Below are 126,325 nucleotides of genomic sequence, written 5' to 3' on the forward strand. Positions count from 1 at the left end.
TTATGGGCATCTGCCACCCACTGCAGCAAGAAGGCCTTTTGGTGCCGCGTGAGGTCTCGGCCCACGGGGAGTTCTGCCCATCAGGGTGGTAAAGGGGCGAAGGTTTGACCAGCTCGAGCAGGGCTGGCTGGAGACTGATCAGAGCCAGTGCGGCTGGGTCAGGGAGGGGAAGGCTGACTCTGGAGGGAAGATGCAGCCAGAGTAATGGGTGTCTGGATACAGCTGGGCACCCAAGGCCACACCACCGCACCTAATTTCTAGGGTGCTTGGTGCTCTGTGAGCACCTAAGGCTCTGATCCGACAGCAGACTGGGGGAAGCAGCCCCCATGCCAGGGTGTGATCAGGGCCTCCAGCAGACAGGCACAATGGCCCTGAGGGGGATGTGGGCAACCAAGTGACTTTTTTCCCCTCTTGCGGTTGTAGATCTGCAGTCCCTTTCCATTATCTGCGGCCTCTTTGCCTTAGGCCGGGCTCTGGACAGGTACTGGTGCTTTGCTGTCTACCTTTGGAGGGGGTCTGTTTCTTTAAGGACACGTGGAAGAAAGACCAGGCTACGGTCAAATCAAACGCACCTGTCTCTGCTAATTCACATTCATTACAGAAACCTGCGGCCGGGCGAGGACTGGTATTAGGGCCAGGGGGCTTGCGGCCTCCTTATCATAGCCTGGTTTGATTCCCCTGCTCTCCCTCAACATGTTATTGTGCACTAAATCCCGCATCTGGCTTTCCCCTCGGAGCACTGCCCTCTCGGCCTGGCCACAGCTCCGTGGCCTTCTTCCCAGCGTGGAGCTCTCCGCTGTGAAATCCGAGCGAGATGAGGCCCAAGCTCTTTGTATCACACTGTGGTGAGGTGAGGTCCCTCCGAGAGCCCCCACGCCCAGCGTTTGGCCTTGCCTCCTTCCGCTGCAGCAGGACCCGCCTGCCCCTTGTCTCTGCGGTGAGATCACCAGTGCGTGTTCCATAGCCCAAGCTCGCCTTCTGGATTTTTTTTTTGGCAGTGAAGACAAAGCCCCTGTTACAGGCTGCATCAAGCAACCGTGCTTGGCTGCCACAGATACGGTAGGGTTGCCAGCCCTCAAGGATTGGCCGGGAATCTCCCGGAATCGGCATCGATCTCCCGGTGGCTATTGAAAGCCATTCAGGAGATTTTAATGAGATATTTTAAGAAAATAACGTTACGTCAAGTGGGGGGGCCAAAAAAAAATCTCCCAGAATAGCTTCAGGCAGAGTTGGCAACCCTAAGATGCGGTAGCACCGAGGGGGGTGACAGAAAGCCAGGCGAATCTCCAGGGTAGATTGGAACCCACAGAAACTCCTGAAAACAATCCCAGTGAGCAGAAAATCCCCCCGGCCGGTTCGGCTTGGGTGTGGTGACTGGTGCCAGAGGTATGGTGCTAAGAGAGAGACGGCAGCTCTGGGACGCAGGTGGGTCGCCTAAGATGGGAGGCCTTACCCTTCGTGCCAGCTGGGAGATGGGGTTCGATCCCTCCTCCATCAGAACTGGGGCATCTGTGGTTTCCACCAGCTCGGGGTTATCCCTCTGAAACAAACTCACAGTATCAGCCATGGGGCAGCAGCGTGTGGAGAGGAGGGCCGTGTGAACAGCTGCAGGGGCAGCACCTGGAAAGACCGGCTGGCTCTGTCCCTGGGTGAGTGGAGTTAGCAACGGGATTTCTCACCCCCTTGACTCCCCTCACCCCATTCACTTTTTTCTCCTCCTCCTCTAGCTGCTGCCTCTGGTCTTGGTCTGGTCCATGCACTAACTATTCCCCATGCAAGGAGCTTCCACCAGACTTCCTCAGTCGTTTGGCCCTAGTCCTAGCGGAGTCCCTTGTCCTTGTGTTTGACCCAGGCTCAGTGTTGTGGCATCTCCGGTCTATTCCCTACTGAACAGAAACTCCCTTCTGCGCTCCCCTTCTCCAACGAATCAGGTCAAGCCCTCAAAGCAGGGAGGGATTAAAGAATTTGGGGGCCCTGCACACTATGAAAATGTGGGCTCCCCACCTGCCTTCACCTAGACAGTTCAGTTAGCTAGAGACTAGCTGTGGGCAAATGAGGCAGCTGCCTAGGGCTGCAGGGTCTGTCTAGGTGCTGGGCCAAACCTGAGTGCATGGCGCTTGATCCTCCCCCACTTCTATCATAACCAATTTTTTGCCCAGTGGTTGGGGGCCTGCCTGAGATGGGGGCCTTGTGCAAGTGCACTGAGTTCACATTGGCTAATCTGGGCCGGCTTCAAACTACCTTATGTGACTAGATGGGAAGCGGAGAGTCTCATGTTATCACCTGACTCCAGGAGCTGGGGCTTTAAGGAAAACACCAAAATTTACACGATTTGGCCACACTGAAGATAAAGTGACCAGGCGAGGTCTCTCCATGCCCCATCTGCCATGCTACAAGAATCTTCTCTGCTCCGAGTTCAGTGACCCCTAGAAATGGGTTTCCCTCATTTCATAGCACCGACCAGCTCTGGAGTTGTACCCACCCCTTCACTCCAATCCCTCCACCCCGACTGGTCCTTCTCCCTGCCCTGTAACAAGCAGTGCTGAGTTCACGGGGCCAGGGCTGGGTTTGTATTTCTCTGCGCTGAAGGGCACGAACCCCATCGCTCTTGCCCCACCCCAAGACTCTCCAAAGTGCTCGGATCTGATTTTTCTTTCTGACTGGATGATTTGTCGGCGCCCAGAACACAGATCCCTGCCAAAAACCAGGGCAGGGCGGGCAAGCCAAGGAGAGCTGCTGAAGCGGCTGGCGGATGCCGGGGCACGAACACGGGGCACCAGAGAGTGACTGGTTGCCACAGGCTGCAACAGCAGCAGCAGAGGGAGGAACAGCACAAGGAGAAACAGCAGCAGGTAGCGTGGTAGGGGCCCCGGGGGCAGTTGTCCTGCCAGAGACTGGACGTGGCAGCAGCAATAGCTGTGTTCTGCACTGTGCCCCTCTGAGTCTGGGAATCAATGAATAAACCCCAACGTGGCGTGGGGGGGGCTTGTGCCAAAGGGATAGAGGGTGCGGAGCTGGGGCTGGGTGGGGATCCCGGGGGCTCAGGGTACCAGAGCGGGTGGAGACGGGGGCTGGGTAGGATCCCGGGGGCGCAGGGTACCAGAGTGGGTGGAGCCGGGGGCTGGGTGGGGATCCCCAGGGCTCAAGGTACCAGAGTGGGTGGAGACGGGGGCTGGGTGGGGATCCCCAGGGCTCAAGGTACCAGAGTGGGTGGAGCCGGGGGCTGGGTAGGATCCCGGGGGCTCAGGGTACCAGAGTGGGTGGAGACGGGGGCTGGGTAGGATCCCGGGGGCGCAGGGTACCAGAGTGGGTGGAGCCGGGGGCTGGGCAGCGATCCCAAGGGCCCAGGGTACCAGAGTGGGTGGAGCCAGGGGCTAGGTGGGGATCCCAAGGGCTCAGGGTACCAGAATGGGTGGAGCCGGGGGCTGGGTGGAGATCCTGGGGGCTCAGGGTACCAGAGTGGGTGGAGCCGGGGGCTGGGCGGAGATCCTGGGGGCTCAGGGTACCAGAGTGGGTGGAGCCGGGGGCTGGGCGGAGATCCTGGGGGCTCAGGGTACCAGAATGGGTGGAGCCGGGGGCTGGGTGGAGATCCTGGGGGCTCAGGATACCAGAGTGGGTGGAGACAGGGCCTGGGCGGGGATCCCCAGGGCCCAGGGTACCAGAGTGGGTGGAGACGGGGGCTGGGTGGGGATCCTGGGGGCTCAGGGTACCAGAGTGGGTGGAGCCAGGGGCTAGGTGGGGATCCCAAGGGCTCAGGGTACCAGAGTGGGTGGAGCCGGGGGCTGTGCGGAGATCCTGGGGGCTCAGGGTACCAGAGCAGGTGGAGCCAGGGGCTGGGTGGGGATCCCGGGGGCGCAGGGTACCAGAGTGGGTGGAGCCAGGGGCTAGGCGGGGATCCCGAGGGCTCAGGGTATCAGAGTGGGTGGAGACAGGGGCTGTGCGGGGATCCCGGGGGCGTAGGGTACCAGAGCGTGAAGCCAGGGGCTGGGCGGGGACCCCGGGGGTGCAGGGAAGTAAACCTGGGAACCCCTGGTACCTGCCCCCATGGGCAGCGATAGAGACCCGAAGCCCCTGCCAGGGCCATCCCTACCTCATCCTGGAACTCCCCCTCCTGCCCCTCTCTGCCCAGACTCTGCAGCACTTTGGACTTGTAGACTTTCCAGAATCCCTGAGTCATGGTGGCAGCCGGGACGTTGGCCCTGAGTCCCAGGGCAGCCGCGCTCCTACAGCCGGTAGCAGGAGAGGCCCAGACAAGCAGGCTCCTTGTGGCTTAGGTGGTGCTGTCTGCCTGGTGCCTGGCAGCCTTTGGCTCAGCTCCTGTGCCCCGCGTGCCTAGGGCTGGGGTGGGGTGCCATTGCACAGCTACACCCAGCTGCTTCGAGGGCTCTGCGGGGAATCGGGGACTTGACGGGATGCTGGAGAGTGCTGCAAACTCACACCTGGTACAGGCAGGTGCCTGCTGGGATCTGGTGTCTTCATTAAAATTGCAGAGGCCTCCTATGTTCAGACCACAAAGAGGAACTCGATCCGGGTCTGACCCAGAATGCCAGTGGGCTCCTAGACATAGGGCCGGTGGGCCTGCGGGGAGTTCTATCCGCCTGATCCTGGAGGGGCTGTTCCCTGTCCTTCAGCTCCCCCCATATCTTGCCTCCAGGAAAAGATTCTCTCTAGCCCCTCATCCATCCCCTCTGTCTTGTTCCCAAAGGGGTCTCTCTCCTGGGCCACAGCTACCTTCTCCATCCCACTCCCTGAGTCTGTGCCTGGCCAGCCACCATCTATGTCCCTTTGCAACAAAGGTCTGTCTCCTGCCTACTCTCTGTTCCCCTGCCCCTGTAGAGTCTTCCAGCTCCCAGGGTGAGGTCCTTGCATGGCCCCCACCCCCTCCCGGGTCCTGCAGACAGTCTCATCCCAGCTTGGCTGAGCTCTTGCGTTACACTTCATTGTTTGTGGCCTGTAACAGATCCCCCCTGAGAAGGGGCGCCTGGAACACAGTATCTCAGCAACCAGCTGAAAATAGTGTCCGGAAGCTAAATTATTCCTTAGGAGTCGCCAGCCCTGCAAACCCATCTCTTCTCATTCACATATTTAATTTCTGTTCAGGGACTGAAAGCTTTTTGGAGCTGGGTCTATGCAAATTGCAAACAAGAGAGGAGAACTTGAAGCTGGAGTAGAAACAGGGCAGCTAGCTACAGTCTATGAGGAAGGGGCTTCTTGCCTGCCACATATGAGATGAACGGACATGGAGGCAGGTGGCCACTGGTGTTCTGGAGTGGCAAAACCCTGATGTCTGGTACGGGGGTGTCTTTTGTTCTGCCACCCTACCTGAGCTGCACTGTGTTAATGACAAGAGCCCTGTCTGCCATTGCTACGTGACTGTATGTATTATTGATTCCTAAGCAGAGAGGTAATGTGATCACAGGTGGCTAGCTGACTGACAGCTGCTTCTTTGTTGTGGATTGACAGGTGTATCCAACATGCACGACTCCATGTTTGCTGCCCTTCATGCCATTAAGACACCCACCTACAGTGGAGTTTAGTCATGCTGAGAACCCCCCCGCTCAGTGCACCAGTGACTTCACCCAAAGTGGCAGCCATGCACCTCCCTGTTCCAAAGATCACCCTCAGGTTAAAACCCCTTCACTGTGTTGTTTACCTTTTGACCCTCACTCTGCTTGGGCAGAGAGAGCAGAACAGGGTGGGTCACTGGTTCTCTAGTCAGTATCAGATTCTCCCCTTGTGGGGGAAGGTTGCAGACACTGCAGGCGAATTTACACACCCCAATCAAATGCTATTACCTCAGAAAATCAAGACCCACAACCACATTTCTAGGTTTGTTATTTCCTGCCAAACGCTTTAAACACATCAGACAGGACCTGGTGATGGCACTTTAAGCTGCCATCCCACAAAAGCCTGCTTTTGATTTCATCGAAATGCAAAGCCAAAGTCAGACTCACTGAGTGTGTTTAGGTTTCAGAGTAGCAGCCGTGTTAGTCTGTATCTGCAAAAAGAACTTTCTTTCTCTTCGGGCTTTCCAGATCATTCCCTGTAAGGGTACAATACTGCGACTAACTGCACGTGTCTGTATCACTTTTCATTCAGCCAAGCTGCCTTAAAGAGTTTATTTATAGAGATCATTCATCCACCACTCAGGCATGCTCACCTCTGGGGTGGGAGGTTACAGCTGTTTATATACAGCAAGGGGCAGGGCCCAGTGTGGTTTCAAGCAGAAAGTGAAGTACATTAGAACATAAGAACGGCCATCCTGGGTGTGATATTATGAGTGTAATATAGTATCTCATGCATTCGATGCAGTGAGCTGTAGCTCACGAAAGCTTATGCTCAGATAAATTGGTTAGTCTCTAAGGTGCCACTAGTCCTCCTTTTCTTTTTGATAATATCTCATTGAAAGGTGACAGGGCCAGAAAGAGTTAATTAACTCACAGACTGACCATGGCCAAACTTGAGAGACTGGTTAGGAAGATACCTAAAATGAATAGAGCTTTGAAATGCAAGCCTGTATTCGCAAAAAGAAAAGGAGTACTTGTGGCACCTTAGAGACTAACCAATTTATTTGAGCATGAGCTTTCGTGAAAGCTCATGCTCAAATAAATTGGTTAGTCTCTAAGGTGCCACAAGTACTCCTTTTCTTTTTGCGAATACAGACTAACACGGCTGTTACTCTGAAGCCTGTATTGTTAGAGATAGAAGGGTAGATGTTTGTTCAGGTCTTGTGATGTAAGCCAACAAGTCTTGTCTATAGCTTTGATTCAAAGATCAAAAGTATTAGTATTTAGGAAGACACTTGAGGGAAATTGTATTATTGTCTATATGTCTCTTTGAAGGTTGTGTGTGTAACCTGTATCTGAACTGTTTAATGGATAAATTACCCTGTGCCAATTGCCATGATGTTTGGAAGAAGGAAAGTTAAGCCTATTGTTTTCTCAGGCCAAAAAGCTGCTGGAAATGTATGAAAACCTTGGGACACGATCCTTCTTCAGCTCAGATCTGCTTTGGGTTTCAAGAGGGGGAAACCTTAAGCCATAAGGATTGAGATCCCCAGTCACTGACTGGAGTCACCCTCAATATGGACATTGGACTATAACCTATGGACTATTTCTAAAAGGACTTTTGGCAACTACAAGCTCATCTCTGCCATGTATCTGAACCTCAAGAATTGAACTCAGGTCTGTCTGTATATTGATCTTTTAACCAACACTCTCTCTCTCTTTTTTCTTTTTTAATAAATTTTAGTTTAGTTAATAAGAATTGACTATAAGCGTGTATTTTGGGTAATATCTGAGTTATCATTTGGCCTGGGTCTGGGGCTTGGTCCTTTGGGGTCAGGAGAACCTTTTCTTTTATTTGATGAAATAAGATTTTCAGAATTTATCACTATGTTTGACGTGTATCTGGAGGGAGGCCTGAGGCTGGGTACTTTAAGGGAACTGCATTATTTGGACATCTGAGTACACAGGGAGTGCTAGAGAAGCTGTTTTGGGCTGGCTGGGTAAATCTAAGTATTGGAATAACCACCAGCGTTTGGGGTTTGTCTGCCCCGTTTTGTTTGTTCACCCTAATTGAGTGACCTCAGCTGGCTCCCACGGGCAGCACCGTCAAACTGGGTCAGACCAAAGGTCCATCTAGCCCAGTATCCTGTCTTCTGACAGTGGCCAAGGCCAGGTGCTTCAGAGGGAATGAACAGAACAGGTCATCATGCCTCACGTGGACACCAACAAATACATAGCTGGAATTAGTCTGCCTCACCCGTGTATTAGTATTGTTAAAATAGGTATCAGAGTTATAAAAGTGTGCTTAGTGTTTAGACCTGGGTTAGTCAATTATTTTTGCCAAGGTCCACATTTCTTGGTCAAGGTATAGTCAAGGTCCGGTCCGGGCTCCAGAGAAACATTTTTCACACCAAGTGTCACTGTTCAACGAACACATACAATTCTATGTTATATACCCTATTGCTTATATTTTTAGTGCATTAAATGAAAAATAAAATCAAACCACTGTATAACCTAAAAATAACCTCCAAGAAAGATGTAATAAATTACATCTGAGACTTTGAGAAAGTACATAGAGGAAAAAAGAAAAGGAGTACTTGTGGCACCTTAGAGACTAACCAATTTATTTGCATGTATTTAGTATGCATCCGATGAAGTGAGCTGTAGCTCACGAAAGCTCATGCTCAAATAAATTGGTTAGTCTCTAAGGTGCCACAAGTACTCCTTTTCTTTTTGCGAATACAGACTAACACGGCTGTTACTCTGAAACCTGTCATTATACATAGAGAAAATGTCAAATCGATGCAAACATTAGCATTAAAACACTTTCAGACAACTGTTTTAAGTTTTGAATGTGTTTTGTCAAATAAGACTATTGTAGGCATATATGTATATAGAGAGATAGAAAAACATATTTGAAACTTTCAAGCCTTTTGTGGTTTATTTAATAAGTATCAGAGTATGAAAGAAAATAACACTTAGTACACATGAACTCTTTATCTTTTATGATTCAAGTCTTTCCAATAACAAATACACATCCACTTACATGTATAAAAAAAAAATCATGAATAATTACTGTGAAATACCTGTTAAAACTGCAGTATCACTATTGAAAATGTAATTTTATACAGCAGTACAAATTTAAAATAAAATATGCGTGAATAATGTATGATTATACTGCTCGTCATCGGTGGGGAAAGTGATAGGTCCTCTGCTGGACAAGAGCCTTGAAGTCTGGAGTGAGTTCAGTCAATGCAAGAGAAGGCAATTGCACAGATGATTATCAGTCAGAACAGAGCAATTACGGGATTTCATGTTGTTCGTTGTTGAGAATGCTGATTCACACACGTAGGTCGAGCCAAACATAGTCAAAATGTTAGACAATGAATCCGACGAAGTGAGGATTCACCCACGAAAGCTTATGCTCCAATACGTCTGTTAGTCTATAAGGTGCCACAGGACTCTTTGCCGCTTTTTCCAAATGTTAAATGCCACCTACCTCAAGTGTGGAAAGTTTCAGCTGTAGTTTCAGCATGCTGCACCCTTAGCACTCAGTAAACTCCTGCTTTAGTTTTGCTTTTTCAAACATCAGGAATGGATGCTTTTGCTTGATCAGACTAAGTGCCATTTGCTTGTACCACGAATGGATTCCTGACACGCAGGAAGATGTTGTGAATGCTTTCAGATTCTGGAACCCTCTGCAGGAAGTTTTGAAGAAGTCTGTCCAGAGATGATGCCACCCGAGTAACGTCTGCAGTGTCCCAGCATCTCTCCAGGTTCCAAATCACTTTTGAAGAGACTCAGTTTGTTTTGAAATGAGGGGACACTACTGTGGAGATCCATTATGTTGTGATTTTACCCTTGTAGCTTTAAGTCGAAATCATTTAAGTGGCCTGTCAAATCAACAAGGAAGGCCAGGATGCTCATGTTTGCAGCATCCCTCAAAACCACATGTAACTCTTCTGCCTTTTTCCCTGGAATGTTATGTAGATATTCTTCCACATGAACTCGAATTTCCCACAGCCTTCTTAGTAGTTGCCCTCTGCTCAGCCAGCAGATGTCATTATGAACCAACAGGTCATCATAATTGGCAGATACTTCTGAAAGAAAGCTTTTGAACTGTCTTTGTTGCAGTGATGACTTGGACCAAAGGAAGTTGACAAGTTTAATCACCATTGACAATACAGTTGCATACTCATTGCTAAGCTTCGCACAAAGTTCGGTTTGGTGAATTACACAGTGATAGCAAATCAAATTGGGGTTCAGATCTTGCAGGTGTTTCACAAGCCCTCTGCAACTGCCCATCATGGCAGGAGCGCCATCTGTTGCAACTGACACAATCTGAGTTACGTCAAGACCTTCATTAGACAAAACAGTTTGAACAGAATTAAACAAATCTTTGCCTAGCGTGCAACAGTTATGCAGTATAAAGGTCAACAACTCCTCCCCAAAATTCTCTCCATCAAAAAAATGGGCATACAGTGCTAGGTGCGCTGTGTCCCTGATGATATGGGACACTTCCACAGCCATGGAAAATTTTCCCATTTGCTGTTTCATACACAATTGCTTGAAAAAGTCTTGTGCCATCAACTCAGCATGCCTAATAGCTGTTGTGTCTGAGAGCGGCAGTTGTCTGAAGGCGTCAACAATGTCTTTCTTCTCTGCAAAAAAGGATTTCAGCTGTAGTAACCATGCACTGCTTAATAACATCTGCATCTGCAAAAGGTTTTCTGTGTTTTGCCATTATCCACACCCACCGCAGTGATGCTCCAGTTGCCTTTTCCTAAGCACAAGTAGCCTTTGAAATAGTATCAGTGCTCAGGAAAAGGCAACTGAAGCATCACTTGCCTTCAATATGTATCCTTCAATGAAGCGATCTTGTCTGATCTTCATTGGGAGCCCAGTGGATACTTGTGGTCAAAATCCATGTGCTTCATTTCGTAGTGCCGTTTGAGGTGCCCACATTTAACAACAGCCACAGTCTCTGTACAAATTAAACATACTGGTCAACCCCTTGGACGTGGTGGTAAAACAAAACAATAAGCGTCGGTCCACTTTGCTTCAAACGAACGGTTCTCGGTGTCGACTTTCCTTTTCTTTGCTGCCATGTGTAAACACAGGTGTGGAAAGGGCTGGAGGTGGGACGACCTTGGCTCACCTTTGCTCCTCCTGCAGTTCACCCCCCACCCCCACAGGCCCGGGAGAGGGGCTGCAGGGAGGGAGAGGAGCAGGCCCAAGAGCCCTCCCCTTGTCGCCGGAGCGGAGGACAGGGAAGCGCGAGTCTGCCGCAAGCCACCGAACTCTGTGCCTTCTCCTACCTGGAATGGGGCCTGCTGGGGCACGGGGAGCAAGCAGAGCCCGTTTCCCACAGCAGCCCTGATTGGCGGCAAAGGATAAAGCAGCCAATCAGAGGAGGCTTCCCCAAGAGAGGCGGGAAATATACCCCCACCCCCAGCAGCTGAGGGGGAATTGTGGCCACGACCCCGAGGAGCCATTTTGGATTTTGATGGGGGAGGGGGGTCATTGCAGGGAGCCAAGGGGGGCGTGGCTCAGCCCCGCCCCCGCCTGCCCTGAGTTCTGCTCCCACCCTGGCCCTGTGCCTTTCCCGCATGCGCGCTAGGTTCGCTCCCCTGACAGGAGCGGGAGGGGCGGTCGCTCTGTGATGAGGTCACAAGCCGGCGCCGGCCGGAAGCGGAAGTAGGGGAGGAAGCGGCGGCTCCGTTTTCTCTCCCAGCCGCGCCATGGCGCCGCGGAGCTCACGTCACACGGGCTCGCACAAGGCGCACTCCCTGGCCCGCCAGTGGAAAGCGAAGCGGCGGCGCCGGGACCTGGACCAGATCCACGGGGACCTGCGGCCGGACAACGCGGCCAGGCTGCTGCACCAGGAGCCGGACCCCGACATGCCCGGGAGCGCGCAGCACTACTGCCTGCACTGCGCGTGCGTGAGAGTGGGGGGGGGCATTGCGCGTGAGGGGGGGGCGGCTGCGGCGTCCAAATGGCCCCTCCCGCCCCCCCGGTCTGTCTGCCCGCCCCTCCCGCTACCCGGGCTCGTGCTCCTGCCTCCGCGGGGGGAGCCCAACTGCCGTGGGGCCCCGGGGCTGCCCGTGGCCTGCGGGGTGTGAGGGGCGTGTTCCCAGGGCCCAGTCCCCTGGGCTAACCGGGAAGAGGCTCCCGAGCCTGCCTGCCTGCCTTCCCCCATGTTTGTACAGCGGGGCCCCGGGGCCGAATACTTAACTTCATCAGGCCCCTTTCCCCACCTTCTGATAGAAACAGTGTTTGGTCAGTAATGACCTTTGGTATCCTGAGCCTTCAGCTCTGTCTTCGGTCTGAGCCTGCAAAGCCTCCTGTTTAGTTCTTAGCTTGACGCTTCCACGGAAAGGGCAGGATTGTTTTCAACTGCCTGAACGTCTTTCGTCTCTCCCGACAGGCGATACTTTGTCGATTTGAATAGCATGAAGGAACATTTCAAATCTAAAGTTCACAAAAGAAGGTAATGTAAATTCTGTTGTGAGGGCATATTTTTCTTAGAAGCCTGTTAGCATGAAGAAAAAAATCTGATTTATTTGGGGTTCTTATGAATAAGAAATCCCTCACTCCCTTTTCCTTTCAAAAAGTTACTTGAAAAATCTCTTTTCCCATCTCTTCTCCCCACCCCACCAGTCTTCATGGCTTCTTAAGTCTTCTAAAGATAGTGTAATTCTGCTAGTGGCTGAAAGTGTCCATTTAGTCACAGAACAGGTGGTGCAGCAATGATAGCTTTGCCACTGCTGTTTTTTCAATCCCACTCTGAAATTTGAATACCTGAGATTTAGTCTAGATGTACCTGGCAATGTCAAGTGCAGCTTTAACTGGTTTCAGTTTGTGGTAGTTTTTAAAGTGCTAGACTTACAGGGGGAACATTAAAGATCACAACCCATGTTCCTTTCTTGGGTTTTTTTTTTCTTTTTTAGACTGAAGCAGTTGAGTGAGGAGCCTTATACCCAGCAGGAGGCAGAGAGAGCAGCTGGGATGGGATCCTACATTCCTCCAAAGAAGATAGAAGTACAGACTCAACCGCTTGAGATGGAGGAATCCAGCTGAATAGGGAGGACCAGCAATTGTTCTCCGATCCATTAGAAAGCGCCCTTGTTTAAAGCCCCACTTCGTGGCAGCATATTTTCTGAGTTCAACAAGTGTCTTTATAAACACTCCCCCTGCAACAAGGCATAAAAATTAACTCAGCTGTTCTCATTAATTCTTCAGCAAGGAGTAGAGCGCTGGCCAGTGGAGACCTTTGGACCCTCTTGGTTTGGCAGATATTGTGCGTTATGTTCTCATTGGCAACATGGACATACAGTGCAGCTAGAGGTCCAGAGAAAGGATGACCAGCGTCCTGGTGATATTGACCTGATTGTTACAGTCTTTTCTCTTTGTGTTAGTATTTTAAGCAGTGAATGCAGCTCTTGAGGAGTGTGACCTTTGTAATCATCCATCAAACTATTTTAATAAACAAGCTGGCAGCTGCTAAATGAGCCATAGAACATTCCTTGCCAGTTTGATCCTGATTGAGTTGTAGGGACTCAGTTTGGAAAATGAGCTGAGCTGAATTGTTAGCAAAAATATCCCTTTCACCATCCAGCTACCTGGACAGGGCTAATCCCACCAGCTTGATTGTTCATTATGACTGTTTGAATTTAATTGGTTGAAGTAGCCTATCCTTTCATTTGTGGGGCACCTAGATAAGAGGTCTGAGCAGCCTCCAGCTTGGTCACTGCTAAATTCACTGCTATATTTATTCTTAATATATTTCCTTTGGCAGATGTTCTAACATCTCAAACAATTTCCTTTCTGCCCTCTTCAAGTGTCTAGTTAACTCTTCCCTGGTATGGGAGGATGACTTACTAAGCTCCTTCCCTTCTCTTCTATCAAGAGGAGTCTGCTGAAAGACATCCCCAACCCGGCTGATCCCAACCTCATCACATTGTTAGGGATGGATACAAATTGCATATGAAACTGTTTAAAACCCACTGACAGTTATTTGATTGCGGGAGATCTCCTTCCAGCCAGGGAGCTGTTTTTGATGAGATCAGTAACCTAAGAGGAGGGACATGCAGATTGTAGGCAGAGTCCACATTGACCCACTTTACAAGTAGGGGACTAACAAATTCAGCCCTGTTCCACCAGATGTAGGATACTACTGGCCGGCATGTGCCAATATGCTGCCACAGCATAGCGGGGTACTTGGCTTGAGCCCCTCAAACAGTGAGGCACTTTCTAGAAAACACATAGTCTGTGTTAGGATAATCTCTGGATCTGCAGGGTGGAATGTGGGGAATGCCACTGTCTGCTGTAAGTCCCTACAAAGCAAGTTCAGCTAATGCAGGGCACTGCAGTGCATCAGTGGAAATTAAACATCTTCACTTCTCTTCTCCCTCCCCCAAGGGTGGGGAGACCATCTCTCCCACCCCAGGCCTTTGTAATATTTTTCTCACCTGACCGTATATACTCTATTGGCCACATGGATGTGGGGTGGCAAAAGGATGAGACAAGCAGGTCACTTAATATAAAGGGATTTATTTGACAAACACCAAATGATTTCCTCTGTTCTCTCCTCCCCAGGTATAAAGGAGGGTGAGAGAGATATCAAAATTTAGAAATGCCTTGTATTAACATCTAGCCTTCCCTGTTAGCAGCATAAACCTAGCAAGCGGGTCGCAGCTGTAGAAATGTTCAGAGAGGTGATGGGTGTGAAGATTAGCCTGATGCTGTCTGAGAAGGTGAAGTGTACCTGTCCCTGGTGGGTGGGAAGAGACATGTACTAATCTCTCCATGACAGTGTCCTCGCACAATTGCTGCAATTAAGTATTTAATGTCAGCCAGTCTGGACTTCTTGAAAAATCCCCCTTTCTAATCTGTACTTGAACAGCATGATTTAGGTCCCAGCCATCTCATTGTGCGCATTGTTATATAACAGCAATCGGCAATGACCTTGTTCCAGCTTGTTTTGCTATCCTATGATGCGCCGCTCCTAGCTGAGCTGGGCGGGGGGAGATGATGATAAAAGGGCTCAGTCAACCATGTGTAACATCCTCTCTCGCTGTCAATGCAGCGCATTCCGCCTGTCATACCCCATCACATTGGTTTAGAGAGGGGGACACAAGTGCAGCCAGTGATGTGGAAATTGCTGTCTGGAAGCCTCTTGTTGGAAATCTCATAAGCCAGGGTGACTAGTAAGCTACCAAGATGGATTCTACTCCTGGCCTGGGAGGATGCCTTCTAGCCTTTCAGCCTCAGTTCCTGCAGATCCTACTTTATGATCTCACTTCTGTGTAAAGTGGGAGACATCCCACTGAAGTTTAGATTCCAGCCTCCCGTATGGAAGTAGGTTCCCCAGCCTTCTGTCATGAGCTCTGGTAGAGCTGCAGGGAGAAGTTCTAGCCTTTCATTTAGTAGCTTAGTTGCATGTACTGGAAGGGTGGAGCAAGGACAGGTGCTGGGGTGGTCAGTGGACGGGGTAGGACTTCCCAATTAAAATCCATTGGCCCAAACTGGTATAACTCCATGAGAAACTCTGGAAGGGGTGTGACAGCTTCACCTACTCAAGGTCTCTGGACAGCAACTACAGTGAGAGGCTAGGAAAAGCAAGACAGGCCAGAGAGCATGTACCGAGCAATCCCTTTCAAGCCAGCACAAAGCAAGTTAGGAGATGCTTCTTGCTACCCTTTTAGCATGGGTCCAGGAGAGCAGCGTGAGGGAAGCCTGTGACTAACCTTCCATTACAGACCAAGGAAGGAGAATGTAGCTGACCCTAGTGTGAGAGCAGGACTGGAGAGTGATGCTGTTTGTACCTAATGGATGTCCCCTGTGCCCCAGAGTGAATGCCAGTGCCCAAGACCTGGTCCCCACCACCATCTCAGAGCTGCAGGAATCTCCTTCGCTCTGGAGCACTCCATCCACGCAGCTGAGCCTCATGGTTCTGGTGGGGTTCTAACTGGGTCAGTCATTTGGCAGACACTGTAGTAGGACAGACTTAGCCCCATGATGGCCAGGAATAGAGCCAAGTGATTCACCAGACGGTCTTTAGGTTCGGACTCCAGCCCCTTGGCCAGCTGCATCTATGAGAGGAGAAAGGCAGCTTTTTAGAACAGGTGAGGCAGATGGTCCCAGCAGATTGAGGGGAGAGGAACTTGATCGTCTCAATGCTTGAAGGACAAGGGAAGCCTGTCTCCCATCAACCCCTGTGGGTTGTGAACTTGAAGAAACCCCATATTCCTTGTGGATGGCAGGAGTCTGTATCCAGTGATCTGCACCAATTAGAAATGGCTGCAGTTATATCTGCAGTGCAGGCTTTCCTTTAGCTAGGGGCCTGCCACAGGGGACACCTTTCCTGGTATGCAGACAGCAAGGAACACCAGCTGACCATTCCTGGCTAATACGCAATCATGTCCATTCAAAGCCACCCCAGGAAATCTTAGAAAGTGTTCTCCATGCACGGCTCCCTGGATGATGGGATTTAATATGCGAGTGGCAGGTGCTGTCACTTCTAACCAAGAGGCTGTCTGTAAATTCTTCAACTCTATGCTCTAGTGGAGTGAACCCTGTTGCTGAATATATCTAGGCATCGCTGCCCTTCTGTGTGGAACCATTATCTCAGCCCTAGTGACTGTGCTCCAAATTAAGAGCAGATCAGGGTTTCTCTTATGCTACAGTGGAAGGTGTCTGTTTCTCAGCTGTGTTCTCATTTGGGATGGGGAATCCAGGCCCCTGTGGCCCTGAGATCAGAATCTGGGTCTGAAATGCAGCCTGCCCATTTTGATAACCAGCTCTTCCAAAAGAGAGTTTTTCTGTGGTGCAGTGTCCTAAGTGGCAAGGTGGAGGAGAACAGACAGACAAAGCCTACAACAGTTTTCACAGGAGTGGTTCTGTCCCTTTCAAAGTGGGGATTTCAGGAACAATAACCATCTGCTCTGCAGGTGCTGCCAGTGAAGCCATAATAATGCCCTATGGGGAAGGCGTTACCCTGCACTTTACCAGCTGAAATGCTGACTTGTTAGAGCCAGCACCATTCCTTACGTGGAGCCCTTTAGGCAAACGCCCCTCCGTTCTGCTCCTGTGAGCAGAGCTCCTAGCCTGAAGCTAGCAATCTGAAACCTGCATACACCTGGTGGGTGATTGCCACTTTCCTCCCCACTCACGCTCATGGCCTCCCAAGGCAGGGCTTGCCATCATACACACTATACCCCCCGTAGAGCAGGTGCAGTTAGATCTCAGCGCCACTGATGATGCCCCTGGTCCCACTATGCCCCCATCAGCAGCATTGCTGCTTAAAAGCGGAAAGTTCAGTTGCAACTCCACTCTGAGCTATTAGCTCCACAGGGAGAGGGAGAGGGAGACTGCCGCTGCACCCTGCAGCCAGTCGCTGGCGGAAATGGGAATGGAGCCCAGGAATGCTGGTTCCCAGTCCCTTGCTCTAACCACTAGCCCACGTTCTTTAAGCTGCTCTGAGTCTTATTCTCTTGCTGGAGCAGTGACTAGCCGGGGCAGGACTGTGACTGTGCCTGCCTGTCCGCATAAGGCTGTGTGCTTGGGATGGGTTGAAGGAGGAATCGGCAAACTGGCCTTATCCCGGCCACTGCTATGGACAGCAGAGAGCAGTTCCTTCTCCTGCGTGATGCTGCATGATCAGTGCTGCAGGGACATTTGCTCTCCGCTCACGTGTGTCTACGCAGTGTCCTAAGTAGGGCATCACCGCTCAGGTGGCACAGAGCATGCCTGGCACCCATGGAGCCAGCGTGGGCAGGCTCAGGCCTGCCTGAGGACGAGCTGATGAGGCAGGGGCAGGGCAGCCCCGTGAGGGTGGGGGGAGGCATTAGCACCTCAAATTTTGATCTGTCGGAGCTGGGCAGTGATTGCCACTGCAACTGGGTGATTGAGGCAAAGCGGCCTCGGCACAGCTATGAGCCCCGTACCTGTAAGTGCAGCTGCTCACAGAGCTATAAGCTGGGGGCCGGGGATGGCTCAGCAGGGCTGAGATGTGCAAAATGCCTGGGACCCATGGGCGCAAATCACAGCAGGCTCAACGCACTGTGAAGTCAATCAGAGGAGTTGGAGGTAGTTTAGTGGGTGTGGGCCCACCAAGTCCTGGCTATTCCGCGTGGACTCAGGCTCTGTTCAGAAGAGCGGGCATTTGCTCCAACATCCTTGATTAAAATGTCCCCTCTCCTAATGGTGTGGCAGTTGGCTGCCTCCCTCTCCCCCAGAAGAGGCTCCAGGGATTCCTCGAAGCACTGAGGTACGGGCAGGGGCTACGGAAGTGCCAGATACTGATCCTCGACAAAACAGGGAGGCCTGGTGCACTCGATGGGAACTAACTCTCGGTTTCGGGTTGAAAACACCAAGACAGACAGGAGGAGAGAGGCAAAGGGATCGACCCTATCGGAGCTACAATTCCCAAAGCGCCTCAGGCCCCGGGATTGCTCTGCTCACTGGACAAGAGAGGGTTCAGGCCTGGAACTGGATCCCAGGAAGATCAATGAGGAATAGGGGGAACAGAGGCATCAATAAAGGATCATGGACTGGCCGGAATATCCAAGCAAACCAACAGCCCTACTGGAGGGGGTGTGGGGGGGGGGGAGGGGTGTTACCTGGAGCAAGCGGAAGTACCCCGGGGTTAAGTGCCTGAGGCGGATGATCATGGCTCCCAGAAGGAGGAAGGGTGGATGTTGGGTGCCGTCTTCTGCTTGTAGTCAGGCAGCTTCACAGACTTGCCTTGACTGCCTCCGGCTGTAGGAGGAAGATGGGCAGAGTTGAAGATCAGGGAGGCTGTTCAGGAACCAGAGGAAGCAGAAAACAGTCTCCACCCAGATTAACAGCCATAAAGACGTGTTCTTTGGCCCACGGAAATCACTGGGAAACAGCCTGCCCCCCTCGCTCCCCCAACCTGCTCCAAACCAGCGTTTCCAAAATGCAGCCCCAGCCCAATGGCTGAGCGCTCCATCGTTAGGCCAGGATTAGAATCATGTAATTAGTGTTTCCCCTTAGATGCTCCTTCCCAGTTCCCAGCATTGGCACTTATACCCCAGGCTGCCGCTAATGGCCTTTCCCCAGGCTTGGGGGGAGAGGAGCACGTGTTTTCTCCACACCCCATTTTGTGATGGGAATCCCTATCTAAATTCACCTTCGCTCTGAACCAATTCCTGGACCCCAGCCTGTCCTTCCCCCAATAGAAACAATTTCCTCTCAATGCAATGGGGATGGGTTTCATTGTTGATCGCTTACCTGTGTTGGACTCCAGTCCCTGAGTGCCAGGCAGCAGGACTGGCAGGCAGCTGTGTTGTGGCGCTTTTAAATATTACCCACACACACCCCCGCCCTGATGACGATCCCAACCACAGCCAGCCCCGGGAGCAGCTGTCACAAGAGATCAGCGCTCGCTGCTTCGCCGAGCGCATGCGAGAGAGACACTGAGAGGGAGAGGCATCTGCCGGGCAAGAAAGCGTTTCGTACTGAATATATCGTTCTGGAATCTCCTCCAGAGCCCGCTAAAGAGGGGCCAAACAGGAGGGAAGCAAAGAATCACACCGGGCACGAGAGAACGGCTGGGGGCTTCGCTTGAAGGTTACGGATCTGGAGAGATGAGGATGGAAACATCTTACAAGTACCAACAGGGGGCGCCCTTGCCTGGCTGGGATCCAGCTGCCTTGTGGGAAAGGTGCCTACTTAGCTGCAGGTGTGAGATGCCGGATGGAATGGTGCTGTGGTTAAAGCACTGGGCTGGGACTTGGGAACAGGGATCCGGCATGAAGTCTGAACCTCACGGTGAGCCGTTGGGATGGGTTGTGCCTGTCCAGGCCCCAGTGCATGGAAACTTTCTAATCACATCACCAAAGCTGAAACTCGCTTTCCGCCCCACGCCAACCCCCAGCTGCTTTCCCAAGCAGTTTAGACGGCTGGAGATTATCTCATGAAAACAGTCCCAGCAGTAGACGGGGGTCAAATTCACGACAGCAGCAGCCTTAATCTGAGTCAGCATGGGAAATCCAGAAGCACAGTGACAGATGCTGATAATCCGGCCTCGCTCCCTGGGGAGGATGGGCAGACAATTGCTGCAGGACAGGAGGAGCTGTGTATGGAAGCCCTGGGTTGAAGGAACATGGAGGGAGCATCTTGCCCTCCAGGCCCAGGAGAGGCTGGAGCCTCCAGATCAAGGTGAGAGCTCATTGGTGATGTGTTGGGTGGGAAGTGCATGTCCAGAACTGGGTGAGCATCAAGAATGAATTCCCCTTTGTCAGTGAAGGGGGAAGCAGCTGAAGACTGAATTCCTTGTCCATCCCATGACAGCTGCGTCCTTCCAATGGGGGGATGGCTTCCGAGAGAGGAGCAGAATTGAAAGAACGTGGGGCGTGAAGGAGAGACCATCAAACGGCTCCAAGGGCTCTGGGAAAGGGTGAGGAGGACAGTAGGAGCCGTGGTGGGTGAAAGGAAGTGTGGTCTAATGGACTGGACACCCGACCCAAACTTCTTGTGTGACCGTGGGTGAGTCACTCGATCTCCAGAGCATGCATGGTAATGCCATGAGCCTTCCTCGCAGAGCGAGCCGTGACACCAGACCCTGCTTCATAGGTGTCTGCTTCACAAAAATCACCACACACCCGGTGCTAGCGGCTCCCTGTGAGTCCGGGCAGCAGAAAGGCCAAGGGCTGACTGAACTCCCCTTTCATCGCGTGAGGGGGCGCTCCTGAGCAGGCCCCAGGCACTCCAGCAGGGCAGGGTGGGAAGAGCTGACAGTGCCGGTGTCCCTGCTCTATACGGTCTGTGTCTACACACAGAGCCTCTGCCGGCATAGCCCCCGAGCGCAGCACAGGCTCAGCGTGCTCTGACAGAAGGAGGTTTTGGCTGGTGTCAGAACACCACCTCCCCGAACGCCCTTAGCTGTGGCGTCGAAAACCCTCTTCTGTTAACATAGCAGCATCTACACTGGGGCTTTTTAGCTACGTCGGTCAGGAGTATGGGTTTTCACTCCCCCTGGCTGACAGAGCTATGCTCGTATAAGGTTTCAGTGTCGATCAATCATAGGCAATATCAGCCACCCGTCCCTGTTCGTCCTGCACCTTCCACCCGCATTCCCTTCACTTGAGGGCAACTTCTAATCATAAAATCTAGTGTTTCCCATCAAAGGAGGTCAGTGTAATGAGCCCCATTTTACAGAAGGGGAAACTGAGGCACAGAAAGAGGCCCAAACTCACCCAGCAACGGAGCTCGGCATAGAACTCACCTCTCCAGAGTCCCAGGCTAATGCTTTAGCTGCTGCTACTCTGAAGAGAAACCTAAAGAATACAGCCAAAGCCGCCTCTCTGATTAGACAGGTTTGGAAAACGCCCCTGCAGATATTGGAGCATGGAGCTGGACAATCAGCCAGACGCCCAGCCCCTTCTATCCCTGTCTGATCCTCCCTTTGTATTTACAAAAGCAGAATAAAGCGCCTACCGATGCAAAACCTGAGCTCAGAACAATTGCTCTAGGCCAGTTCTCAGACAAGGCTCCTAGCCTGCAGTGGAGTGGGTGGGGTAAAGCTCCCTACTGGAGTCAGCATGGCGAGAAATGCAGGTGTCTCCCTATAACAAGGCAAGGAATGTGCCAACTGAAGTGCCTGAAAGCAAATCGCCTGTCGGTATATCCTCAGGAGGCTCCTAGGGTGTGATGCCCTGTAATGATGGGATGTCGGGCTTTCCTGTCCTGGGGCTAGTTCCTAGGGAGCTAGATTGTTAAAGGTATTTAGGTGCGTAAAGATCAGGCCCTAAGGGACTAAGAGCCGCAGTTCTAAAGCGTCTGTGGAATTGGTTCCCTTTGCCATGGTTTGTATTAGTGGAGCCTAGCAGCATCAGCCAAGATGGTGGCTTGTTTGTGCTACGACCTGGAGGAAGAGACTGTCCTGCACCGAAGAGCTCGCCACTGAAATAGACAAAGAGCAGAAGAAAGTGTCGTGAGCCCCATTTGACGGGGGGACCGAGGCACGGCGGGATGAGGTGACAAGATCATGCAGGGGAGTCCATGGTAGAGCTGGGAACCGGAATCCCAGCCCAGGACCTTACCTACAAGATCATCCTTCTGTTCTGGGGAACTGCTGCCCTCTACTCATGAGGAACCCCCACCACAGGACAGTGATTTTGCCCCCTCCTCTGTTCCTTGCTGGACTACAGACAAACCTCTCCTCCTCCCCCTGCAGATCTCAGATGCCGAACACCCCAAGTGCATGCTACAAACAGTCTGCCCGGCACGGTGACCAGTATCTGCAGCACCACTGACCACACAGGAGGGAAGATACTGCTGGGTGAGTGCTCAAGGGGTCTGTAGATGACTTCCTAGACGAGTCTTGTGGCTCTTCCAGCCTGGATCCAGTGAGCGACTGGAGCTGGCTGCAACAGCCAGATCTTGCAAAACCTTTCGGGAGCTCAGCTGACTTCAGTGGGGCCAGCTCAGGTGAGGAAGGTCGACTTGCCTGGGAGAGGCTTTGCAGGGTCAGGGTCATCTCTGTTGGTGCATCTCGCAAGCTGACCTGCCCCTTCGCTCAGCAGAGCAGCAATGTTTTCCAAAGGGAAAAAGAACAGAAAAAGTGGGCAACTCGACCTTCCTGTGTGGGACTCCTGGGCTGGCCTGCAGAGCCCTGAGCAGGGCTGTGGAGCTGCTAAGAGGAAAAGTCCCCCCCCCCGTGTAACTAAGAGATCTGGAGACCACCCGGGCAAAGAGCAGAGTGAGTGGGTGGGAGTGAGGCAGTTCTGGGGGCAGGAAACTCACTGGGAGGGTGTGTGCATGTGGGAGAGGGCTTGACAAAACCGAACAGAGAAGGGGTGTTCTTGCATGGGAGAAAGTACTGTGGGGGTGGGGCAGAAGATGGAGAACAGAGTTGAGTATTTTGTGGATATTATCTCGGGACTGTCATTGACTGGCACAGCCAGGCCTAACATGGATGAAGCCTGTAGGCCTGGGAAACAGGCAAGTATTATCTCCTTTTACAGAGGGGGAAACTGAGGCACAGAGAGGGTGAGTGATTTTCCCAAGGTCAAAGAGGAAATCGTTGTCAGAGCAGGGATTAGAGGCCCTGACACCCAGTCCTATGCTCAGACCACGCCGCTTTCCTCAGTGGAGATCCTGCCTCTGATGGGACGGGAGAACAAAGAACCCAGTGAGGATCCGGGGAGGGGGGATTAACGTGGCAGCTACGTGCACTGCCGAGGTAGGTGTGTGTGTGTGTGTTTGGTGGGGGGGAGGGGGGATGCACAGCATACAGGGGACTGGGAAAGAGGTAACACGCCACTCCTTCAAATCTTTGCTGCAGAGAGGAAGCTAGTCCAAGTGTTACAGTGTCAATGCAGCCCTTCAATTGGAACTCCCAATGCAATTAGGAGAATTGGACTCCAGGGTGCGCTGCTTCCACAGAACCAAACAACATCCAGAGAAATGATTCAGGTCTTTCCCAATACTTTAGCTAGAGCGTGAATTTACCATGTGCTTTGTCCTCCGCTGTCATGCTTCACTAGGATTGCAAAACACTTTCCAAGCAGATATGAACATCTCCTCACAACACCACGTGAGGTGGGTAAGCATCATTATCCCTCTTGTATAGATGGGGAAACTGAGGCACAGTGCGGTGAGTTGGCCAAATTCATTTTGGTGCCAGGAACAGAATCCATATCTCGTGACTGACCAGGCCTAGTGCCCTAACCACTAGACAAGGCTACCTCCCCTTTCCTCACTGGTGTTTTTGGTTTTAGATAACCTTATATTTTAAAATGCACCAGCTCCTGGATCCTTACAGGGGCCCCCTGGTGCTCCTGAGAAGGGAATAGCAGCAGCAAACCAGTTACATTTGTTTCCTTTAGAATCAAGGTTTTGACCTGGAAGTGTGAGCAAAGAGTCTGCAAGCCAGGCCCGTCAGAGCTGTCTCCCGCAAAGGGGAATCCGGAATGGTCACTCTAAGTCTGAGCAAGGATCCTTGGGTCTGGGTCATCCTTGGGATTGTCCAACTCAAGCCTGCTCTTCTCAGCAGCTACCTCATGGCAGCTTTCTGTTAGAGGCAGAATTTCATTGGCCTTTTGTCCCTTGAGCAACGAGTTTCTTTTGTGACAGGAAGATTTGGGCCAAAGTTCTCGGAAGTGGCCTCTGATTTTGGACGCCCGACGTGAGACGCCTCATGCCTGATGTTCCCATAGTGAGGAGGGGAGGGGAGAGCAGTACTGGGAGGGGGAAAGTAATCCGTTGCAGGGGATGTCATGAGTAACCCCAGCAGAAAGTCTGGGACCTTGTTACCTGGATAACTGCACTGAGCAGGTGTGGAGGAGGCAGGTCTATATTAGAAGGGGAATCCTTTATTATCACTGATTGTAGTGCAGACCTAAGAGAGGAGGTAGCTCTGGGAAGCTACTGCACTGAGAAGAGAAGGGGGGGAGGGTAGTTGTGCCCAGGTGGGGCAGGGGAAGCCTGTTGCGGGGCTGGCTGCAGTGACTGCAGGGTATGAGAGCAGCTTTGCCTCGGAGCAGGACTGTGCTGGTGGGGAAGGTCTGGGCCCCTTTCGCACGGCTGATGGAAATGAGGCAATGCACAAGCAACGGCTGCAAACTCTACAGAGAGCTGACCCTAGCCATGTGTGGAGCGTTGGCTGGACAAGTAAAACAACCCCCTGGTGTAGAAGTGTAGCACAGATATAAAGTGGGGCTTGCGCTGGCTAGCACATCTCCTCTGAGGGTTTGCACTGGCCCAACTACCTTGGTGCAAAAAACCTTAGACTTCACTAGAAAGCACTTAACACTAAATGGAGAGGGTTTATATGCATGATTACAGATGCTCCTCTGTGAAACGCTTATTTGCTTCCCCTCCAGAGGTCCTGGAGAGTTGAACTGTGCAATGTGTAATGAAGGAGAAGCTGTATTTAGCAACTTGGATTCCAGCTCTATTTATGAGGCTCCAAGATACTGCAGAGTCTGAGAAGAGACTGAGGACGGTTTTTCTGGAGACCTCACCAGCTTCTGAAGAGCCGTAGTGAGGGTGTGTGCAACAACGTGAGGGATCATGCTTAGCCGTTCCTGGGGTTGTTAGTCAGAGGGGATCCGGTTAGGGTAAAGCCTTCCAGAGAAGATTAGGTGAACTCGGAATCTGACCATTTTTAGGGATGTATATTTAGGAAGTGTTCTGGCTTCCTAAATATACATCCCTAAAGGCATACCACCATAAGTGACACTTACAATTCAGACACCCCTTTTGGTCCCGATCACCTACCAACTCCCACAAAAAACCAAACCCTAACCCAAGCAGAGTTTAGACCCCAAAGAGGGAGAAATGCTAAAGACTCCATGAAGTTGCTATTGATTTTACGTGGAAGAAGCTCAGATACTATGATGTTGGGCAACAGTATAAAACCCTAAGGTAAATAGATAGTAAATGAGACCCTGATTAATGTCCAGGAAATATCTGTGGATGTTAACAACACCCCCTTGATGTGCAATAATCCAACAGGATCTGAAAACAAGGACACTGACTCTGCTAAGATCTGGGATGTGCACTGCTAACTCTTGTGACAGGTCTTTTGATGATCTTGACAAACTGGAGAAATGGTCTGAAATAAACAGGCTGAACGTCAATAAGGACAAATGCAAAGTATTACACTTGGGACGGAGTAATCAATTGCACAGATACAAAATGGGAAATGACTCTCTAGGGAGGAGTACTGCAGAAAAGGATCTGGAGATTATAGTGGATCACAAACTAAATATGAGTCAACACTGTTGCAAAACAAGCAAACATCATTCCGGGCTGTATGAGCCAGAGTGCTGTGAGCAAGACACGCGAAGTACTGCTTCCTTTCTACTCAGCACTGATAAGGCCTCAGCTGGAGTCTTGTGTCCCGCTCTGGGCACTGCACTTCAGGAAAGAGGTGCGCAAATTGGAGAAAGTGCAGAGGAGAGCAACACAAATTATGAAAGGTCTAGAAAACATGATCTACATGGAAATATTGAAAAAATTGTTTAGTCTGGAGAAGAGAAGACTGAGGCGGGGGACATGACAACAGTCATAGGCGCCAACTTCTAATGGCGCCCGTGGGTGCTCGAGCCCTCTCTGCCTCCGGCCCCGCCCCGACTCCACCCTGCCCAGCCCTCATTCCAACCCCTTCCCCAAAGTTCCCACCCCAACTCCGCCCCCTCCCTGCCCCTATTGGACTCCTTCCCCAAATCCCCGCCCCGGCCCCGCCTCCTCCCCCTCGCGCGCCACGTTCCCGCTCCTCCCCCTCGCTCCCGGAGTTTGCTACAGCTGTTTGGCAGCGGCAAGCGCTGGGAGGGAGGGGGAAGGAGCGGGGACAAGGTGCGCGCTCAGGGGAGGAGGTGGAGAGGTGGGGGGGCACCCACTAATTTTTCCCCACGGGTGCTCCAGCCCCGGAGCACCCACGGAGATGGCACCTATGATAACAGTCTCCATGTATGTAAAAGATTGTTATAAAGCGGAGGGTGAAGAATTTTTCTCCTTATCTACCGAGGACGGGACAAGAAGCAATGGGCTTAAATTGCAGTAAGGGCGGTTTAGGTTGGGGCATCAGGAAAAACTTCTTTTCCGACAGGGTGGTGAAGCACTGGAACAAATTGCCTAGGGAGGTTGTGGAATCTCCGTCACTGGGGGTTTTTAAGAACCGGTTAGACCAGTGATAATCAAACCTCAGAGTCACAGTAGTGTGAATTCCGTGGTTCATTTACTATTTATATATACTGTATATGATTCTCACAGCAAAATGACTGACTCGGTGTTATTATTTTATCAACTACAATTGGGTAATAACATAGTAAAAGCCCCCTGATTGGTTAAGAACTTAGATTGGTTAATAATTAAATCACACAGTGTTTTGATATCACATGCTGCAAAGAGCCACCGGAGACTCATTAAAGAGCCACCTGCAGCTTGCGAGCCTCAGTCTGAGTATGACTGGGTTAGACAAACACCTGTCAGGGATGGTCTAGGTGATACTTAGTCCTGCCTCAGTGCAGGGGACAGGACTAGATGATCAGTCGAGGACCCTTCCAGTCCTACATTTCTAAGATTCTGTATTTCTCCAAGTATCTACCAAGGTGAATCCATTTTACAGAGAGGGAAGCTGAGGCTAAGTGACTTGCCCACGGTCATGCACTGGGGCAGTGGCTGGGTATAAAATCCAGGAGTTTCTAATTGCCAGCCTCTGCAAGAACCAGTAGGACATGCTCCCGGATGACATGCAGTCATCAAGGCTGGTGTTTGCTTTAATATTTAGAGTGAGGATGTGATGTTTAGCCACACTCTGTTAGTAATAATACTTTGTACTTTTACAACACATTTCCTGTAAGGATCTTAAAGCACTTTACAGACTTAAACTCTCATGATTCCCCTGCGATGAGCTGGTAGGCCAGCTATACTTATTCCCATTTTACAGGTGAGGAAACTGAGACACAGAATGTCAGTGGTGATCATGTGTTACAGGTGCCGGATCTGCAGAGGCTACCTGTGACAGCCCCTGCTCGGGGACCTTGCTTCTTTAGCTCAAGTTGTAGCTGCACAAGACCTCCTTTTGGTTCCAGGCACGTCAGCCAAGATAGCAGGTGTTGTGTAAGTGACTCGGCCACGATCAGATGAGGACTCTGATGGAAGATGGAGCTCCTGGCACCCAGTCCTGCCCTCTGCCCACTAGGGCACGCTCCCTCACTGGCCAGGGCTGAGGTAAACAACCTACTGTGGGTCTGTGCCTTTAAGAGAGTCAGGAGGCAGCCTGGGGGGGACTGGGTGTAACCTTGTTGAATCAGTGAGACTGGAGGAGGTTGGAGGCTGGACAATAGTTCTGAGCTGGGTTGCTAAGAGCTTGGAATTCCCCATGGGGAGGGGAGCAAGGGACCTCCAGAGGGGGGCGGGCCTCACCCTGCTGAGCGGCAGGCAGCTGCACCAACCACAGAGCTGGCTGGGACTTACCTGGTGGGGCTGCCTCCGCTCAGGTGTGTCCGGGAGTCCTGCCCCTGGACAGACTTTCCGGGAAGGGAGCTGGGCATGGAGCCCATCGGTGCCTGGAGCCCTGTGAAGGTGGCGCAGTGGCTGAGAGGTGAGTGCGGTGGAGGTTTCAGGGCTGGCCAGGGGCTGGAACAGTTTGTCCGGTGGGGGGTGCTGAGAGCCATTGAACCAAACTGTAAACCCTGTGTGTGATGGAAACCACTTCAAGCCATCAGGCGTGGTAGCACCCCTCATTCCAGCACCTGTGGCCAGGGGGTGCACTCCAGGCCCTAGGGCGGGCAGGCGGCTGCCCGCTCCCATGGCAGAGTCTGCGCTGGCAGGAGGAGCTGTGCAAGACCTGCTGGGAGCAGGAGTGGCTGAAACCTTCTGGGGGGCCCTGGCAGAGGCGGGTGAGACTCATGCGGGCATGGCGTGGCTGGGCACGGCGTGGCTGGGCACGGCTCGGATCCCTGCCCTGGGGGAGGAGAGGCATTCCTAGGGGAGGATATACGGTCCAATGCAGGGAGGTGCACATGCTGGGGTGGGTGGATATGCAGCTCTCTGGGGACCTGCCAGTAGGGAGGAAACAGATCTGGCAGCCAGGGAAGGCAACTGGTGTTACACACTTGGTGGGATGGGGGAGAAGGTAGATCGGAGGTTCTGTTCTCCCAGTCTCCTGACACGAGGACGAGGGGCCCATCAGTGAAACAGAAAGGGGACGAACTCAAAACCGACACAAGGAAATATTTTTTCCCCACAGTGCGCAGCGAGATGGTGGAACTCACTGCCACAGGATGCGTCTGAGGCCAAAACCTCGGCAAGACCCCAAAGGGGTTTGGATGTGTTTGGTGGACAACAGGAATGTCTGGAGTTAGACGAGTTAATGCTCTTCTGGAAGGGCTGTTAAAGTGCGTGCTTCAGGGCTTGAGCCAGCCTCTAACTCCTGGGGTTAGGAGGGTTCCTTCACCGTGCTCTGAAGCCGCGGGTGCTGGTCTCTCTCCAAGGTTGGCCTAGGTGGTTTCTGATCGAGCCTGGCAGTTCCTGTGCCCCTGAGGGAGCGGCGGTGGTGAAGGCGAGCGGACAGGAAGGCCTGGCAGAGCTGTCAGCAGAGGGGGAATCCAGGCTGAGGTGGTGGTGGCAGATGTCTGGACGTGGGCAATCTGGGAGCAGCTGGGCAGTGACTGCGTTTGCCCCTTTCAGGCCTGGACAAGGTGCTGCAGCAGTATCCCTTTGAGACGTGGTCCCTGACCGGGAACGATTTGCTGCAGCTGTCCTATCGGCGCTTGGAGGAGCTGGGCCTGAGGCGTGTCGGCCATCAGGAGCTCATTCTGGAAGCTGTGGAGCAGCTGTGCATGCTGGTGAGTGAGCGACCGTGAATCTGGAGTGAGGCCCGCTCCCGATCTCCAGCACCGCCTGCGGTGAGCGACCGTGAGAGGGTTCCCTCCCAGGTCTCACCTGCGGCCTTGCTTCCCAGAGGGAGGGAGCTCTGGGATTCAGGGGATGGGTGGATTTCCCCCCCCCCCAGCAGTTTTGGGGAGCAGTGCAGAGTTGTGGGGTGTCTGCCACCCTCAGTCTTCGTTCTGAGCCGCTCCAGGGCTGGCTCCTCTCTCCTCTGCCGAGCTAGTTTGGATTGTTCCCCCAGAACTACGAGCTGGAGACCACCAGCCTGGGGACGCTGACGGAGAAGCTGCAGCAAGTCGCTTGGACCACCCAGACCCTCATCCTGAGCCGCAGGAAGGTGACCGCGTATGATGGCGAGGCCATCGAGACGCCCTCCCCGGACCTCCTGGCCTGCATTGCTGAGCTGATCACGGCGGCCAAGGGGCTCTTCACCTGGCTCAGCAGGTACTTGCTTCCCCAGTCTGCAGAGGCCAGGGAAAGAGCATGGAGAGACTGGAAGGCCAGGGCCACGTAAGGAGGGATCCCACATGATAAGGAAGGGGATCGCTGAATGGCACGGGAGGCAAGCTACAGGCCTTCTGTTTCTGTGGGGTTTGCATACACTGTCTTTCCAGAGGTGGAAAGGGATGCCAGACCAATGCTGTCAGGACTGGTTGCGTGGCAGCCAGTGTCTCCCTGGCCAGAGGAGGATGGTCTGTTAGCACAGAGGGACAAGGCTCCGCTCAGTGACTGGGGAGGGGAGGGCTGTGACCACGCTATTCTTGATGATGGTGAAAACAGCAGCAGGCCAGCCTGGAGCCTTCTGTGCAGAGAAAGGGCACAGCATGGGCAGTGGCTGGACAAGGGTCCTCTGCCCGTGTGCTTCTGCCCTAGAGGGACCCCCTCTTGGGGCCAGAGGGGAGTTTCGTCTCCACAGCCTGCTCACTCCTTTGCTGAGCCTCCCCACAGAAGAAGTGGCTCTATGGGGTGTGGACACCTGCGTGGCAGAAACAAGACTGAGACTCCCAGCTTGTTCCACTGAGCGCCCGGCAGCTGCCCACTGCAGGCGATGAGCTCTGTGTTCTATCCCCGGCTGCTTGTGCCAACTGGGGCCCCTTCAGAAAGCTCCATAAAATCCTGGAAGACTGTGTTTAAACCCCTGGCCCGAGGGGAGGACGGTGCCTCAATTAACTTGAGGCTCGTTGGGCCCTCTCCTTTCCTGCCTTCGTTTATCTAATGACTCCGTCTCACTCATGCACCTCATAGGTATCTCTTCTCTCACCTGAATGATTACTCAGCCAGCCGGGACATTGTCTCGCTTTGCAGAGAACTGGCCCAGATCCTGCAGAAGGTCAGTAACGAGGGTTTAAAAATCCCAAGAAACCAAAGCCAGACTGTGTCAGGGTTGGCATGTTTGTGTGTTACCCCTGAGATGTGCAGGGGGCCTGTGGATATGGGTGACGTCTCTTCAGTACTCGTGTCGTGCCGGGGTGTCTCATGACCTAGGAAGTGAGAGTAGGAGGGGCAGAAAAGGAGGGTGGCCCAAATACCATGGTGATGAGCACAGTGTAAGGACTGACAGTCACACACACCGCACACACTTTTCTCACTAGCAAACGATCAGTGAGATGTTTCCCAAAACTTCATCAGGATCTCCCCTCCAAAATGTTCCTCCTTGGCTGATAAATACCCCCTTTCCCAAGAGAGCGTGAACTCCTAGCGGGACTGGGGAATCTATTTATTTGTTCTTATTTCAATTCAAAACATTTTCTCTTAGTCTCAGCAACACTGCTTGACCAGCAAATATTCTGGACGCTGTCAATTTAACCACTGTGTTACTAGCCCCTGGGATTTTAAAGCTTCTTTCCCATCCTCTAATTTGTCCCTCGTCATGCTTTGTCTGTGCATCTCCCTCAGCTCAGAGAATGAAAATTGCTCATGTCTGTTTCATGTTTGTTTCAAAGTCCATTTCACTTTTGGGCTGTCCCCTGCTGCAGTGTTTGGGTTACTAATGCTTCAGGTAGATGTTGTTTAAAAATGTGTGTTTTCATTACAATTTAAATCTGTACTGGAGACCTTCCTGTTGCTCTTAGTGTGTCCATACATCTAAATGTTGGGCCACTTCTGAACAGACAAGTGAACCTTGCACCGGTTCAATAGTATATTTTTCAGGGATAAAGCCGCGTGTGTTGATAGACTAGCCCAATGTCCAATTTGGAGCTTGTTGCTTATAGAGGAACCCAGCCATATCCTTCTGCATTATGATTTTTATCCGTGAAATCTGGTTCATTTCATAGGCAAACAATTTGCCCTTCCAAAGTGTTTTTATCGGACACGGGGCGCCGTCCCCTCTGTCAGGGATGGGTTAGCGGTAGCTGATTTAGATGAATGGATATTGGTGGAAGGATGGAGAGTGTTAGAAGAAGGAATCTGACTGGAGATTATAAACTGTCAGCTGATGGAACAGATAACCATACCCTGCCTTTCAATAGTTCCCTTTCCCTACAGTTCTCAAACTGATTTACAAACATGAATGAAGCCCTATTAAATAAGTCAGGGTCACCCACATGTGTAGATAGGGAAACTGAGGCACAGAGATGAACTGATTTGCTCAATGTGTCAGGACTAAAATGCCTGAATCCTGGCTCCTCATCTCCTGCTCGAACCACTAGACTCATGTCTATAAGCAAGTCGCTGCTGAAGGGGTGTATGTCGGAGTGGTGGTATTTGGGTAGTAGGAAGGAGTGCTGTTAACTACCTTCATCTTCCAGTTCTCCTCTGTTCACGCATCTTCTGCAGTGCTCCTTCATCTTGCATTCACAGGCTGCGAGATGGTAAAAGCAGACTCGGGTCTCGGCATGCCTTCTAGCCAGCAAGGCCTTTGTAGTCCACAGGGCCCAATGGGATCCCAAGTATGTTCTGACTCTTCTAACAACTTCTTGGACCCCAGCAGGGCTCTCCAGCTAGAGTAGAAGGTTAGCAGGAAGAGGTACCCACCGACAGCAGTGCTGGTAGTTCAAATCCTAGGCATGCACCTTTCCTTCAAGAACCCACTTTAGGGGCAAGTCCATGGGTACCTGAGGAGCCCATCAAGGAAGGCTCAGGGAGGGACAGTAGGTTTTAGTGTTGCAAACATGCTGTGAATGCTTCCTGGAGAGAGGTCTGGAAGTGGAGCATCCATGCCAAGTGGAGAGACCGCGCTTTGCCTGGGGTGTATGCCATCAGGTCACCTGAGCCCTCGTCGGTATCTATCTTGGGAATGGCCTTGCTTTATAGAAAGGTTATGGCAGTGATTCACAGCTGGCCAAAGGAACGCGTGTCCCTGAGATGCCCGGGGAAGGCTCGGTGCCTCTGAGGTGCTGCCCAGGGGAACGTGGGATATAGGGGATGAGAGAGCCATGGGTGTATCCGCAATCGGACCCCTGGCCTGCCACAGCTCAGTCAGCTGCAAGGAAGGAAAGAGAAAATGACCAGAGTGTGAGCAGGGAAGGGACAAGGAGATAAACAACATCAAAGTGGGGGTGGGGAACTGTTCTTTATATAACCCTGTGATTCACCCTTTGAGATCAGGTTCCGGGCTGGGGGGAGCTCAGTTGTCCATAAGACTCAGCTGAGCGAAAGGGAGGAGAGAGACTAACGGGCCGAACCAGAGATTCAGGGGACGCTGTTCTGCTGAGCCACAGGTACTGGGAGCTAATAATTCTCCTAAAGATCCTGGCCTGCTCAGGGTGGAATGCAGAGTCCGGGGCACCCGCAGGAGAGGGCGTGTCAGGAATGGGCTCTGGGCTTCTCTGGCTTTGGAAACAGGGCCTGGAAGCGTGGAAGGGATGGGTAGCTGTGAGGTGGGGGAGGGGAGATTGTGACATGGAGAGAGATGGAAAAGGAGACTCAGAGAAACCTTAATGGCTTGTAAATGAGTGGGAGAGGGATGGAGGGCAAGGGGACAGGGTCTGGGGGGCAGGAGAGGGGGTGGAGGGCTAGGGGACGGGGTCTGGGGGGGCTGGGGCAGGAGGTGGTGGGTTTAGGGCTGTGGGGCAGGAAGAAACTGACCTTACTAATAACCTAAAAGTAGAGCCTGCTGGGATATTTTAGGGTTAGAGCCAAGATCCACCCGTGCAACAGAAGGGCGCTCAATGCCTTGCCTGCTCTACCTTGCTGTGGTTCACACCTTCCTCTGCCATGCTAAGCCAGGAGGTCCCTGCCATTGTGCCCTGCGGGGTGGGGATTCCTTTCTGCTCCCAGATCCGGAGGTTGGTGTAACTGTGTCTGAGCAAGAATGGCCTCAGTAAGGCATCTCTCACCCATTACCCCCTGCCCCCCATCCCATAACAATGGACTCTTCTCCCTTGGGGAGGGGACGGAGCCTTCCAAACACCGACTGCCCTCTGGACAGACACCCCTCTGTGTCTAGCCCAGCGGCTGCCCCACATTCTCGCCACGTGCGCTGCCTGGGTTGACCAGTTCATTCTTATTTCCCATCTCCAGGGTGTTTTCCCCACTCCTGCCCTCCAGCAATCTCCTCTTGTCTTAGTCACTCTGATCTTCCAGTGAAATTCCCAAGAAGAGGCTGGAGGTGGGGCCTCGGGGCCTCATCCGAAGCCCCTGGAAGCCAAAAGGAGACTCTCAAAGGTCTGTCCTTAGAGCGAGGAGTACCTCCGACAGCAACTCGGATCCTGGATCCTCTTTCCGTTGCTATACGGAGTCGTGTGAGGGCTCAGCGCAATCGCCCAGTGACTCCCCAGCCAGATTGTTGGGGAGTCGGGTGCTGCGTGGGCGGCTGCGCGCTGTCCACCCCCATCCGGGCTAAATGGCAGAGACTAAAATGACCTCTTGGCAGAGTACCCGTCTCTGGGAGCATAAGTATCATCAGCCCACCTGCAGGGGCCAATCGCCTGTCCTCGAGGATCCCAGTGTGCTCCTTAGGCCTAGATGTGATCGGCCAGGCTTTCCCTCCCCCAAACACGGGCTTTCTCGCAACACGCAGCCGCTGTCTGGGAGGAGCCAGGCGGCACTGACGGGAGTGTGTGAAGAATGGCGTCTCCGTTGGAGACAGCTGGAGGAGTCGAGGCTGGTGGAATGTAACAACCTGCCCTGGAAGCGGGCCAGGATGCTGGGGTTAATCCTGCTGCTGCTCTTAAAAACCAGTGCTGAGAAGTCTTTCGTGACCACACAGCCTTACGTCTCGCCTGGAGGCCAGCGGCACGGCACCCTCTGGGACAGGGCGGGGGCATTGGGAGAGGAGCCACCAGCACCTGGGACCTGTGGGCTGTGTTGTGATCCCCACCATCATCCCAAGCAGGGCCGTCATGATCAGCTCCTGGCTTGGAAGAATCTCGGGGAGTTACAACATATAAAAGCTGGATCGACCTAACTTATTGCGTGTCTCTCGTTCTTCTAGGACTGCGGAGTGTCTGAGAGAGAGAACCGGATCCTGCTGATTGTAAGTATGGCTGTGCAGCTGCCGTGTCTGTGTGTGTGTGTGTGTGTGTATATTCCGCAACCCTTGAGGTCGCTGCTGCCCTTCTGTAGAGGCCGTGAGGTCCTGGCGGGTTTCCGGAGGAATGAGTCTCTCCTGCTGTCCTTCAGTGCAGGCACCTTGCGGGGATCTGTGAGAACATCTCGAGCTGCAGCCCGGCAGCCCTGCTGAACCAGACTGCCATCTTGGAGAGCGTCGACCTCGTGCCCACCGAGCCAGAGGACAGTCTGGTGAGTCCGCTCCTCCGCCACTGGCTCACGCTGGGGACTCGTTTGACGTTTCCAAACTCTGTCTGTCCCTCTTTGCAGGGCATCGAGATCAAATCCACTAACTCCTGCCTCCACTTCATAGTGGGAACCGCCACTAAGGTGAGAGATTTGTCGGGGCTGGGCGGGGGAAGATGGCTTCTGATTTGGTCTTTCCAGCCTGCAGGTGCAGGGAGACGGCTCAGAACTGGTGTCCCAACATAGCCCCCTTCTTAAACCTACCTACACTGGCCCATAATGAGCAAAATCCATTTTCCCCCTGGGTATCAGAACCCCCTGGGCTTGTTAAGGCACCAAACCCTCTTCCTGAACCAGCTCTAGGACATGGGCTGCACTGGACAGGACTTGGCTGAGTCCTTCCTACTCAGCTGCCTTGTGGCCGTGTGTCACGCTAGCCTTGGCCAAGGCTTCAGCCGGCGCTTTGGTTCAGTCGTCTCCTCCTGCGCTCACGCCTGTGATTGAACGGGAATCGCCCAAAAGATCAGGCCTGCGAGTTAATGGTTAATCCCCCTTTCCTGAGCCCCTCTGACTTACATCAGCCAGAGAGCTGCTTAACTCTGATTAGGCCACAGTGTAAGTGGCTTGAGAGCTTGTCTCCGCTTCCCAACGAGCACGGTTCTGACACCGCTCGGGTCTTTTCCTTGCCTCTCCCCCTAGTCTCCAGCTGACGACTGCAGCCAGATCCTGCCGGGGGATGAGATCGTTCAAGTCAACGGGCAGGTGGTGGTAAGTATGTCCCTGTCCTCGCTCCGTTAGCTTGCTGGTCTCTTGGGACAGCCAAAATCCTACTAGGAAAGGGGGTCTCTGAGTGTAGCTGCGATCATGGCTGATGTGTATGGTCTGCCCTGGCTGATCCTCATCTGTGTTAAAGTGGGGAAGAACCTCACACTCAGTAGGGGGTGCAGCCTGGCCTCTGGTTAGAGTGGGGGGCTTTGGGTTCTAGTCCTGACTCGCTGTGTCACCTTTGGCAAGTCACTTTCGTTCTCTCTGAGTCTGGTGGGGCTCCCCACGTGCGAGACTCTTTCCCAACGGAAGGTGTGATCCCAGCCCCGAAGGGATCAGGCTAAAACTCACTTCAACTCTGGGCCTCGCGAACCCCCTCCTGGCAAGGGGATCGTGCTGGCTCCCCCTTTATAAAAGGCTCTGAGGTCCTTGGATGACAATGCAACGTATCCCTACTCATGTTTACTAAGACTGGTTGGTTCCCACTTAATTGCCCTGGACCCTCTTGACTGTAGGAGTCAGATGCCACTGGGATGCTAGAATGGCTAGTTTCCTTTATTAGAAAGCCTGGTGCTAGCTTTTTTTTCTTTCCTCCATCCCCTCTTCGCTCTCTGACTCACATGCTGCATGGAGGAGAAGCAAATGCCACCAAAGCCTGGCTTCCCCCTCCCCCTCCTCCATTCTAAACACAAGTGCTTGGGCACACCCAGGAAACAGGTAGAATCGCTGTAAGGAACCCAGTGTTTCTACCCTGACTCTCTGGCAAACCACATGCTCAACAGACTGAAACCAGATGAGAGAGGGGGAGGAAAGGAGGGTTTCAGGCTCAGTGCTGGGAGAGGCCAACACCCAGCACTTGGCTGAGCTCTCCACGCTTACAAACATCAGTTAATTTAGCCTCGTAAATCTCTACTGCCCACTTGAGTGGGGTCAGAATCGTTCTCTCCATTTGACCGTGAAGCATCTGGTTAGGTGGGTGACTGTCTGCTTGAGCTGGTCAGAAAACAGGTCTTTTCCTGTGGGAAGAAAAGTTGACTTTTCAGCAAAAAATCAAAATCTGAAACAACTGGGTTCAGCAATGGTGCTGCGGTACCCCCTGGGAGTTGTCATTTGAGTTCTCATGCTCCCATCTCCTCTATACCTGGGCTCCCTAGTTGGACTATATCTCCCATGATGCACCAGTCTCACCTCTTGGGGAAAGCAGATGGTGCATGACAGCATCTCTGGCTGTGATGCAGCATGGGATATGTAGTCAGGCTGGAAAGCCCAGCATATAGAGGAGACTGGGGACATGAAGCAGCTGGACTACAGCTCCCATGAGGCACCACAAAAGATCTATCCAAAATGAAATGTTTCAGTATTTGAACAAAACCTGAACCTCTTTATGGGCATTCAGGTTTGCAGCAACAATAAAATCAATTTCCACAGAAATCAGATACTTAGAAAAATGGAAAAAATTGTTCCATTGAAAACCAGTTTTCATGGAGAATTTTCAGCCGGCCCTCCTGCTGACCCTCTGACAGGGAGGACCGGCTGGCTGACTGCAGGCTATTAGCTGAATGTCTCTGACTTGGCCGCTGGTGCTGCGGAAATGGACAGTGAAATGAGAAGGGCATGGATGACTAGCTTACGAAACTGCTTTGATGGCCAGGTGTTTAACTGGGTTGTCACGTCGTTTGGAATCCCTGGTGGGCATGGTGGGATTGCTGCTGGCTAGCTGGATGTCTTGTGAAGTGCGTGGTTGCTGAATCACGTGACTATAGATTCCCTTGTCTGCACCATGGAGCTGTAATAGATGCAGGTGTCTAAACCCTGATCACAGCTTGTACCAGGTGCCTAGGGAGAGAAACATCCCCTTTCTGAAATCCAGTGGCTCGCGGTGCTCATGGTCCAGAGTAATAGTTACCAGACACGAGATCAAACTGATGGCCTCACCAGCTGACAGAGCCCATGTAACAGAGTAGAATGACTTGCAGAGTTGCCTGTTTCAAACAGCCCATTCAGTGTGATTCGGCCTGTGCTGGCAATGAGCACTGACCTGCTAATCCCATGTGTAGGTGGGTTGGACTCGAGTGAATCTGGTAAAGAAAATACTCGAAAAGCCAAACCAGGTGACGTTGGTGCTGAAGAAGATTCCACTAACCTCTGTGGGGTCCCCGTGTTCCCCCAGGTCTCCGTGCCATCAGGTGAGCCCGACCCGGTACCCCCACACCCCCAGCATGAGGACTGAACCTTTACTTGCTGTGCTGGATAGGCAGTGACCGGCTAGGAACCCAGTGGTGCTGGGCATTCGGAGGTGGATCGCAGGGCCCTCTCTGCCTGGTCCCCAGGGCTAGCTGTTGCTGCATTGCTGTCTTTTTGGAGGGGGCACCAGCTCCCATCCCCACCCAGCGTGCCTCATTGTGCTGGCTGGAGGCTCCTTCCTGGGGCTTAGCAGTTCTGCAGCTACCCTTTCATTCCAGGCCCTATCTCGGGTCAATGCTTTTGTGAAGTGCCCCGAGTTTCCTCTGACTCAGTGCTGAAGGCTTTGTCCCAGCAACACAGAAGAGCACTAGTGTGGTGACCCCGCTCTGCTGTGCGGCTATTGAGCTCCAGTGGTGCGCAGGATGGAAATTCGCTGACTGTTTTATAGGCACCTGGCAGCTTCTTGGGTGCTGCAGAATCTCCTGGCTTGGAAAGCAATGACTCTCCAGTAAGCTTGGTCTCCCTGCCTTCCAGGTAAGAGCCCAGAACCTTAATCCAAAGTGACTTCCTGTTGCTAATCTTTCCCTAGGCCTCTCTAGCGGCTCTGCCCTGTGGCTGTGTTGGGAGAGTGACGAGTCATTGTCTGTTCATCACAGAAAGGTGGGGCGGGCAGGGACCTCAGAGGTCTAGTCGAGCCCCCTGCGCTGAGGCAGAAGTCAGTAAACCTAGAATCAGCATCTCTCAGATGTAACCACTAGGGGCTTTTCTTGCAGCCATGGGGGGGGGGGGGTAATAGCCCCTCCCTCTCCCTGTTGCTCCTGGATGCACCGCCCTGGTGTTATCTGCTGGGGCGGCCAGCCAGGGTTGCGCCCTGCCCTCCTCTGGAGACACTTGGGGCACAATGCTGGAGGAGCAGGCAGCCGGTGAGTTCCCCACCTTCCCTGGGGCGGTGGTGCTCAGGCTTTTGGCTTCAGCCCTGGAGTGGTGGGCTGGCAGGCACTAGCAGGGCGGCTTTGGGCTCCAGTCCCAGGCTCTGGCCCCCTGCTGCCTCCCCCAGCCCCTCATCCAGGGCTTAATCTGTCCCCAATCTTGGCAGGGCTGAGTAAGTCTGCTGTGAAAAGTGATACCTGTATGTTTGTTAATTTCACTTTTCACAACAGACTTATTGGCTAGCAGAAATCAGGTATGATGATTTGGACGTGTCTATGTGCCTCTTTCTTTGTTTCTCCTAAAGCTAATTAAGTATTTTAGGAAAAAGTGTGAGAGTGGCCACCAGCAAGAGTTGGGGGCTGCACTCTGGGCCATCAAAAAATTTGTCCTAAGAACCCCTGTCCTAGACTATTCTTGACATGTGTTTGTCTGACCTGTTCTTAAAAGCCTCTGATGACGGGGTTCCCACAACCTCCCTAGGTAACCTGTTCCAGTGCTTCACCACCCTCCAAGGTAGAAAGCTTTTCCTAATATCTAACCTAAAAATCCTAAATCTCCCCGGCTGCAAACCAAAGCCAATTACTTCTTGTCCTACTCTCAGTGGACTCAGGAAAACAATTGATCACAGTCCTGTTTATCACAACCTTGTAGGTGTTTGAAGTCTGTTATCTTGTCCCCTGTCAGCCTTCTCTTCTCTAGACTAAACAGGCTCAATTCTTCCAACCTTTTCTCGGTCGGTGGTGTAAGTCAAAGACCCTGCTTCTGTAGGTTTGCTCAGGTAGAGGGTAGATCTGATAAGATCACCGTCACCAGGGGATAATTTATGAAGTGCTTGGAGATCTAGGGCTGAAAAGCACCACAGAAGATCTAGGCAGTATTTATTTATTTATTTTATGTTGTTTTTGTCTGGAGCCTCGCACTTGTTTTGCCCCACTGACTTTTCCATTAAGTAACATTTTGTGTGGGAGAGGAAAATGATGCAGCATCAGCTCCTAGATCGCACGTATGGTGCCAAAGGTAAAAACGGCCCACGTGACCAGCACCGACCGGCATTGCTTTGCTGAACTGAACTCTGATGAAACGCTCCCACCCACACACCGTTGGGGCTTGCAGGGTGGTGCGATCCTGCTGAATAGCAAACATACCACAGGGTTGGTTTGCTGTCAAGTGCTAGCTAAAGGTTTCTCCTCTCCTGAAGCGTGATCGCCGGGTTGGAATCGGGGCTGGACTCTGCGCTGGATCTCGCCACTGACGAAGAGGAGGAGTTTGTCTCAAGCCACCCCAGAGAGGAGACCAGGGACTTCCTACGGCAACTCCCCGCTGAAGGTAGGAGAGAGCAGATGCCCTCTGCATCCTGTGGAAAGCAGCAAGCCCTCCTCTGAAAGGCTTTCCACACTGGTGCGAGCTCTGCTTGTTGCAGGTTAGTGGGACTGGATTGTGGGCAGATACTTGGCTGAGAGTCCTGTGCCCTGTGCAGAGCAACACTGGGACCATAGGTGCCGACTCCGTGGGTGCTCTGGGGCTCGAGCACCCGTGGGGTGGGGGGGGAATAGGGGGTCCTCAGCACCCACCAGGCACAGCTGTTCAGCAGGGCCCCAGTGCTGCCAGCAGAGCAGGGAGCAGCTGGCAGAAGGTGCTGGGGGAGGGAAGGGGCACCGTGGGGGAAGGGATGGAGAGGGGGCAGGGCCTCAGGCCAGAGCGGGGATGGAGCACCCACCAAGGAAAAATGTCAGCACCTGTGACTGGGACTCCTGTTATAAATGGCGCCCGCCCCGGACACTCTGTCTGCCTCCCATACAGCGCCGTGCACATTTGAGGCCCTATCTGATCCTCTTTGTGCTACTGTGATATAAGTAAGTCAGGAAAGGGACTAAGCCGACTGGAGTCAGGGCAGGTCTAAAGAGTGCTGCCGACTGCTTGGAGCGGAGGCCTGGGTATCCGGCGTCTCTTCCTGGCTTGGGTGCTGACTCACTGTGCAACTTTAAGCAAGTCCCTTAACAATGCTGTGCCTCAGTTTCCCCATGTGTAAAACAATACTGATAGTACCCTCCTTGCAGGGCTCTTCTGAAACTTTCATCAACTAAGATTCCCGGAGATCTCCTGAGAGATTATCCATTGTGTGATATGTGCAAAGGTGCTCCATGTAGGGCACATGCAGAGCATGTGGTAACATTGGTTCTGGAGGGCCAGCTTCCCCACAGAGCTTGTTTGGTTTACATGGCCATGGGGTGGGGGAAGTGAGTTGAGACTACAGTGTTCGGGTAAAATGTGGCATGGACGATACTGCGCTTCAAGCCTTAAAGGGTAGGCCCCTTGCAAACCTCAGGGCTTGAGCAACTGGAATGGCGCTCATGTTACAGAATAGAGGCTTTAGTGGGGCCAGCTGGGGATCTGGCCCTAAATTTTTAACCAGCTGTCTGACCTCTCCGTGCGAGTGAAATACAAATCGCTATGTGGCTCAGAGGTGTTGGAGTCCCCCTGACCAGTTTGATCTTTGCAGGTGGTTCAGCAGCCCCTACGTTGGAGATCCAAGCTTTGGGGGCAGGATTTGAAGGGCGCAGCTCCCCCGTTGCTGTCGCTCCAGCCAGACCCAGCACCTTGGAACTCGGATCTAAGGAGTCCCCAGAGAACGGAATTGGGAGCAGAAGTCGGGGACCAGAATCTCCCGCTCTTCCAAACAAGGTGAGAGGAGAGCGAACGAGCCTAGGCCAGTCTCTTCCTGTGTGTCTGTACAGTGACAACCCCCTGGGCCTGAGGTGGCTGAGGCCTCTAGGCACTAATGCAGCACACACGACTAAGATAAACATGGATGGGGTTGAGAAGGCCACATGGGCTCCTAATGTCCCTCCCCTGTTAGACCAGAAGGAACTCCATTAGAAATTTAAAAGGCAACAAATATAAAACTGAGATGAGAGGGAAAAAATCTTTAACTTTGTGTGTGGTGAACTTGTGGAACTCACTGCTGCAGGATGTCTGAGGCAAATAACTTAACAGGACCCTCATCTTCATCCTTAAAAATGATTGGGATTTTCAAATGTGCTCAGGGCTGGCCTATTTCTGTTCCCAATGAAGTCATTGGGAGTATACCCTACCCTGCAGTTAATGTCACCTGGTGGGCAGGCAGCTGCATGCTGAACCAGCTATAGCCCCGGGTGCTCTAAGCAAGAAAGCTATGATCGCCCAGCCATTTCCCGCATACAACGGCCAGCCAGCGAGTGCATTGTCTGCTCTCCACTGGCAGGCCAGTGCCATAGACAATGGCGTCTCCTTCACTTTATCGTCTGCCTCCCAAAAGCCTAGTGAGTTGCTTGCATGGCCAGGATCTTTGTAACCACATGTATCTGTGTCCTCTCCATCCCTTTTAGAGCAGCACCAAGAGTTGCTCCAGGCAGAAAGGTGAGTGGCCTCCTCCCGTCCCCCTGTGGGTTTGACAATCTTGAGCATTTTGAGTTAACCAGGGGATTGGAGCATTTCCTCCCCTTTCACAAAGGATTGTTTTTCCCCAGGCCCAAGGCGCATTCTTAGGTTGCACATTAACTTGGCCACAGGGCCGGTGGCCCAGGGCAGCCCGCCAAGGAGGGTGCCGTGCGCAGGGTTTGCCTGAGTCCCGGGGGCTGACGGGGTGAGCAGCAGCGTCTGGAGGGGGCGGGGGGGACCTGAGCTGCAGGGGGGCAGTTGGACAACCAGCCAGGTGACTCCTCCTGATCAGGGCTGCCCCTCCTCCCTCCTGCTGCTCGGCACTGGGAGTGTCCTGTTTACTGTGCAGAGAGATGGGGGCGAGGCTGCTGTCGGGGTGTCCCCCTCCCCCCACCCATGAACCCGGTCTGCACTGAGCTGGGGTGACAGGACGGGTGGGGGGGGAATCTGTCCATGCTGCTGCCTCTCTGGGTCGGGCAGCTGCCTGTGTCTGAACAAGCCTTCAGGCTCCTGATCCTGAGGGCTTTCTTAAAGAGACAGCACGCTCCTACTCACTCAGGCGCGCGCACGCACGCTCTCTCTCCTCGCTCCCTCCGCCCCCCCCCCAGCCCCCTAGGGGTGCGTGGGGCAGAGGAGCAGCAGTCCAGCGGGGGAGCGCCGGAGGGGGGATGCAGGAGTGTTAGGGGTGAAGGGGACACAGTGCAGGGGTTAGGAGTGAAGGGAGAGTGGGGATCCCGGGAAGCCCTTGAGGGCCAGGGGCAATGGGGGGGAGGGCACCATACCCACGGGGGCCAAGGGCACCAAAATGCACATTTGCCCAGGGTGCGATTTCCCTAAGGCCGGCCCTGCTTGGCCACACAGCCCAGAGGGAAGAGGGGTCCCGTGGGATGTGGCTACCCGGCGTTCTGTGCCGTTTGGCCGCGAGATGCAGAACGCACTCAGGCTGCAGAGCCCCGGAAGGAAGGGCCAGACGTGGTGCTCGGGGCTGCAGAAGTGGTGTCCGTCTGGTGCCGCTTCTCTTGGCTGCGGAGCAGAATCCGGGTGTTTCTGTTCTGAGCCTGGGGCTGGGAGAACCTGCTCTGATCCTTTCTCTTCCCCGCCCCACCCTTCCTCCCTCCGTCCTCTGCTCCTTGGTGAGCTTCTGCCGCGGAAGCAAGGGGCTCAGCACTGGGCCGAGCCAGGCCTAGTGCCAGCCGGCTGTGCTGTTCCAGTCCCCTCTCTTCCCCCGCCAGTGCAGCTCCTTCCCCATCTCCTTGCAGCTGGCTGCCAGCTGCTGCAGTCCATAGTGGTTTTGGGGGATGGAGAGAGTCCCTCCAGGGGCTTGGCTGAGAACCACCAAGCTTATTTCCTTTTGACCAGAGGCAGACTGGGATGAATGGCCGGCGCATTTACGGGCGGGAGCAGCTAGGGCCCAGGCTCACCATTGTCCTGCACCAAAAAGCATGGGACTTTCCCCACTGCCCTACAGGGCTCCTCTGTGTCTCTGCTATCCCCTAGTGGTGAGAGGGCGCAGGGGGTGGGGGAGCCTTGCAGGGAAGCCACTATGAGACTGCTGTCGGGGCAGGGCTGGGGCAGGATTCATGGGAAGCGGGTGGCTCCTCTTTTGGAGAGAGCTCCCCTCGCTGTGCCTCACTCCCACTGCCCCCCTCTCCTCCTTCCTTGCAGGAGTGGCTACCAGGCTGAGCCGCCGGCGGGTGTCCTGTCGGGAGCTGGGCAAGGTGGACTGCGACGGCTGGCTCCTGAAGAAGAAAGACCACGTGGGATTCATGTCCCAGAAATGGAAACGCTGCTGGTTTGTGCTGAAGGGCCACATTCTCTACTGGTACAATCAGCCCAGTGTGAGTGTGTCCCTCAACGCTGGGGATTAGTGGAAAGGGGCAGGTCGGGGGGTATACAGAGGTGCTGTGTCCTCAGGGGGCTTAGGGCGGGAGGGAAGAGGGTGTTGGCTGCTGGACTCCAGAGATCCTGAGACAAATCTACAGGGACCGTGTAAAGTGAGACAAGTTAGAGTTCGCTATGCTCAGAGCCCATTGGACTGCCCCAGGCCTAGGTCAGCCCAGCCACTGTTGGGTTAGGGAGTCTTTGCAGGTGTGCCGAGGAATCAGAAGTTCAGAGAAGGGGGGAGAGATTTCTGTGCCTCTCCCTCCCGTTAGCGGCACCTTCTCTCCTGGCCCAGTTGGTGCATGTCCCCAAATGAGACTCCTCTACGCTCCGATAACTCAGTGAGCCAAATTCAGAGGTGATCTGTAAGAGGGGTGGGTGGGTGTAACAGCCCCACAGAGAGGGCTGGAAGAAGGTGGATCCTGCACCAGCTTTGTGGGCTTTTTCCCCACTCTCTGACTCCACCAACCCCATTTCTAAGGAGAAGCCTGATCTCTTCTGGAAAGCGCATTCAGGTCTATGTACTGAAAGGCCAGATAAGAAGAGCTGGGGATTATTCTTTATTGTTATAATACCCAAGGACAGCATGACGTTGATTTACCTTCTTGGTACAGTGGCTCTCCTGGCCACAGAGTCCCATATGATGCCCCAAAACCAAATGAATCTTGCTTCTAAATGCCAACGGCAGCAAAGCCCCCTGTGTGTGACGTGCCCCTTGTTTCACCGCCCAGGACGAGAAAGCCGTGGGCCTGATCAACGTGTCGACCTACGACCTGGAAAGCACCCGGGAGCAGAAGAAGAAATAGTGAGTACGGGAGATGCTGAGCAGAGACCTCAGCTTCGGGAGAGGAGGGCGAATTTAACCTGGGAGAGGAGGACCCTGAAGCACGGATGGCGTGGGAGCGCTCTCCGTAGGGCAGCACATCCGTCGGAGCGCTTGGTGCCAAGCCGATTAGCCGTACGCAACGGTGCAGGAGCTCTGTGTGGGGAGAAGCTCCCAGCTGCTCCAGTCCCCGCCTCTCCAGCAGGAGGCGCTGAGTAACAGTGCTGTAGGGGAAACAAGCAGCCCCCTCCCAGCAGCAGGCGCTGTAGGGCGTAGTGCAGGAGAGCCATCTGCGAGGTGGAGCTGTAGAGAACTGCCTAGAGGGAAAGGCGCTCTCCAGACTGCTCCTTGCGGATGGGTTTGGATTTGATGACTGTCGGGAGGGGGGAATTTAAAAATCCCAAATAAAAGGGTCTGTTGAAAGTTAAGGGCGAACATGTGTTTCAGCAGAGCCCAGCTAGCCCCGGGGGAGGCTGGAAATGGGGCTAAGAATGGGACACCTGTTTCACTCTTAACTAGGGGGTAGTTACAGCTGCCCGCTAATACGGGAGGAATTTGTGGAAAATGCAGCCGCATCCTTGTTCTTCTTTCAGTGTCTTCCAGCTCTGCCATGAGAAGTACAAACCTTTCGTCTTCGCAGCAGAGACTCTGGCTGATCTGAGCATGTAAGTGGCCGGGTTGGGGCAGGCCAGGCTGTCCCTGCATGAATTTGACATCGCTAAGTAAACACCCTGCGGTGATCCATGCAAACCATGACTGGCCACAAAACCCCTCTCCTTGCTTGCTAAAATACCCGGATGCAGTTAAACTCCAGCATTCTCGGGAGGGACTGAACCAGCCTGAATCCACAGTTCCTGTGGTCACTGGAGGCTGTGTCCAAATGGCCGGTACGATTCAGTGAGGGCCGTGGTTCTCAGGCTGTGATTTGTGGAACCCGCCCCAATGGGCCACAGACTAAAATGCTGTGGGGACCATGCTTTGGAGGGTTTGGGCTGCCAGGAAGGGAGGTGGCTGTGGAAGAGGGCCGGATCTCTCATTCCCAACGGGTTGCAGAAGGAAAAGGCTGGAGACGCATTGGTCTGAGATGGCTTTCGCCACACATGAGGGGGTGCATGTGATGGAAGGGGAAGTGCCTGGGAACCTGGGAGGGGGTCTCTTTGGTGACTGTCCGTGATCTGTTCATCTTCCCAGGTGGGTGAGTGGTTTGATCACCGCAAAAACCAAATACAAGCTGGCCCAGGAATCGCTCCCGCATAGAGAAGAAGGTAGGAACCAGGCACCTTGCTGAACAGGGCTGGAACCCCACATGTGAACCAGCTATTACATGCCATGTCCCTACAGGGTGACTGGATGAGCCCCTCCCAGAATCCTCCTGACTCCAGTGGGCTCCACTCCCGTATCTATGTGAGCTGGGGGGGGGGGGTGTCTCTCTCGTAATCTGGGAGCAGCTGCTTCAGGAAGACAATGCTTAAAGTGCACCCCTCAGGACACTGCTCTGTTTTCAATTGGCTGGGTCTGTAACCCCCACTATTCCCCCCCCGGCACGGGTGCACACAGACATTTTAAGTACTGGTGGGGAACCAAAGCTCTTGGATCTTGGAGACCAGTCAGTCCTCACTGCCTCTGGCTTGGGGGTCAGCGTGGGCCCTGTGGCACCCTAGGGTCTGGTCTCTTCTCCAGAGTTCTGTGCTCAGCTGGTGAAGGCCCAAATGCACGGTGACCGAGATCCGAAAGGAGGATCACACACGAGCGATTCGCGTGGGAGACCTGCAATGTGGCGGGATCCATCCCGCTGGCATTGGGACTCCGTGCAGTGATTGCTGATTCATGGGCCTTTTGACAAAAGCGAGGGGACCCCAACTTTGTGTGCAGGGTAGGACCTTTGAGACTAAAGAGGGACACCCCTGAAAAAGGTGGTGAGTTTGGGGTACAGGGGTCGGGGGAAAGGGTCCTGCTCTGCATTGACTGCTGGCACCCCCCACTCCTCCCCGCTTTGAGACCAAGAATCCAAAGATGTGGGCGAGCCAGGCTCTGTTCCAGCTCCCAGTCTTTCCTTTCCTGGCCTGGGAGCAGCTTGCTGCACCTTACGGTGGGGAGGGGGTGAAGACGAGAATCCTATTGCTGAGCCATGAATCCTCCAGTCAACAAGGGGCAGCAGGGCTGGAGCGATGTTGGGTGACAAGACACAGTGCGGCCTAATGGTTAGATGGCCAGCTTGGGGACCAAGAGGCCTTGCCCCACCTTCCCACTCCATGGGGATCATCCCCAGCTGGCAGGCTGGGCCCCTTCTTCTCGCTAAAGTGCGGTGAGATCCTTGGATAGAAGGCGCTGGAGAAGGGCAGCTTGTGCTGGGCAGGAGCAAAGGGTGGTGGCTGGTCCAGGCTTTCCCGCTGATAGTCCCCTCTGCGCGTCTCCCGCCAGACTGCTACAGTGAGACGGAAGCTGAGGATCTTGACGACGACTCTCCCAAGCCTGGCTCTGATCTGGTGAGCGTCACCGGGGACGGGGGTGGACTCTACCGTCCAGCCGGGGAGAGCCTGGCCCTGTGTGATGGGACATGGGATCAGCTGTTGGCCCTCCCTTTGTGGATGCTGGCGGGCGGGGCTGCGTCGCGGGTGTCAAACGCGGCTCGGCAAAGGGCGAGAGGACGGTGGCTCTTCCCAACCTTCCTTGCTGTTGGGGGGCGGGGCGGGTCTTTAAACAGAAATGTTCTTCCCCAGCTGCCAAGGAGAAGGGAGCTGCTCACCACGCTGGAGAGAGCCCATCCCAGTGCTGCAATGGGGAGCCCTGACTCCACCGGCCCAGTGGGGAGCCCCGTCCCTGGCAGTGGCAGGCCCTGCTCGCCCCTGGGTAAGTGCTAGTGAGATCAAGCCTGGATTTAGGGCCGCTGTGCGTCACCTGTGCTCAGTATGGCCCCCTGGTGACTGATCCAGGTAAAGCAGTTAGTGAACCCACGGCAGACTCTGCTCACAAAGTTGGTTCTTTCGCTCAAGCAGAGCGGGCTCCGGGGGGCGGGGGCGGGGGCGGGGGCGGGGGGTGTTACACAAGTGGGTCCTTTCTGGGGCAGGTCGGCGGGAGGGTGCTGAATGGAGGGCGGGGGAGGGGTTGTCAGGGCTTCTCCTTTGTTGTGGAGAATCTCCTATGGACACCCCACCCATCCCCTTTCTGTTCAGCCTCCCCCCAGGATCTGGTCTGGTGTGTCCCCGTACGATTGGTGTCAGAATGTCCAAAGGGCCATAGATCCTGTTGTGGCACCAACATGCTGTTCCATGAGCTAGCCGCTGTGTCTGGGGAATGTCGTATTTCTCCAGCGCCATCTGTGGACGTTCTTATAACCCTCTTGACCACGGAGAACCAGGGTCCTGAACGGGCTGTCGTGCCGAAGCCTGATCTGCTTGGGGCCATCCTCGCAGCAGGCATCACCTGCTCCCCACAAGTCCATCACCCTGGCACAGAGGCTGTTCCAGCCCCACTCTAACTCTATCTGCTGTGGGTCTTTTCCCCCGCCCCCTTCCTCCCCCCGCCTTATGCAGACTCCCCTGGCGAAGAACTGGAGTCCCTAATTAAGTGTCTGAAGCAAGGCGGGGTGTCTCTCATCGGCACGTGCCAGCTCGTGACCCACGAGCAGTACCGCAAATCCTTCATCAAGCGCAACAAAAACCCCCAGATCAACGAGAGGGTTCACCTGGTCCGGGCCCTGCAAAGCACGCTCAAAGTAGGTGAAACGTTCAAGCCCCCTCGCCGTGTAATGCCCTCTGACGCACAAGCACTGAGCCGTGGGGAATGTTCTTTTCCTTTTGCAGGCGAAGTTGGCTGAGCTCCAGATCCTCAATCAGCTCCTGAACGACTCGGAACTGACCTCGGAGAAATTCAGACACTGGAAAGAAGAGCATCAGGAGTTATACCAGGAAATCCACCAGTGGTGGGTGCACCAGCCAGGCCAGGCTGAAGGTCTAGAAGCAGAACTTGGCGCTGAATCCAGTCCACAGGAAGCTGCCGGTGCGAGGCCGTAACACATGGAAACAAGGCAGATCCCGGGCAATAACGTTCCCTTCATGAACCTCACTGCAGGGAATAACACGTCCTCCTCTCATTTCAGAGAGAGAGTCCTGTCATCTCTGTCCCATGAAGAAACATGGTGCTCTGAGAGCAAGGAGGAATGCTGCTTGCTCACAACACGCAGTGCGTCAATGTAACTGGAAAGTGGGATGCATTTTAAAGACCCCGTTTAAGACACCTTAGAGCAGGATTTTATGTAGGGAACCACTTTTGACAAAGCCTTGTAATTCCGAGGACTGAGGGAGGAATTCTCGGAATGGATCCTCGGTTGGGTCTAAAGAGAATTGCTTGTTTTAAAAGAACTGCTGTTTCCATTTGCCAGTGATGTTTAATTAATCTGCATCCATATACTTCACTGACTAACTGACCCCAACTCTGTGAGGCCAGAACAGTCCCTTTGGGTATAATTCTGAGACTGGGATATTCAACATGTTGATGCCTTGGCATTTCTCATCACTCGACATCCATCCAGAGCCCGATCAGAACCAAGAGCCCGTGTGATGGAAGATCTTTTATGGATAGAAGGATCAGAGAAGTGCTGCCTGGCCCCCTCTGGCTCTGCTTGCGGCGGTAAATATTCATTTGATAAAGAAAGGCTGGTTTTCATATATGTACAAATAATTCTGTGTAACAGTATTTGTGAGTGGACAGAGTCAGACTCTTTAAGTGCCATTCTGTGTTCTTGCTACTAACTCCAAGTGTGACCTTGGGCGATTGCCTTAGTTTCCCTATATGTAAAAGGGGATAAGACAGATCTGCCTCACAAAGCTGCTGTATACTTTCATTTATTCATGTGGCCAAAGCTCTTTGAGCTCCCCTGCTGCAAGGCCTTGTTACAGATGTAGGCTGGCAGTCTGAGCCCGAATAAAGATCTGATCCAGCTCCCCTCGAAGGCGAGGGATGTGTTTGCTGTTGAGTGAGCTCTGCGTTGTTCTGTTTAAACATCCTGGACCAGTCTACCGTGCATTGGAAAGCGAGCCGACATTCCCCCCCCACGAGACGTGTGCTGTCAGGGTTCCCGTTACGGCTCTAAAATGAGCTGTGTAGATGTCACTTTAACATTGCTTCCCCTTCATCCCCCAGTTGTCAGAGCCCAAGCGTCAGCCTGAGCCGCAGAGGGCTAGTGCTGTAAAAACAGCTGTGTAGACAAGTCTGAGGAGACGGGCTGGGAGGCTCACTCCTGACGCAGCGTCGACAGGCTGACAGCAGCTGGCTCGCTACAGCCCTGCCAGTAATTTGAAGTAAAAGATCCAGCTGTGTTCTAGTATTTTAACTTTGCCATTTTTATTTTTTGTTAATCAAGTGCCTGACCCCAAGTCCCTTTCCTTTGCTGGCAAATCAGTTCAGGGCCTGTTCTAGCTAACGTCAACTCTTACAGGGACCCAGGTTTGAGCTACTGAAATGCACCCACCCTGTCCCCCTACATGTGAACCAGAAGCTGCCTCTAACAGGCATTTCCTTGGCTGCTTAGGGCAGGAGACGGTTGAGCCTCCATCATCTCATTATCTTCAGCAGCTGCCAGGACTGGAGTCCATTTGGAAGCTCAGGGAGAGTCTTCCTCTTGCTTTCAATAGGCTTTGTTGCCTGAGCGTGCCTTCACCCTAAAGTTACCACCCTCGCTGCTTGGTTCTGCTGCCCCAGCTTTCCGGACAGCCGGAACTGGCTCACCAGGGCATTAAGCTGTTCCCTTGCTCACCACCTCGCTCTAATTCAGTACCTCCAGTCTCAGCTAGGCTCTGGGCTTGTTCCTGTTGGGATGGGGAAGATCCCTCCATCCCTTGCGAGCTTCTGAGAAAGGAAAGCAGCCATTGTTCTATTTTTCTATTGTCAAAGCTGGTTTTTTTTTCTAAGCACTCTCCCCTGCCAGATTTATATACAGCAGAGGTTCAGTTTTATGTATGATCCAACCACTTCTCTGTTCCATCCTTAACCTCTCTGCATTTGGCCACTTATAGCTGGAATAGACAGGGGTTGCCTGAACCAGGCAAGGTTGGTTTTCTTAGGCCATGAATAAAACTGCGTTGATGACAGGTCCAGCTTTGCCTCCTTTTCTTATTTTAAGTTTTGGAATAGCAGCCTGTCTCTACAATGCAGGGAGTAGCTGGCTCCACAGAGACAGGATCCCAAACCCCTCTGTGCAATAGTCTCTCTCTACCCCTCTTTCCTTGCTTTCATCTCGCTTCAGGGGCTGGCCTCTCCTGCCTGGAGGGATATTCAGCCCCTCTCAAGAGGAAATAAGATGACCCTCAAAGAGAGGGACTATGCTAGGGTGCTCTGGAGGTGGGTGATGTCATCATGTGTTGTGTTACCTGAGCACTTCCAGGGCCTCAGACCAGAGCAGAGCCCAGCTAGGGCCGGGCCCAGGGAGAGCAGCTGAACACCGCTGGCCTCTGCTTGAGGACCAGAAGCATTTGCATGCCTCCTTCCCACCCTCCACCAGCAGCAGCAGGCACCATCCCACCCCTATCAAATCTGTGCTTGGAGAGTCCCGACTCTGCTGCCAGCTATGCTCCTCCCTTATCAATTTGCTTCGGCTGGATTACCTCTGGGTCAGCCCCCACTGCCAGTTCTACACCCCAGCTCCCCCCAAAGCTGCTCTCACTGTGCTTCCCCTGCCCCTTACAGATGTGACACAGCTGGAAGTGTGCACTCCCCTTCTGCTGCACCCTCCCTCAGCCCCTTCCCCCTGGTTGTGGGGGGGGGCAGTTTTCAAGTAGCATCAGGGAGACAAACCTACAGGCTGGTAAAACCCCAAAGTTGGCACGGCCCCTGAGACACCTCATTAGGGAGACGATCATCAGCCCATCTTTAAAATCAGCTTGATTGAGGGTGTTGATTTTCCCTGCCTGGCCAGCCTGTACATCCCTGTTACCAGCAATGCCAGTCCTGCGGGGTTGAAGATGTGCAGCTTGATCCTAGCGCAGCAGGGTAAAGGCACAGTCATGCTCAAGCAGCTACAGCAGGAGACCCACATGGACTCAGTGCACAAGGAAAAGACAGTTGTAATCCCCCAGAGAACAGTCCCCAACCCCCTCAGTTTCCTCTTCCAGCTTCCTGGTAGCCCCCCCCTCAGTAATCCACCTCATAAGGAGCCGCCACATTCCCTGAGCTGCTTTCCTCCTTCCTTTGGAAATTGACAGCCAGACAGATGCCAGCCACGATCTCAGCTACTCCGCCGCTCCAGCCAAGGTAGAGACAGGTCCCGAGCCGGAACTTGTCCCCTGCGGGGGTCTGGGGGTTGGCCATGTTCTCTAGGACTTCGTAAGCCATGTAAGATGTGGCGCATAGATACATGGCTCCAGAGAGAACCAGCAGGAGTCCAGCAGTTCCCGTAAGCTCAGGGTTGGGCTGGTCTGTCCACCAGCGCACCCCCACATGGGCTAGAGAGTAGCTCAGGACCCCTGTAAGCACTGAGATGACAGTGAGTGCTCTCAGCATCTGCATGGGCCAGGAGATGGCAGTCTCCTGGGGGATGGGTTGGCACGCCCTGCCCGGCAGGCCGATCACCTCCACGCAGCTTTCCCACAGACCATCGCTGAAGGAAACGTCCCGTGGGAAGCCGGGCCGCCTGGAGAATTCTCTCCACTGCGGGGTCACCGTGGCTGCCAGCAGCAAGACCCATCCCATGGGAGCCAGCACCAGTCCAAGGGCCACGGAGCCAGTTGCCATGGTCTGATGAGAAAGGGCCCAGGTCTCTTAGCCTCTTCAAGGGGGCTCCCTCGGGCTGGGATGAAGAGTCGGGCAGAGACGCTGTGCAATTGGGAAGGCGTTTTCTGGGATGCACGGAGCGGAAAGGAGAAAGTCGTCGCTCGTCTCCAGGGTGCTCTCAGGCCGGGCTGGAGGCTGCTGGAACCCAGGTGAAGATGTTGGTTATGGTTCTACTCTCCACATCACCTTGACTTTGTAAATCCTCTGTTGTGAACACGTTTCCTTCCTAACATTTCAAGCCTGTTGATTAAACGTTAAGTGACCCCCCCCCCATGCCCCCATGTTACACATTAACATTGCCTCGTGTTCCGCTCTGGGCCTAGATCGTGGCCAGACATAACAAAAGGCTCTAATCATGAATATGCACCAGGAAGGGGCCCCAGTGAGCAATGCTCTATTGACCCCCACCCGAGGTAACTGCGGGGAGAGTGCCTTCTGTTAGACCGTTTATGCTGCTTGGATCGCATCAGCCCCAACATGACACCTCTGCCTGTACCAGGGCTGAACTTGGCCCAATAGCTTCATGAAGGGCAAAGAGGTTGGAGGATTGGGGTGGGGGAAGGGTGTGAGAGAGAAATGGAGAAGGGTGATGAACACCAGCATTTGCATTGTGCAAGAGGGTATGTGTCTGGGTGGAGGATGGGTCTTGGGGAAAGGGGACCTGGGAGAGCTTGGGTGGGTGGGACAGGGGCTTTGGGTGGGTCGGCTTGGCTGGGAGTGTACAGGAAGGGGAGCTCTGGAAGACTGAGGGACATGGCGGGCGGGGAGACTAGGATCGCTGTGCAGCTGCGAGTGAATTGGCGGCTGCAGGCTCCAGGTTCTCATTGCCATGGAAACATGCCTTATTAAAGATGCCAGGTGCCTCCATCGTGTGCACTGTGCTGTACACAATATACTGCACACACTGCACTTTACACTGTGTCTAGGCAGTGGGCTAACATTCTTTCTCAGTTACCCCAGCATGAACCTAGCGTAACTCCAGAGAGGTCACGGCCGTTACTCTAGATTTGCCCCACGTGACAGAAGTTGGGCCAGGGGATCCAGTGGTTGGTGCAAAAGAAAGGGAATAGCCCAGGTGGGTTCTAGTCCTGTCTCTGCTATGGACCTTTTCCCCACACTCTGCTCTTCTAGCCTGATGTATTTAAAGGAGCAAGGTGCCAATGTTTGTCTTCCCAAGTGTCCATATTTCTACTTCTCAAATGCTGCCAGGTGTGGAAAGGCATGCTGAGCAGAGGGTAGCATTCCCCCCCCCCTCCCCCCCCCCCGGTGCTCTGTGGCATAAACAGCAGCTCTAAACCTACACAACAACTCTGGCATCTTTCTCACAGTTGGTAGCTGAAAATGCTTCGAGCTTTCCTCCACTCCCTGTACAGGTTTGCTTGGTAGAAATACTTTGCCCTGCTATAGCCCCTTTCAGCCAGCAACACCTGCATAGGTTACAAAAAGGACTCCAAGCACTCCCACTTTTCTGTTTCTTGAACATCACCGTGGGAGAAAGTTCTCAGGGGTGGGAGCTTGTTTCAAGGTGGGAGTGGTGTCATTGAAGCCCAAGGAATGCTGACAGGTCACTGAAGTATTTTGTCATGTGGGGTTGGCCTGCTGTTCGGTACAACTACTGCAATGGTAGTTAGGTGCCTAAATGGCCTTTTAAAAAATGGTGCTTAGTGCTAAGGGTAAAGCAAACTATAGCTGTGCATCCGCCTGTCAGGGTGGTGGGCTAGGCTGGCTTAGTCCTGCCCCACTGCAGGAGGCTGGACTTGATGACCTCTAAAAATCCCTTGCAGCCCTACATTTCTATGGTTAATTTTGTTAGTTATAAGAAAAGGAGTACTTGTGGCACCTTAGAGACTAACCAATTTATTTGAGCATGAGCTTTTGTGAGCTACAGCTCACTTCATCGGATGCATACCGTGGAAACTGCAGCAGACTTTATATACACACAGAGATCATGAAACAATACCTCCTCCCACCCCACTGTCCTGCTGGTAATAGCTTGTCTAAAGTGATCATCAAGTTGGGCCATTTCCAGCACAAATCCAGGTTTTCTCACCCTCCACCCCCCCCCCACACAAACTCACTCTCCTGCTGGTAATAGCCCATCCAAAGTGACAACTCTCTACACAATGTGCATGATAATCAAGGTGGGCCATTTCCTGCACAAATCCAGGTTCTCTCACCCCCTCACCCCCCTCCAAAAAACACACACACACAAACTCACTATCCTGCTGGTAATAGCTCATCCAAAGTGACCACTCTCCCTACAATGTGCATGATAATCAAGGTGGGCCATTTCCTGCACAAATCCAGGTTCTCTCACCCCCTCACCCCCAAACACACAAAAACTCACTCTCCTGCTGGTAATAGCTCATCCAAAGTGACCACTCTCCCTACAATGTGCATGGTAATCAAGGTGGGCCATGTCCAGCACAAATCCAGGCTTTCTCACCCCCCGCCCCCCTTTTTCCCGGGGACACACACACACACACACAAACTCACTCTCCTGCTGGCAATAGCTCATCCAAACTGACCACTCTCCAAGTTTAAATCCAAGTTTAACCAGAACTTCTGGGGGGGGGGTAGGAAAAAACAAGGGGAAATAGGCTACCTTGCATAATGACTTAGCCACTCCCAGTCTCTATTTAAGCCTAAATTAATAGTATCCAATTTGCAAATGAATTCCAATTCAGCAGTTTCTCGCTGGAGTCTGGATTTGAAGTTTTTTTGTTTTAAGATAGCGACCTTCATGTCTGTGATTGCGTGACCAGAGAGATTGAAGTGTTCTCCGACTGGTTTATGAATGTTATAATTCTTGACATCTGATTTGTGTCCATTTATCCTTTTACGTACAGACTGTCCAGTTTGACCAAACTATTGACCAAAGTATCTATTCAGGGGACACCATCACAGGGCCTAATAACATCAGCCACACTATCAGAGGCTCGTTCACCTGCACATCCACCAATGTGATATATGCCATCATGTGCCAGCAATGCCCCTCTGCCATGTACATTGGTCAAACTGGACAGCGGCACTGCAGTAGCGGTTCGAGTGCAGAGGAGCCCTGGGGTGCACGGCACGACCGGGGGACCCACCCCTGCACTGGGCGATGCGGACCGAGCAGTGCAGATGTTCTACGTCGGGGGAGGGGGGTTGGGGGGCCAGGGCAGGAGGGCTGGGAACAGATGTTGAGGAGCCGCCAACACTGGGTGCAAAATCTGCAGCTGGGCCTGCAACTGGGCATGGCCCCCAGGGCAGGGGGCAGGGCAGGGGCTGGGCTAGCCCAGGCAATGCCATGTGGGGCGGGGGAGGGTATTGAGGGGGGAGGGGCAGAGGCTGGGGGCGGGACCTGGGATTTGAGAGGGGACGGATCAGGGGCGGGCTAGGGGCTGGGAGGCGAGGGCTGGAAAGGGGGCGGGGCAATCGCATCACAGCCCTAGGCCCCGCCTCCTCTCCTTACGGGTCCCGGTGGCAGACAGTTCTCCCTGATGCGCTGCCGCTATTCAGCCGGAAGGCGGAGCTCGTGTCTCTTCGGCCGGGATCGGATCCTGCGAGCCAATGGCGGGGGGCACGAGGCGCACCCGTCGCTCCGGATAGGCGCGGCGCAGCGCGGGGGCGTGGCTCGCTAGCGTGGTGCCCACTCCCCCCCTGGCACGGCTGTAACGGTCGCCGGCTCCGCGCGCGCCTGCGTCGCGAGAGAGCGAGGAGGCGGGGGGGGAGCTCGAGAGCCGAGTGGAGCCAGGTGAGGGGGCGGGTAAAGTCCCTCTGTTCTCCCTCCCTCCCCCGTCCGCCCGGGAACGGCCTCCCGCCGGTCCTCGCCCTGGGGGCGCAGCCCGACGCGGGACCCCCCGGCTCTGACCCTCCGCGGCCCCGCTAAGCCCCTGCCCCCAGGTATACCCCCGGTCCCTGCCGCTCTCCCCTCCCCCATTGCCCCACTCCAGCGGATACACACCGCCCCCCCCCCAGCACTCCGACCCGTCCCTCTCCTCCCCCCACGGGCGCCCAGGTCCCTCGGGTCCCCAGACACCCCCGCGCCTTGGGTCAGCTCCTAGCCGCCCTGCCCTCGCATCCTGCCCCCCCCCCGCCACTCAGCGCCCCCCCCCCCCCCCGCCACGTGTCACAGACCGTGAAACCAGACTTCCTCTGTGAAATTGGAGGGGCAGGGCTGGGGTGTCCCAGCCGGGGCTCCTACCACGTCTCCAGCTACTCTGCATCCCGCCCCTCCCCAGCCCAGAGGGGATGGATGTACTTTCCCCCTGCATAGCCACTGTCGGGGGAGAGGGGGGATCAGACCCACTTCTGGGTACCTGGCCTGGGTAGCAGCCCCAGGGCTTCCTGCAGCTGTAAGAGATTGCCAGAAGTGGAGATAGGTCTGATCTCCCCTGTGCTGCTGGGAGTGCCCTGCGGGGGGGAGATTCCCTGAGGTGGGTCTGATCACCCGCCTTGCTCCCAGAGCAGCTGTGCAGGGGAAGAGCAAGTCCTGTCCCTCCCCAGCCCAGCCCCAACTCATAGCTAGGAGCCCCCAGCTGGGGTGTTCCCAGCAGCACAGAGGAGATCAGACCCATCTCCATTTCTGGGAGCTGGCTGTGGGACGTTCTGGGGCCGCTGACAGCGCAGAAGTGAGGGTAGCAAGCCCATGACCCCCCCCCCCACACAACAGATTTGTGACCCCTCCATGACCCCCTTTTGGGTCAGGACCCCCATGGTTTCACAACACTGTGAAATATCAGTTGAAAAGATGAAATTGACTAATTTTCAAATCCTATGACTGTGAAATTGGACCAGAATGGACCTTGAATTTGGTAGGGCCCTGCACATAATCATTAACCTGAGCTATCTGGCCAAGTTTTGTTTCTCTTTGCTCAAACTGGAACTCCACTTCTTTTCTTCTCCCCATATCTCATTGCATTCCCTACTGTCTCACCATGTGACTCGTGCCAAATCATTAGCTCTTTGTTTTCAAAATAGAAATATTTTCCATGAGGACTTTGGATGGCAAAATATACTTCATTAAAGTGGGGCCTGCACGAACAGGATAATAGGCAGTTAGTATTTCACAGGATTGAAGGAACTGAGAGCTTGCATTTGATAATTAAGACGTTTGCAAGTGCTAGATATTATAGGTGTACTCTGGGCAGGAGGTTCATATGTTTGAGATGGTTTCATATACAATAAAGTCAACCAAAGCTCTGGATAGAGCAATGATCATAGTTGATGGTGTAACATCACTTATGACTGACTGACCAGGTTTCTGGGTGTAGTTGTATAAAGTAATCTTTGGAGGGCAGAAATGAACTGGCCAAGTGCTGAGGTTTGTAAAAGGAAATTTTGAATAATTATAGAATGAATACCTGGATATGATGGTGGCTGATGCCCTATAAATAGCTAAGATAGTATAACATATGGCCAGGTTTTATGCTGAGCACTTTAAAAGTGTTACAAACCAGAACATTTTCCATTTCTGAAAAGTGTGGTAATCCAGACTAATTGCCCTTCTTGAAGTGTTAACTGCTGTTCTATACTGGAAAAGTGGTGCTGCCCTGGAAGGGAGGTGCTAATTAAATGTGAAATGTGGTAATGAAGAGAAATGTTTCCTTTAGTGAAGAGTAGCTGTAGTATTTATGTCAGTGCAGGCTTCGTATCCTTCTTGCTTGGCCAGTGGCAAATATGGATTGGATTACGCTGATTTAAAATATGGTTCTATTTCTTTAATTTTATAGTTGACTGGACTAGCTGTGATGGCCACTCTCGAGAAATGCCCAGACCTGAGGTTCCAGCACACCAGTCCAACAGGTTTGAATTGTGAATTGTTTTCCTTAAGTCATACTCCTTCCATATCCTTGTAGGAGATTCCTTAGGAAACCGAGGAGGTGGCTTATTTACCAAAAGCTTTTTATTAAAAATAAAATCTTAAAACATTTACTTGATCTGTTAGTATCCCGTGTCTGCAAAACAATTGCATGAGTGTCCAGGGACAGATCGTCACACATACAACCAACCTCTCTTAAAATCCAGCAAAGGAGGAGTTCATAACATGATAATATTGCAATACATCTTTACCATCACCAATATTATCTCTGGTTTCAGAGTGGTAGCCGTGTTAGTCTGTATCAGCAAAAAAAAACCGAGGAGTACTTGTGGCACCTTACAGACTAACAAATTTATTTGGGCATAAGCTTTCGTGGGCTAAAACCCACTTCATTGGATGCATGCAGTGGAAAATACAGTAGGAAGATATATATACACAGAACATGAAAAAATGAGTGTTGCCATACCAACTGTAACAAGACTAATTAACGTGGGCTATTATGAGCAGGAGAAAAAAACCCTTTTGTAGTGATAATCAGGATGGCCCATTTCAAACAGTTGACAAGAAGGTGTGAGTAACAGTGCGGGGGGGGGAATTGGAAAAACATTTTTTCATGTTCTCTGTGTATATATATCTTTCTACTGTATTTTCCACTGCATGCATCTGAGGTAGTGGGTTTTAGCCCACAAAAGCTTATGCCTAAATCAGTTTTAGTCTCTAAGATGCTACAAGTACTCCTTGTTTTTGTTTTTTTTTTAGTATTATCTCTGTATGCAAACACTGTCACTCTGCCGTGTCAGAGCACATGCACAGTGATACCGGTGAGAGATGCATTGCATTCTTATCTTCCATAGTGGTGTCCTTTCATCTCTTGCTGACTTGCTTTAAGTCCTCTGTGCCTGTTACGAGAAGATTTGCCATTAGGAAAGAGATTTCTCAAGCAGCAGTATTTCAGAGCAATCAAACAAAGAACAATTAATATCCACACAGTGCGGAAATGTGTGACTACAGCTTAATGCTGATTCTCAAGAAATTGACTTGCTAATCATTCTGGAGAGATTCACTTTTTTTAATGAATTTGAATTAAATTGGAAAAATTATTTTGTAACCAAAAGTTCAAATTCCATTTGATAAATTAAATTGGCTTGTTGGTCTCCTTGGTAAAATTAATTTCTAATATTTCCTCCGTTCACCCCAGCAAGGGCAAGGATGGGTTTAATAAGTCTCTTCCATTTGCCGTCTGAAGCTTTATTTCTTTTAAATCAGCTGCAAAGTCATCTTCATTTATTGCCTTTCGGTCTCCTTCACTGGCAAATGTCTCTGAGCAGGTGGAACAGGCTGGGGATATTTTCCCCTCGGTGTAGGTTCTAAAGGTTGATCTTTGGGGAACACACTCTTGGTGTAATACTGATAGGTAGTGCTCTGAATTATATGCCCATGGTGTGACTCTTTTCCAGACTCTAATACAGGTCAAAAGAGCTGTTCTTTGGAGACCGACTGGAAAACCCCAACTCTGTCTGTGAAGTTCCAGAGTCGTTTTGGTCACTGTTTAAGTATGGCTGACAGTGGGGATACAGCAATCGGGACTTCCTGCTCAGACAGCACAGAGGGTGAGTCTGAATGTCTGATCGTTGCAGTAAAACTGCCGAATTTTTTCTAGTTCTTCTTACAACATAAACCAAGCGTCAAGAACCTCCTGATACAGAAACAGCCCTAGCATTATGAAACAGAGGGGAAGAGGACATATTCTGTAATGAGAATATTATACACTTAGCCATTAGTTTTATAACCTAAAATGTAAACAAATCTATATTGGTTGAGAGACTCATTATCTTACCTAAAGCTTGAAAGGTGATTAGCCAAACTGCATTACAATTTCTAGCTTCAACTGTAGTTACAAGTTTGTCAATTAAAATGACTTTTGGCAGAGGTAGATTAATAATCTTTAAAATGCACAAAGAGCTACTGATCTTCAGCCTCTGGTTCATATTAATGTACTTTCCAATAGTGTGTGTGAGGATCTCACTCTACACAATTTCCCTGACAAAACTATTTCCTCAATATTTCTCTTTACCTGTATTTTGTATGAATTATGGTCAATTTATTAAACTGGATAGAGACTGGTATATGTTGGTATACTTTGACTTGAGCTGCGAACAAAACAAGGGAATTTTTGTGTAATAGTTCTCAATGATACCTAGACTTGACTATTTTGATTGTGTAGTGAGATGCATTCTTCAAGGTCACTTTTCATATTGTATCCAGTCCTAATCAGGGGATTGTTAGTTTGGAGTTCTCCTTGCAGAGTTCTCCTTCTTCTTCCCAAGAAGGCCATGACTTTAAGCGCATGGGGAACTGACACTGATATCAATGGGAAATAATCATATTTTTGCTTTTTAGCGGGGGAGAGAAACTGTGGTCATTGACTTATAACTATGTGTGGATCCACTTCTTGTCCTTCTGTTGCTTGAATTCAGGCTTCTACACTTCCACCGCATCATGTTGGCTTTTTTAATTGTGTGCAAGTAATGTACTCTACAGCAGTATAGGAAACTGCACCTTACCTCGTGCTAGATGAGACAAACTCTTGTGTATGTGTGGTCTGAGGCAGTAATGAGGCTTGCGTAGGACAGTGGTTCTCAATCAGGGTTATGCAGAGCTCTTCCAGGGGATACATCAACACATTTGGATCTTAGCCTGTTATAAAACTAGGCAACATAAAAAGCACTAGCGAAGTCAGTACAAACTAAAATTTCATACAGACAGAATGAAAAAGTAAGCAATTTTTCAGTAATAGTGTGCTGTGATACATTTGTATTTTTTATGTCTGATTTTGTAAGCAGATAGTTTTTAAGTGGAGGTGAAACTTGGGGTATGCAAGACAAATCAGACTCCTGCAAGGGGTACAGTAGCCTGGAAAGGTTGAGAACCACCGGCGTAGGACATTGCTTGTTAACCTAAAGCGCCTTTCAGTCACAAATAAGGAGGGTTTACTTGTATTGCTCTTTAGAAGGAACACTTCTTGTTCACTTCCCCATTCTTCCTCAGGTGTATGGTACCATTTGAAACTTGCCATATTTTCTAACAATGCAAGATTCAAAATCTAGGTGTTCTTAAATAATTTTTTCAAAGTATTGTATGCCTGCACCTTGAGGTTCCCCATCTAGTCTTTCTCCGCACAAGAAAATTTCCAGCTGCACTCAAAGTTGGGTGGTGTTGTCGATAACACCACAAACATACAGCAAGACAGTGTCCCTTCTCTGAAGAGCTCCGATTGAGCTTGCATTACTGATAATTGTTAGAATCATATTTTGACTTTTAAAATCAGTGCACTTGTTATAAGATGCCACTGACTGTGGTGACCATTCCCACACTTCAAGGGACTGATTCATTTCCAGTGGATTCCATTGCTCATGGATAGAACTCAATAGCTCCTGACCAGGATGCTACAATCTAAGTTTAGGGGACTTGAGTGAAGAAATCGGCACCGACTCTCCTCAGTCTGTTTGAAACATGTATTTTTGTCTATTTGGAGGGCTGTTTCCTCTTTGAAGGAGTCCTAGGGGGAGATGATACCTGCAGGGATTCTTCCCGCCCCGTTTGTTAACGTTGAGAGATGATGTTCCTTCATATTAACAATTTTTATGTAGCTTGAGACATTTGACAGGGTCCTGCATAGTTCCTCATTCCAGTTACTTTAAAATTGTGACTTCGTTCCTTCTCATAAGAACACTCTGATGTTAAAAACATGTGGGAATGCGAGCTCGCTGTCCCAAAACTGGGCTGGAGAAATAGCACGTCAGGATGGGCCTTATGCCAATGCATTGAGGAAACATGAAATTGGTGCATTGGTGCCCGAATATATGGGGAAGAGGAAAAATCTACACATTGGAAAAGAAGGCTCTTTGGTGTTTGCCCAGTTGAGCTCCTGTTGTTGCTCTATTGAAACCTGAGAGTTACTAAGAATAACTTCAGACTTCCATGTAGTCAGGTTTGGTGGCTGCGTGAGATGACGGATCTGCACTCTTGTGTGCTCTGCTTTGTCCCATTTCCTGTGACTGTGGGACAGAGCCGTTACTTTTAGTTCTAGGAAAGGCTGATTTTGTTGCCATGTACCAGGGGAGTTCTAAGGTCAAGTGCTCTGTGATGTGTGTTCAGCTATGTTTGCAGCTTATCATGGGCTTAGCAAAGGCTCCTATTGCTTTTGGTTACAGTGCAGAGTCGCTGTGCTGTGGGATGAGCAGAATGTAATCAAGGCCTCAGTTTTCAGTTCTTGAGTAAGTTTCAGCCTTTTTACTCAATTTCCGGATTTATTTATAAGTGACTAGACAGATAAGTTTATCAATAAGTTTTGATTACAGAATTTTAATGCCAAAATGTAATGATTTAGGATGATTGATAGCAGTTGTTGCACTTTTACAGTTTACTCCGGCCCCATAAATATCATGGGGCTCCTGGAACTTTTAATAAAGGAAAAAGCAATGTGCAAATATGCCCTTGCACTGCTACTGTGTGTGATCTCCCCCAGCCCCTCGACCATAGGAAATGTCCCTAGCAGGATAAGAAAAGGTGGCAATTGTCTTGTAATTGAAAAGTGTTGCTTTAATTCTAACTCTCAAAAATCCTTTCCCTAGAATTTTGCAATTCCAGTAGCAGTTCCTCGTTTCAGCCCATCAAAACCCAAGTGACCATCCCTACAGCCCATGTCATGCCTTCTACATTGGATACTTCACACTCCACACTCTACTCAACAGGTGAGCCAAGCTCTTTGCAGAATGCACCAGTTTCATCAAAACCAGCGGTACCAAGATCGTCCACTGAAAATGTAGGGCTGACAAGAAGTGGAGATCTTACTGCTGTGAAATCCTCTCAAGTGCTGCCCATGGATCTCTTGCATCTCTACGGGACTTCTGGGGAAAATGGTTTTGAGCAGTCCTGGTTTCCCATTTCGGATCACCTGAGAGCAGAAGACACTCGAAAATTTGACACTCCTGCCATTGAGCCTACCCTTAATCAGTCTGTTTTGCTGGATACGCTGTACGCTGACCCTGCCCACAAGTTCCAGGATCCAAGCTTGATTTCCACCTACAGAGGAAAGGAGCCTTACAAAGTGCTGCCAGAGACTAAACCAGCAGCAGGAGCCAGTGAAACCTGTGAGCCACGAGGTGGTACTTGGCCCACTGGGAGCAGACTGGTGCCATTAGGATTTCAGTCCAATAATGTCTTTTTGAAACCAACAGCGGTGCAGTCTCGGGTGTGGAGGCAGGAGCCTTGCACTTCGCATCCACATCAGAGGGTCTGTGAACTCAGTGCTTGGAGGCAGCAGCTGGACAACATACGGTTGCAAGTAGAACAGATGCAGGTAGAAATTTTAAAAAACAACTCTTTGAAATCGCTTTCTCCTTCCCTCTCCACCTCTCTTGCAGTTATATGTAATGTAACCACAATTCCTGACTAATGCAGTAAGGGGGGGAATGTCTCGTGCTTCTATTACACATTTTTATACAAATTATCTCAAAACTATCTACATATACATGTGTCATTCCTCACATCACTGAAATGCGGCAACCATGTAACGCAGGGGTGGGGAACCTTTTTTCTATCGGCCACTGACCCACAGAAAAAATCATTGGCATGCCACACACACAGCCCCATGGGGGAGTGCGGAGGCTCGGGGCTTCCCCCCTGCAGGGGGCAAGCCGGCGCTTGTGGCTCCAGCCCTTTGAGAGGACAGGGAAGGGCGCAGAGGCTCGGGGCTTCCCCTAGGCTCCCGGGTGGGACCAGAAATGAGGCGTTCAGGGTGCCAGGAGGGGGCTCCAGGGTGGGGTAGAGGGTTGGGGTGTGGGAGGAGGTGAGTGCTCCGGCTGGGGGTGCAGGAGCGGGCTCCAGGCTGGGGCCAAGAGGTTTGCAGTGGGGGCGCAGAGTCTAGGAGGAAGTTAGGGTGCAGGAGGGGGTTCCGACCTGGGACAGTGGGTTCGGGGTACAGACTCCAGCCGGGCGGTGCTCACTTCAGGCGGCTCCTGGGCGGTGGCACAGCAGGGCTAAGGCAGGGTCCCTGCCTGCCAGGGCTCCATTCTGGCCCCTAGGCGGAGGAGCCAGGGGTCTCTGTGTGGTGCCTGCTGCCCACAGGCGCCACCCCCGCAGCTCCCATTGGCTGCGGTTCCCAGCCAATGGGAGCTGCGGAGCTGGCATTGGGGGTGGGGGCAGTGCGCAGAGCTTCCCTGATTGCCCCTGCTCCTATGGGCTGCAGAGACATGCTGGGAGCTGCGTGGAGCCGACTGGACTTCTGGCAACCCAGCGAGCTAGCGCTTGTGGCTCCAGCCCTGCAGAGGGGCACTGAGGCTCAGGACTTCCAGCCTGCATTGTGGACACTTGCTGCGGGCCGGATGGAATGAAGCAGCAGGCTGGATTTGGCCTGTAGATTCCCCACCCCGATGTAACATAACACAGCAATGCTACACAATAGTTTAAATCAGGTGGTGATTACCCTTTCCAACGGAAAGTACAGGGGAAACGTATGTAGATAGAAGATGGTGGATATCAGTATTTCAACTAGCAGACTAACCTCGCTCCGTATCTAGACTTTTGGAACAATTTCAATTAGATTTTTATGAAAATATCTGTCTTTCACTGGAGGGGAGCAATTTTGTTTAGTGAGCAGTTGGTGGGCAGCAATATTAGAAACGAATGGCTTCCAATGAGACAGCACAGTGGTCTAAAATTATTCAATAAACTCATTGCCCGAGCTCAGCCAAAATGACTTGTTCCCAGAGCCCAGACACAGGCTGAAATAGCTCCGTACCAGATGAACTTTCTGCTTGCTCGCGTGCCAGATGAGCACACAGTGCACAAAAATAGCCTCAGCAATGTTGCTGTTACCTTCTGTGAAACTTAAGCCACTCCTTCCTATTCTCTTTTTTTTTTTCCCCAGTTACAAAATGGAGCTGCTTGCCACCAACCTTCAATGTATGCTACTTCACTGCACTCCTCTGATCCAGCCCAGTGGGTCAGTATCCTGAACACCAGTGAGAATCTACTTAAGGAAAAAGAGATCCTCATTGACAGGTAGGAAGTATTTCAGGAGAGAGCAGTAAGAAAAAAAACACAAATGCTAGATCCTGTGGGTTTGTATTGAAACTAACAAATAACATAGTAATTGTAAGAAAACATCTGAAGAAATGCCCTTTTCTTCCATGAGATTTCAGAGTGATTCCCATGGAAGCGAATAGTGAGGAAGTGAGACAGGTGATTCCTTAGCAGCATTGGCTAACTTAGAGGGTCTGCAAAGGATTTTTAAAAACTGCGTTTGTGCTTTTTTCCTGCTTTGTGATGGAGAAAGAAGAGCTAAAAGCTTTTAAAATGTGTTCTCCTGTTTGTTTACATGAGAAACATTTGGAATGCCATGTCTGCTCTTCCTCGTTTTGCTCTTTGGGATCTCGGGGATGTTTATTTTGGGCTGGTGAATCTTTAACAAATCTGTCCTGTCTCCAAAGTGCTTATTGACTGTTGATGTCAGGTGTTAACACACATGAAGTTTTAAACATTTGGACTAAAAATCCCTACCCCTGTCATTTGCTCAGCTTAACTCTTCTGACATATGCAATTTCACCAGTAAATTCTCCAGTCACCATAGAGACTTGCAGGACAGATGAGACCTCAAATTTTTAATGCTAAAAACAAGCATGTTTTTGACAAAAACGCTTTCAAGTCTTTAAAAATTGCTATTCCTGTGCAGGCTATTTTTAAAATATGTAGCTGCGTTTTTTGTCACGATGTAGGGCAGTGACTGAGGAGCTGTGTGTTTTTGACGGTACTGGGTTTACATAGCTGGCAGAGTGTATTGTCCTCTTGGCTAGAGCAACAACTAAGGGGTACGTTTGAGAAGGATGTATTGTCTGATCTGTCTTTTGTTTTTGGGCAGGCAGAGGCAGCACATCTCCCAGTTGGAGCAGAAGGTGCGTGAGAGTGAGCTGCAGGTTCACAGTGCTCTTCTTAGGTCTGCTGCCCCCTATGGAGATATTTGCATGTTGAGAATGCAGGTAAGTAGGAACAGCAAGAAGTCCATTGAAAATAGCATGCACTAAACCCACTGGCTGCAGTGTGCTTGTTTTAGCAGGTCCTTTCCACGTAGGAGGGGTGGACAAGGTAAAAGTCCATTCCTGGTGTGTGCTGGTGCCAATCCATCTGGGTTTTTCTGTGGCTCTTGACATTTAGATCCTTCGATTTCTGAACAAACTGCAGTGGTCACGCTATTGATGCCGGTGGCTAACAGCACCAGCCAAGCGGTGTGCGAGCTGATACTGCAGGTGCATAAGAGGTGCTGTGAAGATCTTTGGGAGCGGTGAAGGGTGGATAATGCATCAGCGTTGTAACTGCTGTTCTGGAGAATAGGTCTGTTATGATTAACAGGTGGGTTTAGTGGACAATGGGAACCCTTACGCTGGTTGCTGGGTGTCTTTGTTGGCAGGAGCTGCAGCGGGAGAACTCGTTCCTGCGAGCACAGTTTACTGAGAAGACCGAATCCCTCAGTAAGGAAAAGATTGAACTGGAGAAGAAGCTGGCTGCTTCCGAGGTGGATGTGAAACTGATTCAGGAGACACTGAAGGAGACAGTGCAGAAGCATGCAGAGGAATTGAAGAAACAAGAGGAGAGGGTATGACTGTCGGTGCTCTAGAACTGTGGCAATGCCTTTTTTATTTATTTTTTTCCTCCAGGGGGGAGTTGGCACAGTGATGGGCATTGGCTCAAGAAGCCATTCCTGGCACCACCACCTGTTACGTGGAGCCATTGGGACTGCTCTCTTCTCTTGCAGCCTCCAAGCAAAGAGAAACCTCAGCCACTATCAGGCTGTAGTTGTGAGCAACTTGCTTTCAAAAAGAAGCAAAGAAAAACCTCTGGAGTGGCCTTTCTTTTGCCCTTTAATTTTCTTCAGTATGTATTACTGTAACATCAGTGACTTGTCTAGACCCACTCTTAATTATAATTAGCAAATCATCATTAGTAATCAATATAATTAAGGCTTTATTGTGAAACGAATGTAAGGGTTAGTACAAGAAATAGGTTGGACTCCCTCTCTTGACATAAGTCCTTCCCTTGCTCGAGGTAAAGTCTGACTTATGGATCCACGTTTCTGTGTCACATGGATCACACTCAGTACTTAAACACGCTGAAACTGTCTATTCAATGAGGAATGATTCTTGGCTTAACTAATAAATGTTGTGTTTTGAGGCTAAGCCATTACTTATTTTTCTTGGGCATTCTGTTATATAAATGTCACACCCTGAGTAGAACTGCCTGTTCCATTCTTGCCTGGTACTAGTAAGAGTGCTCCATTTGGAGACACTCTTCTCAGCCCTATTAGTCCTTGTTCCCTGTAACGTAGTGATCCTATTTTTACAGTTCTAAAAACAAATGATACGTAAATCTGCAGTTTGTGGTGAATGGGTTCAGGGAAACTATTGGGCTCGCATTTTCTCAAGTTCCTCTGATTATTTGCAGAGGGCTCAGAGGTAGGTATAAAACAGGAGCACCCACACATTGCAACACTAAGACCCTTATTTGCAACTTGCGAAGAGTCTGAGGGCTGTGTTAAATTGTGTGTATTTAATGACATCACATTGCTCGGCTTTAATTATTTTTATATTTCAGAATTTTAACCGTATTTTTAATTGTGTGCAGCCTCTTATAAGTGTGTGTGTGGCACTTGGTAACTTCTTTAAATTCCAAGAGTATTTGCTCATCCTTCCTTTGAGTACAGAAACCGCTCCTTGCTTGGGCTCACCAGCAAAAATAAAAACCTGCAGTTACAGAGGGCAGCTTAGGAGCTTCTGTGCTGACCAGATAACTAGCATATAACTTCCAATGGATGAAGTTATTTTTCAGATACCAGTGAAAAGAAAAGCTGCTGAGATAAAGCAGTTTGATATCTTGGTGATGGGTGCTGCAAAAATGCTTTGATAGACAAGCTGGAGAGAGAGAGAGACACACACACACACACACATGGAAATTATAACCTAAGCAAATCAAACCTTCAAATGTCTCTTCATGCAGATAAAGGGAAGAGACAAACATATTAACAGTCTGAAAAAGAAATGCCAAAAGGAGTCTGAGCAAAACCGGGAGAGACAGCAGAGAATTGAGACCCTGGAGCGCTACCTGGCTGATCTGCCAACACTAGAGGATCATCAGAAACAGAATCAGCAGGTAAAATGACATCCTCTGTATAGTGTTGCGTTTGAGGCATTAGCCTGGATGCCACAATTTACTGCTGCCGGTTATGCATACACTAGGCTGAGTAGAATTACAATCTGTCCCTCTGAAAGGGAAATGTTCTGAGCTATGGCTGTAAATTGCCACATCAATAGTAGAAGTCCCTGTCAACTGCTAGGGTAGCCCTAATGTGGCGTATGGCAGAGGATCTGTAGACTTGTTAGTGCTGAGCAATGTTCTCTGTTCCAGTTAAAGGAATCAGAACTGAAGAGTTCTGCTCTGCAGGAAACCGTGACAGTGCTGAAAAGAGAGCTTGGAGATGTCCGGGCTGCCTGCAGAGAGCAGGAGATGCAGCTAGAAACACAAAAACGCAAAGAACTGGAGTTGCTTTCCACTGTGCACAGGTAAAGCTCCAAAGATGACAGTGAGCCGGACCTCTGCCTAGTAGCGAAGGCCAGTAGCTCTAGAATCCTGAGAACAGAGAAGTGGAATACATGAGAGTGCATCTTTCTATTGCAGCGTAGTTATGAACTGGGCTTGTATTGAGTCTCTGGATATTGTGCTCAAATGTAACTACTAGATAAAATTGAATTACCATAACTTCCGGCTGTTCCAAAGCAGAGGTATGGCTCAGGGAAATGCATGAAGCCTTTCTGCTCCAGATCCCTTGGTTCATATTCATGGAGCTATGTGAAACTAGCTTGTGGACTTGGACCAGTTGCCATTGAATGTGTGTCTATATCACACATGCTACAATTGAGCATCCCATTGTGACAGCCTCAGCAAAGAGGGCAACAGTTGACTGGGTCATGGGGGCTGATCTCCCCCCCCCTATTCCTTAGAAGTAAATCACTTCAAGTCACATGGAAGAACATTGACAGGGCAGTGGAAAAAGCTTTTCCCTTCTGTATCCATTCTGTGGCAGAGGATGTCCGTTTCTCCTGTTGTCTCTTTTAAGAGAACCACTGCCAAATTGTGTTGAAATTTCTTATATTTGCCAGTTCCTTTGATGAGCTGTTTATCTCAGCTTGCAGGATAGGATTCAGCAATGTGTGAAGAGTTCAGGCAGAGGGTCACCTGTCCAGGAGGTGGAGAAACAGAAATCAGAAAATGATTCTCTGCAGAAAGACTGTGATTGTCTCAGGAAGGTAACTCTGAATATACAACTCAGACATGGGTGAGACTACCCCACACTAACTCAGATTTGTCTCCTTCCTTCGACTGTTCCACATCAGGCATTAAAACAGGGGTTCAAGTTTAACATTCAAACTCTTACGAACTTATACAAGCGCTAGCCGTTCTCAGCATGCCAAGCCTGGAGCGGTCTAATAGCCATTCTTGGTGCAATAATTGTACAATTCTGTAGTGTTCGCTTAAACATCAAAGTGACGAGAAACTGAAGAATCCAGAAAAGGAAGCAAGTGGGGAGGGGAAACCCCAAGAATGCAGCCTCTCCAGTCTCAGTACATAATTGCTATTCCTACTAGCGCCTTCCACCAGGGAATCTGAAAGCACTTCACAAACCAGGCTGTAATTTAAAGTGTTTAAAAACGGATTTGTAGGGCAAATCCCAAGTGGTATTACTGAGTAAGTTTGGGCATGTTCATCTCTTAGACGCAATTGCTTTTGATTTCAGATTGTGGACAAACAGCAGAAGAAGATGGAGCAGTTGTCTTCCCGAATAAAGGTGAGAGGTGTGAATGCTGAAGGTCTGGGAACTCTCGAGCATCGATTATAAGATATGTTGGACTAACTTCTCTCCCTGGGTCTGCTCCAGAGCCTGGAAGAACAGGTGTCTCAGGAAGAGGGGACAAGTCAGGCTCTGAAGGAGGAAGCAATGCAAAGAGAAAACGCACTGCAGCAGCTGCGCACTGCAGTGAAAGAGGTTAGAACTGGAGTTTGTGTATGAACACAGTAGCTGAATGAACAATAAACTGTCTTGTAGTGGGGGATTTAACGTGCCGTTGCTGGTTCCTCCTTCACTGCACCTTGTCAGAGTCTGCTAGCTGCCCTGACAGTGCTCCAGAAAGGGGTTCCCTTGTCTCTATTTTAGAACCATAATTTCTCTCTTTCATCCCTCTCTCCACCCAGGTGTTGCTTTTGTAATGCCTGAGATCTGGCTGTGTGTGGCACCCATGCAGCAGCTTGTCTCCCTAGCTCCCAGCTGTGTGGATTGTAGTTGTAGTTACTGACTTGGCCACCAGGGTGCAGTAAAGAAGTCTTATTCACCACAACTATGTACCAGAGCAGGGGTCGGCACTTTGAGAAGTGGTGTGCCAATTCTTCATTTATTTACTGTAATTTAAGGTTTTGCGTGCCAGTAATACATTTTACATTTACAGGGGTTGGCGGCTGGGACCCCGGGCCGGCAGCGGGCTGAGCTGCTCAGCCCACTGCCGGTCTGGGGTTCCGTCCACTGGCCCCTGCCAGATGGGGTCCTGGTCGCCGGCCCCGCTCAGCCTGCTGCCGGCCCTTGGTTCCATCCATCCAGGCAGGCAGCAGGCTGAGCGGGGCTGGCAGCTGGGACCCTGGCTGGTAGCAGAGTGCCACTAAAAATCAGCTTGTGTGCCGCCTTTGGCATGCCTGCCGCAGGTTGCCGACCCCTGTGCCAGAGCCTCATGAGCCATGAATGAAAGAGTCTAGGTTGAATTCCATCTGTTGCCTGAACGTGACCCAAGCACTGAGTGTGTCTCCTGAGGGAGAATTCAGCTTGCATCAAGTTGGGCGAAGAGAAAGGAGAAAGAGCACAGGCATCCCTTGGAAGCCTCTGCATTATTATCCAGACTGAGGCCGCCAGGGAGATAGTGGGATAAGGTGCTTCCTGTCCTGTTGATTTTTATATTCTTACCTTTTGAGAGAAGCTGGCTCCTATTTAAGAAACCCTCGTGTTGTGGTGGTCAGGCCCAACATTTGACTTTAAACTGTTCTAGTTGGGTTTGAATCCAGAGGCCATTCTTAATATAAACCCACCCTTTTGGTCACCACCACCACCAGTATCTACACTGCTAAAAGTATATCCCTCTACTGGCAAGACACAAATTTCCAATCCTGTGAAAAGAAAACATCCTGATTCAGAGAATAGATTCTGGACAGTACCCAAACATTTTAATGCAACGAAAGTCTGTAATGCCTGCTCCACACTGAGGGGCCATTAGAATCAGCTGTCTTATCTGACATAGTTAAGACTTAGCTAATGTTACTTTGTTTCTTCAGCTTTCAGTGCAGAACCAGGATCTGATTGAGAAGAATTTGACCCTACAGGAGCACCTCCAGCAGGTAGAGATGAACCAACCGCTTCCTGCTGGGACAGCTCATCTCGCCCATGAGTTACATAGTGAACTGGCCAGCTGCCTACAGGATTTGCAGTCTGTCTACAGCATTGTGACTCAAAGAGCGCAGGGCAAGGATCCCAACCTTTCCCTGCTCCTGGGCATTCACTGTAAGTACACAAGGGACTAGAGTGATGGAATCTCGGAGTCGGGGGGGCGGGCGGGCTTTGGTTCATGGGCTGGGTGGAACAGAATAATTAGTTTATATCAGTGGTCCCCAAACTTTTTTCAGGGTCACGCTCCCCCTGAGCTGGGGCAGAAAGCAGGGCTGTGGCTCTGCGGGGTGGGGCTGGGAGCGGAGTTCTGGCGGGGGCCAGGGGCAGAATAGGGCTGGGTGGCACTCCTTCCCTGCCCCCCATGGGGGCTGGCCCGAGCCCAGCCCCCACCACCCGAACATTCCTCCATGTCCCCCTTGGGGGGGTGCCCCACAGTTTGGGGATGTCTGATTTATACTCTAGATAGAATGTTCTCCTCCTGGGTTTCAGAACACTGAAAAGGCTTAAAAGAAACCTGCCTTTCTCTATGCTCTGTCGTTCTATTCAGACCTCTGATTCACAGGCTTTAAAGATTTGAATTCCCTGTACGTATCTGTTGGGTGTTAAATAATGCCATGTACTGTGGATAATTTGTCTGGTGAAAAGTGATGTATTCACTAATGCAGGACTCCTGTTCAGAACTGTATGTCTGATGTGATTTCATTCGCTAACTATACAGCTGTGCAATCTTCAGTTAAGGAGAAGGATGACTTGCTGAACGCAGACGTGCTTGCAAAGAAACTGATGGAGGTGAAGCAGCTTCACAAAGAGATCGAGGACTTACGGACTGCAATATCTGACAGATATGCTCAGGATATGGGGGATAACTGCATCACGCAGTGATGGATAAGCTCTCCCCAGGATAGCATTGGAACAACTGGAAATGAACACCTGAAAACCTGAGGAGATTAGAGCCCATGGAATGGAAAAAACAATCAAGCACCTTACCATCTCCATGCTTAGGTACAAGATGCAGGTGCTTATCCACAAGAGGAAATCAGGGATTCTGATGCAAGGTCATTTAGATGCTGACTGGCTAACTGGAACTATTCAGGGTCTTTGGTGTTCGTCAGACATTGCAGCGACTTTGATCCTTTGGAAGGTGTTACGCTGGATTTGGTGAAGTCTCTGATTTGATCTCGTGGGTGAGTTACTAGTTATCTTCCAAGTATGTCAAATACTGAACATGGAAACACAAGGATTCAAACTGACATGAGAAGGAAGTGGATGCCATGGCCTCTGTCCTTTCTGGTAATGAACAAACCAAGTAGATTCCTTCTGAATATTCTGGCCTTACTGATTGCACAAAAGGGTTCAGAGGAAGTCTGTGGAGTTCATAGACAAGCTGCTACACCACGAGCATTGTTCAATTGTACCTAGAAGTACACGGTTACAGGCTTACCTGCAACAACCCATGTACATGGTTCTGGCCCGGATAAATAGTGTGTGGTCATTCGGGTAACCAAGTCTGCATTGCTCAGGTATAGGCAACTGAAGCCTTTCAGTAGCCAACAGGCTGGAAAAAAGGTGATGCTAAAATTGGGTTCTGAAAATGCTAGTCTTGATGAGGCCTTAGGATTTTATCCCTTTAACGGGGATCTGAATGTGGAGAGTAGCAAGTGGATTGCTACTGAAGTGCCTTAATCCTCTAGAGAAATTTCCTGCCTACTTAACTTCATCCCTAATGGATCTGCTGGTGGGATGGGGGAACTGGTCTTTCTCCTAACTGCCTTTATAGCCATAAACCAATCCTGCAGCAGCCTTGGGCATACATACACTCTGCCTGGGAGGTCAGCTCCCTGCAAGCAGCAGAGAGCCTTTGCAGGCCTGCAGCAGTGTTCTTGTGCAAACACCCTTGCGGCCTCCCTGTAGAAGTTCAGTGGGGGAAGTGACCATACTACATTCAGAATCTTTGCATGGGGTATGATCAACGTTCTGCTGTCTAGGATCTGCACAGGGTTTTCCCAAAAGTCCTGCAGGAGGGTGACCCCCTTATATGTCTGCAGTGCAGTCACAGGGAGTCATTGCGGCTCACGTAGACACACCCACTAGATTAAAGCTCGCTCAGTACCAGAGCGGAGAAATCGCAGCAGGGTGGCGCTAGATCTGCAAGCAATTACCCAGGATTCCGTGTGCGCTTGTCACAGATTTATTGCTCCAGTTCCTGAACTAACTAGATTAAAGCTTGCTTGGTTTAGGGTACGTGAGCTGCAACCGCACCCTGTGAGTGTAGTGAAGACAGACCTTAATCTGATGTCAAAATACGCAAATGAAAATTCTTTTCCATTCTCACATTTTGTCAGCTCTCAACCTTAGGGGTGACTCTGAAGTACTAAATGTCTGCTTAGCTGGGAAAGCACCATGGGGCTAATGATGAAACCCGCTGGCTGTCCTTTTACTCTTGGTTCAGAAGCTAAGAAGTCAGTTCAGTCAGATGAAAACCCTGCTGACATACGTTAACATTTGGTTGTTGTAGGCTTGCAGCCTTCCTTTGGGGCTGATCCCCAGTTCTGTGAAGATGCTGTTCCTGGTGCTCTTTTGTCGGATTTCATTGAGACCAATAAAATCTGTTTTTGAAATCTGGCCACCACAATGTATGTTCTGGAAACCACCTGGCTAATAGGCTACCCATGACTAAGATCAAAAAGTATCTGATGGATGGCTTGTTAGCTGGTGTATTCCCTGCTGTGCAGCTACTCTGTCCTTCCTGGAGCATCTGGTGTGGTGCCTGGTAGCGTAATATGGATCATGGCATCTCTCCACAGGAGTTGCCTCCAGCCAGCTCCCTTGCTGAGTTACTTAGACAGTGGGCCAAGACAATTTCTTGAAGTCAGTTGCCCAGACTATTGAGAAATACTATGGGCATGACGGGGCTAGCAGCACCAAACATGAGTGTTGCTGGGTAACTGGAAACCTTGGTGACCATGTTGTTTAACAAAGATGCCGTTAGCCTGCCAGGGAACCTGCATTTAGCACCTTACTTTTAAAGCAGCCTCACCCACCTTTCCATTTATACCCACAAAAAACATGCAGGGAGGAAGAGAGGAGATATCTACATGTCCCCAGTGGCACCCACAGAGTTATGGTGCAAAACCAGAATCTAGGTCTTAAGAAATGAAACCCTTATGTATTTAAGCTGATACAGAGCAGGGTGCTGCATTTCTGTCCTTGGGGAAAGAGGTGATAGGCTCCTATGTGTCATGGCACTCTGGTAGCATATTACTGTGCCTGTGAGAGGGGTGGGGGGGTTCATTTTAATCCTTTTGCAAAAGTTTGTATTTAAAAAAAAAAAGTTCTTTGCATACCTTTTTATTAAAGTAACTTCGGTTATAGAAGGTATCCATCAGTTTTGGTAGCGCCCGAGACCCTGGTATCCAAAATAACCATGTATTGTGGTTTGTCTCATTGCTTACGCAGGATGTGTTTAAATAGTTGACTTTTGCCTGGTGTTTCCTTGTACAGTTAAGCACAGGTATATTTATATGAATATTTGTCTTACGCAGTTTATGGTATTGAGTATTTTGATTATAAAATAAAGCTGCTTTGTTCCTGTTGAGCAGAGCAATTCGGTGTACGACTTTCCTTCTCAAAGGTGTGGCAGAGGGAGGTGGGATTTGATAGTATTTCATAAGACTCCTGCATTGTTCCTAATTATGCTTGTGCTTTGTCAAACAGAAACCACTTCCTTCCCGGCTATACACTGCGACTTCTGAATCAAGCCCCATAGTCTGTCTGCTTCATCAGGGTGTCACTCCACTTGCAGCTAGAGTTGCTCTACTGAAATCAGTGGGAGTTTCACTGCCATGCAGGGATGAATCAAGCCCTAGGATTCTTCCCTGCACACATGTTGCAGAAGACTTTAAAAAAAATAAGTTCCTACTCTGTACAGGGAAGTACAAGCTGACCACGAAGCCTTTAAGATCCAAATAGCAGCTCAGACTGGGCACAGAACTGTGCCTTCCTTTTCATCACGTGCTTCCAGGAGGGCAGAGTTTGATGGGAACTGCGAGTATTTTTCCTTAAAGTACTGCAGCGCTTGCTACCTCCTTTCTGGGGCATTCGGAGCTAGGTAATGGCATCCCCTAAGTGCTCAGTTGTGCATGCCAGTAGCTTTGCCGTGAGGTGATGGGGCGGGCAAACGTTTTGGCCCGAGGGCCGCATCGGGTTTCAGAAATAGTATGGAGGGCGGGTTAGGGGAGGCTGTGCCTCCCCAAACAGCCAGGCGTAGCCCAGCCCCCGCCCCCTATCCCAGCCCTGCTTCTCGCCCCATCCGCCCCCCCGGGACCCCTGCCCCATCCACCCCCCTGTTCCCTGCCCTCTGACTGCCCTGCCCTCTATTCAACCCCCTGGCCTCTTACCACACTGCCTGGAGCACCGGTGGCTGGCGGCGCTATAGCCGTGCCGCCCGGCTGGAGCCAGCACCAGGTCAGGCCGGGCTCTGCAGCAGCAGTGCCCCAGGAGCTCGCAGCCCACCCGCCCAAAGCAGTGCACTGGTGGCCGGGGAGGGGGAACAGCAGGGGAAGTGCCAGGGCCTAGCCTCCCAGACCAGGAGCTCAGGGGCTGGACAGGAGGGTCCCGCGGGCCGTAGTTTGCCCACTTCTGTGATAGCAGGATGCCCGCTACCTTCATGTAGGGCAAGGCATGAGGCCAGAATGCTGTACGCCTTAAAGGGAGCCTGGTTGAGTGATTACAACAGAAAGCTGAAGCTGGGGGCCTCTGCCTCCCACAGGCTAGGCTAAGCAGTGTTGCTCTCAAGGATACTTTCCCTTGACAAGCATTGGGAATGGTGGATAGCAGAGGAGGTTATAGGGATTTGGGGAGGGTGAGCGCTAACTGAGCAAGTGATCTGTGCTGAAGGCACAAGTTGGTGCCTTCTTCTAGGTTCCCTGTGGCTCCCCGTTCCCTATTCGAACGCTAAAATTACTTCAGAGTGAGATAAAATTTCAAAAAATGTAATAAATTAATCTTGCCATGTGATTACAAATTTAAATTAGTAACTACTTAATCAAGGAACTGGGTTTTGACTGGTGGTATGTGACCAAATAGGTCTCAGATCACCCAGTGCCCCATCCCTGCAATGGCCAGACTGCTGAAAGAGCTAGGACATGCCACTTCCTGACCCGAAGCTTCCTTTTTGCGCACTACACTGTGACACCTCACCCCGCTTCCACAGTGGGCTTGATTCTCTGATAAGGAGCTGGGTTGTGACTGGCTGTAGCTGACGTCTCAGTTCGCCCCCAAATGACACATCCCTGTGGCAGTTGTTTTGAGATGAAGAGATGCCGCAACCCAGAGGTGTGAGCCTCTATTTCTGGTCTGACCTATATTACCCCCATTTTTATTTTGTTTTCCTTGGTAGTAAACATACAATATGCATGTAAAAATCAGCACAAAGCAATATCCAGCCAAGTTGTTGCAAATCCAGCTGCAGTGTTTCCACAGGAATTATGGGATAGCTACACAGGAAGAAATCTGTCGGAGCGTTGCTGTGGTGTTAGATGAATTAAGAACAGGAAAAAAGGGCTAAATGTGTTTTCGATATAAAAATGTGTTATGATTCGAGTTGTGGCCTTTACTCGCTGCACAACAAAAACGATGATGAAGGGCCCAGTTGGCTCTGAAATAATCCATGTCTGGTGGCGGGCTGCAAACATCTAAGGCCTAGTTCTGCTGCTCTGAGTGGTTTCTGATGGCTTTGCAGAAAACCGTGTGCACCACTGGAGTGCTTACTAACTGTTGGAAGGAATACTACAACGCTACACTTCCAGCACCTGTGTCACTGCAGGGCTTATTGAAGATACTACCTACAGTGGGGTAGCTACTGCCTCTCAGGGAGGTGGAATACTTATGTTGGCAGGAGAAGCCCTTCTGTTGACCTGGCTCTGTCTACACGGGGTTAGATCAGTTTAACTACATTACCTAGGGAGGTGGTGGAATCTCCATCCTTAGAGGTTTTTAAGACCTGGTTTGACAAAGCCCTGGCTGGGATGATTTAGTTGGAGTTGGTCCTGCTTTGAGCAGGAGGTTGGACTAGATGACCTCCTGAGGTCCCTTCCAACCCTGATATTCGATGATTCTGTGCATTCAAGTCACATGGATTTTCCACATTCTTGAGAACAGTTATGGCGCCATAAGTTTGTAGCATAGACCAAGCCTAAGTTAAACTAGCTGGTGTCTTTAGTGCTGCTGGGATACTCATATAACAGCAGCATGGCTTTGGGCACTTCAGTGGAATCTGGAGAATTCTACCTGTGGCTACAATATCTCCCCCTCTGGTCTTCTTTTAATTCCAAACTTTCATCACCGAAGGCCAGCTCTCACTTTGACCAAGCTTATGGAAACCTATCAAATGGTTCCCAGGGTTGTATGGTATCCCAACAGCCTTGTACCTAGAATGACAACACGTTTGCTTTAATAAACTCTTCTGTTTACGCAAATAATTTTGATGACTTCTATTGAACTAATCAAGATTTGAAACATTTTAAATATTAATGCTATACTCAAGTTACATGGAAAAGTTCTATAGAGAGGGCAGCTTTTCTGGGTAGGGGCATTTCATTGTTGTCTGAATAGTCCATGAATGGTATTTGAAAAGACACAGATCGCCACTTTGAGATGCATCCACCAAAATGCATCTTTTTTTCTTCCAAATTACTTGTTGTGCACAGAAATCTCTGACGGAAATAGCCGAGGGTCAAATTTTTGAATCTTTCAGTGCTCGGACTTAGCTACACGTGTGGTGAGGAAGAGTCCCCGTGAATGAAACAACGGGCATTCAGTTGATGTGATCCTTTGCCCTTGTTCACTTTGACTCTGAACTTGTAAGAGAAGTTGCCATAACAAAAATATTAACTGAGCGATTGTTGCTCATAGGTGACCCCTAGATTTAAGCAGCCATAAGGATTTGTATTGCTTTTGCACAGAAAGGAAGTTTCTTCATGAATTTCTGCATAGACGTGCCGCATATTTTGGTGCCATCTCTCTCCCCACAAGGAGGTTTTTGTGGTCTGTAATCTTGATGGAAGCAACTACTGCACCAAATTCCCATGGGGAGGGGGAAACCTTGATAAAGGTGTATGTGTAGAAGAGCCAGTAAAAGGGTTTCACAGATTCAGAGGGAACCACTGGATCACGTAGCCTGACTTCCTCTATACCACTATAGAATTTCATCCAGTTACCTGCGTGCTGAGCCCAGTAATAACTTGTTTGACTAAAACACATCTAGAATGGCATCCACTCTTGATTTGAAGACAGTACAAGGAGCAGCATCCGCCACTTCCCTTGGCCAATGGTTAATCAACTTCACTGTTAAAACATTAGGCACTTTTTACAAAATTTGAATTCCAGCCATTGGTTCTTGGTCTGCCTTTCTCAACTAGCTTAAAGAGCCCTTTAATGCCCACTAGTTTCTCCCCTTGAAGGTATCTGTACACCGTAGTCAAGTCCCATCTCGGCGTTCTTTTTGATAAGCTAAACAGCTTGAGCTCTTCACGGGGAAGGCATTTTTGTCAGCCTTTGACTCATTTTTGGAGCTCTTCTCTGTGCCCTCTCCAATGTTTCAACATCCTTTTTAAAACCTAGACACCAGAACTAGATGCAGAATCCACCTCACCAGGGCCTTAAACAGAGGCAAAATCACCTCCCTGCTCCTATTCATTTTTCTTGTTTATACCCCCTAGGATTACGTTAGCTCTTGTTGCCGCAGGATCGCCCTGGGAGCTCGTGTTTAGAGGCTGGTCCGCTTCATTAATGACTTGGCTAATGGAGTGGAGAGCACATACATAAAATTTGCAGATGAGGCCAAACCGGGAGGTGTTGCAAGTACTTTTGGAGGACATTCAAAATGACCTTGACAGATTGGAGAATTGGTCTGGATTTCACAAGATAAAATTCAGTAAAGACAAGCGCAAAGTATGTTACTTACAAAGGAAAAACCAAATGCACAACTAGAAAACGGGGAGTTTTCTAGCTAGCTCGTGCTAGCGCAGAAAAGGATCTGGGATTACAGTGGATCACAAATTATTATGAGCCAACAAGGTGATACAGTTACAGAAAAGGCAAATAGTGTTCTGGGGTGTATTAACAGGAGTGTTGCATGTCAGCCATAGGAGGTAATTATCACTTGCCACGGGGCATGGGTGAAGCCTCGTCTAGCGTACTGTGTCCAGTTCGGGGTGCTGCACTTTAAGAAAGCTGGGGACAAATGGGAGAGAGTCCAGAGGAGAGTAACAAACATGATAAAAGGTTCAGTAAACCTGATCTACGAGGACAGGTTAAAAAAACTGGGCAGGGACCCGCTACATCTTCAGATACATTAAGGGCTGTTAGAAAGAGGATGGTGAGCACAAGGATGAGAAGTAACCAGCTCCATCTACAGCAAGGGAGCTTGCGGTTAAATATTAGAAAATACTTTCGAAAGGCGAGTTAAGTACTGGACTAGGTTACCAGGAGGTTGTGGAATCTCTGCCATTGGAGGTTTTTAAGAACAGGTTAGACCAAGACCTGTCTGGGATGGTCTAGGTGGGCTTGCTCCCGTCTCAGCAGGGGGGAGATGGATTAGATGACCCCTCAAGTCCTTGCCAGACCCTCCTTTCTGTGAGTCTTCAGAAAGGGGATGGTCACAGGGACGCAGCACCCGGGGGGGACGAGGGCTTACTTTGCCATGTCCACACTCAGAACCCCACTCACAGGGAGCGAGTCCTTTAGACGTGGACCCCAGTCGGTCCCATTCAGTGGATGACACCCCTGGGTGTAAACATTTTCACCCGACACAGATCCCCGCCCACAGGATTTTGGCTCGGGACGCTGGAACTGGGCGCCGCGCACAGGGAACCCAAACCAGCCTCGGGGGGGCGGGGGCCTCTGCCCACCCCGGCCAGGCCCCGCAGGGCCCCTCCGCTGGATCCTGTGCCGGGGCGGGGGCCGGCCGCCCGGGGGCGGGGAAAAGCCGCCGCCCGCCCCATCGGCGCCCCGCAGTCACACGCTGGGCGGAGGCAGCTTCCAGCGGCGGAGCGGAGACGCGGGGAGGGAGCGGCCGCGCGTCCGGCACCATGTCCGGCCTTCGAGTCTACAGCACCTCGGTGACCGGCTCCAGGGAGGTGAGCGGGGCCCGGGGCCGGCGGCGCCGCCTCCCCACGGGCTGCCCGGCCCCTCGGCTCGACGGGCTCGCGGGGCGGGGCCGCGGCACCTTCCCCTTCCCCTTCCCCTGGAGCGGCCACGGTCCTGCTTTTGTTCCGGGGGACGGGACCGCTCTCCTCCCGCCCCCCCTATCATAGACCCCAACTCTGCACCCCCCCATTGTACACCCTAGCGCTCCCCCGCTGTGATATCTGCACCCCCCACCATAGACCCCAACTCCGCACCCCCCATTGTAAACCCTAGCGCTCCCCCGCTGTGATATCTGCACCCCCATCATAGACCCCAACTCCGCACCCCCCATTGTAAACCCTAGCGCTCCCCCGCTGTGATATCTGCACCCCCCATTGTAAACCCAACCCCCATCCCGCTGTGATATCTGCACCCCCACCATAGACCCCAACTCCGCACCCCCCATTGTAAACCCTAGCGCTCCCCCGCTGTGATATCTGCACCCCCCACCATACACCCCAACTCCGCACCCCCCATTGTAAACCCTAGCGCTCCCCCGCTGTGATATCTGCACCCCCCATCATAGACCCCAACTCCGCACCCCCATTGTAAACCCTAGCGCTCCCCCGCTGTGATATCTGCACCCCCATCATAGACCCCAACTCCGCACCCCCCATTGTAAACCCTAGCGCCCCCCCACTGTGATATCTGCACCCCCATCATAGACCCCAACTCCGCACCCCCCATTGTACACCCTAGCGCCCCCCTGCTGTGATATCTGCACCCCCCATCATAGACCCCAACTCTGCACCCCCATTGTAAACCCAACCCCCCCATCCCGCTGTGATATCTGCACCTTCCATCATAGACCCCAACTCTGCACCCCCATTGTACTCCCTAGCTCCCCCACACTGTGATATCTGCACCCCCCATCATAGACCCCCAACTCTGCACCCCCCCATTGTAAACTCAACCCCTGCACACCCCACTGGGATATCTGCATCCCCCATCATACACCCCAACTCTACACCCCCCCATTGCAACCCCCCATCCTGCTGTGATGTCTGCATACCCCGTCATACACCCTAACTCCGCACTCCCCCATTGTAAACCGAAACCCCCTCCCCACATCCCACTGTAATTGCCACACCCACCCATCGTACAGCCTAACTCCCGCCCATAATACACCCCATCTCTGCACACTCCCCATTGTACACCCTAACCCCCCATCCCCCTGTAATGGCTGCACCCCCCCGTTGTACATCCTAACTGCACACCCCTCCCATTGTACACCCTAACCCCCCCCATCCCCCTGTGATATCTGCATCCCCCATAATACAATCCCAACTCTGCACCCTCCCTTGTACACCCTAACCCCCTTCCCACATTCTGCTGTGATTGCCACACCCCGCATCCTAATTCCCTCTGGGGCTGGGTCCATCTCCCAGATCCTGCCATGATCCTTGCACCTGTCCCAAATCCTGCTGTGATCGCTGTCCTTCTCTATTATACACCCTAATCCCCCCTTTCCTCCCACATCCTGCGATGATCACTGCACCCCCCATTATGCACCCAAACTTCCCATGGGGCCATGTCCATCTCCTGGATCCTGCTATAAATGCTGCACCCCACCTCACCCCATTATACACCCTATGGGGCTGGGTCCCTCCCCCATATTCTGCTGTGGTTCCCCATGGGGCTGGGTCCTTTTACCTGATCCAGCTGTGATCTGTGCAACCCCATTATATGCACTAATTCCCCCTGGGGCTGGGTCCTTCTCCCTGACACAGCTGTGCTTCTCTCCTCCCAAACTCACTAATTCGCCCTGGGCCAGGTCTCTCCAGCTGGGATTCATTCATCCCCACCCCCCCCAGCCACTCCCAATAGGGCTCTGTCTTCGCCATTCCTGTCCAGCAGTGACTGACTTCTCCCCAACACGCCCTATTTCCTGTGGGACTTGGTCCATATCCGGCTGTGACTTGTGATTCCTGTCCCGAGTCCCTGTTCGGCACACACCTGGTTTGTGTATGTGTTTCTGGAAACTTAAAACTCTTCGAACCTTTAGCCTGACAGTGGCCGAATCCCAAATTCAGCCACAGGGGAAAGTGTAACCTGCCTTCTCAATCTGTGTTTCAGATCAAGTCCCAGCAGAGTGAAGTGACCAGGATCCTGGATGGGAAAAATTTCAAGTATGAACTGGTGGATATCTCCCAGGATAATGCCCTGCGGGAGGAAATGAGGACCAGGTCAGGCAATCCTAAAGCCATTCCACCCCAGATATTCAACGGAGACCATTACTGTGGGGTAAGGCTCAGAATCCAGGTGGCTGGGCTCTCGGGACCTCAGAACCCAGGGGTTTGGTATTGACCTTGATCTCCCAGCCCGGGTGTGCAAATGACGAAGGGCATTTGAAAGGCTTTCTCTGGGGAGAGGTGTCTGGACATAGCGCTCCAGGCCCTCGTCCTTTAAGTTTAAAGGGCACATGGAGCAGGAGAGAAGGCGAACACGCAAACGGCATTGTGCGGCTGTCCTAAGGGGACCTGGCATTAGGTGGGAGAATCTCCTTCCTTAGAAGTTTTTAAGGTCAGGCTTGACAAAGCCCTGGCTGGGATGATTTAGTTGGGGATCGGTCCTGCTTTGAGCAGGGGGTTGGACTACATGACCTCCTGAGGTCCCTTCCAACCCTGATAGTCTATGATTGCTGAACCTTACCACTGCATTGTGGAAGCCTTCTACGTATTGCCCTGTCATCGCACCTTTGGCTGCAGTTGTCCGTTCTGAAAACTGCCAATGCATTTGCGATTGCGCAACAAATTCTATAGGAGTTTGTGAGGTGAAGCTGGTTCCGCTGGGTACTGAGTGGAAGCCACTATATTTGCTTGCCCTGAACCTGACGGGAAAGGCCACTGAGCTGTGACTTTCTCCCTCCCAGCACTTGTTCTGTTTGTGCACCTGGCTGCTGTGGAGCAGGGGTCCCCGCCTGAGCTGTGTGCCCCTGGTTTTGTTTCCGTCCCTGTTCTGAGCTAGTTTTGTTGCATTTTCTACCTGCAGGACTATGAGTTGTTTGTGGAGGCCGTGGAACAGAACACCCTGCAGGAGTTCCTGAAGTTAGCCTGAGCATTCCTTTCCCACCCTGGACTTTAACTCTGCATTCCCCACCAACTGCCTCTCTGATCACCTTAACTCCTAGGCCCTCAGTGCCATCCCGGCATCATGATCTATCTCCTGCCGCAGGGAACCCCATGACCAAAACCTCTCCCCTTTGCAGCTGCCTGCTTCCTCCCTCACCCCGATATTGTCTGACAGGGGTCCAACGCAGCTCTGATATCACTGCACATTCCTTCCAACCCAGCCGGGCCGTGCTCACAGTGCAGCTGCCAGTGCCTCTATAGAAAGGAGGTCACCTGAAGTAAGGCCGTTGGAAAGCCTAGCTATTCCTGCGCCCCTCTCCTCTGAGTGAGTCTTGTGCTTTAGAAGGGAAGGGTGTGGCATTGTGTGCTTCCTCTTTCACCAGCTGCGGGGCTGTGTAAACACAGCAGCTTGGGCTTTCTTCCTCATTCTGAGCGTAGAAATGCTGGCAGCTGAGGGCAGTTTGCTGTTTAAACTCAGTGCACAAGGATAGGGTTTGAATTCCCTCATCAGGCAGAGGGGGGAGGATGAAACAAATAAAACGACTTCAGTAGAGTGCAGAGCTCTCTGGAAGAGGCTCGGAGGGGGTGGGTGGTGAGGGCAGATCTGCTATTAGGGGACCCATACAGTTCCATTAGCACATTCCTGTACTGATGTGATGTGAAAGCTCCCTTTAGGAGCCCCTAGGGCTCAGGGGCTGTTCCAGAATGTCTGACGCTCCAGCCTTCCTGTCTTTCCTTTTTGAGCTGCCTTTCTGCAACCTGGACCAAGTGCATTTTGTTTTCCTGCCAAAAAGCATCTTTCTAACCACTATTGTCTTCTGAGATGCTATTAAATGCTACTAAGCCTTTCTTGCTGGCTTTGGTGTGGTTTTTTTAAATTGGTTTCTGTATTTTGATGCTAGATTGGGCATCATCCTCCTTACCAATTCAGAGGAGCTTAGTCAGTTATGCTCATTGCTATGGCCTGGCACAAAGATCTTGACTCTAGAACGCCAGCTTAAAGAACTTACATGAATGCCTTTACAATTCTGGAGTCTATTCCAGAATTGGTCCCAGTCCCCCTCTAAACACAAGTGAAATGTACATGGCATGGAGGGTGGCAAGCTGCTAGTGAGGAGAACACTTGTCTAAGTAGATGAGCAAAGACCTTAAAAGGGGATCCTTCCTATCTATGCAGTGGGGAGAAGACCTGTTTCCATCCACTCACTGAACTTCCTGTAGGTCAGGACCATGCAAGAAATCAGCTGGTGAGCTGGGGTGAGTGCATCTGAGAGGAGGGGTTTTGATGCAGGATTCTCTGGCGCCATCCTTTTACCTTTCTAATGCATTGTTGTCTGACCAAGGCTTAGCACAGAGGTGAGCAAACTATGGCCCACGGGCCACATCCGGCCTGTGGGACCGTCCTGCCCGGCCCCTGAGGCTAGCCCCTGGCCCCTCCCCTGCTGTTCCCCCTCCCCCACAGCCTCAGCTCACTGCGCCATCGGCGCGATGCTCTGGCAGTGAGCTCTTGCCAGGCAGTGCGGCTGCAGAGCCACGGTCTGACCTGATGCTCTGTGCTGCACGGGGGCATGACTGGCTCCAGCCAGCCGGCACGGCTGCCTGCCCTGGTGCTCTGGGTCGCACAGCTGGTGCTCCAGACAGTGCAGCAATGGGGCAGGGGAGTTCAGGGTGGTGGTCGGGGGTGGGGGTGTGGATCAGGGTCAGGGCGGGGAACGGGGGGTTGAATGGGACAGCAGAGGGCAGTCAGGAGCAGGGGTGGTTGGATGGGACAGGGGTCTGGGGTGGGGGGCAGTCAGGAATGAGAGAAGGGGTTGGATGGGGTGGTGGGGGGCAGTCAGGGGTGGGAGTCTGGGGAAAGTCAGGGGATAGGGAGGGGTGGATGGGGCAGGGGTCCTGGGGGGGCTGTCAGGGGATGGGGGGGTTGGATGGGGGCAGGGGCAGGGGCTGGGCTACGCCTGGCTGTTTGGGGAGGCACAGCCTCCCCTAACTGGCTTTCCATACAATTTTAGAAACCCAATGTGGCCCTCGGGTCAAAACGTTTGCCTGCCCCAGCTTAGCACTTCCCTAAACACTCAAGTGAAAGTTGACGGATGAGAAACTGTGGCTAAAGAACTGCACAGCTTAAAAGTGTTTGAACACAGGAGAGTGCTCGGGAGAGCCTAGTAAAAGGGGAAGGTGCCCAAGGGCTCTCTGCATTGCACAAAGGGTGCAGCATCTTCAGCCACAAATAAGCTGGAGATTTGTCATGTTCTCACACTGACTGGGTTGAAGGCTTTCCGGGACAGGAGGGGGTGAGGCTGGAATAGGAACATGGCTTAAGGCTCCCTCCCTTCATAGCCCTTCATAGGAAAAGGTGGGGTATGTTCTTTATTAGCTGAATCCTATGTGCCTAAGCTAGTCACAGAGATCGTACTCTGTCCTGCAGTGAAATAGGCTGACACAGAAGGGGGCTTGGGTCCTTAACTCTCAAGGCCTGGAATCCTCCCATCTTGTACTTGCCAGATCATTTCCATGTGTGCAAAGTGAAGCACAGCACCACTCAGCTGATTTGATAGTACTTTGCCCAGGGGATAAATGACAACATAGTACAAAGCCTGAGAACTGGGCCCTCGCACAGGACAGAAATGGGGGGAGTATGTCTCTCATGGGAAGGCAGAGATGGTTGGCACTATGGTGACCAGGCTCAGCCATACAGACTGGAAGGCTGTTAACACTGGACACTTGGGGTCTGTTTAAAGGAAGAAATGTTTCATGTAGAGGAAATGAAAGTATTGGCACCTCCTCGCTGGAGTGGCTCTGGCTGTGTCTCAGCCCTGCAAAGGACTCAGCCTGATTCCACTCAGTCCAGTTTAACCCTATTGACTTTAATAGTTAAGCCCATTTGTACACCAGCGTGAGATCGGAATCTAGCCCTAATGAAGAGCACAGATGCATGTGGAAACGGGACTGTAACCTAGCTGGGAGGGCCCTCACAGCATTTCACCTATACTATATATAAACTTAGTTCTTGAAGGCTCTGTCTACTCTGTAATAAAAGACAATGGTATGGCCATGTCTGGCCTGGCTCAGCAGACTCAGGCTCACCGGCTAAAGATTGCAGTGTAGACATTCAGGCTTGGGCTGGAGCCTGGGCTCTGAAACTCTGCAAGCGGGGTGGGTCTCAGTGCTCCAGCTCCAGACTACACTTGATCATCTATGCTGCTAGTTGTAGCCCCCCATCCTGAGCCCAGCTCAACAGATGTGGGCTCTGAGAGTGGTGCCAGTTTTTTTATTGCAGTGTAGACATAAGGGACCTGCAGATGAAGGCACAGGTGTTGAAGTGAACTCACTGCAGCCTCTCAGGGGCAAAAAGATCATGTGACCTTCAGCAACGGTGGTGAGAAATCCAGCTTGGATACAAGTCCCCCAGGATAATATTTACACAGGTAGGCTGCCATGTGATGAGGCCACAGGCCCAGCAGGCCTCTAAAGGCAGCCCCCAGAGGCTAGTAGGATCCAGACTGGCAGGGTGTGTGGCCTTGAGTCACTACAGTTCTCTCACCCATAGTGCAGGGAGGAGTTAGATCTCCAGGGCTATTTCTCCCACTTGCTTTGCCTACAGGAGGTGGTAGGCCCAGGTAACAATGAAGTTCAACTGAATCTGGAAAGATAACCGCACCCTCCGTCCCCCTTGAGTAAGGGAGAGGTTGTAGCTTATCTAATTGTCCTCTTGCCTTAGCACAGAGCCTGATGGAGAAGGGGATGTTGGTGGAGGAAAGCAAATTGCTTCATGTGAAGTAGCAGTTGCAAGGCCAGCTGGCTCATCTGAAGCTGTTAAACTATATGTGGCCCTGTCCCTCCTTGGCTGAAGGGATCTTTTTCCGTAGCAGAAGGGAGGCGTTGGGAATCAGTCCACACTCCTGCAGGGTCATGAAGTTGTCAGCATACACTCTCTGGGGAAAGGTGCTGATGATCTCATACAGCTGTGATTCTCCACCCCTAGGAAAGAACAGTACAATCTTTCCTGTGAGCCATGTTCCTTCCACAAAGCAGCTGGGAATAAGCTAGTTGCAGGGTTACACAAGAGCAGAAGGCTAGAGCATTTAATGAGGAACAGAGGTGTTTCCAGCTGAGATGGAAAGCCCAGCCCGTAGAAGGCTGTTCCAGACAGCAACAGCTACAGCGGGGAAAGCTCTTACAGATCACCAGGCACACAAAGCTTAGGCCAGGCAGGGCTACGTCCTGTAAAGGGAGCAGGGACAGAAGACGGAAGGTGCCTCTGGTAGGCCAGAGTTGCTTTCAGGATGTTAAGAACCAGGGCAGTTTTGAAGTGGATTGTGAGAAGGGCATGGCAACAGTCAAGGTGAGGGTTGCTGAGGAGTGGGCGTGGGGAGCAGAGGCAACGACACTGCAGGAGGTAAGGATGAGTTGGGACCTACTGAAATACAAGAGCCAGAAACATGGAAGACTATGGAGATATCCGCTCCCTGCAGGAGGTAGGATTTGAAATCTCTACACAATTCCCAAACCATGGGCCTGATCCTGATTCCGCTTTGGAGGTGCTGAGTGTGACAAGCACCTTCAACCCCCACTAACATCACTGTATGCTGAGGGGGCTCAGCATCTGGCAGGCAGAGGCACTGTGATCCTGTACCTGTTGGACTTACACTGTAGAGTATTCTTCAGGCGGCTCAATTCCAGGGATCAAGCAGGATCTGGAAATGCCACTGGCCCAGTTTTTGCTGTGGCCTGACTCAGTGGGGTGGAGTTGTTGACCTGGCTTGCAAAAACCCCTCTTTCCTCTCCCTATACCTACCTGCTCTGGGCAAGGTGCCGGCGCAGGTCTCCTATGGTCTCTGTGAAGAGCATTTTTACAATGTATGTCTGCTCCCCATTCTCAGATTTTATTCGGAGAGTGGAGATGTTGGGGGCTGGAGGCTGGTCCTGTTCGTCTGCCTGCAACCTGACAGCCATAAAAGCCGGTTAGACAAGAAACAGCAATTTTACAGAGACTGATCAGGCAATGCTAAGTGGCCTAGACTGGATAGGGCATCAGGAGAGAGCCAAAGGGAAAAGGGAGGTGCTGGAATAGAGAACGGTACCTTAAAAATCTACGGAAATGTCTACACTAGCTGGTAAAACTACTGTCGGTCTAGGGTGTGAAAAAAAAATCCCCCTGACTGACGTAAGTGTCACAGACAGAAGCGCCGGTGTGGACAGTGCTATGGTGGTGGTGGGAGACGCTCTCCCGCCGCATGTTGGGGGTGGTTTAATTATACGGATGGGAGAGCTCCCTCCTGTCGGCATAGAGCGGCTATACGGGAGACCTTACAGCGCTGCAGCTTCAGCTCTGCAGTGTAGACATACCCTTAGCAGTTCCCTGAACCCTGATTGCTTGTGGGCAAATAGGCCAAAATGGCTTACAAAGTGCTACATGCCTTTGAAATAGCTGAATGTAGAAAGACAGCCCCAACCGCCTACCCCTTTGCGTGAGGGAGAGGTTGTAGCCTATCTGATCATGCAAGGCTGCTCTTTCACTTTCTGAGATAAGCTGGTGCTCTTTTTTTGTTCCTTATTCTGGATCAAGGCTGCTTGGTAGGGTTGTTTATTTGCCTTTTTAAATACAAAGTTCTGCTTGGTTTATGGTGACATTAGAAATTAAGTCTTGTCTAGCCTGGAAGACTCGCTGACTACGGGAGAACTAGTGAAATGGTGACCCCATTTGCTCATCTCTTCTCTGGAGGCACTTTCCCATTCAGAGGGTGAAAATTGAGAGAAGGAAGAATTTATAGCCAGACTGGTTCAAACTCCTTGGGTTTTGCTTGTTCTTGTGAACACCCTTTTAATACCAAGGGCTAGCTAACATTTTGAATAAAGGAAGCCTTTGCTGAAGATGTCGGGATTCATCATAAAAATCTCAGACACCTCCCAAAACTAGGAAAGATCAAACCTGGCCTTCCTGCTATTTCTGAAGTAAAAACCAAGCAGAAAAAACTCTTGAATTTTTGCTTTAAACCACACAAACGAACCCTCCCTTTCCAGGCCCTCTTTATCCATCAGAAAGCAGCAAAAATGGGAAAAACCATTAAAACAAATCTTTGCAGGTTGCCTCTGATGGCTAGTGGATGGACAGGAGAGACTGACCGTGCATTTGCTGAGGGAACCACTGCCCTTTACCTCTCCTTCATTGCTGCAAGGCTGGGCGTCTCCACTAGGATCACTTCATTGCTACTTGTCCCATCAGAGCCCTGAAACCAACCAGGGAAACCTCAGATACTATTGGCCCAGCTTTCCTGGATTAATACATGGGAGCTAGTCCCCCGTTTTCTGACCACAGGTGGAGAATGTGCCCTCCTTCTGAGCCCACAAGCTACAAGGCCAATGGCTTCTCCATGCTCCCTCTCCCCTGCTGCTCCCAACAGGATGCAGCAGGCTTGCACAGCGCCAGGCAGGCAGGTTTCTCCAGCAAATGGTCAATATGGCTTCTATACTTTGTACCTAGTTAAACTATTTATTTTTAAAAAATCTGCCTGGCCTGGTCCTGGTGCTGGCTGGGGCTTCTTCTAATCTAACAAGTAACTCCCCCATTAATTGATTCGTCCGTTTTAATCCAATAAAGCTAGATTGGTCTATTTCCTTCTAAATGTTCTGTATGGACACCAAGTTTAATTATCATAATTACACTGATCTGAGGAAACTACTTGCTCCCCTTCAAGCAAAATGACAGGATCTAGATCGAACACCCGAGACAGTAACTTCACTGAAATGTTTACTCAATCATCACATGGGTTACGAATGATTTCCCCCCCCTCAGGTAGAAACGATACAGTTCCAGAAAGGGATGAAAGGGCCTAGTGAAAATACATCTCATGCTTTCTGCTGGAGTCTTTTCAGGAGGTTGAAGATTTTTCAAGAGAAAGGGACCAGTTCTGATTCTATTTGCACCTACGTAAGGTTGTTAGCTTCCGTAAAGTTACTGTTGATTCACGCCAGCGTAACTGCAGACTCAGAAAACGTCTATACTACCAGCAGCTCCACTAGAGCACTGTAGCTATTCCACTCATAGCATCATAGTGTAGACCCTTCCTACAGCGACGGAAAGAGTTTTCCCCATCACTGTAGGTAACCCACTGCCCGAGCCGTGTTCTTCCATTCACCAAACTGTGTCTACGCCAGGGGTGAGATCAGCTTAACTTCTGAGCTCAGAGGTGTTTTTCACACCCCTAAGAGATATAGTTAGGTCAACCTTAATTTTAAGCATAACCTAGCCATTAAGACTCAGTGCATGCAGGGGCTCTGTCATACCTGCAGAGTTTCTTTGATTGGCCCTCGGATATCAATCACTTGTCCCTCCCGGATCAAGGATTTTGGAAGTTTGTTCAGAAACTGCTCCGGTGAGAGCTTGGGACCTGCCACGAGAGGGGGGGAACAGGGGGGAGAGACAGGGAGGGGAAGCAGGAAGGGGAATCCTATATGTATCACATCACACCAAGCAATTAAACGAATACTAAAATGTTCCACGTCTTGGGCTCATCAGAATTACACTTTGGACAGTTCCCTTTTGGGAATGTGTTATTAGAATCACCCATAAGGCATGTGATCCAAATTCCACAGTATATGAGCAGCTCTTCACAGCTAATAAATAACAGGGCGATATACAATTGCTGATGGGAAATGCACATGCATAGATTATTATATATTGCCATATATGGCTGTCCAGGAACATACATAACCATAACCATGACTACTCCCACTATACAACTACATGTCAGAACATATGTCACCAGATCTTCCAAGATCTAGCTAGAGCAGTTTAATTTTCAGTCTGAGAGAGTCATTTTTGGCAACTGTTGGAGCAGATTTCTGGAATGCAGAAGGAAAACAAGGGACCTGTGAAATCGTCCTAAATAATATGTCTTTCCCCCAGGGCTTGGAGATGTGCTGTGACATATTGGAGATGGAGAAGACGAGGTTGGCATCTTGAGGGGGGAAGATGTCCACTTAAATAAGTAACTTGCAATAGAACAATTGTTTGTTTGAAGGCCCAGTCCCTGAAGGCCGTCACCCACGCTATTCTTCTGAATGTCTCAAGTGGGCGATGTTGGAAAGACCTCTGCTGAGAATGAGCTCTGGGTTTCATGCGGAAAGTGGGTGGGTTTCATGCACAGTCTGGGAAAACTGCCCAAACTGTGGTATTTTATGAATGGCAAGTCTCAGGACTGTTTGCTGCTGTGATCTCCGTGAAACTGACTGTTGGAGCAGCTCTCAGTTCCTGCAGCAGCACGTGAAAGCACACACATAACACTCCTCTCAGAACGTCACCATGCAACTCAGAGACTCTCAGAATTAACTCCTGAGTAACTGGATGCCTGTTGCCAGGCTTCACCAGGGCTTTATTTATTCTCTCTTTTGGGGCTAAGTAGGGGATCTCCAGGGATTAGTGGGAATGGCAAAAGACTCACCTGGGATCTCACTGGTTTCCTTTACCTCAGTTGACTTCAAATGGCCAACTACCTGCCCCTGGCCAGGAAAGTTCTCTGGTAGCTGCCTCTCCCGAAAGAAAACGTCTCTTCTGTCAGTTACCTGTTAAATTAACTCTAGCTGTCATTAGCAAGCCTGTCTGCCTCCAGGACCCAGCTCTCACTGCATCAGAGCACACTAAAGGGTAAGCAGCAAGAACAAAACAAGAACAAACAACTAACAGAGACAGTTAATTCCTCCTGAGGGTGGTTCTAACATAGAACCCCTATAAAGGAAGCTGTCTGCAGATCCTTTTAGACCCTCCAGAAAAATAAACCCACACCTGTGTCCCTTCAAGTCTAAAACCCTTCTAGTTAGCAGTTCAATATCACATCCAGACCCTAAGACAGATGATCACTCCAGCCTTGCACACATTTGTTCAGTGATTTGATCCTGCTTTGTGCCTCAGTTTTCCCATCTATGAAAATTGATCCTCAGATAAAAGGTGATGTGAAATTGTAAAGTATTATTTTTTATCGATAGGCTCACCCAGGCGTTTGCCTTGATCTGTGCTAACAGAAGAAGGGATGTGCAAGCAGCCAGGACCACCAGATGTCTCTCTGAACCCAAAGAAGCAAAAGCACCATATTCAGCCCCCCCATGGTCCCCAGTCCCACCCAGTTCAGCAAAACACAACTGTCAGAGAAGCACAAGGCCACTTTGGGTACGTCCACACTGCAATAAAACCCCTGTGGCTCATCGGCCTCAGACTGCAGGGCTATACAATTGCTGTGTAGCTGTTTGGACTTGGCTTGGGGCCCAGGCTCTAGGACCATGTGAGGGGGGAGGGTCCCAGAGCTAAGGCTTCAGCCCAAGCCTGAATGTCTGCACCACAACCCGAGGCCTGCGAGCCCAAGTGAGCGGACACAGGCCAGCCGCAGGTGTTTTACTGCAGCGTAGATGTACTCTAAGTCCCCACTGGGCATCTTCCATTCCCTCATGACTCTCTAACCCCCACAGTGGCAGGCCCAACATTTTCAAATCGGGTGTCTAAAGTTAGGCACCTACACGGAAGTGGCCTGATTTCCCAGGGGGGCTGAGCACACACAGCTCCATGGGATGTGTGTTCCTAATTTTATATGTGAAGGTCTGGATTATAATATCCTCTGCAGCTGCCTCCGCTGACGTGTCATTCCATATTCTTTATGAAAATATGCTTATGATATGAATATGATATAGCTGAGATATACGTTATGCAAGATGGCTCATGTGAGGTATCATTGGAAAGGTTACGATTTACTGAATGTGATTGTTAGGATATAGATATTCAGGTCTGTCTGTAAAGGCCTATACTCTAAGAATTTAGGTGTATTCTTATCACTTGGCTAGTTATAGAGGTATAAAAGAAAGAATCAAAACCACTGTCTGCCAGTGTAAGGGCCTTCTCTTACTGTGACAGTCTGAGGCCCTGTTCTTAGGCTAAGGCCTTTGGCTAAGCAACAGAGGCAGCCATAAACTGGGAAGTGAATGGTCACATCCTCACATTCCAAACTAGTCACATTGAAATAAGGTGCTATTGGGCTGTTAGGAATACAATCCTGTCCTGATAGTGCCTATCACCTCCAGAGAAAGGGAAGTGCCTAGAAAATGTAAAAGGAAACTTAGTTTGATAGCATCCTGTCTGGCAAGAACTCACTTATCAGTAGCTGGGATGTGGAATCCTCACTTCTGTATTGTTTTGACATTATAGTTCCCACTTTGCTTTGTTTGTCTGTATAATCTCTGTCTGGTTCTGTGATTGTTTCTGTCTGCTGTATAATTAATTTTGCTGGGTGTAAACTAATTAAGGTGGTGGGATATAATTGGGTACATAATCATGTTACAATATGTTAGGATTGGTTAGTTAAATTTCAGGAAAATGATTGGTTAAGGTATAGCAAAGCAGAACTCAAGTTTTACTATATAGTCTGCAGTCAATCAGGAAGTAGGGGGGTGGGCGTGGGCATGCGGGTGAGGGAGATGGGAACAGGGAATGGGGGTAAGAAAATTGGAATCATGTTTTGCTAAAGGGGGAAATGGGAACAGGGAATGGGAGTAAGGAAGTTGGAATCATGTTTGGCTAAGGGTAGGAATGGGAACAGGGACACAGGTGTAAGGCTCTGTGGTGTCAGAGCTGGGAAGGAGGATACTAAGGAAGGAAACTGGAATCATGCTTGCTGGAAGTTCACCCCAATAAACATCGAATTGTTTGCACCTTTGGACTTCGGGTATTGTTGCTCTCTGTTCATGCGAGAAGGACCAGGGAAGTAAGTGGGTGAAGGAATAAGCCCCCTAACAGCGATTATCCTATTTGTAGGCATGCATCATTTCTGTATCTGAAATTAGGAATATTGACTATGTATCTGTATTTCAGCTAAGCTACTTTGAGTGACGCCCACTGCTAACACTTCAGGTAGAACAATGGAAAAGCCAAACCGGGAGGATGGCCTTCCTGTGAATCTGTGGGTCAGCCTGTGAAGAATGGCTACAAGGGCCCTACAGAGGCATGTGACCATGTCACCTGATACTGGAACCCATCTTGAATTCTGTACTTTTCCACAAGAAGCTGGTGTGTGGGAGGAGTGTCAAACTAGGAAACAAAGGATTCCTGCTTTATGCAAATCCTATTTAAGGGTGGGGAGTGAGGTAATCCAGATCCTCAGTTCTCCCCTGCTATCCCACCCAAGATGACTGCTGGAAACAACTTAGGCCTGGTCTACAGTACGCGGTTATTTCACAATTAGCCAAGTTACTTCGAAATAAAACTGAATCCATCCACACGACCAAACCAGTTTTTTCGATTTAAAGGGCTCTTTAATCCGATTTCTGTACTCAACCTCGGCAAGTGGAGTAGCGCTAAAATCGAGATCGCAGTTCCGGGTTACAGGTACTGTGGATGCAATTCTACATTATTGGCTTCCGGGAGCTATCCCAGAATGCTCCCTTGTGACCGCTCTGGACAACACTCTCAACTCTGATGCACTAGCCAGGTAGGCAGTAAAAACCCCAGGAACTTTTGAATTTCCTGTTTGGTCACCATCAGCACAGGCGACCATCAGCACAGTCCACCATCTCAGGCGACCATCAGCACAGTCCACCATCACAGGCGATGATGCAGTCCTGGATTCGCAGACGAGCTCCAGCATGGTCCGAACGGGAGGTACTGGATCTCATTGCATTTTGGGGCGATGAATCTGTTATGGCAGAACTACGTTCCAAAAAAAGAAACGCAAATACGTACGCTAAAGTCTCCAGGGCCATGACGGAAAGAGGCTACTCCAGGGACACAGAGCAGTGTCGTACAAAAATCAAGGAGCTCAGGCAAGTATACCAAAAAGCCTGGAGGCGAAAGGGCGCTCTGGGTCACAGCCCCATACATGCCGCTTCTACCATGATCTGCATGCAGTTATGGGGGGGACGCCACCACTACCCCACCACTGACCGTGGACACTTGCAAGGGGGGAGTAGCACGGAGCGAGAAGGATGAGTTTTTGGAGGACGAAGAGGAGGAGGAGGAGGAGGACAGTGCACAGACGGCAAATGGGGAATCTGTTTCCCCCCCTAGCCAGGAACTGTTCTTAATGCTGGAGCCAATAGCCTCCCCCCATTCCCAAGGCATGCTCCCGGACCGTGATCCGGGAGAAGGCACTTCTGGTGAGTGAGAGCTTGATCAGAGCCACACAGTGAGGGGTGGGGGGAAACCCAGCTGCACTGGGCTGTTTGCATTTAGTTTAAAGGGCTCATCCCTGCTCAGAGCCACGCGGTGTGGGGGGGAGGGGGTTGTGTGAAGCGATCATCCCAGAGAGCCCGCAGGCCCTCCTTTTATATGCAAACCCACCAGGCATTGCTTGCTAGGGTAAAGGGGGCCCAGCAGTTTGAAAACACTGAAATGAATGCGGAAGAAGCAGAACCCCACGTGCCCCTAGGGCTTACCATGGCTGCCTGCAAGCTGAATTCTGTTGCCTGGCTGCATGTGGGGGCTTATTCACACCAAAGCGGCAGGCACTTCAGTATAAGAGGCAAAATGAGACCTTGTACAGAAAGAACATGTGCTGTGTACTATGAACTGCCTGTTTCACTGAGTAAGAGTGTCCCCTTTGTTCTCTAAAATGTCTCTTTTAAAATACTACCCTCCCTTTTTCTCCTCCCGCAGCAGATGCAAATGTTTCAACGTGGCCCCTATCTACTCCATCCCAGAGGCTGGTCCAGATTAGAAGGTGGAAAAAACGAATTCGGGACGACATGTTTGCGGAGCTCATGCAGTCCTCCCGCACTGATAGGGCCCAGCTGAATGCATGGAGGCAAACAATTGTGGAGTCGCGTAGAGCGTTACGTGACTACGAAGAGAGGAGGGACGTGCGCGATGAGAGCAGGCAGGATGCTATGGTCAAGCTCATGGGGGAGCAAACTGACATGCTCCGCTGTCTGGTGGATCTAATGCGGGAAAGGCAGAAAGACTACAGACTGCCGCTGCAGCCCCTGTATAACCGCCCTCCCTCCTCCCCAAGTTCTATAGCCTCCTCACCCAGATGCCCAAGAACACCGGTGGGGAGGCTACGGGGACCCGCACAGTCAACCCCAGAGGATTGCACAAGCAGCAGAAAGCGGGCATATCCTAAATTTTTATTTGGTTTCTGGACTTGTCCTTCCCTCCTCCTCCATCCCCCTAACCCAATAGCCCACCCCTCCCCCGTCTAGCTTCTGATTTCTCTCAATGTTTTGTGCAACAAATAATAAAGAATGGTTTTTAAACAATTGTGACTTTATTTCCTTTCATATATATAGGGGGCGGGTAACTAAGAGAAACAAACACAACTGTCTCACTGTGCCCTGGCCAGTCATGAAACTGGCTTTCAAAGCTTCTCTGATGGACAGTGCGCCCTGCTGCTCTCTTCTAATCGCCCTGTTGTCTGGCTGTGAGAAACTGGCCACCAGACGAGTGGCCTCAACCTCCAATCCCGCCATAAATGTCTCCCCCTTACTCTCGCAGATATTGTGGAGCACACAACAAGCAGCAATTACAATTGGAATATTGGTTGTGCTGAGATCTAACCGAGTCAGTAAACTGCACCAGTGCACTTTCAAACGTCCAAATGCACATTCTACCACCATTCTGCACTTGCTTAGCCTATAGCTGAACTGCTCCTAACTACTGTCCAGGGTGCTTGTGTATGGCTTCATGAGGCTGGCATTAAGGGGTAGGTTGGGTCCCCGAGGATAACTATAGGCATTTCAACATCTCCAACAGTAATTTTCTGGTCTGGGAAGTAAGTTCCTTCCTGCAGCTGTTCAAACAGACCAGAGTTCCTAAAGATGCGAGTGTCATGCACCTTTCCCGGCCATCCCACATTGATGTCAGTGAAACGTCCCTTGTGATCCACCAGTGCTTGCAGCATCATGGAAAAGTACCCCCTGAGCTTTATGTACTGGCCGCCCCGGTGTTCCGGGGCCAAGATAGCGATATGCGTTCCATCTATCGCCCCGCTGCAGTTAGAGAACCCCAGCGCATTAAAGCCATCCACAATGGTCTGCACATTTCCCAAAGTCACTACCCTTGATAGCAGCTGGTCAATGACTGCATTGGCTACTTGCAGCACAGCAGCCCCCACAGTAGATTTGCCCACTCCAAACCGATTCCCGACTGACCGGTAGCTGTCAGGCATTGCAAGCTTCCACAGGGCTATGGCCACTCGCTTCTCAACTGAGAGGGCTGCTCTCATTTTGGTGTCTTTGCGCTTCAGGGCAGAGGACAGCAAGTCAAAGTTCCACAAAAGTGGCCCTACGCATACGAAAGTTTCTCAGCCCCTGGGAATCATCCCATACCTGCAACACTATGCGGTCCCACCAGTCTGTGCTCGTTTCCCGTGCCCAGAATCAGCATTCCATGGCATGAACCTGGCCCAATACCACCATGATCTCCCAATTGCCACATGCCGTGCTTCTAGGAACGTCTGTGTCCATGTCCTCATCACTACCATAATCGCGCTGTCGTTGCTTCCTTGCCCGGTTTTGCAAGTACTGCACATACTGATGGATAATGTGCGAGGTATTTACAATGGTCAAAACTGCAGCAGAGATCTGATCGAGCTCCATGGCTATGGCGCCTGCACGGGTAATCCTGGAAAAAGGGCACGAAACGTAGGAGAGCAGAGTGGCAGCGGAAGAGGTGCTGTTCCGTTCACGGTAGCCGAAAAAAGGCAGGAAATGGTTGTCTTCTGTAGCTTTTACGGAGCCGGGGGCCAGGACAGACAACATGGAGAAGCTCGGAAGCGCGACAATAGCGGGAGAGCAGAGCTGGCGGCGGAAGCGTTCGATGAGGAAGAGAAAGAGTAGATAGTAGAGATTACACAGGAAGATGAGAGAAAATGAGAGGTGGATTCATAGTAGCAGGAAAGCAGCAGTGCACCGTCTGCTGAAAGCAGTATGGCGTCTGCCGTAGCTTTCACGAAGGGAGGAGCGACTGACGACACAAACCCAGAAACACCCACAAGAATGTTTTTGCCCCATCATGCACTGGGAGCTTTACCCAGAATTCCAATGGGCGGCGGGGACTGCGGGAACTGTGGGATAGCTACCCACAATGCACCGCTCCAACATTCGATGCTAGCCTTGGTACTGTGGACGCACTCCACCGAATTCATGCACTTTAGTGGGGACACAGAAGACCGAACGTATAAAAATAGCTTCCGAACATTCGAACAGAATAATTTCAAAATAATTTCGTACTGTAGATGTACCCTAAGACTGAACTGGGGGAAAGAACTGGACCCTGGTTGCAAGGGTGTCTGACCTGTGAAGATTATTAGAACCACATTTAGGGTGAGAACTTACATATAACCAGTTTCTTTAGTGTATTAAGCTTAGTTTGTGTGCTGTGTTTTATTTTCTTAGTAATCTGCCTTGTTCTGTCTGCTACCTCCTTAACTACTTAAAATACACCTTTTATAGCTAATACATTTATTTCTGGTTTATAATACAACCCAGTTTATGTGACTAATAACTGGGGGGGGGGCAAGAAGTTGTATACACCCTCCTCCACATTGAGGGAAGAGGTGAATTTTATATAATTTTCGGTTTGTACTCCAAAGGAATGGGGGTAGACATGTGGGTGCTGTGGCAAGCCCCGTAAGCTGAGCCTTCTCAGTGCAGATCTCTGTCTTTCTGTGCAGCTGGGTGTGGCCCTGCCTGTGCGCTTGGCTGGAAAAGGCTGGGGAGCCCAGTCCAGCAAGACCAGGTAAAAAGGGGCCCAGGCTGGCAGAATAGTTTGACTCAGTGGTGTCCCAGCACACCAAGTGACACCCCAGGGGGTTCAACCCGTCACACCTCCCGCCTTTGACTGCTTTCTAGTGACTCAGAAATTTTGCCCTCACTGTCTCTTTCTAACCCATGATTAATTGAAGCAGACAAACCGTTCAGTTCTAGTGCACAAAGGCCTAGCCCTTTCCTGTAACGGCTGTAGCAGGTGCATGCCCCACCTCAAAAGTCTAGCTGCACGTGGGCTGGGTTTAGAAACATCAAACTGCTTTTCGTGTTGAGAAAGGCCTGCAGAGTGGTGCAAACAATACGATAGAAGCAGTTTGCATGGAGAGAGGGATTTCTCCTAAAAGGAAGATGGCAGGGGCTTTGCATTGCTTACCTGAAAAGGAACACCATCCGGGTAGCGCGTCTGTAGCTCTGAGGGAAAATAGCCATCCATGATATCCTGAAGACATTGCTGAAACAAAGCATGAATGCTTAAAAATCAGGCCTCAGACTCCATAGTACCTCGCTGCTGATACATTCCACCTGCATCAGACCTGGAGACCTACAAAGGCACCACAGGATCTCTGACTGGGAAAGACTGGCAGATCCTCTAACAACCATCATTCCTCACGAAGCCCTGTGGGGGGCAGATGGGACTAGAGTGACCCCCACAAGCCTCAGCCTTTCCCCACTCCCACCCTCAGCCTTTGCTGAGGGAATAGTTAGATGGCAATAACTTGACTTCCTCCAGGAATTGGTCCATACCTGCGTGGACGGCTCCTCATACGACCGGAAGGGTCCGTTGAACATGACTATCCCATTCTGATAAAAAGTGAGGGATATCGATTGGGGCTGCCTCAGTCTCGCACCTCCTGCTGTACGTTCGATTTGAGACACACCTTCCCCAGCCAGCACGTTTAAATCTTTCAGGTTTTCAAAAATTAAATCAAAATCGATTGGGTAGTTGGAAACAGTTGAGTGACCTACAGCAAGGAAAACAGAGTTATCGTCAGGGAGGAGCCTGCAGACAGGAGTGTTGAATCCACACTTCTCCCTGCATGGGCATGTTAAAGGTGCTGCCCAAACCCTACCATTTTGGGCCTGGCTCCCACCTGCCTCCACTTTGTGTCATTTACTCCTTTGGGAAGGGAGTGTGAAATGCTATCACATCAGAATGGCAGTGTTTCGCTTCCACGCTGCACAGGTGTATATAACACCACAGTGGAGAACCAGTCCCCTTGTTATCAACTTATGAAACTGCATCATCAGCCAATACCACAGCCTGCACTCCTTGGAGGCCCTGATTATTTTGATGGTTATAATGTACTTAGCATCGTTCCTTGCTTGGTGCTGTACAATACAAAGAGGGAGGTGAGGTGCCTGTCCCAAAGAGCTTACAACCTAGGTTAGACCAGCAGTTAACTTCAGCACAGGCTGCTGCAGGGAACACAGATGGGACACCAGCTGACTGACTGATCTCAGGCAGATTGCTCTTTCTAGACAATCCCTTCTCCTGCTGGTGGATTATTGGCGAGAGGGAGGTCTTTTGGGTGCTTCAGAAAGGGATGCTAGGTTTATGGGGTAGAGCAGGAGAGATGTGCAGATGACAGTGGGAGAAGTATATGAGAAGAGGAAGTGAGTGCAGAGATGTTGACTGGGATGAGGCCTCTGATATTTTCAATTCTGCTTTTGACACATCCTTCAAAAGATAAAAATGGCATCAATAAGTGGAAACAATCTCTGTAAATGCATCAATCTGCAAGTAAGGCCAAGTGAACTGACACGCTAGCCTCTGTGCTTTACGCCCACTGCTATTCAGAGATCATCTCCCTTACCTACTTCAAGGAGTTATGAAAGTTAAGTAGTGGGGGCTTTTCACAACACTCTGAAGGTGAGGCTGCTTCAAGTCCCAAGTATATTCTCATAATTCTCTCTTACCACTTATCAGAAAGCCATCACTAAATACTATAGGATTCAACACAATGCAACCGGCTCCCAACAAAACCACTCACGTGGCTGCTGGAGGAAGGGAACAATAGTGTGCTTTGATGGGGTCAGGCAATCGGGGCAAATCAATGCACCTAATACATACAGAAAGGGCCAGATTTTGATCTCACACCCATTTCATGTCTGCGTTGCCTAAGATTGGAATCAGGCTCCAAACATTCAAAGTGTGGGGACTGCTTCTGAAGATTTTCTTCCTGATAGCTGACCCATTAGCTCCACAAAAGAAATGGGCTTTATAAAATATCCGCAGCTACTAAACTATGTTCCTGGTGCCGCTTGTGTTATATTGCAAGTCTTCTTTCTACTGAAATGGGTTAGGATGTAGACCCCAGGATCATCATGAGGAAATCATAACAGGGAAGGACCTTAGCATTTGAAAGTCTGTGGGACCTATCATACCCAACCAGGGCCATCCCTAGCCATTTTGGTGCCCTACACAGCCCCCCACAGGGTGTGTGTGCATGTGGCCTCCAGACGGGGCCTCCAGACTGGGGGGAGGAGCAGGCTTGGGGGCTGGGGGGAACCGCCTCCCAGCACTTGCTGGCGGCGCGGAGCAGGTTGGGGCCGAGTTGCTCCACTTCCTGCCCAAAATTTCCTGGTGCCCTACGCAGCTGTGTACTTTGCATATGGGCAAGGACGGCCCTGTACCCAACCTGCATCCAGAGCTATCTGTAAAACATTAGACCCTTTCATCCCCGCATCAAGCTGTACTAATTTTCACTGGGTATCTTCACCTCTGCTGTAAGCTGCTTCCACACTGTGCTCTGGCCATACAAAATCCTTCCCCTCTCTGCATTTTCTGTCATTTAAGGGTAGGATTTTCCAGTCCCACTGATTTGCAATGATACCTGTGCACCTACGACACTTACAAGCTTTGGAAAATCCCACACGGCCATTTTTTGTCTTTCCCTAAAGCAAAGGGGTTGATTTGGGGGTTCAGATCCCAGAAGCCATCATTCCTAACAGGCCCCCTTCCATGGGCAGCGTGTGAACCGCTGGCTAAGGTTGGCTAGCCCTCAGCTCTGCCCCTTCCGGCCGAAGTCCCCTCTTGTGCCCCCCACCAGAGCCCCTCCTCCCCCCACTGCAGCCCCCGGCCCCTGTCCCAGGCTAGTGTCCCCAGCCCTGGAGCACCATGTGGGAAGCACAGCCCCAGCCCCAACCTGAGCCAGGGCTACAGCACTGGGACAGAGGAACTGGCAGGAGGGGGCCTGGGGGCAGAGCACGGGTGAGGACACTCCTAGCTGTTTGGGGAGGCTCAGCCTCCTCCAGCCTATGATACCCACCGCCCATGCCCCCTTCTCAACAGCCTCAGCAGAGAAGCCAAAGGCTGGATGTCATTGACACCAAGCTCCCCTCTTAGCCCTAGGGGAGGTCTCTCCGGGTTAGAGTTGAAGCATATTGGGAGGGGAGTGCAGTAAGGGGGAAGCCTGACCTGCTACTGCCCACATAGTGCCTGTTCTACAGATAACAGAGGGGAGTTTTTCAAAGGGCAGTTAGGTGACTGAAGTCAAAGGGTGTTAGGTACCTATCTCTCATTAGCGCCTTTGAAAACCTCCTCCGTTGTGTCCAGAGATGTTAATAAAGTTTATATAAAGGGCACTAAAAATTCTTGGCACGATGAAGCAGTTCAAGAGGAGTCACAAAGGCCTATCGTGCCATGAATCTGATTGATTAATAAATCCCAAATTATCTGTTTTTCCAATCTGGAGAATATTATGCCTTTTTTAAATACCCCATGAGGGGCAGGCTGTCTGCCTCAGCAAAGGGCATTGCTGCTTTACCTGGTTTCCAGAGACCCCTTGATGGCTGATTTTCCTGCTTCTTCAATGATTTCAACTCTTCCAGCTGTTCATTCCTCTCTCCAACCCAAATCAATCCATAATCATTCAGAAACCGCTGCATGGGGAAGGGGAGAAGAGGATGAACTAGCTTGAGAAGCATGGGACTATCAAAGGCCAGGAATGGGAGCTGTAAAATGAGTGTTGCCTTGAACAAGTTTGACCTTGTTATAAGGTGCGGGGGTGAGAAAACTCACTGGGCAGGAAGAGTAGCATGTCATGGACTCCAAAAGTTGTATGAATCTATCCACAGTGATCAATCATTCAGTACTCAGTCTATCATGTCTTTGATCACTGCAAAGAGTTTTCAGTTCTACTGAGTCAGCCAGTTAACTTGGAACAGCAAAAGAAGGGACTGAAACAAAACTAAAGCCATACAGATCAAAAGGAGGAGGCATAAGTGTTTGCACATAAACATTATTAAAAATGCATGCAATCTAGCCAGGTGTCAATAATAATGATGTGCTATATTTACTTAGCACCTATCTCCCAAGGATCTCAAAGTACATCACAAACATTAATTTTTTAAACCCCACAACTAAATGTCAGTTAAGTCAGGACAACTACCCGCATTTTACACACTGGAAAACTGAACGACAGAGAGGTTAGAAAACTTGTTCAAGGCCACACAGTGAAATTAGTGGCAGCACTGGAAGAAGAACCCAGAAGTCCTGACTCCCAGTTCTCTGCTCTCATCACCAGGTTAAAGTTTCAGTCAGACATCAATTTTGTATTATAGAGGAAAGTGTTGTGGTTCCATATCAAACAGCTGAGCATGTATCAAGAGCCACTGACTCTCTGTGACACAGCTTTCCTGTCTGTAAAATGGGGATAGTAATAGAGCAGATTTGGGATCCTTGGAGGAAATGAGTTAAAATGCAAAGTAGTAATAGTATTAATAAATGTTCCCCACACTGCAATTTGGATAAATAATTCTTCACTTTCTGTCCTACAATCTTGTGTAGTGTTGCTGTGAGCTGTTCAAAGGCTACTGTGTTCCACCCTAGAGATGACTGCATATCACAGGTGAGTGAAGTGCTCCCCAGGGTGATGGATTCTCCAACTCTTGATGTCTTCAGATCAAGACTAGATATCTTTCTGCAAGATATGCTTTAGCTAAACAAATTATTGAGCTCCTTACACGAATAACTGGGTAAAATGTAATGGCTGATGGTTTACAGGAGGTCAGAAAGAGTAGATGATCTAATGGTCCCTTCTGGCCTTACAGTCTAAGAATCTATGTACAATTCCCTGGGTTTCTTCAGAATGAGCGGTGCTACGATTAGCAAGCTGCTAATTATTATTGAGTGTTACATCATATATCAAAACAGATTCAAAAGGGGAGAAAGGAAAAGGAGTGGGAAGGGGATTAGGGAATGTCCCTCATCTTCCATTTAACCTGTTCCTTCTGTACAGAGGCTGTAATAACAGGCAGTGATATTGAAACTGGCAGCTTAGTAAGAACCAAACATTTATGGACTGAAGGAACAGGAAGCCAATTCCAGGGGAGCACAGGGTGAGGCCAGGGGGGGTCCATCCATGAATCTCACCTCCATTTCCCAGACCTGATTCTGCAGCTGAAGACACTTCACCTCCAGTTCCTCTATTCCGCTTGACTCTGGGGAATCTGCAGAGGAAAGACAGAGACCTGAGGTGTTTTATTTTTGCTCTAAAAAGCTTCAGACAAGAGCTGAGATAATCAGTGTCAGGGAGTACAAGGATCCTCAGCCCCCTGTCTATAAATAACTGCACTTGAGTCGGCAAGGCACAGAAGCTGAAAACACAACTCTTTGCCCACTGTCCCCTGACTGTTCAACCAGGGTCACCTCCAAAAAGATGTGGATGGATGAAAAGACACATTTGGCAGTTATTTATGGGCAACACTGGTGAGCTTCTATGCTGCACAGAAGGAGCTCATGTGTAAATGGTGCTGTTTGCAGTAATACAGTGGGCGTGACTTGACTTACCCAGTTCATATCTATGAATCTATTCAAAAGTCAGCAACCCGGTGAATTTGGATCTACTCTGCTGTGCTGAATAGAGTGACCACCACATGATGGGGTATATGAACCCTGTCTGTAGTTTGACAAGGTGGATACACCCTACTCCCTGAGTAAAGAAATCATCAAAGTGACTGGGGGAAGGCAGCAGTACACATGCCCATAGGCAGGAACACAGATGCCTAGGGAACTTTTACTCTGAAAAACTTAGGTGCTGAGTGAGTTTAGGCCCCTACAGGGTTCATCAGGAATTTTGTGAATTACAGTGGAGCAAAACCAGGACTTAGGCACATAAACCCCAAATGAAGGCACCCACATCTGGAGTTTAAGCACCTAAGTACCTTTGTTGATCCCACCCAGTGTGTCAGGGCACAGCTTGAGGGAACTACTGAATTCCAAGGGACTTTGAGAGAAGTCAGCTGTAGGGAGAGATTCACTCAAGGCTGGATGAAATTTGGAACTAGATCACATGTGGGACAAGGGGAAACCTTGGCTGTGAGAGTCCTTTGAGTCACACAGTAAACCTTGGCTGTAAGAGGCCTTTTTGATTTATTTAGCTGGGAAAAGGCCTATTTCTTCAATCGGCTTAAATCTGAACGCTGGTTTGTTTGCTCTCTTCCCAGCCTTGTTTCTTCTGACCACTACTACACACCAAGTGGTTACGTGGCCATCTTCTGCTCAGGTTCTCAGTCTTGTGGGAACACTTTACCATAGTGAAAGCAGGTCACTGTGGCATCTGAGCGCTGCACCAGAAACCAGCAGCTTAAAAGTCAGCAGCAGGTGTATGCATGAGCTGAAAACCTCCTGGCAAATGAAGCGGTGAGTTTGTAATTCACAGTTGTCCTTGGCAGGGTACTGGAACTGGGCTTCCCCAAGGAAAGGACTGTACTGAGGTCCACAGCAGCACCTCCCAGTACTGGAAAAGAGCACGGTCTGAGCCTAAGGCTGTGTCTACACTGCCACTTTCAGTTCTAAAACTTTAGTTGTTCGGGGTGTGAAAAAACACCCCCCTCCCGAGTGACAAAAGTTTTAGGCTTAAAAGTGCCAGTAGAGACAGTGCTTTATCGCCAGGAGCCGCACGCACAGTGAAAAAGCTACCGCCCCTCGTTTGGCACTGCAGCAGCCTCGCTATAACGTGGGTAGTGTAAACGCACCTGAAGAGAATGTAAGCCACACACAGGAAACAGGAGGGTGCCAAGAACAGAACAATTTACCTTTTCCTTTCTGAAGGATCTTCACCTGCTTCTCAAGTTCAGCAACCTTTCTAGCCTGAAGATCCAAGAAAAAAGGCAAAAATAATGATTGCACTTGGTTCCTTTCCTCTGAGGATCTCAAAGCACTTTTCACATACCGACTGATTTAGCCACTCTGCTCCCAGAAGCCAGGTAGGTTAACTACACTTGTTTTATGGATGGGCAAAGTAAGGTCTAGAAAGGGTGCGGCCTGTCCCAAGATCACATAGGGCTGGACTGTGGAGTTACCACAGGCCCCGAGTAAGGGAATAGCACATAACTGCGCAGTCCCAGAAGTAGGCTAGGGACCAAGTCACCCTGCCTGCCCATCCATTGCCCACCTGCATGAGATGGGGAGTAGTGACGCTATGATCGTTGCTCCTCCTCTCACACACAGTCCAGTTATGCAGGTTGCGCTCCTGCTTTCTTACCCCCATTGAGGGTGTGGCTCAAAGTTAAGTCAGTAGTAAGTACATGGCAAATCTGGGGTTAGAACTCAGGAGTCCTGATCTTCTAGCCACTAGAAACACTATTTACCCTAAAGTGTCTATAACACCAACAGGGTACTATCCATTCCCATTTCTATCGGGTGTGTCTGCTTCAGTGAGACCTCTGGCCTTCTTATCAACTCAAACATTATAAAATGGAAGGAAGAAAAGAAACATCCAAAGCAGAAGAGTCAATGACATTAGGTGTTAGGGCTCATTTTTTCCTAGGATCACTACAGGGACTGTTCCTTACTGCAGTGTGGTAACAGCAACTGGGCCTCTACAGTGGGTGGTTTCTGTAATTAGTAAGATACAGGCCTAGCAGTTGCCTTGTCTAAAGAATAATTACACCATTTTAGCCCAAACTAGGTGTGATCTGGTTCTGGCTAACATGGCTAGAACTGTTCAGACAGGGCCCAAATGAGGCTGGCATTTTTACCTTCAGCTGGATTTCTTGTGCTTGGCTCTTTGCTTTTTGTTCCAACAAAGCAATTTTTTGCATCATGGAGGACATGAGCTCCATGTCAGTCGGAGCTGCCCCTATAAGCACAAGTACAACACATCACCCAAAAAAGCACCTTCAGAATTATAATTTTAAATTGACCAAGGGGAACCCTTATGATCATCCAGTGCCACATTACATGGGCTGAAAGCATAGTGCAGGAATCCTGGATTAGCCCTTGCAGACAGCATGAATGGATATCCTGTGGGCACCGTGTATAAATCCTGCAAGTCCCTGGCCAAAGTAACAGAGGTAGATATGGACCTTGCAGCAGACACTGTGCATGCATCCCTAGATCACCAACTGGCACACTGGGTAAGTAAGTGTTCAGGGATGTGAAATGAGCACCAGACTCTGTAGCTGGATTCACTTATCAAGCACCATCTATGGACCATTAAGGTTATCGACCCTGATGCCAGCACTGTGTCTGGCTCAGCAGCAAATGTCCTTTCAGAGACATTACCATGGGTACTTGTTTTTGTTGCTGTTCCCTTTGAGCAGGAAGGGGAAATGTCTTGCACTGGAAACTTTGTTCTAGGAGACAGGATGTCATTCAGTAGCGCAGCTTCATCCTCTGTGAATCAAAGAGGCAAAGAAGCATTAGAGGCAGGGCCAGGTCCACATTTTAGATGATGCCTCACCAAAATCTTGTGAGGATAATGCTGGGGTGTATCATCAGGGAAGGAGAGGGTTGGGGAAAGGGTGTTGCACAATCCCACTCGCCCACCCAAAGGCTTCCGAAGTGATGATTATTAAGCTTCAAGAGTGTGCTCGGCACAGTATGACACTCAAAGGACAATACAGTCCATACCTTGAGGAGCTTACACTTTAAACAGACAGACAATGATCGGACACACAACTATACTGGGAAGCAGACCATGGTGCTAATTTAGAGTATGTTTTTCTGAGGGTGAGAGAGGTGAGTGGTGGGACTGTTTGCGCATTAGAACAATGGTGACGACAGCATAATACTGTCCAGGATTAGTGTCTGTGAGCCTCACAGAAGAAGGGAGTTTCAAAGAGGGATTTGGAAGACGCAATTTGCTCTGCATTAGGGAGGGTGTTCTGAGCGTAGGTGACAGCATGGACAAATGAGGGAAGCAGCTTGATTTGGAACTGTAAATTATTTTAGAGAGTTAACCATGTTCCAACGAATCCTGGGGATGGGAAAACTAATTTGTACTAATCTGATATAAGACAGATGTGGGAAGGAGAGAGAAACCAAGGACAAGAAAATGAACTAAGCACATAACACTTTAATGCAAAAAACGCATAAAGGGAAGAGAAAGGCCTTACTCACCATTGTAAGCACTCAGTTTAAATGGCACTGTCCTTTTCCTGCACATAAGAATAGGGAATACAGAAAACAAACAGCAGACAGATTAATTATCGGCTGGGTAATTTGTTTGAGGGATAACAGACTTCTAAATTACATCAAAAATGTTCTTAAAATGCAACCACCTATACTTTCTCACCAGTTCACTACATAGAAACAAATCAAACAAGCCCCCTCTTGCTTTGTGTGCTGAGTGAGCTCACACACAAACAACAAATTCAGAGCAGCCTAGCAGCAATTGAGATCACAGGAAGCCACAACTAACTTTAGCTGCTTTGCACTAGGGACAAGCAAAAGAAAGACAAACAACAAACCTGGTCAACCGTGCTATGCAGAATTGTACAATATTCCTCCTGATCCCAGCTAGGGATCAGCTTGCACCACAAGGCCATAGAACAGGGGTGGGCAAACTTTTTGGCCCGAGGGCCACATCTGGGTGGGGAAATTGCATGCAGGGCCATGAATGTAGGGCTGGGGCAGGGGGTTGAGGTGCGGGAAGGAGTGCGGTGTGCAGGAGGGGGTGCAGAGTGCGGAAGGGAGCTCAGAGCAGGGGGTTGGGGTGCAGGGAGGGGTGTGGAGTGCGGGAGAGGGCTCAGGGCAGGGGGTTGGGGTGTAGGAGGGGTGGGAGAGGGGGCTCCGGGCAGGGGATTGGGGTGCAGGAGGGGGTGCGGAGTGCAGGAGGGGGCTCTGGACAGGGGGTTGCGATGCAGGAGGGGGCTCAGGGCACAACAGGGGGCTCAGGGCAGGGGGTTGCGGTGCAGGAGGGGTGTGGCATGGGGCTCAAGTCAGGGGTTTGGGATGTGGGAGGAAGTGTGGGGTATGGGAGGGGGTGCAGTGTGCAGGAGGAGGCTCAGGGCAAGGGGTTGGGGTGCAAGATGGCTGCAGGAGGGGGCTCAGGGCAGGGGTGCAGGAGGAGTTCTGAGTGCGGGCTCCAGCCCAGCGCCACTTACCTTGAGCGGCTCTGTGGAGGCAGTGGTGCGCAGTAGGGCTAAGGCAGGTTCCCTGCCTGCCCTGGCCCCGCGCCACTCCTGGAAGCGGCTGGCACCACGTCTCTGCGGCCCCTGGGCGCGGGGGGCTCCACACGCGGCCCCTGCCTGCGCGAACCTCCCCCAAAGCTCTCATTGGTTGCAGTTCCCCGTTCTTGGCCAATGGGAGCTGTGGAGGGCGGTGCCTGCAAGCGAGGGCAGCGCAGAGAGCCCTCTGCTCCCACTCCCCTCTCCCAGGGGCTGCAGGGACATGGTGCTGGCCGCTTTCGGGAGCAGCACAGGGCCAGGGCAGGCAGGGAGCCTGCCTTAGCCAGGGCTGGCAATCCCATGGGCCATAGTTTGCCCACCCCTGCCATAGAACCAAGAGCTCCAGCAAGGTTATTCTTGCTAGTATAACTGCACAGACTATTCTGATTCATATAGGGCCCTACCACGGAACGGTGGCTCACAGCTGGATTTGGGATGGCAAAATACTGATTTTTAGGGCCCAATTCTGCAAGGTGCTGAGTGACTGCAGAATGTGGTTCTGACCACCCTTAAATCCTACTGACTTCAATGGGAGCTGAAGGGACCCAGCATCTTGAAAGATCAAGACCAAAGAAAAACCCTCCCAGTTTATACCAGGCAGCATACACAGCTGTGAAGTATATAGTGTGGGGTGAGAGTTTGCTGGTCTTGAGGCATTTGTCATTTATGCCTTGATTATAGTGTTAGGAGAAGCAGCTGATATCAAAATTTCACAAATAAGCAAAGATGGCAACAAGACAACGCAAGGAAGAGTCCTCATGTCTCATTTACCCTGGACTCTGCAGCGGGACTCTGCGGTGCTTCCCCAGGGAGGAAAGAGGAGAACTCATGGTTTATACCTTAGACAGCTCTAGATCCTAGGGAACAAAGACAGTGTTACAATTCCAGGCTGCAAGATGAAACTGAGAGTGAAATGCCTTGGAACACAAGATTGAGGCACACGGATGACCCCAGGATGTATTTTATCATCACACATTGTAGAGGTTTCCCTCAGAGCAGGTTGGTCTTAGGGCAGACCACGGAGTTAAAAGCCTGACCCTTCGTCTTTCATACAGAGCAGGGAGCCTCGCAGAGGATTCAGGTCCAGCCATGCTGCTTGGGGCAAAGGGTGCATTTCATGCTGGGGTCTCTTTTGCCTGTGGGGTCCCATAGGATATGTCTACACAGCAAAGAAAAACCCGCTGCTGGCCTGTACCAGTTGACTCTGGCTCATGAAGATGGGGCTGCGGGGCTTTTTCATTGCTGTGTAGACTTATGACCTCAGGCTGGAGGCCGAGCTCTGGGACCCTCCCACCCCGCAGGGTCGTACAGCCCAGGCTCCAGCCCAAGTCCAGAAATCTACACAGCAATGAAACAGCCCTGCAAGCCCAAGTTGGCTAGCCAGTGGCAGGTTTTTCTTTGCTGCTTAGACAGACCCATAGAAATGATGTCAAGCACTTCATTGTGGGCCCTGTGGTCTTCACACCGGCTGCAGCCTCCAGGTGAAAAACCACAATCTGCTTCACAATCTGCCCCACAATCTGCTCCGTTTCATGCCAGCTGGGTGCAGCCCTCAGGCGAAGGCTGCCACTTTCCCTGGGGTTGCTGTGGAGGGACCAACTCAAGCATCGTGACCTTCCGTCACCGCACCAGCGCGGACGTACTGATTGTGCCTCAAAAAGTCAGCTCACCGGGTCAAGCCCCCCGCATGTCATCAGTGCGCACCGCGATAACTTCACAAGTCACCACAGCGCAATGCCGGGGCGGGGGGGGAGGGGGAGATCCTCATGCAAGGCTATGACATCACTATGACATCACCAACGGCCACCGTGCAAGGCGATGACTTCAGGCGGCGTCCCCGCGCAACACGGTGACCTCACAACGTGCCACCCAATGGCCTCATAAGGCGTCACCACGCAACCCAACGGCTTTGGGCATCCCTGGGCCCGTCGTCGCGCCCCCCCCCCCCCCGCACTGAGGGCCCCGCGGAGCCGCCGTGGTCGGCCCAGCCCGGCCTGAGGAGCCTCCCCCCCGCGGCTCCCAGCCCCGAGGGGCGCGGGCTTTTAACGGACTCACTCTCCCGCCGTCGGGCTCGGCCCACGCGACGCCATCTTGTTTGCCGCGGTTGCCCCGGTTACGGCCGGGCCAGATGATTGGCTCCGCGAAAGTCCCGTGGGTCGACCACTAGTCCCAGCATGCAACGCTCGGGTGTCCTGCAAACCCCCCCCCATGCTCATGGGTCTGAGCAGGAGCTGGGGAGAGGGGCAGGGAATTGACGCCTCCCCCTGATGGGATATAGGGGCATGGAGGAGGCATTAACCCCCCCCCGCCCATGTTAATGGGGCCAAGCCCAGGGATCCCCATGCCCAAGGACTGTGGCAGGGCCCCCACTTGTGAGCCTGCTGTGACCCCCCACAGCCGGCCCCGGGCTCCTGGCTAATTCCCTCGTCGCCCTGTGTACTGCAGCATGGGGGGGAGGGATAGCTCAGGGGTTTGAGCATTGGCCTGCTAAACCCAGGGTTGTGAGCTCAATCCTTGAGGGGGCCGTTTAGGGATCGGGGGCAAAAATTGGGGATTGGCCCTGCTTTGAGCAGGGGGTTGGACAAGATGACCTCCTGAGGTCTCTTCCAACCCTGAGGTCCTATGAGTCTGTGTGCCATCCTAGGAGACGCACTGCTCCAGCAGGCATTCCTCCCCAGCTCGACACTCACCCTGTGCCCACAGGATGGCTCATGGGACAGCTGCATGCTGTTCTGTGTATAGGCTTTTCTGAGCCTCAGGTATGTCAGAGGGTTAATCTTCACAACCCACCCCAGGGAAGCAATACTTTCCCCACTGTACAGATGATAACACTGAGGCACACAGAGGGAAAGCAACTTGCCCAAGGTCATGCCGCACACCAGAACCCAGATCACCTCTGGTCTGGTCCTGTGCTTTAAGCATTAAGAATTGCCAACTCTTGCAGTGTTCTTGAAAGTCTCACAATTTCGGTATTTTTTTAAACAAAATACAGAGATTCCAGCCCTCGTGATTGTGGAGAAAAGATGAACCCTAAAAAGCTACAAAACCAGAATGCAAATAAAAAGGATGCAAAATTTATTGTTCTAAAACTCCCATGATTTTTAAGTCAGTCTCATGATTTTGGGTGGCCTGACTCATGATTTATGAATGTAGGGGTTGGCAATGCTTTTTTGTTGCTATTGTTCCATTTCCCCACATCTCCCACCAGTAAGTGTCAGATTTTACTCATGAGCTTTAACTTAGAAATTATTCTTTTTTAGAATCTGTTAAAAAAAACCCACTGCTGACAGTTTTCAACTTTATGAACTGATCATTCAAGGTTTATGTCAATGGATTTGCACTCCCTCCCTTATCCACAAACAGATCCGTGGGGGTCATGAAGATACCTTTTTAGTTGTATTTTCATAGTTTTTTCTCCCTCTCACTTTTTTTTTTTTGACTGTTTCTTTCTTCCTGTGTTCCTTCTCTGATCCACACAGCTTGTTTTGTCTGTGTAACATTTGAAAAACTCTATAAACAAAGGTTTCGGAGTAGCAGCCGTGTTCGTCTGTATTCACAAAAAGAAAAGGGATGCATCCGATGAAGTGAGCTGTAGCTCACGAAAGCTTATGCTCAAATAAATTTGTTAGTCTTTAAGGTGCCACAAGTGCTCCTTTTCTTTTTTCTATAAACAAAATCTTTGAAATATCCAAGACAGCTGTTTGGTTGTCATCATGCCATTTCTGGGGAACCCTTCTCTGACGTATTTTTTGGGAAAAGATCTTCCATTGAAGCTATGCCAACAATTGACAACAGCTCAGGATCTGGCCTGCTGAATTTGAAACGTGCTGAGAATTACCCTTTCACGGTCTGGTAACCTCCACCAACAGACTTTCATTTCAACTCTTCTGCTGATGGAAACCGTCAACAAAGATCTAAAACAGCTAAAGCACAAGCTTCTGCATTTTCTGTTTCTTTCAGATATTGTATGTTAAATCTTTCCCTTTCCAGAATCTGATACATTTCATACGCACAAAGAAATCCAGTGGGTGTGTTTTATCTGAAATATTTTGGTCAATTACTTTTTTCAAGCTGCCTTAAAAAGGCACAAAACAGGCTGGGCCTAATTCTTCTTTCTTGGACAAGTGTGAATCGGGAGTAAATCCACCTAAGTCAGTGGCGTTACCCTGGTGTAAAACTGGTGAAACTGGTGTAAACTCAGGATGAAGCTTATTGGCTTTGAATAGATATTACTGACATTTAAAAGGAAATGTTATTATGCTCTGTCTAATCTCATCTATCATCTTTCTAGATAATGATGCTCCTTCCCGTGGTATCTGTAGCTCAGTACAACAGTCCAAATTCATGAGTTAGGAAATGCTTTTCATCATGAGCAAGCTTCAAAATATACTTTTAAATGTTTTTAAGAGAGATGGGACTGAACTATCCCTCACCCCAGATCAAAGCACCACTGAACGTTGTGGGCTCGCAGTTTAGATCTGAATTTTCCAGTTGAATCTATTTCTACTTTTCAGTTGAAAAATAAGAGGCTTAGTTAACAAACCGGAAATTCAGGCCAGTTTAGCTGAAAGTTTGGCTGATGTTTGCAAACATCCCAGTGAGCCTGAGCTGATTTATGATTTTAGGAGAAAACGGCAAAACTCTGATTTTGTCACCTGAGGCCTAGGAGATAGGTGGCAGTTTTGAATGTTTTGAGGTTTCTAGAAAAATTTGAGCATGAGAGTGGGGGAATCAACACTTAAGTATAGATTCACCCCCATCCTCTCCAAGCCATTGTCAGCGCCGTGTGGCCCTGTGCTTTGAGAACCATGCACTTCCTGAAATGTAGGGAAAAGAAAAGACTGACAAACTGGCCTGAAGAGCCTTGTGATCTGGGATCCCTGCAGAACCCCCGTCCCAGATGCGAAACTCTTCTGTTGCTCCTTCTTGCAGTATCAAGAGAGCACAGTTACCAACTTTCATGCAGTAAATAAGCACCCTGACTTTCATAATAAGCCAAAAATCAAGCTAATCCCATTTCAAAACAAGGCCAAAACAAGCCAATCCCTAAGAACCCCAACACTCTATGTGTCTAGATCCCTGCAGCGTGCAATCTGGGACTGTGGTGGGCCCACTGTGCACCCCAACTCTCTTCCCCCCTTATCCCTGGCTTGCCGTCCCTTGCCTCTGCTTGCTGGGAGCCGATCAGAAAAAAGAAGCAACAAGCTACAACATGCTACAACAAGCTACAGGCCAAACAAGCAAAAAGCTACAAGCCGAAAACTAGCCAACAAGCAACTCACAAGCCAATTAAGCCAAAAACAAGCCCAATTTCTGCGGTTTTTTCAAGGGTTTGGCATATCTGCAAGAGAGTCAACCCAAGCCCTCCAGATGCCCAAAGCCTCTTAACCAGCCCCCTGATAAGCACCACCACCACGCTGCACAGAAACAAACCCAACTAGCTGCCAGTCGCCTCTCCAAATCCAGATGTGCAAGTTCGGAATGTCCGCTTGAGCCACTGGTACATGAACCCCATGGCTAGTTTTAATTTTGGTTGATGAATTGCCCATGCTGAGAAGCTGTGATTTTATTAATGCTACTATCCTGGTTTTGGGAAGGGGGGGATATTGGGGGTGTCATGATCAGAAAATAAATGTTTTAAATTTTAAGGGCAACTTCATTGTAGCGGTAAATGCACTCTGAACAGCAGCCCAAGTAAGGCATGTCAGGGAGGCTGCAAGGGGTTTGATTGGTGAGAGCTCTCTGCTTCTCAACAGGCAAACTTAAAGCTTCTGTTTCTGTTCTGGTGTGGGCAGAAGAGGACGCTTCCTTGCACACGTTGCATCTCACTCATAGAGGTTTAACATGAAGACTGTCCTGCTTGTCACTGCTCTTCTCTTGATGCCTTTAACTTCTGCTGAAACGGTAAGACCAGCCCAAATGGTTCAGGTGGAGACCAAATTCCACCAAAACCACAATTGGGTCAGCTGAGCCCTGATCAGCTAAATGAGGCTGGGTGCTGGGGCAACTGACCCGTGTCCATTTGTCTCTGTCATCCTATTTTATTTTATCTTTTTAATCTATGTTTTACCTTAATCTAATTCAATCTGGTTTTTACACCATGCTCACCCCCATAGTATATGAGCATCACATGAGTTTTAAAAAGACATTTTATTTACCAGTATTGTTTATATCTTAATTTCTCTCCTTCCAACCCCACCCATAGATGTTACTTATTATTTGTCTTACCATAGCACTTAATGCTTTGCCCATTGTGCTAGGTGCGGTACAAATAATCATCTATCTATGGTATGTCTCTGTCCCTCATTACCGTAGCATCTGAGTGTCTCATCATCTTTGAAGTGAATCATCCGATGAATCATCCGATGAAATGAGCTGTAGCTCATGAAAGCTTATGCTCAGATAAATTTGTTAGTCTCTAAGGTGCCACAAGTCCTCCTTTTCTTTTTGCGAATACAGACTAACACGGCTGCTACTCTGAAACCTGTCATCATCTTTAACGTATTTATCCTCACAACACCCCAGTGAGGTGCTTTTATCCCCATATCAATCCCCAATCTCTCCCTTTGCCGGCCCCCTGCATCTGTAAACTAAACAATCCCAGGCCTTTCAATCTCTCCTCACAAGGAGGGAGGTCTTTCCAGCTATCTAAGTAATTTTTGTCTTCGGTTTCTAGACCCACTCTGTTCACGTATCTTTCTAGAGATAGGGTGGCCCACCCTCCATGTCACCCATCAATTTTGCCACCTCCTTGCTCAACCCCTTCTCCAGATCATTCGTAACTAAGTTAAACTGTGACCTCCCAGAGCCCGGATCTATTAATTTTTCAGGCATGCCGTGAAGCCCATGTCTTCTGGTAGGCTGTTAAGGAGGTTGGGGGTTTATAGGCAGAGGGGCTGAGCAGGGGCTCATGTTACAGCTGAATAAAAGGATCAGTGTTTTTCTTTGGTGGGAGAATCTCTCAATGGTATTTGAATTAGTGGAAATTTCAAATGAAATACTGTATGGCTCCATGTGAGATATTTAACGATCAGTTTAAAATGCTGAGAGGTGCCTAGAGGGGTGACTAGGCAGTGGATAAACTGAATAAATCAACAGGCTGCAATGCAAATCCCTGTATTTGCGGGTGTAGACAGTGACTAATCAAAAATAATAATACGGATTTGGGCTCAGCTGCTCATTTCGTCTAAGGCCCCCCCCCAATCCTGTAATTTTTTGCACATTGACAGATCCCTGCAGCCTCCCAGAGCCCCGCTGACTTCATGGAATATCAGAGTTGGAAGGGACCTCAGGAGATCATCTTGTCCAACCCCCTGCTCAAAGCAGGACCAATCCTCAATTTTTGCCTCAGATCCCTACATGGCCCCCGCAAGGATTGAACTCATAACCCTGGGTTTAGCAGGCCAATGCTCAAACCACTGAGCCATCCCTCCAGCACTCAGTGCGGGTGCAAGCCTCCGCCCACCCTTTGTAAATTGCGGGATTGGAGTCTTATTGTCTATGCAAGTAGGTCGGGGAGGGCAAACTACAGCTCGCAAGCCACAGCATGCGGCTCGGCCCTGCTCCAGCACTCCAGCTGGGGCGTTGGTGTGACGAAGTGGGACTGTTCTTAATGTTTCCTCTGAATAGTGTAGGGGTGCCTCAGTTTCCCCTATGCAGTTCTTAAGTATCTAGGTGGTGGGATAAGGGTGTATGATCGTTGCAGAGCCCTAGAGGGCAGGTTTGTGCAGGGATCTGGACACAGAGAATGGCCAACACCCTGTTTCCTGCCAACTGATGGCCTGGCTCTTTCCTCCTGCAAGGTGACAGCTAAAGGGTTGGGGAACAAAGGAATCAGGTGCCCTCCTGGCCTGGGAAAGGGACAAAGCCCAGAGGAGGGGGGGCTGGAGAGTGAGTCAGTTTGGGGCTGGCTGGGGACATGGAGTGAAGTGCAGACGTGGTTGTCTGGCTCACTGCCCCCCAAAATGGACCCAGCTGAGGGGTCCTGTTCTCTGCACCTACAAGCTCTGTTTTAGACCATGTTCCTGTCGTCTAATAAACCTCTGTTTTACTGGCTGGTTGAGAGTCACGTCTGACTGCGGAGTTGGGGGGCAGGATCCTCTAGCTTCCCCAGGAGCCCGCCTGGGCGGACTCGCTGTGGGAAGCACACGGAGGGGCAGAGGATGCCGAATGCTCTGAGGTCAGACCCAGGAAGGTGGAAGCTGTGTGAGCTGTGTGTCCTGAAGACAGGCTGCTCACAGAAAGGAGACTTCCCCAGAGTCCTGACTGGCTTCCTGGGGAGCAGTTCCAGAGCATTGCCCGGGGACTTCGTGACAGTTGGGCTGGGGGCTGGACCACGCGGCTCTGCCCCACTCTGGTCGGGGCGCTGGGTCAGGGGCTGCATCATGCAGCTCAGTCCCACTCCAGCCGGGGCACTGGGTCAGGGGCCGCACGTGGCTCCTGGAAGCCGCGGAATGGTCCCGCTCCGGCTCCTGTGCACTCCAATGGTAGCCAGAGAAGGGACATGGCACAGATTCCGGGAGCAGTGTGAGCTAAGCGCTGCTTGGAGCCTGCAACCCTTGAGCCTCTCCCCAACTCCCTGCCCCAGCTGTGATCCCCCTCCCGCTCTCCAAACCCCCAGCCGGAACCTGCACCCCTTCCTGCACCCCTGCCTCAGCCATGATCTCCCTCCCGTCCTCCGAACCCCTCAGTCCCAGCCCGGAGCACCCTCCTACACCCCAAACTCCTCATCCCCAGCCTCACCCCAGAGCCCACACCCCCTCCCGCATCTCAACCCCAATTTTGTGAGCATTCACGGCCTGCCACACAATTTCTATTCCCCGATGTGGCCCTCGGGCCAAAAAGTTTGCCCACCCCTATGCAAGGCTCTCCAGTAGTGGGACCAGATGAGTACCTAAGAGAAATAGAGTTCATGCTCCAGGACATAAGTCAGCCATTAACTAATGGGGGTTCAGAAGAAACTTTCTCTATGGACGACCTGCCTACGGCAGGGTTTCTTGCACCTTCCTCTGAAGCAGCTGGGACTGGCCACTGTTAGAGCCTTGGCTAAATTGCCCCTAGTCTGATAGAGTCAGGTAGTTTTGATGTTCCTCCTTGGAAAAAGCAGGCCCTTCCTTTCCCATTGTTTTCCCCGTGCTCGGGTTCCTCTCAGTGTGATATTTTCCCTGCAGCTGAGCTCATCATTCCCAGCCTGCCTCAGTGAGGTGGGAGCAGGGGGAGCTGAACTAGATGGCCTCCTAAGGTCTCTTCCAGCCCTGCTTTTTTATGATCACTGGGTCTCTTCCCATGTCATGGTCTAGTTCCACAGCCATTGCTGTTGCCGGAGTTCCCCCTGACCTCTGGGTGGCAGGTACATGGGTTCCTCGTCCACCGCCCCCCCCCCCCACTTTCCAAGAGTGTTTCGCTAGACGAGATACGAGAACAAACACCACGTGACAGATGGTAATCATGTCACTCACTGTACTGCTAGGAGGCGCTCAGGCATGCATGGAATAAGAACCTACAGAGAATAATACATACAAATAATGGGACAAAATGAAGAAAGAACTAAATTATTTTCCAGTTGCATTGGTGCAAATCTAGAGGGGCTCCAGAGAGGGTGCCCAATGACTTGCTCCAGGTTTACAACAACGTAACAAAAAGGAGAAACTGGCTCAGAAAAGATAAGCGAGGCTCCCATGTAGTGGGCTGGTCTGACAGAGAAGTGGTAGAAGTTCCTACAACCGAATCGCTGCAGAGTAGATGGGGCAAAGCTCCTGAGTGATCCAGAAGGTCTCTCCTATTTCTCCTTTCTCTAGTTTGCTCTTCTCTGTCTGTTGATGACCTCTCTTGCTTCTCTCTGGATTTCCTCTGCAGTCAGGCGCACTGTGGGTGTGCAAAAGGAGAACTGCTACATAACAGGAAGCTGGTTTCAGGGCTGGAATTGTTTTATGCACTGGAAACCACAGCCTTGAGGTCTTGGCTGCACAGTGTGGGAGGCTTGCAGGTCCTCAGCAAGATATCTGCTCTGCTGGTTGGGACAGAGGACGCTTCTCGAGCCAAACTGGCCCAACTAGAATTCTGCTGGGACACGTTCTAGCTGCAGAGAGAGCAGGGTGGGTCTAGGCAGCATGGCTTAGACTGAGCACATGGCTAGAATGGGGGGAGTTCTGAGCCCCTCACAGACACTTGGTAGCATTGAGAACGTCACTTCCCCTGTGTGCCTTAATTCCATCCTCTGTGAAACAGGGATAATGACACTTATGTACCTATGGTGAGGACTGATTGCTTACAGATTGTAAAGCAGCAGAATGAGGAGAGGAAGATACTGAGGATTCTTTAACACTGTCCCTTAGGGTAGGGTGGGACCTGAGAACGGTGGTACTCTGCCCGCAGCCTCAGACTACATCCCTCACCAAGGGAACTGTATGTCTCTGCTACATGACGTCCCAGAGTCACAACCTGAGGCTGGCTTTTAAAATGGTACGGATGCTGTTATGACCATTAATAACACGTGCAAGGTGAGATCAGGATAAACGAGACTCATGCTTCAAGACGTAAGCTGGTTGCCCGGTGGGGTCAGGAAGGAGCTCCCACCACTGCCTATGCAGCATTGCACAATTGCTCAGGTTTGTTAAGGTTCTTTATCCCTTTCTCTGAAGTGTCAGGCACTGCTCAGGGCCAGAGGTGGGATACTGGGTTATGAGGACCAATCGGTTAGAGCCATTATGGCAAATCCCACATTCATATTGTGACGGGGCAAGGCCAGATGGCTATGGAAAAGTAGTGGGAGATAGATATATTAGCTCCAGGCTAAACAAATCCATGGTACCAGGATAAGTGAAATAGCAGCTGCTCCAGGTCAATTAAGACACCTGGGGCCAATGAAGAACTTTCCAGAAGGCAGGGAGAAGGCTACGTTGATTGGGACAGCTGAAGCCAATCAGGGGCTGGCTGAAACTAGTTAAAAGCCTCCCAGTTAGTCAGGTGGGTGTGCATGCCAGGAGCTGTGGGAGGAAGTTGTGCTGTTGGAGAGGCTGAGTAGTACACACCATATCAGGCACAAGGAAGGAGACCCTGAGGTAAGGGTGAAGTGGACCTTGAGGAAGTGAGGGCTGCTGTGGGGGAATTGTACATGTCATGTTTCTAAAAGGTCAGCTACCATAGTTGATGCTATTAGGGTCCCTGGGCTGGAGCCCGGAGTAGAGGGTGGGCCCGGGCTCCCCCCCCCGACCTTTGCCCCCTGATTAATCACTGAGACTGGGAGACAACAGAAACTGTGCAAGGAAGGATAACTTCTCCTCACCTCCCTCGCTGGCTTATGATGAAAATGGCTCAGTAGACTGTGACCCTTGTCTCTAGAGAGAGAAGGGCTACGTGGAGGGTCACAGTGAGCCTCTGAGGCTAGCAAAATCCTCCAGGAAACGCGGGACCCATGGAGGCAAGGACAGAGCTTTGTCACAATATCTTGATCTGAATGAGGAAGGCCCAGTATCCTCACAGCTATTCAGCATGGGACTGCCTGGGAATGACACAGGGCCACTGCCTTACTCTAATAGCCTTTCTGATTGCTCTTCCAGGGAACACCCACTGCGACAAGTAAACCGAACCACGAAAATCCCAGACACAGCCTGGGCACACCCTGCTGTGTGCCACCTTCTCTTTTGCTGGTGTCTGCCTTGGCAGCAGTTTACTTCCTCCAAGCAAAATGAGCCCCCTGCACTTCACTCCCCAGAGAGATGTCAACGCTGCCTTCTGCCTGCCACCATCTCAGCCTCTCTGCTGAGCCTGCCAATCTCTGCTGAGCCTGCCAACCCTGCTGCAGCCTGCCAATCCGCGTAACCCAGCCAGCATTATGGCTCCAGCTGAAGTCTTCCCGCAACACACCCACTGCGCCCTTTTCTTCGCAGCCATCGGCTTCTTTCCTTGTTTCCCATCAGAGCCATTCATTCCACCAACTGCAATGGAATCCCGGCAGCAGAGTCCAGCTTTGCATGGAGCTTCCCATTAGAATCGCATTGGATAGGCAGATGCATGTCTCACCGCAACACCTGAGGAGCCTTGCCATTGATTGACCAGCTCCTGTGCAGAATGGGCCTCTCCAAAGAGACAGAGATTGCAACAAGAGTGTTTTGTTGCATGCTTGTGTATGTATTGCACTAATCTGAAGTTCCCGAGGACTAGCCACTGGAAGACAGAGATCAACTCCTGGTGCTGAGACACCCCACCCAGCAGTGGGCAGCAATCCCCATTCCATGAAGACATGTTCTGATGCTTTGAGAAATTAATGTGAATATAAATGCTTTGGGGTCTTTCTGATCCCTGCAGAGTGGCAGCCAGCTCAACCTAATAAAATGAAAGACAAGCTTTCTTACTGCCGAGTGTGTGTCATCATCTTCTTTTGAATCAAAGCTGAATCAAATTCCTCTAGACCAGTTGTTTTTAAACTTTTAGGCTGAGTTCCCCTTTCCAAATAATGTCATACCCCACATACCCCCACCTGAGATAGGGTCGTACTATTCCTATGGTTAGATTGCTAAATCTTACGAAATAAAATGCATTGTCCACCATTACAGGATTTTTCTCACATACCCCCTGACGAGAGCTCGTGTACCCCTAGGAGTCTGCATACCCCAGTTTGAAAACCACTGCTCTAGACACACAGGGCCAGAGATGTAGCTGAGGTCACTCTGAGTTCAGTGAAATTACAGCAGGTATGAATTTGGCCTGAGCGTTCTTCAGTTGCCCATTTCACCCTCACATAAATACCCTCTGGACATGGTGACAGTGCAAACCCAGACAGAGAGGCTAAAACCTTATCTACACATAACCTTGCGCCAATCTACTTAAAATCAGTTTCAAAACCAAGCTAGTTAAGCACAGACAACCCCTTATACGGCCACACATATCAGTTTAAAGCTGGGTAGAGCGGCTTATTTACACCTGTACCTTTACTGATGCATGCTAGAGCAATACAAGCCAGACTTAAATGAATTATCCACACAGGGCTTGTACTCATGTAACTAAACTGGTTTAAAATCACACCTTTAGTTAAACTTGTGTGCCCTTGTGTGAAGACCAGGGCTCGGCACATTGTTGCTCCTCTCCCGGCCCTTTGGAATAGAGAACACTGAAAAAGCAACTTAGACTGAAGATCACATGAGAGGGGAAAGGGACGTTGGACCGGTGGGCTAAGGAAACATTCAAAGCTTGTCTACACACAACCTGTATCACATTAATACTCCCTAGCTCCTCTGTCCAAGGCCCGTGCTTTCATCTGTTAGGCAACTCTGCCTAATGTTTAGTTCATCTGCTTCCCTCCATCCCTGTGTGTACCTCGCTAAACTGGTTTAAGAATGACTTATTGTGGTTTAGCTTAAATTTGATTCCAAATCAATGTACGCTAAGCCAAAACAAGCCACACTTTTCAGTGGAAGAAGTGTGTCCGCCCAGGGGCTGTCCCAGTTCAGCGAATCGGTTTCAACCCATACCTTTAGGGAAACCAGCACAACTTTCTCACCTAGACGTGGCCAAAAGAGAGCCTTTCAAGGTACAGTAGTTTAATTAAAGCAGTATAAGTTTTGTACGTAAAACATCTCTAAATCCCTGCCTGGACTGCAGAAACATGGAATGGGACGCTGCCTGCCTTACAGGCGGGCCCGAAACAAACCCAGCTCCAAACACCCCTGTCTGTGAGAACAGTTCAGCCCTGGCTTTCCATCAGCCGTCTGCAGCGTGGGCTCATCTTTAGTTTGCAAGAGGATGGTGCTGACACCCACTGCCCTCCTAAATACAGCATTTCCTATGTAACGACTGCATACAAGCAGTGTGTGAAAAGTTGCAACACAGCTTGAGTGGCCTCAGGCCACTAAAATAGACTGGGGTTTCCTGGCTGCAAAGTGTAACAATGGCTCTCTCATCCCAGGGCTCAGCACACTGGGGGGCGAGGGGGGTGTGTGGAGCAGGGGGAGGGTAATGTTCTCAAGCCATTCATCAAGGCCAACTTTACCCCACACCAACCATGGACGTTTTAAAAGTATTTCCACACACACACACACACACCCAGTTTAGTTGCTGCGGGTTTGGGTGCACAAGGAGGCCAAGATCCCTGCCCCTAGGAGCCCGGAGCACTGCGTTTGGGCCGATGCTGTATCTGCCTAGGTCCTCCTATCATGTGGATCCCTCTGGTATTAGCATATGGCGTGTGGTTAGGAGAGGCCCCCCTCACCATATGCCAGGTGTCTGGGGCGCTGTGTTTGCACTTGCAGAGGATGGGCTGAGGCCCGCACACCAGACAGAAGCTTGATGACCCGTTGAGTCTCCAAACGATTAAAATCAATTCACAGCTCACTCGAAATCTAGCATAAGCTAGGGACTGAACAGTGACCCAGGATCACCTCACTGACCGTTGAGAGTCCGAGCTCCTCGCAAGATGAGGCCACCCATCTACAGCGAAACAGGGAAGCCGGCATTTAAGAACCTGTTAGCTCATCATCTCAGGGATTTAAATGGCTTCTGCTGTTCAGCTTGGTGCTGGGCTGTGCACTCAAGTCCATTCACATGCCTCAGAGTTTAGGGCCAGACCTTCGACTGGTGTAAACCAGCACAGCTGTACTGAGCTACGCTGATTTACACCAGCTGAGGGTCTGGCTCATAGGGACTGCACAGGGGCAATATTGCAGCTAACAAATGAAACTCCCTTCCCAGCCCCATAGCACCCACACTGTGCCGTGCACACCTCTTTCCTGTCGCCCCCCCAGATCCACAGCACTATTGCACAACATGCTTAGTGAACAAAGAGTGGCCTCTAGAGGTCACGAGGGAGTACAGCAGCCATAAAGAAACTACACATCAAGGGCTTGTCTCCACGAGCCAGGTGCCTTAACTTCAGCTAAATTTGTTAGTCTCTAAGGTGCCACAAGTCCTCCTTTTCTTTTAACTTCAGCTGTGATTTTACCCCGATACTGTGAAGCTGGTGCAAAAGGCTGTGTAGACACTCTTATTTCAGTTGGCAAGTGGCTTATTTTGATCTCACCCTGATCGATTTAAGCTAAACCAAAGGAGGCCTGGTTAAAACGAAATGAGTATCCACACAGCCTTTGAACGAAGTCAGTTTAAAAATCACATCTTTACTTAGACTGGTGCAACTCTGCAAATAGACCTGTCCTAAAACGGGTTAGCTTGGAGAGTGATCAGGAAATGTACGAGTGTAGCTAGAGCAGAATTCAGCCCCAAAATTCAGATCTGGGTCCAGATGTGGAACAGCCCAGAGCTCCAGCTCCAATAGGAGTCAGGAAGGGTGGATTTGGCTCACCTCTAGTGGTAATAATGCTGATGATGGAGGTGAGAATTCTGCATTAATACAATAAAACAGGGCAGGAGAGGATTATTCTACAACCCAGCCCATCCAGGATTGTAGCCCTACACTTTGTCTTAAAAGCTGCTGCTTTCTTTTCGGTGTTCTTCTAACCCAAGAATGAGCGTTTATTTATTAACTCAACAAGCATCCATTGCCCTAAGAATAAACTCTACCCATCTCTGGGGGCAGGGGGGAAACGTACTCATGCGACTGCGTGTAATACTTTCCCTTCCACCGTGCTTGTCTGCTCTGTTTCTGATCGTAAAGTAAAATGGGGATACTGCTACTGACCTCCTTTATAAAGTGCTTTGAGATCTACTGATGAAAAGCACTATAGAAGAGCTAGGTATCAGTATTATTGTTATAGATAAAGTGAAATTTTATATAAGCATAGAAATTAAAGGTGGAAAAGACCCTCCCCCACCCCATGCAGCCCATCTCTCTCCTGGTTACTGCAGGATTGTGCTCTGCGGGCCTTTTCTAGTGCTTTGTGTGGCCCAGAGCATGAATGTATATGAAAGAGAGAGTGTGTGTTTGTATAATACAAGTGCAGTCTTGAGCAGCGAAAGCCACAGATCCGCACCTGAAGTTGGGACAGTACATTCAGGAATTGCACAGGTCCAGGGAGACTGAAGTTGGAGTCAGTGAAGGTTGTAGCAGTCAGGCTCAATGTCTAAGGCTGGTGATGCAGGTTTCGGTGCAGACCAGCTGAATGAAGATGCTACTCCAATGACGGTGAAGGAGACTGCACTGCAGCCTGTTGTGGGTTGGAGGTCGAAGCTTCATCGGAGATCTGCTGTGAGGTTCTACTACGTGACATGCTAGAGGGCGAGTCAATATCACCTGATGTGGGGACGGCAACTAAACAAGTGCCGGGCAACAGCCAAGTCACTGAAGAGACTAGGGTCATTCAAGGGGCTCGGCCAGAACTA

General features: G+C 50.7%; 7 protein-coding genes and 3 long non-coding RNA genes across 19 annotated transcripts in view; 6 read left to right on the plus strand and 4 right to left on the minus strand.

The window, feature by feature from the left end:
• The window catches only part of C19H1orf232 (chromosome 19 C1orf232 homolog), an 8,399-nt gene extending 4,172 nt beyond the window's left edge, over positions 1-4,227 (minus strand). Inside the window, exons 1-2 of the mRNA XM_048825985.2 lie at positions 4,091-4,227; positions 1,454-1,540 (exon numbers count right to left, since the gene is read on the minus strand). Of these exons, the coding sequence (XP_048681942.1) occupies positions 1,454-1,540; positions 4,091-4,177 (174 nt within the window). The 5' untranslated portion in view covers positions 4,178-4,227. The remainder of the gene's footprint in view (positions 1-1,453; positions 1,541-4,090) is intronic.
• A 6,955-nt stretch (positions 4,228-11,182) lies between these two features.
• ZNF593 (zinc finger protein 593) lies at positions 11,183-13,015 on the plus strand. The gene is made up of 3 exons (XM_048825942.2): positions 11,183-11,445; positions 11,935-11,997; positions 12,458-13,015. Exons 1-3 carry the CDS (start codon positions 11,249-11,251, stop codon positions 12,585-12,587), a joined length of 390 nt encoding a protein of 129 aa, XP_048681899.1. The 5' UTR covers positions 11,183-11,248; the 3' UTR covers positions 12,588-13,015.
• Positions 13,016-14,044: 1,029 nt separating this feature from the next.
• On the minus strand, positions 14,045-18,306 carry LOC142069607 (uncharacterized). The gene is made up of 2 exons (XR_012665523.1): positions 18,131-18,306; positions 14,045-15,601 (listed from the first exon to the last, which is right to left on the minus strand). It is a non-coding gene; the product is annotated as an uncharacterized LOC142069607 (long non-coding RNA).
• An 8,981-nt stretch (positions 18,307-27,287) lies between these two features.
• On the plus strand, positions 27,288-49,535 carry CNKSR1 (connector enhancer of kinase suppressor of Ras 1). Its single transcript, XM_048825931.2, has 21 exons — positions 27,288-27,588; positions 28,677-28,834; positions 29,119-29,321; positions 30,123-30,207; positions 34,255-34,296; positions 34,443-34,562; positions 34,641-34,700; positions 35,256-35,324; positions 37,379-37,507; positions 37,954-38,039; positions 39,634-39,761; positions 40,936-41,117; positions 41,801-41,831; positions 43,518-43,690; positions 44,465-44,538; positions 45,150-45,221; positions 45,748-45,821; positions 46,978-47,042; positions 47,277-47,406; positions 48,090-48,271; positions 48,360-49,535. Exons 1-21 carry the CDS (start codon positions 27,537-27,539, stop codon positions 48,567-48,569), a joined length of 2,325 nt encoding a protein of 774 aa, XP_048681888.1. The 5' UTR covers positions 27,288-27,536; the 3' UTR covers positions 48,570-49,535.
• A 339-nt stretch (positions 49,536-49,874) lies between these two features.
• On the minus strand, positions 49,875-52,541 carry LOC125624743 (claudin-23-like). The gene has a single exon (XM_048825940.2). It carries the CDS (start codon positions 52,282-52,284, stop codon positions 51,685-51,687), a length of 600 nt encoding a protein of 199 aa, XP_048681897.2. The 5' UTR covers positions 52,285-52,541; the 3' UTR covers positions 49,875-51,684.
• A 3,411-nt stretch (positions 52,542-55,952) lies between these two features.
• CEP85 (centrosomal protein 85) lies at positions 55,953-75,272 on the plus strand. Of its 5 annotated transcripts, none has more exons than XM_048825930.2 (14): positions 55,953-56,062; positions 58,041-58,113; positions 59,587-59,739; positions 62,764-63,491; positions 65,061-65,194; positions 66,051-66,168; positions 66,597-66,782; positions 68,180-68,332; positions 68,588-68,742; positions 69,366-69,486; positions 69,975-70,025; positions 70,116-70,223; positions 71,552-71,777; positions 72,382-75,272. In XM_048825930.2, the coding sequence occupies exons 2-14, from the start codon at positions 58,059-58,061 to the stop codon at positions 72,543-72,545; spliced, it is 2,352 nt and encodes a 783-aa protein (XP_048681887.2). In that variant the 5' UTR covers positions 55,953-56,062; positions 58,041-58,058; the 3' UTR covers positions 72,546-75,272. The 5 variants fall into 5 exon arrangements, with proteins under 5 accessions (XP_048681887.2, XP_074977392.1, XP_074977390.1 ...); XM_075121289.1 differs by lacking the exon at positions 55,953-56,062 and adding an exon at positions 56,074-56,211; XM_075121290.1 differs by lacking the exon at positions 55,953-56,062 and adding an exon at positions 57,054-57,122.
• Positions 75,273-80,643: 5,371 nt separating this feature from the next.
• Positions 80,644-84,769, plus strand: SH3BGRL3 (SH3 domain binding glutamate rich protein like 3). Its single transcript, XM_048825943.2, has 3 exons — positions 80,644-80,800; positions 82,926-83,093; positions 83,841-84,769. The coding sequence occupies exons 1-3, from the start codon at positions 80,753-80,755 to the stop codon at positions 83,904-83,906; spliced, it is 282 nt and encodes a 93-aa protein (XP_048681900.1). The 5' UTR covers positions 80,644-80,752; the 3' UTR covers positions 83,907-84,769.
• Positions 84,770-87,172: 2,403 nt separating this feature from the next.
• On the minus strand, positions 87,173-110,913 carry UBXN11 (UBX domain protein 11). Of its 5 annotated transcripts, XM_048825935.2 has the most exons (14): positions 110,828-110,913; positions 109,008-109,045; positions 108,171-108,281; positions 107,645-107,745; positions 106,700-106,754; positions 105,036-105,112; positions 103,429-103,543; positions 100,406-100,623; positions 100,035-100,112; positions 92,362-92,482; positions 91,205-91,308; positions 90,077-90,147; positions 88,716-88,862; positions 87,173-87,898 (listed from the first exon to the last, which is right to left on the minus strand). In XM_048825935.2, exons 1-14 carry the CDS (start codon positions 110,884-110,886, stop codon positions 87,739-87,741), a joined length of 1,455 nt encoding a protein of 484 aa, XP_048681892.1. In that variant the 5' UTR covers positions 110,887-110,913; the 3' UTR covers positions 87,173-87,738. The 5 variants fall into 5 exon arrangements, with proteins under 5 accessions (XP_048681892.1, XP_048681895.1, XP_074977360.1 ...); XM_048825938.2 differs by lacking the exon at positions 107,645-107,745 and having other exon boundaries at positions 110,828-110,882; XM_075121259.1 differs by lacking the exons at positions 107,645-107,745; positions 110,828-110,913 and adding an exon at positions 109,994-110,102.
• Positions 87,955-97,153, plus strand: LOC142069570 (uncharacterized). Of its 2 annotated transcripts, XR_012665476.1 has the most exons (3): positions 87,955-88,395; positions 94,773-96,052; positions 96,552-97,153. It is a non-coding gene; the product is annotated as an uncharacterized LOC142069570 (long non-coding RNA). The 2 variants fall into 2 exon arrangements; XR_012665475.1 differs by lacking the exon at positions 87,955-88,395 and having other exon boundaries at positions 94,450-96,052.
• Positions 110,914-115,698: 4,785 nt separating the features above from the next.
• LOC125624749 (uncharacterized) lies at positions 115,699-122,408 on the plus strand. The gene is made up of 2 exons (XR_007353381.2): positions 115,699-115,960; positions 121,615-122,408. It is a non-coding gene; the product is annotated as an uncharacterized LOC125624749 (long non-coding RNA).
• Positions 122,409-126,325: the final 3,917 nt, after the last annotated feature.

The sequence above is a fragment of the Caretta caretta genome, chromosome 19 (assembly GCF_965140235.1).
Source record: "Caretta caretta isolate rCarCar2 chromosome 19, rCarCar1.hap1, whole genome shotgun sequence".
NCBI classification, from domain to species: Eukaryota; Metazoa; Chordata; order Testudines; family Cheloniidae; genus Caretta; species Caretta caretta.

Bases quoted from the DNA above. Each gene is read 5' to 3' on its own strand.
- ZNF593 (XM_048825942.2), top strand. From the start codon at position 11,249: ATGGCGCCGCGGAGCTCACGTCACACGGGCTCGCACAAGGCGCACTCC. The intron at 11,446-11,934 runs GTGCGTGAGAGT...CTCTCCCGACAG, and splicing joins CACTACTGCCTGCACTGCGC to GCGATACTTTGTCGATTTGA. The intron at 11,998-12,457 runs GTAATGTAAATT...TTTCTTTTTTAG, and splicing joins TCTAAAGTTCACAAAAGAAG to ACTGAAGCAGTTGAGTGAGG.
- CNKSR1 (XM_048825931.2), top strand. From the start codon at position 27,537: ATGGAGCCCATCGGTGCCTGGAGCCCTGTGAAGGTGGCGCAGTGGCTG. The intron at 37,508-37,953 runs GTGAGCCCGACC...ACTGTTTTATAG, and splicing joins CCAGGTCTCCGTGCCATCAG to GCACCTGGCAGCTTCTTGGG. The intron at 41,832-43,517 runs GTGAGTGGCCTC...CCTTCCTTGCAG, and splicing joins GAGTTGCTCCAGGCAGAAAG to GAGTGGCTACCAGGCTGAGC.
- LOC125624743 (XM_048825940.2), bottom strand. From the start codon at position 52,284: ATGGCAACTGGCTCCGTGGCCCTTGGACTGGTGCTGGCTCCCATGGGA.
- CEP85 (XM_048825930.2), top strand. From the start codon at position 58,059: ATGGCCACTCTCGAGAAATGCCCAGACCTGAGGTTCCAGCACACCAGT. The intron at 66,169-66,596 runs GTAAGTAGGAAC...CTTTGTTGGCAG, and splicing joins TTTGCATGTTGAGAATGCAG to GAGCTGCAGCGGGAGAACTC. The intron at 68,743-69,365 runs GTAAAGCTCCAA...TGTTTATCTCAG, and splicing joins TTGCTTTCCACTGTGCACAG to CTTGCAGGATAGGATTCAGC.
- SH3BGRL3 (XM_048825943.2), top strand. From the start codon at position 80,753: ATGTCCGGCCTTCGAGTCTACAGCACCTCGGTGACCGGCTCCAGGGAG. The intron at 80,801-82,925 runs GTGAGCGGGGCC...TCTGTGTTTCAG, and splicing joins CGGTGACCGGCTCCAGGGAG to ATCAAGTCCCAGCAGAGTGA. The intron at 83,094-83,840 runs GTAAGGCTCAGA...TTCTACCTGCAG, and splicing joins ACGGAGACCATTACTGTGGG to GACTATGAGTTGTTTGTGGA.
- UBXN11 (XM_048825935.2), bottom strand. From the start codon at position 110,886: ATGAGTTCTCCTCTTTCCTCCCTGGGGAAGCACCGCAGAGTCCCGCTG. The intron at 109,046-110,827 runs GTAAATGAGACA...TCTTATGTGCAG, and splicing joins GTCCCGCTGCAGAGTCCAGG to GAAAAGGACAGTGCCATTTA. The intron at 88,863-90,076 runs GTAAAGGGCAGT...TATGGCTGTCAG, and splicing joins CTTGCAGCAATGAAGGAGAG to GTTGCAGGCAGACGAACAGG.